At 40.9% G+C, this 144,179-nt stretch overlaps 1 protein-coding gene across 1 annotated transcript; it reads left to right on the forward strand.

Moving 5' to 3' along the window:
• Positions 1–18,022: 18,022 nt before the first annotated feature.
• Positions 18,023–86,431, forward strand: MAN2A1 (mannosidase alpha class 2A member 1). Its single transcript, XM_072140497.1, has 22 exons — positions 18,023–18,503; positions 29,847–30,107; positions 35,300–35,444; positions 49,154–49,325; positions 53,344–53,471; positions 54,489–54,662; positions 57,483–57,669; positions 57,840–58,017; positions 59,835–60,037; positions 64,395–64,580; positions 65,421–65,535; positions 66,283–66,350; positions 67,585–67,750; positions 68,633–68,866; positions 69,583–69,705; positions 74,643–74,754; positions 75,261–75,394; positions 76,270–76,411; positions 78,226–78,359; positions 79,948–80,142; positions 81,184–81,288; positions 82,669–86,431. The coding sequence occupies exons 1-22, from the start codon at positions 18,369–18,371 to the stop codon at positions 82,819–82,821; spliced, it is 3,450 nt and encodes a 1,149-aa protein (XP_071996598.1). The 5' UTR covers positions 18,023–18,368; the 3' UTR covers positions 82,822–86,431.
• Positions 86,432–144,179: the final 57,748 nt, after the last annotated feature.

Consider the following 144,179-nt stretch of genomic DNA (forward strand, 5'->3'; position numbering starts at 1 on the left):
GCTAGCAGTAGCAATAGGCAGTGATTTTTTTGTGCTGGTAGTAGCTATAAGTAGTGAGTGTCAGTGTGCTAGCAGTAGTTTTAGATAATGTGGGTCCAGGTGATCTGTACAGTATGGCACCTAGAAGAGTGTGTATCTGGATGTATGTGTGTGGTCCTGGTGTGGGCGTCTCTTGAGCTGTAATTACGAGTGGTGGCAGCTGTGACAAAATGTGGGTGTGTGACTGTATCAGGGTGCAGAGTGGCTCTGTGCAGTAGCGTTCCATGGGTTCGTGATAGGAGGGATAGTGTGGTTGTGCGCCCCTTTGGCTGTGTGTGCTTGGGGTGTAGTGTCTGGTATTCAAATACATTTGGTTTCCCTTACATGAGAATTAAGTTGACTGGTTGTGCTGTGTACTAGGGTAGTAGGAATTAGTGTAAGGGCGCCATTTTGTGTGAGTGGGTGGAGCTTAAGGGCTAATTTGCGTGGTTCTCTGGCATAAGTGCACCCCGTGTTTGGACTCCACTGCGTGGGGTTCGTGACAAATTGGTGGCAGCAGTGTTATCGGCACAATCACATAATGATCTGCTTTGTACTGACTCTCTGTCTTGCTTCCCTGTGGGGTCTGCCCTGCACTTCCACCCGATGTGTCAGGGCTTCCATGCAGGATCTGCCCCACACTGCCACCCGATTTTCTAGAGCTTCCCTACAGGGTCTGCGCCGCACTGCTACCTGATGTATCAGGTCTGCCACCCAAACTGCCACCCACGAAGCCAAGTTTCTTATATGTACTCAGGATAACAAAATAATACATTCTCTAATTCACTATTAACAAAAATACAGCATTTCACAAATATAATTCCAACCTGTCTGTATCAGTCCTGGTGTATACAATTTCAATTTCAGACATGACCCTGTAACTTCTGCCTTAAGATCGGGGACGCCATCTTGGATTTCTGTGTGATGGCCTGGAGCTGAGATTTCTGTCTCTCTCTGCTCTCTAGCCCCACCCCCCTGCAGTCCTGCTACAGGCAGATTGGTTATCCGGGGGAAGGGGGAGGCAGGTACAGGAGATCTCATCGTAAGTAATAGGCATCTATTGGATCTCATCATGTGTGATCTATCTCATTTCTTTTTCTGTGTGTCAGATACTAGTACAATGTTCAGATGCCAGATGAAAGTGTATATACACATTTACCCTGACAATCTAACCACATTTTCAGCTCACAGCACTAGATGGATCATAATAAGGCAGATTCATCAAGCTGTCTGAATGTCAAAATATTTCTAGTTGCCCATGGCAACCAATCATAGCTCCCCTTTAAAATATTCATGAGCACTGGTAAAATAAAAAAAGCTGAGCTGTGATTGGTTGCCATTACAGCTGGAAATATTCTGACTTTCAGACGGCTTGATAAATCTGCCCCAATGTGTCTGCTTAAAGAGTCCTCACCCATGCTCTCTTACACTGAGCATCACTTAGTAATAGGAGCTAAAACATCAATAAAACTTAGTAATATTGTAAAGTAATACATTAAAAATGATCTTTATTGTGTAAACATCCCTAGAGGATTGAGATTTATGAATTTTCTTTCATGGGAAACCCCTTTAAGGCTTCCCTGCGGGGTCTGCCCCGCACTGCTATTAGCCACCACGAACTCCGCCTTTATCCGCGAACTCCGCCTTTACCCAGTCTGCCAGCAATCTCCTATGAGAGCTGCCTTCTGTCTACGGGCAGCATGAGGCCTCTGTTCAGAAGGCATAGAGGTGATTGGCACTTTGGCCTGGAATGGGTGTGGGGTGAACATGACCCTGCCACTCCTTTCTGGGTCAGGACCTGTTTAGGACTTATACAGCATGGGGGGTATCAAATGCCGGTCACTGGGCAGAGTATTGCTGCTTATGTAAAGCACTGCCCCCTGTCATGGAGACCTGTGCTCCCTTTTATATTACCCTATCATTGCACATTGATAATTGTAGAAGAATTGCGCTCTTTGGTAGTGCTTGGGCAGAAATGGCTTTCCTCTGTACCAGAGATGGCTCTGGTGGGAATATGCCCTTCTAGGGATGTCCTCTTGGGAATCAGGGGATATGTATCTGTACTGTACAGATGTCCTACACTATAGGGTCAACTCTATAAAATCTGATGATGAAGCGGCTATTTTTCAGGTAGGGGTGTGTGTGTGGTTAGATGTGGAGTAGCAGCAGTGTGTGTGGTTAAATGTACAAATATGTAGAAAAATAACTAGATTTATTTAGTCTGGAAAAGAGACGACTACGAGGGGACATGATTAATTTAGATAAATATATGAATGGTCCATACAAAAAATATGGTGGAAATTTTAAATCAAATCAAAATCAAATAAAAAAAGAGGGGGCGCTTTTTGAGAAATCAAGGTTTAATCATCAGAGGTGACAGGGCTTTTTTACAATGAGAACTGTCAATCTGTGGAATAGCCTGCCTCAGGCGCTGGTCACAGCAGGGACAGCAGAGAGCTTCAAGAAGGGTCTAGATGCCTTTTTACATCTAAATAGCATTGACGGTTATGTTGTATAGAATTGTTTCCCCTCATCCAATCCCTTCCCTTCCTTGGTTGAACTTGATGAACATGTGTCTTTTTTCAACCATATAAACTATGTAACTATGTGACGTAGCAGTGGCGTGTGTTTACATGTGACATAGCAGTGGTGTGTGTTTAGATGTGATGTAGCAGTGGTCTGTGTGTGTGGTTACATGTGACCTAGTAGTGGTGTGTGTGTGTGGTTAGATGTGATATAGCAGAGATGTGTGAGTGTTTAGATGTGAAGTAGCATTGGGTGTGTGTGATTAGATTTGATGTGGCAGTGGTGCCAGTGTGTGTGGTTAGATGTTATTAGCAGTAGGGTGTGTAGTTAGGTGTTATGTAGCAATGGTGTTTGTGGTTAGATGTGACGTAGCAGTGGTGTGTGTTGTTGGATGTGACATAGCAGTGGTGTGTGTGGTTAGATGTGGTGTAGTAGTAGTGTGTGTATGGTTAAATGTGATGTAACATTGGGTGTGTGGTTAGTTGGGATGTAGCAGTGGTGTGTGTGTGACTACTTGTGACATTAGCAGTGGTGTTTGTGATTAGGTGTGAGGTAGCAGTGGTGTGTGGTTAGGTTTGATGTAGCAATGGTGTTTGTGGTTAGATGTGACGTAGCAGTGGTGTGTTTGTGTGATTAGGTGTGACGTAGCAGTGGTGTGTGTGGTTAGATGTGGTGTAGCAGTAGTGTGTGTATGATTAGGTGTGAGGTAGCAGTGGTTTGTGTAGTTAGGTCTGAGGTAGCAGTGGTGTGTGTGGTTAGGTGTGATGTAGCAATGGTGTGTGGAGTTAGATGTGACATAGTAGAGTTCTGTATGTGTGAGGTTAGATGTGACATAGGAGGGGTCTGAGTGTGGTTTCATGTGTGTGGTTAGATGTGATGTAGGAGTAGTGTGTGTAAGGTTAGATATAACATTAGCAGTGTTGAGTGTGGTTAGGTGTGACGTAACAGTGGTGTGTGCAAGATTAGATGTGACAGTAGGGGTCTGAGTGTGTGTGGTTACATGGGAAATAGCAGGGGTCTGCGTGTGTTTTGCTTTTACATAGCACTGGTGTGCCATGTAATAAGAATGTAAGAATTAAGCAGCACTCCATGTGTATCATAGTTTAAACGGTTGAAAAAAAAAAAAAAAGACACATGTCCATCAAGTTCAACCAAGAAAGGGAAGGGATTTAGGGGAAACAATTCTATACAACATAAAAAGCCCTGTCAACTCTGGTGATTAAATCTTATTTTCTCAAGACGGAGACAGTGCCACCATGTCTTTTGATTTGATTTAATCTGGAACAACTTTCCAACATATTTTTTGTATGGACCATTCATATATTTATATAAATGAATCATGTCCCCTCGTAGTCGTCTCTTTTCCAGACTAAATAAATCTAGTTGTTTTAATCTTACCTCATAACTGAGACCCTCCATACCCCTTACCATTTTTGTGGCTCTTCATTGAACCCTCTCCAGCTCCAGGGCATCCTTTTTATGGACCGGTGCCCAGAGCAGGACAGCATATTCCAGGTGAGGCCAAACCATTGTCTTGTACAGTGGTAATATTACATCCCTATCATGAGAGTCCATACCACTTTTGATACATGACAAGATCCTACTAGCTTAAGAGACAGCTGATTTACTATTTAATTTAACAAGGGGCTCTCCAAGATTTACTCCCCCAAGGACATATGTTGCATGTGGATTATTAGCCCCATGTGCATAACCTTACATTTATCCAAATTGAACCAAGTTGATGACCAAACACTCAGTTTGTCCAAGTCACCGTGCAGCCTATGAACATCCTCCATAGACTGTATTACACTACACAGCTTGATGTCATCTGCAAAAATAGACACATTGCTATTAATTCCTACCTCTATATCATTAATAAATATATATAATAGTAGTGGGCCAAGCACAGAACCCTGGGGTACACCACTCAAGCACTGCTGACCATTCAGAGTAGGAATCATTGACCACAACTCTCTGGATACGATCCTTCAGCCAGTTTTCAATCCAATTGCAAAGGATTCCTGCCAAACCACTAGACCTTATTTTACCCATCAGGCGTCTATGAGGGATAGTGTCAAATGCCTTTGTCAAAATCCAAGAACACAATATCCACAGCAGTATCCAGTCATCTGCTCACCTCTTCATAGAAGCAGATCAGGTTAGTCTGACAACTTCTATCCTCAGTAAACCCATGCTGGCTGTCACTTATTGTACTATTTGCAGGGGCCAGTGCTCCGGATCTTTTGGCTGGTGCCCTGGATTTCCCTGGGTCAGCAGGAAATTTATCCCGCTGCCCGGGCATCCTCTACTCTCTCATCAGGATCCGTGTCCTCTGGAGGACCTGTGATGATGTCACGATCACATGACCTGCAGGGGAAAGCAGTGTACAGATGCACGAGTGAGGTGAGAAGGAGTACATAGGAGGATCTGTGTGGGGCACATTACAGGAGGATCTGTGTGGGGCACATTACAGGGGGATCTGTGTGGGGCAAATTACAGGGATATCTGTGTGGGGACATTACAGGGGGATCTGTGTGGGCACATTACAGGGGGATCTGTGTCGGGCACATTACAGAAGGATCTGTGTGGGGCACATTACAGGGGGATCTGTGTGTGGGCACATTACAGGGGGATCTGTGTGGGGCACATTACAGGGGGATCTGTGTGGGGCACATTACAGAAGGATCTGTGTGGGGCACATTACAGGGGGATCTGTGTGTGGGCACATTACAGGGGGATCTGTGTGGGGCACATTACAGGGGGATCTGTGTGGAGCACATTACAGGGGGATCTGTGTGGGGAACATTACAGGGGGATCTGTGTGGGGCACATTACAGGGAGATCTATGTGGGGAACATTACAGGGGGATCTGTGTGGGGCACATTACAGGAGGACACTAGAAGGGGGCTGTGTTTGGGGACATTACTAGGGGTTGTTACTAGAGAATCTGTGTGGGGCACATTACAGGATGACACTAGAAGGGGGCTGTGTTTGGGGACATTACTGGAGAATCTGTGTGGGCGACATTACAGGAGGACATAAAAAGGGGGCTGTGTTTGAGGACATTACTGGGTGGCATTACAAGAGGGCTGTATGTGGGGACATTACAGGGTCGCTGTGTTTGGGGACATTACTGGGGACTGTTTGTGGGGGACATTACTGAAGGACATTACAGGGGGGCTGTGTTTGGGGACATTACTGGGGACTGTTTGTGGGGGACATTACTGAAGGACATTACAGGGGGGCTGTGTTTGGAGACATTACTGGGAATATTACAGGAGGGCTGCCTGTGGAGACATTAATGGGGACATTACAGGGGGGGGGCTGTGTTTGGAGACATTACTGGGAATATTACAGGGGGGCTGTCTGTGGAGACATTAATGGGGACATTACAGGGGGGCTGTGTGTGGGGACATTACAGGGGGACATTACTGGGGCATGTTGACACGTGGCAGTAGGATGGGGGCTCGGTTTGGCCCTACATGAGTTTCCAGTGAACGTTATGTGATGGATAACGAGTGTGTGGTGTCTTGTATTTGTTTAGATGCAAACATGTGAGCGCAGCCTTATTTTTGGGAGAGTGTTAGGGCAGCAGCAGGATAACACTGTTAGGTTGTGTTCACACGTTGCAGTTACAATCAGTTTTGATGTGGTTTTAGCTGCCGTTTTGTTTGTTTGAACGGGTGAATTTGAGTTTGAAGAGAAACCTGTTCAGTAAATGTTGTTCACTTAAAATTACAAAACTGCACGAAACCACCTTAAAACTGATTGCGATGCATTTGTAACTGCAGCATATGAACGCGCCTTCAGAGATTCAAGATTCAAGATTTTGGGACAATGAAGGACATAAGATGTCTGTGTGGTGAACTCCACAGGAAGGACAAGTGGTGATGCCTAATAGTGAAGTGGACATGTCACCAGCAGTCACTGTATGTAACGTAGGGATTTCTCCTGTGTTTCTGTAGCTGTATATACCCCCAGTAACGTTGTTATTGGCACAACCAAATGTGAGGGGGTTATGCACAGGAGGGGGCATTACTGAAAGTGCGATATACATGCATTGGGGCCCGTGCCCCACATCTTTTACCACCCTAGCAACGCCCCTGACTATTTGATGTCATACTCCAGTATATAGTCTTTTACTAACCCTTCCTATATTTTCCTAAAAACCTACCTTTTCAAGATCACCTACAATACACAATAATTGCACTGTTCTGCTCCATTACCTTGTGTCTCCACCTTCCTTCCTAAATAGATCATGAGCCCTCATGGGCAGGGTGCACCCTCCAATTGTCTCTTGATCTCTGTAATCTTGTATTTGTACTTGTTCTGTCTTAATGTAATGTATGTGAATCCCTTATGGTTTGTAAAACACCATGGAATTAATAGTGCTCCATAAATATATAATAATATGGTATTATGTACATGATAGTGGCCATTCTATATCTTCAGTGTATATATTTCTACATAATTAGCATAGGTAGAATATCTGAATGTGGTTTTTCATAATTCAATTCTTCAACCCTGTATGAAAAGTTTTAGCCTTATAAATAAATCATTATGAAAATTCAGGAAGTTATGAGATTCAAGTATTTTGCTGGCAATAGCGGTTTTCTATGTTTCAGGAGTTGGCATGTAACAGCCATTCAAGGCTTATAGAGATGTATGCAAACTCTGTGAATTCTTTTTATCAGAGAAAATCTATTAAAGTTTAATTAGATATTATATGATATTAAAGGGATTCCACGGAGTATGGGGCACATTTATTAAACTACTTGCACCTTTATTTATGAAGTGTTGGCGCCTCTGCCAACACTTCAGTTTAAGTATGGCTAAGGTGCGCGGGGTTCACCAGGTTATTGAAGATCGTGCACCATTCTTTAATAATCTGGCACACTCTGCACATTAGTGTTCCAGTCTATTGCTCCTGTGTCATTCAGATACTTCAGTTTTTCAGGCCCAAAAGTTCCACTTTTTCCAATGAGTGTAGGACCAGAGCACAACACAGGAATTGAAGTCCCCATGAAAATGGAAGTAACGTCTCATAGTCCAAGAAGGCCATTCATTCGATGAAGCAGGTTCCGTGACTTCAGATCTAAAAACCGGAAGTACTGCATGCATAAACCAGGAGTCCAAGTGTTTTTTTACTAGTATTTGTTCTTTATTTCCACTTTAAGCGACATTGAATTTATTTTTTAGGTAATCAAACCTGTAACCCCTAATATCCTGCATAAACTGCAAACAGTACCTTATTGAAGCATGTAGATGTGTCTGAATGGAGCTGCTATGGGTCCTCCCCATTGTACCTTTACTTAAAAAACATCAATTATTCCTCCCCTGGTCTGCCCAGTCAAGGAGGCGGAAGGGCTCTTGAATCCAGTCAAGCATCCACGGCTCCTCAGCTTCAGACTTCTTCCCCTTCTCTGTTCTGTGTCAACGACTCAGCTTGAAATTCCCACACCGGCTCCACAGGTGTGAATAAGAACTAGACAGCCAGTGCTGCACACATTATTGGCATGTGCACTCAGCACCTGTGGAGCCTATGGGGTGGCACAGGGCCGCCGAAATGGCAGGCGCAATGAACATGCAAGAGAATTTGAAACTTGAGTCAGGGGTCTGAAGCGGAGTGGTCGTACGGAGGCGAGAGAGCTTGACTGGCTCCAAGAGCCCTCCCACCTCCATTACTGGATATCTGATAGACCAGAGGAGGAATATAAGATGATTTTTAAGCAAATGTGCGATGAAAGGACCAAAAGTAGCACTATTCAGATCTACATGCTTGATTAAGGTATATTAGAGGTGACAGGTTCCCTTTAAAGTAATAGAAATGTGGAATTATGCTATACAATGTATTTGATCTAATAGACTTTGGGATAGAGTGACCTGTGTCCACTTGTGAACCTGTTTTTAAAGTAAACCATGACACCAATAAAAGAATTTTGTCATGGTTATCATTCACACTCAATTGTATGTACGCCTTAAAGATGCGTGCACATACAGTTGGCACACCTTCACCTCCAGGCCAGGTCACGCCCCAAATGACTGAGATTGTTCCACCCTTGAAATCCAATAAAACGAATGTGGGTCACAGCAGTCATACAATTGTTGCCAATGACATCTGTTATGCTTCTGTTGTACCGGGGGAGAAAATTCAGAAGTAGAAGTACAAAAACTAAGCTATCCTAACACATGATACCAGACCAGGAGTGATAGTCTGTGTGTCGTTTGTATCTGGAATGCATATCTATACTTAAAGATAAGTATCATTAGAATGGTCCTGTGATAGGATGTCTTTGTTTATGGTCAACGCCCTAGCTGGACACAGGACTACTGTAACAGATGAGTTGTCAAACAAGTCACACTTGGCTGAAAAATAACAAAGGGGGGTGGGGGGAATAATAAAAATACAGCACTGGACACTGATCTATGCAGGGAGGTGAAACGCTTTCATTTTACAAAAATCAATGCACATTCATGTGATTACATATTTGTACCAAGTCGTAGAACTCAAATATATTCTTGTGTAGAGGCAGAATCATTGGAAACACGGTGATGTGTAGAGAATTTTTTTGGCAGTAGTAAGCAGCAATTTCAAGTCAATAGTAGATGTTAGCTGGCAATGACATGCAGAAATAATCTTACTTTATGAAAATTTCAACTGATTTTTTAGTAACACATGATGTAATGTTATAGTAATGAATAAGTGTGTAGAATTCTGTTTCCAGGACAGTATATTGGTGCAGTAACATGTTAAAGAATCACCAAGTATGTTAGTTCAAGCAGATGTAGTGATTGTTTTCAAGTATAACAATGTGTACAGCTATTTCACAGAATTTGGGGGAACTTGTTCACAGATAAAAGACCTCTACATATATATATATAGTCGCCATGAGTAACATCGTATTAAAAGTAACGTAAACAATTGCCCTTTAGAGTTTGTTGCAGAATCTGAACAGAATACTGTATAGGGGATGTTGCTGCCTTTTTCTGTAATAGGAAACCTCCAATAAAAATAATGGGAGGTAGTTTTTCCACTGATTTTCTTTCGTGACAAAGAATCTGTGCCGAAATCCGCTGCTTGAATATAACTTATCAGCCTCCAAATAGTTGTCTGGGAATGTTCATGACGTTCATGTAAATGAAACCACATTATACCTTCTTGTTGCTTATCTTTTCACTAACCCAGTCTTGTTTCATCCATGTCCCCGTTTGGTACCCCTTTGTAAAAAGAATTTGCATGCATTTCACTGGAAACCCTTATGAGATCGGGCCAAGGCGCGGCCCCCTGCTCTAGCTCTGTGCTGGTAAGCAAAGCGCTATCGCTACACAGCTCCTCTACCATTACTGCAAAGATGCCACTTACCTTTCCTCTTGGGTTTTTTGATAGGACTCCACTGCACTATGCAGAAAGATGTAATGGTAAATTAATAATTTGCAGACGTCCTCCCAACGGTAGGGAGTCCTGTGGACATGGGGAAGATTTGATAACGTGTTAGTGAATAGAAAATTGCAGCTTTAGACCCCACAGACTTATTCTGCTCCACATACATCATGCTGGATGATGTATCAGAGGTATTTTAGAACTGCGAACTGCTATTTTAGACAAGGTTTTAGTTGCTCTACTTAAGGATGAATTTTATGGTGACCAGACTGAATTTTCTGGCACTCGGGCTGGGTCACAGCATTTAAGGTGCAAATTACTCTAGAATTCTGGCATATACAGATTGATGAATGTCTAAGGCTCCATAAGCACCTTCCATTACTCTATAATGTGCCTGACCAGTAAGGGTGATGCCACACATGGCGTTTTGAACCTGTTTTTGGTCAAGTCCCCATCCGTTTTTGACAAGTTTTAATTAAGTTAATTGGTAAAACTTGTCAAAAACCTGATGCGTTTTTCAAAAACAGATGCGTTTTTTAACGGACTGCTTAAAAACGGACCAAAAACAGGTTCAAAACGCCATGTGTGGCATCACCCTAACAAGCACAGTAAAGTAATCACTATAGGAGCATTCAAAGTTCTTTCGTTCATCTGCCCTGCTAATAGGAGAACAATTTTAATATGGAGGCATCAGACCCATCATATGATAGATGTGAATGATACTTGATGGAACCTACTGACTATAATGGTTTACATCTGGTTTTCTATAGAGTGCATGGCATTTAATGAGAAAGTACTGAAACATATAATCAAATGTGTAACAGAGACTCCTAACAGATCTTAAGAGGCCAACACAGCCTATAGCAGTGATGGCAAACCTATGGCACTGGTGCCAGAGGTGGCACTCAGAGCCCTTTCTGAGGGCACCCAGGCCATCACCAGAGATGACTCCAGGTATCTTCCTGCAGTCCTAGACAGCCCAGGACTTGCTGTGCACAGAGCTATTTTAAAGTGACAGCTGTACCTGGGACTATTTTCTGCTTTATTGGTGTCCTCAGGATGCTGGTATCAATGAAAACTGTGACAGAGAAGGGAGTATAAATCACAAATTTAATTTCTGTGTTAGCACTTTGCGATAAATAAGCAGGTCTTTTTTGAAGTTTGGGCCTCTAAAAGGTTTGCCATAATTGACCTATAGTGTCAGGTGGGGTATTGTGTACAGACCCTGTAGCATGGACGGGTTCATATTAGTGGAGAGACTTGTAGGGTTGTGTTACTATTGTTAATTTGAAGCCAGAGTTGGGTGCAGCTTGCAGAGCACTCTATGAGGGGCTGGAGCAGTGACAGTATCTGATAACTGGCCAGGATTCCATGAGTTAAGAGACAATGTAATGAGGGGGTAATTTAATATTTGTCTGGAAAGGCCAGGAAGGAGTTAAGGTGTTCTTAGATATGTGTACAATCCATGTTCCCAGGTGACTGTTTTGTTGTAGCAACTTACTGAATATCTTACTTCTAAAATCTCGATTCTTTGGTGAAAAAAATGTAAATAAATGCAGATTTTAGGACCTAGTGTGGATGTAATCATATTTAATACTATAAGCTACACAACTTACATGTAACGCATGTAGAATACCACATATGGTAAAAAATGAGGACAGATGGGCGACAGAGCCTTAGTGGGCCCCTCCTTGGACCGCCCTCCAGTGGCCACACTGCGCCCCCTCCCCCTGCGGACACACTGACCCTGGGGAAACACTGATCCCCCCCCCCCCGGGGAAACACTGATCCCCCCCCTGCGGACACACTGAACCACCCCCCCCCCCCTCTCCTGCGGACACATTGACCCTGGGGACACACTGATCCCCCCTTGCTGACACAATGACCCCCCCATACACATTTAACCCCTCCCCTCCCCCTGTGGACACAATGACCCCCCCTGCTGACACACTAACAACACCCCCCCCTCTATACACACTGATCCCCGCCCCCCGCGGACACCCTGACTCCCCTCCGGAAAAGAAAAAAAGAAAAATTTACCTTTCTTGGTTCCCCCGGAGCAGCGCCTGCAGCTGTCTTCGGCCTGGGCCTCCCGTAAGCCCGGGGCCCCGGCACTTGCCCGGGTTGGCCGGGTGCTGGCGCCGGGCCTGATGTACATACATGTACAAGTATGCAATGTAGAAAACTAGCTGTTAGGCTACATTCACACACATGTATGGGGGACGTATATACGGCCGATGTATATACAGCCGATATACGTCCCCCATACACTCCTATGGTCTCACGGCCCTGTACGGGAGCGGTACGGTGCAGCACACGTGCGCCACCGTACCGCTCCGTAGCACAGGAAAAGATAGGACATGTCCTATATTTTCCCGTATTACGGCGCTGTGCGCTGTATCTCCCTATGGAGAGGGGCGGGGGTGAGCAGCACTCATCCCCTGCTCCTCTCCGCAGCGCCGATGTATGCCCGCCGTACTACGGTACGGCGGGCATACATCGTGTGAATGTAGCCTAAGTATAGATAATCTAGGTGTATAGATACAGTATGACTCGCTGTGCAGGTACAGGGGTGGATTTATTGGGTTGAAAGCAAAGTTATGTCACAGGGCTCGCTAATACACAGCTCTGATCCAAATGGCAAATCAAGTCTGTTGTATACTGAATCTGCGTCTTGTGGAAGCAAATAACTTGGAGACTTATCTGCATATTACCTGTGTGACATCTGGGGCACCAAGCAAGTGCTTTCATTGCTTCATGGGTACTATAAATCTACACTTGAATATGTACAGATATACTGCGGAACATATATAGAATATACAAGGATAATCTTTTATGTAAATACTGTGTACAACAAGAAAGGTACTGGTGTAAATACAGTTACCTAGGAAAATTGCTTTGTACAGTATAGCTCCAAGCACAAATGTTTACTACAACATAATATACATAACATATACAATATACATCCCAATGGGAGGGGGGAACCTGCTACCTTAAAGGGAACCTGTCAGTTAAACTAACTCACAATAACTAAACATATCTTTGAAAAAATCTATTAGACAGCAGTACAACTATCCCTATATTTTCTTTGCATGTCTGTAAAGTTTCACAGTCAGTTCATAAAGATCACTCACTATCTATGCAAATGACCCCATGTGAGTCCAATCATTGTCTCTTCTCTGAGATGTGTGCGACATGTTCATGTTCTTCCTGCTTAGCCGTGCCTTCAGCTTACTACCCCCTCCCTCAGGAATGAGAGAGATGCTGGCTGTGTGACTCAGTTGAAGAGTATTCCTGAGGGAGTGGTGAATGAGGGAGTTGATTTCCATTCAGTGAGTCAGTCACACAACACCAGCATCTCTCATCCTTCATAAATTAGGACAACTTTTGAATGCACATGTCCAACTGTTCAATGTTTCAACACTTTTTGCACAACTTGCTGTTCTCTAACAAGGAGCTTAACTGCAAAATGTTTGATCCATGAATCACCCAATAACTATCCTGGTTTACTTGTATTTAAGCTGTCCTCCTCATCATAATACCAAGACTACATCAAACAATTGATCTGCAGGTGCTTGTTTACCCTCACTCACATTGTTTTGAGGGACTGTTTTTACTCTGTAATGGAATATTATATTTGTATATGTCCCCTATGATTTGTAAAGCGCTACGGAATTTGATGGGGCTATATAAATAAAGATTATTATTTCCATTGTGAGATTTTAAGCAAGATGATGCCACGGAGGTTACAGTATCACAAAGTGTTGTCTGCACATTGCAATAAAGATTCAGAGAGACTGGAGGAGTCACAGAAAGGCATAGAAGTGGACATCCTCTCCCAACAATTCCCTGCGCATCTGGATGATGGGTGCCACACAAGTCTTGTCATAAGATTCAAAACTGTTTACATCAGTGTGATCTGCTGCTAGATGACCTGTCCACACCACCCGGCACAGAAATCATTGTGTATTATGGGCCTGGGAGTATGTTGGATGAGAGGCCATGCTGTGCAGAAGTGATGTGAGCACGCTGCAGCTCTCACCTGATGGTGGTGCTGTCACAGTGTGGGCAGATGTGTCTAGTCCATACAGAACTGCCCTACACATTGTGAACAGTCCAGTGACAAGTTACAAATTACTTGTGACGTCCTTTAAGAAAAGTGGGGTAACAATATGAAATGAAAAAATTCCGTCACACATCTAAAGAGTACTGATATGTTACAAACGAGAAAAGAGATGTGCATAGATGACACAAATTAAACTTTATTGGTATTATATTTAAAACATACTTAAAACCCCAAAAAGTTGGGTACATATCACAAAGACTCCCCCCAAAAAAACCACATAAATGAATAACAAAATAGACCACAATAAATAAAGTCAAAGTAAGTAGTAATCTTAGACAATGCACAAAAATATACAAGAATACCTAGGACCAAGAGTCAAGAAGATTTCTTATATAGAAGGTATATGTAATAAATACAAGGTCCAATGTAAATAGGCTGTAAGAAAGTAGAGTGTAAAACTACATTACTAAATGAATGGGTCCGGTCTGGGGAGGAGAGGATGCCCCACGCGTATCGCCCGACTCGCGGGCTTCGTCAGGGGATGCCGGCACAAAGCAAATGATATGTTTATATACCCTAGCCGTTCCGCCGCGGCACAGCCCATTTCCGCCCCACCATGATGTAATATCCGGTCATGTGCCTTGCAGGCCGGGAAGATGGCCGTGCGTTCCACCAGGCTGGAAGTGTCTAACAGAGTATGTGAAGCCTGCGTTCCACCGTCTCCGGAGATGGAAAAGCAGCGTGAGGGTCTCCCAAAACCCAATCCGTGCTCAAATTCAATTCCTATATTTGTTGGTATGCATGTATATCAAGAAATAAAGTAAATGGAATAAGTTAGATTGAAAAAGAGGCGATAATCATAATACTGTATATGATGGAATACGTCGATACATGGACCAATCATATGTGCCTAGTAGTATAGGACATAAACGCCTAAATGTCAATGAGGCTACAAAGAATACACCACATGTCGACGAAATTAACGAGATGTATCGGCGAGAATCGACAAGATATATAGCTGAAGAGCATCGGACGAGATAAGTATCGGCGAGAATCGGTGAGATATATAGCTGAAGAGCAATGAACGAGGTGAGTATAGAAAAAGCAGTATATTCATAGATAATATTATACCAAAGTGTAGAGTCTACATGGCTAGACGTCAATACAGCTAGGAAGAATATACGAAATATCTACGAAAACATGTATTAGCAGACACATTTCAAAATCGGCGAGCTATGTGACTAAAGAGCGACGAAAACAGGGTGAGTAAAAAATGTGCAAAAATCTTACTAGTGACATATTACATGTACTTGTATTGCATGAACACGCACAGGCTAAGGCCTCATATAGATGGCTGTAACATGGGCGATCACAGAGGCAGGAGGAGGGGTGAGAGCTCCTCACCTCTCCCCTCTACAGAGAAGGCAAGTGAAGGCCACAACAAAAGCCCCATCAGTCACCGTGCCGAGTGCCACACAGCTCTATGGGGGCCGTCATCCAGCCACAAAGTTTGTGTGCAAATCACGGTCCCCATAGGTTGCATGAGGTCTTCATCTCATCTTCATGTGACAGCTAATTGAGGTAACATCATTAGAGAAGCTCTACTGGAGGCTGCAGGTTATGGCCAGATCTGGTGGTGGCTTTTGTTTCCATAAATTGCTTTAGATGAGGAAATCCCCCAATACTCCCTTGCCCTACATTCATGCCGTATTATCACTGGAGCAAGAACTTTTTACATTTTCCATTCATTTCATCCATGTAAAAGGCAACTATCACACACACACATATAAATATGCAGTCATGGCCATAAATTTTGAGAATGATACAAATGAAGTCTACTGCATCAGGTTTTATAATGGCAATTTACATATACTCCAGAATGTTATAAAGAGTGATCAGCTTAACAGCAATTAATTGCAAAGTCAATATTTGCCTAGAAAATGAACTTTTTCCCCCAAAACACATTTCAAAGGAGCAGCTAACAACGTTTCAGTGATTGCTCCAGTAACACACGTGTGGGTGTTGATGAGGACAGGGCTGGAGATTAAGGAGAGGTCATGATTAAGTAAGAATCACACCACTGGACACTTTAAAAGGAGGCTGGCGCTTGGCATCATTGTTTCTCTTCTGTTAACCATGGTTATCTCTAAAGAAACACGTGCAGTCATCACTGCACTGCACAAAACCGGCCTAACAGGGAAGAGTATCGCAGCTAGAAAGATTGCACCTCAGTCAACTATCTATCGCATCATCAAGGAATTCAAGGAGAGAGGTTCCATTGTTGCAAAAAAGGCTCCAGGGCAACCAAGAAGGACCAGCAAGCGCCAGGACCATCTCTTAAAAGTATTTCAGCTTGGGGATTGGACTACCAGCAATGCAGAGCTTGCTCAGGAATGGCACCAGGCAGGTGTGAGTGCATCTGCACGCACTGTGAGGCAGAGAATCTTGGAGCAAGGCCCGATGTCAAGGAGGGCAGTGAAGAAGTCACTTCTCTCCAGAAAAAACATCAGGGACAGACTGATATTCTGCAAAAGGTACAGGGAGTGGACTGCTGAGGACTGGGGTAAAGTCATTTTCTCTGGTGAATCCCCTTTCCAATTGTTTGGAACATCTGGAAAACTGCTTGTTCGGAGAAGACAAGGTGAGTGATACCACCAGTCTTGTCTCATGCCAACTATAAAGCTTCCTGCAACCATTCATGTATGGGGTTGCTTCTCAGCCAAGGGAATCAGCTCTCTCACAGTCTTGCCTAAAAACACTTCCATGAATAAAGAATGGTACCAGAATGTCCTCCAAGAGCAACTTCTCCCAACCGTCCAAGAGCAGTTTGGTGATCAGCAAGGCCTCTTCCAGCATGATGGAGCACCTTGCCATAAAGCAAAAGGTGATAATTAAATGGCCCAGGGAACAAAACATAGAGATTTTGGGTCCATGGCCTGGAAACTCCCCAGATCTTAATCCCATTGAGAACTTGTGGTCAATCATCAAGAGGCGGGTGGACAAACAAAAACCAACAAATTGTGACAAAATGCAAGCATTGATTGTGCAAGAATGGACGGCTATCAGTCAGGATTTGGTCCATGAGTTGATTGAGAGCTGCCAGGGAGAATTTCCGAGGTCCTGAAGAAGAAGGGTCAACATTGCAGATATTGGGGCAGATTTACTTACCCGGTCCATTCGCGATCGAGCGGCGCGTTCTCTGCGGTGGATTCGGGTCCGGCCGGGATTTATTAAGGTAGTTCCTCCGCCGTCCACCAGGTGGCGCTGCTGCGCTGAAAAGCATCGGAACGCCCTGGAGTTCACCGGCTCGGGCTGAGTAAAGGTAAGTGCAAGCTCCGCGACAGATTTTTTTTTTTAAATGCGGCGGTTTTTCTGAATCCATCGGGTTTTCGTTTGGCCACGCCCCCCGATTTCCGTCGCGTGCATGCCAGCGTGGATGCGCCACAATCCGATCACGTGCGCCAAAATCCAGGGGGAAATTCAGGGAGAATCGGCGCAAATCGGAAATATTTGTGTATCAGATCGGGAAAACGCGAATCGGGCCCTTAGTAAATGACCCCCATTGACTTGCTGCATTAACTCATTCTGTCAGTAAAAGCCTTTGTTACTCATAATATGATTGCACTTGTATTTCTGTGTGTGATAAAAACATCTAACAAACCAGAGGGCAACAGATCAGGTGAAAATATAATATTTGAGTCATTCTCAAAACTTTTGGCCATGACTGTATATAGTATAAGTACAGTATAACACAAGCAGCCTGTCCAGACACTTTAGTGGGGGGGGCTCTATACTGCCCTGCAGCTGTGCTATACTGTAGTGCTATACAGCACAGTGTACACCTCCGCCCCGTGCACACAGCGGGACAGGACTCGCATTCAGCCACCACCGAGCGGACAAGTAACTGCGCAGCGACTGAGCCAAATTAGCAGAGCGCGGAGGGGCGTGTCGGCTCGCACTCGGTGCTGTTACGTCATCACTCCCCCTTCTCTGGGCTGTGCGGTATGACGCGGTTTTAGCACATGTGAGTCCCGCCCCTTCCTGGAAGCCCCGCCTCTCGGTGGTTGCATTCTGGAGCCGCTGGACGGAGTTGTGGAGCGCTGGCCGGGAGCTGCTGCCACTGACACGGGATTCGGGACACGGCGGGACGTGGCGGGCAGCGCCTCCAGGATGCCCTGCTAGCAGTGGGGAGCACTGTACGGAAGTGTGTGCTGTGCCCCGGGGCGCTTCCCTGAGTGCAGCAGGAACTCCCAGGCTGGGGCGGAGGGTGCAGCCCTCATGGGGGGGAAAGTTGTCAGTGTGTGACCTGTGGAGCCCGGGGCAGGTGTGACTGGTGCCGGACATGCTGCTGTGAGCTGGAGCCGAGGAGCCGGGACCATGAAGCTGAGCCGGCAGATCACGGTGCTGGGCAGCGCTATCTTCTGTGTGGTCATCTTCTCCTTGTATCTCATGCTGGACCGGGGGCAGTTTGACCAACCTAAGAGCCCCCACAGAGAGGGGGGATTCCCAAAGGTGAGACATAGCTGCTGCCCCTTAGAGGGGGGCTCCAGGATTGCTGACCTGTCATTGAGTTGTGTGCCCTGAGGTCACCGCCTGACCTGCAGGCTGCACTACTGTCTGTATCAGTCCCATCCCATGTGCTGGGGGCACCCAGGAAGTAGCAGCCCAAGTTCTCCATCCTAGAAGTGCCATATGTTCTGTGCTGCTCATGGAAGCAAAAAGTTGTAACACCTTAAAGGTGCATTTTGCAGTAAGAATGGTGGGGGTAAGACCACTGTTATCATGAGACTTTTGTCTGAATGGAGCCCTGGCCAAGCCTGCACATTACCGCTCCATTCACTGCCTCTGGGACAGCACTTACAGGTTGTGTCAGTCCCATATGGGGGGTGCTTCATGTTATCTGAGTGCCTCTTTCAGGTCCTTGAAATATGGGTTTCTCGTAAATGCATTTTATAACATGTGAAATGTAACTGGGACCCTCGCTGATCCTAAGAAGTGTTAGTCCTGGCTGCCTCCCCCCTATGATGACCTGAGGTTTGGTATCTTATGTCATTAGGGTCAGTGCTTTATGTTGTCTGATATTTGCTTGGCTGTACATGTAGTTGGTGGTCTGGGAGGATAATACCTATTTTTATTAATATTTCTTGTTATACCGCTGGGTTTGAACCCTTTTACCCCTAGGTGGTATGTGGCAGCTGTTCTCCTCAGTCCTGGCACCACAAACCTCTTGTCACATTAACTTATGGAACTACCTTCTCTGCTTTACCCATATGGTGCCTACTGTGATGCTGCCCCATTCCCATGGAGCTGTACTAGTAGGAGAAGGGTTATATCTGGTTACCTTGTTTCTACCTGTTTGTACCTTTCACCTGTGCTGTGAAGAGATCCTTCAGTCTTCTTTTGTCTGCTATATGTTCTATACATTTCTAGTTGATGTCTTGGATGATTACAGTATCATACGCTTCTCTCAGGGTATTCACTCTCCTTTTCCAGGACACTGACTGGATATGTATAAGAGGAATATTTGGTGACTGAGGTTAATTTGTTTTATTGGCGGAGGAAATGTTTGTTGTTTTTGTCTTTTTTTTGTTTTCTCTTATTCCTTTCCTGGTGTTTTGTGTTTTTTGTTTTTGTAGATGTTTAGATTCTTTACCATATTTGTTTCTGGGACGTTCATTTGTTTGCTTGTGTTAGGGGGGAGAGTTAATAATCCTGGCGCACCAGCATAGTGTGCCATGTTTTAGCATGGCACGTGTCCTGCTGAAGTGCCTGGTCTGAAAGCTTCTCAGATGTGCTCCACCAGCCTCTTAGCTGTGCTTAGTTAGTTTAACAAGATGCACAGGGCCATCTGAATTATGGTATCTGGGATGAGTTGCATGTGTTATGCCAAAAAAACTGGTGCAAATTACACGGACATCCCATATGAATTGTTGTGCCGAACCATATGCAATATGTCTAGGCACTGTGTGTAATCTCATACTATAGGTTTCATCCTTTCACTCTGCGTCTCTATCCTCAATAATAGTATTAACAACTACTTGAGGAAGAGTCTTGTGGTCTGTAGCCTTTATATTTAAGAAAATGCAAGGTTTTAGTTCATTTTGCATGGTTCTAATGGAATACATGGACAAGGGCATTGCCTTTCCTTGTGGTCTCAGGCAAGCAGCTCCTATGATACAGTGCTGCAAGTGGGCACCAGAATTGCTATGTTCGGAAGTTGTTTTGTCAACTTTTTTTTTTGTAAACTTTTGCAATATTTGGTGCTTTTTACTCCAAACTTATGTTTAGATTTATATTTCAGAAATGCAACTTTTTAGTAGAAAACTATAGTGTTATCTTAGGGAAAAGGTTTTACTGTGGTTGGAACTCTTACACTGACCTGTGTCCAGGACAGCACTCTGTTCATCATAGTGATGCAAGGAGTCCTCTCTGCCCTGAAAAACAGCAGCTTGCATAAAGATTTGGCAACCTTCCATTGGTTTCAGGAATTTAGCCATATTTCCCACAGCCAAATCCTCAGTGTGAATTGCACCTAAGAGCAGAACACAGAAAGGGAACAAGTGCACATGCATATACAGAAATGCTCCTATAACAATGATTATTTATATAGCGCACACAGATTGCGCAGCGCTGCACAGAGCTTTTCAAATCAGTCCCTTTCCCCATGGGGCTCACAATCTAATCAACCTTCCAGTATGTTTTAGAGTGTGGGCATAAACCGGAGGACCCGGAGACAATCCACACAGAGAACATACAAAATCTTTGCAGCCATGAACCCCTCTTTTAGCAGGGGACTGACTACCCAAGCATGGCAACCATTGTGATCAATATTCTGTAAACATGCAGATGTCCAAAATGACTTCTCTGCCAAAGCAAGCAACTTTGATAAAGGAATGTGTAAAGTTTCTAAAGACTCACTGGCTGGTGTTTGATTCCAGATACATTCTGCTTATTTATTTCCAAAATATTGACAGGCTCCAGATGATTTTAAAGGGAGACAGATTTTGGCACATATTTTCCAGATAGGGAATGCCATAATCCTTTGTGTGACTTAGCCCTTAGTGTAGTAGACTTGTGTAGATGTATAGTAATGGGGAATTCACTTGTGGAAGATTTATTGCAGAATTTCTGTGTCTTACTTGGCTGCAGCCCTATTCAGATAAATTTAACAGATTTTCAGTCACATAAATTTCAGCACAAGTGCATATGAAAATACTCTAACAGAGTAGTCGTACAAAGTGATACTTTTCTAGAACTTCCTAAAACTGGGCGTCCTTAGAAGATAATGCAGTCTCCAACTAAGTATCCATGCGAGATAATACTGTGTAACTGAGTCTCTATACAAGATAAGTAATACAATGCGTTTACTAAATTGCACAACCCAAGGCCTGTTTGTAGAGTATAAAATGGTGTTCAAAGGTGGACATTGTGAGCCCTTTCAACTTTAGACTTGTGGCTGTTGCTTTGTAATCTGCACTGCATGTCAGGTTTTACTGTATGTGGATCCAACTTCCTAAAATCTCATCCCCTCTACTGCTACTGTAAAACGCTGCAGAACCCAGAATATCCAAGCAAAACAAGCCGGCTAAACAATGTTTTATGGCAGCATTTCCCTTTTGATGGCCAAAAAGTTGGTTCTAAAAGTGCAGCTGCAGTGAGAAATGTGTAATCCGGAGAGTTTGCAGCCATATACACTCAGAAAGTATCTAAAAGGGGGTTATTGGGCCTATGCCTTGAATCAAACTCCCGCCAATCACCTATTGTATCCATCCTCTGGATAGGTCAGTAATAGATTTTGCCTGAAAAACCAATTTTTTTATATCTTTTGCCAACTCTGAAACTATACTGTTGCTTTTCTTCATGATTTTATGTGCAAATATAACCAAACATATTCTTGTGTGAGAGTTGTCTAAGTGTCTATAAAGTCTTCCCCTGGCTCCTTATGTAAACGGTCCTGGCAGCGCTATAGATCAGCTATGGGCAGACATAGGATCTTACGCTTGTATTGCAGACGCTTTCTTCTTCTCTCTTATTATTACTGTGCACTGCCAGGTTTTAAACCTGAAAAACTAGTTCTTAATGATAAAGTCGTGGCACAATATACAGCACTGTATCTACAATATACTGTTGCCAGTGATTTCTGTGCTGCCAAATGGGATATTTACACATCATTATAGTTAATCAGGTTTCACCGCTTTTATATGCTATCCCCAATCTGCAAGATAACTAGCTGATCAGTGTGGGAGCACCACAATCATGAGAACAGATCTGGAAAATGGGGATCCTGCTCTCACTGATGGCTGGAGCAATTGTTTGAGCATGGGTCCTGCTGCTCCATTTAGTAGTATGGGCACTTCTGGGCACAGCCTTCGGTTATCCCCAGCCCTCATATAGACAGCAGATGGGAATACTCCGCTATTTATGATCTTCCCATACTATTGAACAGAAGGAAGCGTGCTTGACTTGCCGCTGCAATAGTTAAAGTGAGAGGGTCCTGTTCTCATGATCGGCTGGGGGTCCTACCTGGCGGATCTTTTAATGATCACCTTAACCTGTGGATAAGAAATAACTTGCCAACTTGGTACAGCCCCTTTAAAGGAAGGATTTCTGATTTTCCTCAGTTCCCATAAAGGGTTCTTTAATTTCTTTACATACATTTCAGAGATGCCATTGACATGTGACAGCAGAAGTTAGCAAAACCTTATTTAAGAAGTCGCCTTGGCTCACATCCTTCTTGAATTTTTAATCTATATTTGGGTAACACATTTCTTGGCCCGCTATTTGGAGCAGAGGTATACATTAGGGTTCCTTTGCTTACCCCCAGAATGACTTAATCCACCTCTAAAAATGTAAGAAATACTTTATTATGCCGCCTGATGTGTCCGCCCCTTCAGAACCAGCCCTGCTTCAGCCTCAAAGGGGTTTTCTAGTAATCCTGGTAAACATCATGAAATCCATAGTAAAATGTGAATATTTGTGAAATGGTAGTGTAGGGGTTAAGGAAATGAATACTTGTTGCTGGCTGATGTTTTGTATTTTAGCTTTCTGAATTCCGCTTCTTGGTTTTAAGGTTCCACAAATTGAGCTTAGAGAATATTTGTCAGTAAGCATGTGCAAATTGTGTATGTACTTGTTGTGATCTTATTAAATGTTGCTCAATAAAGACTCCCTGGGAATGTAGGCAGCCGGGAGAGTCCAGAGACTTTTATGTGATTTATTATGACAATGCAAATGTAGAGAGTTGACCCGACAGAAAGATGTCTCCACTATTCTGACCAATCATGTGCACAAGGATGAATGGCATGATAAAACTTTGCTGGGACATGCTTTAACCTGAGCATCAACTAAGGTTCTGGCTCATGAATATATAATAATATATCTTTGCTATAGATTTGGGGTGAGCAAAAGTTTCATAAATATGAGGATATAACCATATTGGCATCCACCGCTCAGCCAGAATGTGAAAATAATGGGAGGAAAATGTATTATCTTATAATCACATGCTAATGAGCTAGGAGGGCTTTGGGGGGGGGGGGGGGGAGTTAACAGAGCTCTTTCATGCCCTCGCTTCACAGGCCGTTACACTGTCTCTCCCCACCTCAAGCTCAGAATTTCCCCTTCTACTGACTGCTGTAATCTCAGAAAGTGGGAGAAGGGAAGTTCTCTGCACACTGCAACATCCTGTGTAGCTACAGGAAGGAGGCCAAGTATAAGCGATATAAAAAGATTACCACAGTCATGGTGCCTGGTTCTATTGGCAAATCCTCTTGTGCAGTTTGTGGAAAACGGACGGTTTATAGGCCTGGACCCATGGACTGCAGAGGTTGGAAGTCCTAATAATGTTTAAAAATTTGATGGAGGTACTTCTCATCTGCTGGCCAGACTGCAGCACCTGCACTGTAACAGTTAGTAAAGTTTATCATGCTTGATTTTGATGGTAGATGTTCCTCTCCGCTCTACAATAAGTCACTGCTGTAGTGGGTATCTGTTTAAACCCAATAGCAGTTATTCAAGGGGGAAAGGATGTGCAACAGTACATTAAATAGATATTGCCACCAGTACTTCAAGTCCAGCCACAATGGCGGAATATTAATGGTCATAACTACTGACAGATTTCAGATTTATCAAGTGGTGTGTTGCTCTGGATAATAAATCTGGTTAATTCTTAAACTAGGTATTAGGTGGCCTTGTTTCTGGGATATGCACCAAAATCATGGAAAGGTTTTATTGCGCATATAAAATGTTGACCCTTTTTGTTTAAAGGGAACCTACCACCACAAATCTACCTATAAAGGTAGATCGGGTGGTAGGTGGATCAATGGGACGTGAGGATAGCCCTTTTAAGGGCTAATCCTCACGTCCCCGCAATTTTTTTGGTAACTTTTATCTAACGTTTATGCTAATTTTATTATGCGGCTACTGGGGCGTGGAGTAGCCGCTTCTGAGGTTACACGAGGCGGCTACTCCACGCCCAGGTAGCCTCTTTTTCTCCTCCTACTTACCATCTTCGGCGCGCAGCTGCTCGTAGCTGCGTGCCCTCGTCCAACGATCCGGCAGTCTGCGCATGCGCAGAACAGCAGGCCCGCGCCTGTGCAGCCCCGGCTTCAGAGCAGTGACCGCGCAGGTGCGGGCCTGCTGTTCTGCGCATGCGCAGACTGCCGGATCGTTGGACGAGGGCGCGCAGCTACGAGCAGCTGCGCACCGAAGATGGTAAGTAGGAGGAGAAAAGAGGCTACCGGGGAGTGGAGTAGCCGCCTCGTGTAACCTCAGATGCGGCTACTCCATGCCCCAGTAGCTGCATAATAAAATTAGCATAGATTCTTGACAGTGGTATTCCCAAATGGCAGTGTCCTCTTTCAGAAGCATAAAGCAGCTCACTAAAAAAACTGTTAGCCAATGGGTTGAAGAGCATAAAAAGTGTTCTGGGTACAAAAAGAAACTTCAGTGAATTGTTTTGGAAAAATCCATGCACATTGCAAGACTTCTAGGATTTGCTGTTAACGTCTTGGTGCCAGAAACCACGTAATACAAGTCTTGTTGGGTCCGTGCTGTGTTGGTTGTATGCAGAGACCCATACTATAGTAAGCAGATGGTTTGAATGGCTGCCTGGAGTTCTTTAAAGAACATCTACCACCAGGATGAAGGATTGTACACCAAGCACACTGACATACTGGTGTATGTGGTCCTTCTGGCATTATCTGCTATTCTTTTAGCTACTTATGCCCCGGTATCTACAGAAAAGTATTTTAAATTTATGCAAATGAGCCTCAGTAGCTCCGGGCTTCATAGGTTTTATTGGAGCCTGGGACTACTCTGGCTCATTTGCATAATTCTAATATTATAATAAATATAAGCTACATAAGAGAGGACACACTGGTTACCTGATTCCGGGGATTTGTCTCTTTGCCTTCCATTGTCTTTTACCTGATGAATGTTCTGATCTGACCATTGAACCATAAGACGTAGATAACATAATCCTCATCCATTCACACAGGACATTTCCAAACTTCTAAACAATGGCAATGCTTTCCTGGCCAAGCTCATGGGGTAAATGGTCTCTGGTGCTCTGCTATGTGTTCCATTTATTTGATACATTGGAAGGGAAAGTCGCATGTAATTTTCTTTGGTGTATACCTATTAAAACTTTAAGCTTTGTTTCATGCTGTTCTCTGTGCTGCTGTATGCCAGTTGAATTTCACTTGGATACTAGCAGAAATCTCCTGTGTGCCAGGAATCTAGTATCAGCGCTTACTAATGCATGCATAAAATGTATCCAGATGCTTTCTGTCTGTATCTCAATTCTTCTCAGTAAGGAGATGCTCCTGATCCACCGCTGCCTCTTGCCTCCTATGTAGATCATTCTCACAAAGGGTTGGAGTATGTGCAGCGCTGCATAGTAATGAGAACAATCTGAATTTCCAAATCATATGGAGGAAAGGTCTGGTGTGTAATGAAAAATGGCTAAAAATGCTTTATGATCTATCTAGCCTCTCTCCATCTTGTTTCATGCTTTGGTCAGAGGCTCCCTACAGAAGACAATGCAATGACATACAACGTATGTTATCTTCAATAAGAAAAAAAAATTCCATAATTTGTAGAAGACTATAATTTACTCTCTAATTTTTTTTATTAAAAAACATTTAGAAAATTATAATCAAAGAAATATATCTTTGAAACAATACTGAGCTAGTCCTCTTTAATGGATGTACAGATCTCCCAGCAAGAGCCAAATCCACTTTGCCATATTGCCCACATATATCCGCATTACAGGCAGTGGCTAAAAAAGCTGGATAGAGCTGGAGCAATTGATCTCTGTGGGCAAATTAGGGCTGCCCTCATTGCACTTGGCCACAAAGGAATTTTTTTTTTTTTTAAGGGAATTTTGGACCTCAAAGTCTTCCGCTAAAAAGACACTCCATTTATAGGGCAAATATACATAATTTCACTGTACAGCCAGTAGCTTTCCAGGAGGCATATACTAAATATATAGAGAAAACAAAGTATTAGCAGGGTCTAACAGAAATGTAAAATTTGCATTTTTGTAGAAAATAAATAAAGAGAAGGCCGCATTGCACAGAGTTAGGCTCCACGTACACATGTGAGCAGCCGTCACGGCACACGGTTCTACAGCAGTTCTGAGTTTGGGCAGTTAGTTGGACCGATCTTCTTAGGCTACATGCACACAAACAAGCAGATTCTCTTCTATCCTATTTGCATCAGTTTGGCCGCCTATTAATTGATCCTCAGAAACTTGGGTGGGTGATCCATGAAAAAACGTTTCTGACTGCTATACATTTTAATGGCTTGTTCAGATGGTACTTCAAAATGATAGCCATTGGCGCCGTTCCATTAAAAAGTATTATATTTAGTTCTGTAGTGTACTGTCCATTGAAAAAAAATGTCGTGTGTTCCATATTTTGTTTGCCATTTTAACATTTAATATAAAATTGGTAGGATGACGCCTTTCTTTTGGAAATTTGTCTGGTCATCATTCAGTCTTAAGTAATCACTAAATAATTACATTTGACCCCGATCCATTTACTGGGGTCTCAGAGCGTGATCTGCCATTGTCATATTATATCTACTTTCACACAGCAGTATTCGGGTTAGTATTTGTAAGTCCAAACCAGAAGTCGATCCAGTATGTTTTAAACTTTTTCTCTATTTAGTTTCTACTCTGCTTTTGGCTTACTAATACAGTTGCAAAATAACAGTGAGATTGCTACAAAGTAAAAACGTGTCAAGGCCATGTCTGTATGAAGATAACATTGTTAACTCCTTTACTACCGCCTGCTGTAGTTTTATGGCGTCACGATCAGAGACTGGGGAGCACCTCTGCTTTCAGGCTTGGGGAATTAGAATGAAGCACAGAGCTGTCTGTTCTGTACAATTGCTCTTTGCAGGAGCAGGAATGTTTGTATGTTATAGAATAAAGTTTTAACATTGTAATCACTTAAAGGGATTAAACATTTTTAGGAAAAAATGATATTGCTCTTTCTTATATTCCTTATATTTTTCCACCTAGACAGCACTTTGTATACATGGCCACAACTCACACTTTTACATTCCTTGTCAGTATGTTTTTACGAGTGTGGGAGGAAATTGGAGTGTCCAGAGGAAAGCTATACAAACTGGAAGAATATAAGAACTCCATTTGTCTGTAATCATGCAGCACAAGAAAAAAAATGACATGCCAATTTCCTTGTATAGGCACTTTGAGTATGTGCAGTTTTGTTGCTGTTCTCACGTGTTGTGTCTTGTGCATAGCTCATGTTATGGCTGAAGTTGTTTGTTATGTAGTTTTTATTATCTATTTGTTGCATGTGAGTTTACATATGCTGTGTATTATGATGGTTATCATTGGGTTTGCTTCTAGTGCAGACAGAATGGTCTAACTAACATGTGACTTATTCATTGGCCGATGTCCTGTTTTTACTAAGGATGTGTTTCCTGCGAATAAAGGAAATGACTGTTTTTCTACTACAACAGTCATAAATTATCTTTTTTTTTTCTGTGTGCAGAGAAAGAACTTGTGACTTTACTTATGTAATTTAGAGGGAACTAGATGCATCACGTCTTATTTCTAGATCAATGTGAGGTCTATTATGGCCATAAAAGAGTATTTGTTTGCAATAATCTGATGACCACAGACTCCTTTTCATAGTCTTCAGCTGTCTCTCATCCAGGAAAAATATTTATACTGGATGGTTTCTCACCTTTGTGTTTTTTTGGGTTTCGCAATACTTCAGACTGTAATAGTCTTGCCTGTAGAGGTGGCTATACACATTTCATAGCTCAGCTGTTTCTCTCGTACACACAGTGTTTGTGTGTACGGCCCATCAACGTACCGGTGGATCCTATGGTGAGGCAAGGCTCTTACTCAGTCCTGAATCCCAAAGGGTTCAACTGATGACATCCCTCTTTAAAAACTGCCATGGTCATCTCCTTAGAGAGTAGTAAAATTTTATCTGGTGGTCCCACGGAACAAAGTTGACGCTGAGAACCCAAGAGTCGAAAAAATGCTATATACATTTGATGGTGTAATTGAAATTAAAAAGTTTTACTGACTTTCATCCATACATGTATTGGCAGGAAACATGTCACCATAAAATGCATGTTGCCTGCAGATAGGACTGCACCTCCGTGTGACAGGTTCACTTTAAAGAATATCTTCTAAGTTGTATATCGGTGGTGGCCCTAATGCTAGAATGTTCATCAAAGATGGATTTCTTGGATCAACAGTAATACAGATGCCGATTTTAAATGTTATGTGGCCACAGATATTGAAGTCTATCACTTGGTAGCAGCTCTCTGTTTAGATGTGGTGGGATTACAAGGAACCTCAGCTCATGATTGTTGGGTGTTCCTGTGTTCATTCCCCCATCTTGATGTCCACAGAATGGAAGTTAATATGCAGTCTGTGCTACATTATGGTAGATGTGACCCCAGTGATGACACATAGCATTAAATACAGCGCCGCATTTCTCCTAAACCGTCATGTAACTATTGATCTCAAAGGAAACCTTCTTAGACTGCCAGGAGCAAGGAGATGTTACCCTTGCCACGGATGATGTTCTCTGGAGCTTCATCAGACAGGATTGTTATGTTGGTGACGTTAGGTTTAATTTTATTTTGTTCCTGTAGTTACCGACAAGTGCCTTCATGTAATTTCTCCAGTAAGCAATAAAGCTTCCAATCAAAAAGCTAAGATTTTGGCTGGAAAGTGCTTTACTTTGGTTTAATCTGTTATTATAATTAACCTGCATGTGTTCTCGCAGCATTTCTTCTATTAAAGGGTTTCTGCACTCTTAAAATATAATTTTCCGAGTCCATAGGGTTTTATTTTCTGTGGCCTCTTATTTTACTGATGCCAGCACACAGATTATTTTACTTTCATGGCTCATAATGTTAGGAAAATAAAATGGGGTATCCAGAAAAGTGCCTTTTATGTAAATGATAAGTTTGGGTCATTTTAAATGCATATCATCTTGTACTGATCCAGAAGGACAGCCTGTAAAACAGTCCAGAGCTTCGTTCACAATTCTGCTAGCTCAAAATCTGAAATCTTTTATTGTTATCGACTGTCTTTAAAATAGAAACAATGCTGACAATTTGCATTTAGTAAATTTACATTAGTTGTGTTAAAGTAATTAGGTAACAGAAAATTAATAACCAGCAGAAGTAGGAATGCTAATCAGGGCTGTAGTAGAGGTTGGTCATGACTGCAGCTCAAGAGGAGAATGCAGTGTATTAAGACTAGCGCTGCGCTGTACGATGATTATGTTCATGTATAAACTTTGTACATTCACCATAAGTAAACCTAACTTTTTTATTATTTTTTTTTTTTTTTTTCAGGGTCAGCTCTCAATTCTACAAGAGAAAATTGATCATTTGGAGCGGCTGCTAGCAGAAAATAATGAGATCATCTCTAATATAAGAGACTCTGTAATCAACCTGAGTGACTCTGTAAAAGATGGGCTGAAAAATCCAGAAGCCATAAATATTAGTCGCGGATCGTTCTCACCGCTGTTGCCCTCTGCACCCGCATTGCTTCCAATCAATAAAGAGGATTGTCAGTTTGCTCCCTTGAGTGGTAGCCAGAAATCCGATGTCCAGGTAAGCGTCACTGAGGGAATAAATAAAAAACTTATTAAAAAAAAATATTGTTTGTAATAGAAACTGTTACAGTTGCTTTAGGTAGAACGTAAGGTGTCATGTTTTCTTTTGGGTGTTTTCCATATACTTTTTTGACTTTGAATTATAGAATGTAAGCAATGATTACATCTAACTAATATCCTAATGTTCCCAGGCTGCCTTTAAAGGGAACTTCTGAGAATCATAGAGAACCCATCCTCTCCTCATGGGAAGGTTGCCATTGATTCATTGGAGATACTCAGTCTCTGGTTCTTCCGTTTTCTGTTCAATGAAAAATCACTGGCCTCAGCAGTCACCTCTTATGAAAATAGTTGGCCCTTAAACATGTCTCTGCGTGTATATTGACATGGGTATTTGCTTTCTTTGAGAGTTTCAGCCTTCCCCTTTTCTCCCCATGTGGCCCTCTGCATATGTATACAACTTCCTCTCCTTCACAGACAGACACAGGAAGAGGGGAGGGTTAGGAGAAGCATGAGTAATAAATCTCCTGCTACAGCTCCTTCTCTCCATCAGCGCTCAGACCTAAATAAAGAATCACAGAGAGTCTGCAGACAGCACACATGTAAGAAGCAGGAGTGCTTAATCACTTGATGAACATTCAGGGAATATTAATAGTAAAGCCAAATGGGCAACTTGTGTAAAGGGAGGGAGCACTCACAATGTTGATGCTTCTATATTGAATTATTCTTGCAAAGTATGAACATTGCGAGTGCCAGGATTCCCTCCGGTGTTGTTCAGCAATACCAAGTGATCCACATGCATCGTCCATTTCGCCATATATGTCACCTGTGATTAAGTATCACATGAGGCCAGAGATTGTGGACATTGAATGTGATGTCAGCCATAATGAGCCATTTTAGAGAGGGAGTTGTGGTGCGACTTCAACAGTAGTGGTTGTGTACCTGAGTAACGCTACATGCACACAAATGTAGAATTTGTCTGTTCGTGTCCTGGCTTCTGCTTGTGCAATAGTGAAGGGGGTTTGATGGATGTGCTTATACTGGTAACTATTTCTTGTAAACCCAGAGTCTATTCTTATTAGTCATTTGTCTGTTTTACAGCAAAAATAAAAACGAAACCAACCACTTTTGAAACAATAGAAACAATATACCAACTCCATGTAGATAATCCAAGCCCTGGCCTCCTACTGTATACCAGCACAGCTAAGAGGAAAGGGATAAGCAAAAGTTTTCTACACATCTTCCATAGTGATGTTTTCTATACTCCTGATCATTGCGGCGGTCCTGTATTTTCTTGTGTTCCTTGGATTGATATTTGCAGGGAAATGAACACAGGCTTCTTCTTTTTATTCACTTCTAAACCACAGATTTTAAATTGGCCATTAGCTGCTACTTTATAATTAACTATTCGTCGGGATGGAGTTTTCATTAGATGTGTTCACTGCGCTCCATCTCCTCTGTGGTTTCTGCATCCTACCTTCATTTATTTCTGGCCGTGGGATAAAACGGTACATGAAAAAGTGCTGCCAGTCTGTGATCACTTTCTATGGACAGCGGAGGGATTGGATCAGCTTCCTATGAGATGGATAATCATCCTGTACCTGTTCTGTCCAGACATGATTGAAGCCTCCTTACAACTTGATATCCCTTGTTTCTATGGTAGGGCCTTGGGCCCTCATGTAATTATTTCCCATCAAAGTACTTTTGTTCTTGTACTTATCTTGACTGCTTGTATCTGGTGACATCATGACTTTGAGGCCAACCTTTCTTCGATTGTGATGACTTTGGTTCATTCTGTTATGTGTGATTTTTGTCTTCTTGTGTTGAGCCAATTGAGGGGGTTAACCTTGAGGAAGTTGTAATGCATGACGAAAAGCGTTGGGTGCCATCAGCCACACATACTTGAATGTTTGTTTTTTTTTCTATTAACGTTCAGACGGCTTGATAGATCCAGCAGGTGTGGGTCTTGTATAGACTTCTGTAACTTGCATGTTTACTTCCTGTCCATAGACTGTGTGACCATCACTAGACCATGGACAGATTTGTATGCACTGGAAGTAATCCTAGAAGCTTTCTATTGAAGGACAGCAAGAAGAGATCTTGGACAACAGAACAGAATATACAGAAAGAACATTGGGAAACTGTAACTTTTTTTCCTTACACAAAGCATATCAATTATTTGCTAAAAAAGGGGCTGTTAACTGCAGCACCAGTTTATCCATGTCAGCTACCAGACATGTGTAGAAGGTTTTCCATACCTATATGACTTATTCATAGATCTACCTTATGTCATAAAAAATCGGGGACATGTCCTTCCTGTGCCCCCCCCCCCCCCTTTCCACCTGAAGTCACAGCATACTATGAAGATTAGCATGTGTCCCGTGAGGCGTTTGAAGTGTTTTATACAATATAAAGCATTATGTGCCCCACAAATATACAGTTTTCCTAGTCTATCCTGATATATCGGGAGTAAATAATTCCAGTGCTCGCACTTTTGCCTGGCAGGATAATTGTACACTATTGTCTAGGGTGTTATTTTTATTTACATATCAATAAAAGTTACAATATAATAATACCCCACTATAACTCTAAGAATATACATTTAATAGCAGTCTGCCAGACATCTCCTGTGGGGGTATAAATATTCAGAGGATTCATTTCTATGAGAAAATGATTAATTGTAGAAAATATCTTTACCTGTTTAAGGGCAAATATTTTATTTGATAAAGAAATATGATTTTAACTTTTTCTAATGAGGAGTCCTTATGGTTAATTCTAGCTTACAGGGAACCTGTCATTAGGACACCCATTTTAGGACCCCCCCCCCCCCATTCTGGACAGAGTATAGTACATACACTGCCAAACAGTTATTTTTTTGTTAAAAATGGCTTTTAAAGAAATGAAGATATGTTATTTTGTATCTTTCGATTCCATGTGCACTGTAACTAGGCATTCTTCCCCTGGGCGTGAATATAGAGGAGCGGTTTCCCTCAATTGGGAAAGTTTCCCTTTAAAGGGGATTTTGTGACTAGCAAAAATTTCTCACCGCTCCTTGACCGAGCCAGTTGCCGCACTGTGAAAGGTGGAGCAGGTCCTTACGGAGACTGGAGGGATGCAGAGCGCTCAGTCCCTCCCTTCACCAGTAAGCCATGTGCTTTGGCCTGTGTTGCATGGAGCATTACTGCGCTGTGTTGCAACATTTTAGTTAAACTTTGTTACTTTTGTATACAAATCAATATGCCATCAATATGAGATAAGAAGTGTGCTGGCTCACGACCACCACTGACCAGCTGTTTGAAGTCATAATGGCAATATTGGGTATTCTGTAGGCCTTAAATATTGCAATTGGAGGGATACCCAGCACAGTTTTTACCGACAAATAGCTGCACACTGGGGGAAACCCACTGAAACCTACCTGATTTAATATTCATGGCCCATGCTAAGAAAAACAATCGGTACTGTGATCCTGGAAAATCCCCTTGTTTTTCTAGTGTTGGTGTCTAGTATTGTGGTATTTAATATGCTACTTCAATACTTTTATGTAAATTGTAAGAGTAAGGAAGCAACATAAATATCATATTGTTCTCCTTTAAGTCCTAAAGAATGTGGTTACTGTGCATAAAGGGAACCATTTACCATAAAGGGAACCATTTTGCACCACTAGCCAGCAGCGCACTGAGGTAAAGAATCACAGAGAGTCTGCCCACATCAGATGCGAGGGCAGGAGCACTGAATCACTTGATGATTATTATTAAGGTGGTAAAGGCACCTTGTGTAAAGGGGGTACCAACATCTTAAACAGAGAAGGAGAAACTCCTGCCACTCACAATGCTGATTCTTCAATCCTGATTTATTCCCTCTTTTATGCTGAAAATTGCCCATTTTGGCAATTAAAAAAAAATCGCATCCAGTCAAATAAAAATGACTGAGAATAGTCAATGTTTGGCTGAGGTGTGGATCATAATGGATAAGTATATATTGAAAGAAGCTGTTCCTCCTCTTTTTCAATACACACCTGGTTTTGACACGTAAAACTGAATGTGTGAATGCAGGGAAGTAAAGCTGTTTAATATGAGCTGCAGATAAATATTCAGTTCCCCCCCTAACAAATAACAATCATCCGAAAAACTGGGTTTTTCGAGGTACAGTAGAATTTTCTTTCTTAGCAAGGTAACTGATGACTCTAGGAACTATGCCTGTCACATATACACCTCTTATAAAAGTGCCAGTGAAAACAAACAAGAACAAATATAAACCAGCAGCGAGTTAGAATTCACAGAGAATCCTGGCAGGGAATGTTTTTTTTTTTTTTTTTTTTTTGCATTTGTTTCAGAAGTGCAACGCTGCAGTACTTGAAACCTGTGCCCAGATGACCCTTTCTATACATTTCAGTACTTGCTAAGCTGTGGATCTTGGCATAAATGAAGCCATGTAGTTCTTGTGACACAGTATTGTGCGAGGTCACATACAGGGTTTACAACTGTTGGCATCAGTTGAGTCAATTCTCAGTGTAAATTTACTTGCTGGTGTAAATCACATGTAGTGTAGATGAAAGGACAAACTCTATAAATGTATTGCCTGGGCTAGGTATTATTTTATACTGTCTTGGACCCCTACAGATATAATATTAATAAGTGGCCTAACGCCCAATGCTCTCATTGCCCTTGTTCTCTTACTAGCCCCCACTGCTAGTATTATATGGCACACAAAGCTGGAAGACCAAAGCTCTGCCAATATATGTCAATATTCATCATTGAATGGTTTACAGTAGATGGATGTCAAGGAAGCTTACAGTGTATCTTTACGTATTGCACATTTTTTCATGTTGGGGCAGTGCCTGAGTCTGTGGCAAGATAGCAACATAAAATAAACACTTGAGCATGGAAACTGGGTGGCACAATTATTTGGCACTATGTATTGAGCAACACTGCTCTATATTATTAAGAATTATTTTGTAGCCATTATGTGTGTTTTATTGGAAGTTGTATTGCTCTGTATACATTCACCCGTACGTGGCCTGTAGTAAAATAATCATGGCTTGCCTAAAATCGTTCTCCATTTTTTTTTTTTCTCAATATGGACCTAAAGGGGAGGGAGTATAAAAATAACACACCGGTTGTCCATATTTAGACCCTATCCTTCTTTTTTTTTTTTTTTTTTCTCATGAATTTTTTTTTGTTATATTTGTTTTAGATGCTGGATGTGTATGACATTCTTCCCTTTGATAACCCTGATGGTGGTGTATGGAAACAAGGATTTGACATAACCTACGATGAACATGAGTGGGATAATGAAATTCTTCAGGTTTTCCTTGTGCCTCACTCTCACAATGATCCAGGTAAGGCATGTCTGCTTTGTTATTGGATTAACAGTATGGCCAACAATGGGTTACAGGTTCTCTTACTGTTCTCGTACATATCTGGTTTAACAATTTTGCCTGAAGATTGGGTGAAGAAGTGGAAGCTATCGCCACTTCATGTTCCCTCTCTTATTTTGGGATTTGCTTGTCCTCTTCTGTTCTGGCACTAAATATGGGGCTGCCTGAACTCTCCTCGGAGTTGGATTTCAGTCCTGTGATGTTTTTAGGAATTTAAGCTACTGCTAGACTAATTTTTACAGTGTCTTTCTTCAACATGGGACACATGAACTGCTTGGCCACATGTGTATGAGAAGATCCAAATGTTGATCGGTAGCTGATTTTTTTTTTTTTTTTTTTTTTTAATTTTTTTTAATGTTCTTTTAAGACCCTTTTTCAGCAGAAATGACATTACCTTAACCATAAGTGCTAGTAACTACCTTCTAAATAATAAAAACTCGCTCTCCAGGGAAATGCAGATAACTTCCTGGCTTTAGCGTTCTGGTAATATCTGAGCCTATGAACCATGAAATAGAATTTGGTCTGATTCATATGTACTCTTGTATTATCTAGAAGATGATTAAAATAAAATTACAATACGTGTGTCCTTATAGACACTTTTGTATTGATTGAATATGTATAATGCTCATAAATGATGTAAAGTATAGAGAAATGCTTGCAGGAACAAAATGTATTGTACACTTTGAAGTGTAGCGGTGCTTTTATAATTGAAGTATAGCTTGTAGATAATTTTATATACAGACAGTAATTTTAGACACATTACCCATTACACATGTATCGTTGAGCTAGAAAATGTCGTAAGATGAAGAAATCCAGTTTTCTAATTTTGGTTCGAAATCTGTAGCCACGAATATTAATACTCCATGTCTTTACAATTAAAATGTAACCTGTCAATAATTTTGAAGCTACATACAGTGTTAGATCTTTGTAACCACATTTGTGTGTGAGACTGTAAAAAAAAATGTATTTATATTCCAGGATTGTAGCTGGATTCTGAGCATTCTCCTGTTCTCTTCTATGTTCTTCTTCTCGGCCCTTCCTTCCTCCTGTCGCAGAAACAAGAGTTACTCAGTGGAGGGGCTGTGAAGAGACCTCACACACAACTGTACCTGGGGGAGCTGCAATCCTTGAATATAAAGGCATTTTTCACAGTCCTGCTGCTACTAATAACACACACGCAAAGGTACACAGCTCCTCAGCTACCTAAAGCCCATTTCACACAATGCTCTCTCCATTACACTCTGTTAAGGAGGGCTTAGCGGAAACTAAAACGAAAAGTGAAGAGACTTTAATAGTTTAGCCTTTCTTTTCTCTTCTGTTATCCATGTATTATTAATGGAGGAATAAAGTGCTGGTTTTCCTGCTATTCATAGCAGAATGTTTCACAGAATCTGTAAAATGCATGTGTGAACTTAGTTTAGAGGGGTTGTCAACTTTTACCAAATAATTGTTATTGTTTGTTTAATGAAATGTTATTCTAAATTCTTATATACAGACCGTCCCCGGGTTACGTACAAGATAGGTTCTGTAGGTTTGTTCTTAAGTTGAATTTGTATGTAAATCGGTACTGTATACAGTAGCAATATAGCTTCGATGCAGACACTTTTGATAACTGTTATAGCAGTTTATTGTAGCCGAAGGCTAAAGTACAGTAAATTACCAGCATCCAGAGGTCCGTTTGTAACTAGGGCTTGTATGTAAGTCGGATGCTCTTAAGTAGGGGACTGCCTGTACTTTTTGTATAAATTCCTCACAGTTTTCTAGATATATGCTTGCTGTCATTCAATAGAAATCTTTATCCACAGCAGGTAAATAATGGTCACACTGCACTCACAGCTGTGTGTTTATAGCAAGCCCTGCACCTGTGTGGACAACCCCTTTAACATTGTCTGCAGCTTTGTATGCTCAAAACTGCTGACCTCTTCCCTTTTAAGCATGTGGCTTTCAGGGCATGATGGTAGTTGTAGTGTCACATCTTGCTGAGTCCTGCAATACCTACACTAATTGATTTATAGTCTAGAGCATTTTTAGTTAATTCATATGCAATAAAGGAGAAAGTTAAACTACACGACCTACACAAGCTTAGGGTACACTCACACATACCGCCGTGTGCTGGAGAGGAGGAGGAGGCAGCCCCTCCTCCCTCCATAGAGAATAGGGGCGCACGGCCGCACACACGCCAAAAGATAGAGCATGCTCTATCTTTTTGCGGTGTGCGGGCCGGATCGGTGCCACACATGCGTGGCACCGCATCTGTGCCGCGCCGCTATTGCCGTCTATGGGGACGTACATGCGGCCGCAAATTTGCGGCCGCATGTATGTCCCCGCAGACGGCCATGTGAATGTGCCCTTAGATGCTACACATTTGTAAAAAAGAAAGAACAGTACCAAATAACTGCATATTGTGACCTGGAGATGAGGTGAACCCTTACAGGATGTTCTGCCTCTATCTTTTTACGCCTGGTCTCTTTCTGGGAGGGGTACATCCTGTGCCGCAACTGATTCTTGTCCTTATCTGCTGCTCAGCATATAGCAGATTGCTATTTGTTTTACTAGAACTCTTTGGGTGCTGTCAAACGTCGTTTTCTCGGACCGTTTTTTAAACTGATGAGTTTTTGTAAGCTTACCGTGCGTTTGGCCGGTTTTAATCTGTTTCTCAGCTGCCTACACTTCTAGAAATGAAGCTAAACGGGTTCAAACAAGTCAATCGCATGGTAAACATTCAAAAACGCGTGCCTTTTTATACAGACTGAAAACAAGCGCTTTAGAACGGGACGTGTGGCAGCACCCTTTGGATTTTGCCTGGTTTTCTATAGCGATTGTAGGTTATTTATTAATTTCAGTATTAACATATCATGTGTCCACTTGTTTTTGGTCTAGTTGTCATTTTTCATAGCCAAACATATAGTCTACTACATCCTTATACTGTGGTGGATTTGGCCTTTAGTCCTTTTGATTTTTTTGGCTTTTGCTAATAGGGTTAAAGGGGTTGTCCACTTTCAGTAAATAATTAATTTTGTTTCTGTAAGAAAGTTTTACAATATTCCATTTAACTTTCTGTATCAATTTCTCACCGTTTTCAAGATCTCTGCTTACTGTCCTGCTATAAAATACTCCTATGTTTACTTCCAGTGGACAGAAATCTGTCCTTGCTCTGTGATGGACATGCAGGTGCACGAGTCGTCATAACACACGGCTCTGATTACTCTGTGATATAATGAGCCACGCACCTGTGTCCACTGGAAGTAAACATTTCTATAAAACTTTCTATAGAAGGTCAGCAAGCAGAGATCTAGAAAATCCTGAGGAATTGATACAATTTTTCAATATACTTTTCATATAACCAATTATTTACTGAAAGTGGACAAGCCCTTTAATTATTGGCTGTGATGGCTTGATCTCCACAGCCTCAGGTGATTTAGGAGTCTGAGAAGTTATAAAGAAGTGAGGAGAAGTGGTGGCACTCGGCTCTGCTATGAGGAACGCTTGCTTTGTTGGCATTGTTACTGCATATTTTCAGACAGTTCATTTTTGTAAGAAATGAACATTATTTTGTTGTGTTATGAGTCGACTAATTCTCATGAATGTTTCAGGGAGAGATTAATTTCCGTTGGGTTCAGTACTGATTCATTTCAGCACCAACGGCTCACAGTGATCAAAGTCATTTGCATGCATAATTTATATACAGTATACACTCTCTGTCTTAAAGTAGATGCAATTGAATCAAATCGTAGAAATTCCTTTTCAGAAGGATTATTTCTTGAGTACAGAAAAGACGTAATTCTGTTCATTAGATTCCTGGTCACACATGCAGGCAATGTATTACCATGTCAACAGTAGGTGCTGGTGTAGGGAAAAAACTTGCATCTACCATCTAAATAAATCCTAATAAACCAAGGGACACTTACTCATAGATACCTGTGATATACTGTGGTAATCTTCTTATATTTGTTATCTATGGCCTCCTACATTCTAACATCAACTTAATGCTAATGAGCCTGAAAAGCTACTGAGGCAGTGCCCTGGGCGCAAGCTCTTACACTGCCCCCTCCCTCTGCTCCTGCTCAGCACCTCCCCCTCCCTCTGCCTGATGTAATCTCACTGCAGCACATGAAGTTCCAGCACACAGTGGGAAGTGCTCCTTGCACAGTGTAAGAGCCTGTGAAACTGCGGAACAGAAGGGCTCTGGTAACACCCACAGGAGCCTTTTTGGCTCATCAGCATAGGTTTAAAAGTTGATATTAGAAAGGAGGCGGCCATGGATAACAAATATAAGATGATTACCACAGTTGCAGTGCCTTAAGTGTCTCTGATTTATCCATAGAAGTGAAGAGTTGCGTTTTCCACTCTCAATATATGGTAATCAGCTTTGCCTGCTCTGTAGTGTAGATCAAAGCTCAACTACTTACCTTGTATACTCGAGTATAAGCTGAATTTTTTCAGCATTTCAGCGATATTTGTGCTGAAAAATCAGCACTCCGTTTATACTCATATAAGGGGGGCCCACTGGTGGATATTTTTGTATCGGGGAGGGGGGGGACTGGTGGACATTTTTGTATTGGCTGGGGGCACTGGTGGACATTTTTGTATCGGGGAGGGGGGGGGACTGGTGGACATTTTTGTATCGAGGGGGCACTGGTGGACATTTTTGTATTGGCGGGGGGGCACTGGTGGACATTTTTGTATTGGCGGGGGGGCACTGGTGGACATTTTTGTATTGGCGGGGGGGGGCACTGGTGGACATTTTTGTATTGGCGGGGGGGCACTGTGATCCTCTACCTGCTTCTATATTCAGGACAGTAAATCTCTCAGACCCATGGAACGAATGTGTCTGAACAAATTTGCTTGTGTAAACCAGCTTAAAGACTGCTTATTGGGAAAAGCCTAAATTGAAGCAAATCAAAGGAAAAGTATGGGCAACATGCCAATGCCATGCATTTTGCCGGGGCCAATCCGTTTAAAAAAAACAATTCTCACAATCGGGCAAGCCTACATGGTTTCAGTCCAAGAAGAACCGTGGCCTGCATAATCCTTATATGGAAGGAGTTTGGGATGACCACAACTCTTCCTTGACCTGGCAGCAAACGTGGGAGAAGAGCCTTGGTCAGAGAGGTAAAGAAGAACCCGAGGATCACTGTAGCTGACCAGTGATGGGAGAAAGTTCCACAAAGTCAACTATCACTGCAGCCCACTACCAGTCGGGGTTATATTGCAGAGTGTGCCAACAGAAACCTCTCCTTGGTGCAAGACATATGAAAGCCGTATACAGTGTGGGGGAAAAAAAAAAACACATGAAGGACTCCCAGACTATGCGAAATAAGATTCTCTGGTCTGCTGAGACAAAGATGGAACTTTTTGGTGTTAATTCTAAGCGGTATGTTTGGAGAAAACCAGGCGCTGCTCATCACCTGCCAAATACAATCCCAACAGTAAAACATGGTGGTGGCAGCAGCATGTTATGGGAACAGAGAAAGGATGTCTGGTTGCAATTGAAGAAAAGATGAATGTACAGCCAAGTACAGAGAGATCCTGTATTAAAACATCTTCCAGAGTGCCCTTGACCTCGGACTGGGCTGAAGGTTCACCTTCCAACAAGTCAATGACACTAAGCACACAGCTAAAATAAGCAGGGGCTTCAGAACAACTATAGGGCAGATTTAATTACCCGGTCCATTCGCGATCCAGCAGTGCGTTCTCTGCGCTGGATTCGGGTCCGGCCGGGATTTATTAAGGTAGTTCCTCCGCCGTCCACCAAATGTCGCTGAAGAGCATCGGAACGCACTGGAATACATAGAGCCGGGCCGAGTGAAGGTAAGTGCAATTTTCGCGACACATCTTTTTTTTTTTAAATGTGGCGGTTTTTCCAAATCCGTCGGGTTTTCGTTCGGCCACGGCCCCCCAGTTTCCGTCGCGTGCATGCCGATGCGCCACAATCTGATCGCGTGCGTCAAAATCCCGGGGCAATTCGGGGGAAATTGCCGCAAATCGAAAATATTCGGGTAACACGTGGGGAAAACTCAAATCGGGCCCTTAGTAAATGACCCCCTATGTGACCATTCCTGACTGGCTCATCCAGAGCCCTGAGCTAAACCCAATTGAGCATCTAAGGAGAGACTTGAAAATGGCCTCCACCAATGTTCCCCATCCAACCTGAGGGAACAGGACAGGATCTGCAAGGAAGAGGCAGAGGATCCCTAAATCCAGGTGTGAAAAACTTGTTGCATCATTCCCAAGAAGACTCATGGCTGTATTAGCTCAAAAGCATTTCTGCTTTTTTTTTTCTGTCAAGATGGGGAGCAGAGTGTACATTAGTAAGCAACAAACTTTTTTGATCTTTCCAATTGGCTGCAATGAAACGGAGTGAAAAATTTAAAGGGGTCTTTATACTTTCCATACCCACTGTGTGTGTATATATAATATATATTATATCAGTACAATACAGACCAATGCATGCAAGTGTTCTTAACTTATCCTTCTAAACGGAAATGCATATAACCATATCAAATCTACCCATTTCTTCATGCACAATGGGTTCCTCAGGTGCCAGTGAGAGTTATATGGAGACATATTGTCACTCTGCACCACCCTTTGCTGCTGTTTATGTATTTTGAATCCTAATTGGAGATAAGCGAATCTGACCTTAGCACTTGGGTTCGGCTGTGATTTTGACGGACAGCCAATTCGGCAAATTGCCACTTTTAGCCCTGGCTATGATGTGTCCAGGTAGCACAGCATGAACCTGAGCACAAACAATGGGGTCTGCTCATCTCTGATCATAATAATTTTGGATCAGAATATACACCTTGCTATTATTAATCCCTACTCAAATTTAGTATAGGAATTTGATATCGTTCTATACATATTTTTATACCTTTAGCTGGATAACGTGGGAATATTTGTATGCATTGATCTCTATTGTACTATTTTGTTTATCATGTTTCTTGGTCTAGTTTGGTGGGTTGCAGCTCGACCCATTGTGTCATTTACTTTTTTAAGGTTGTTTTTAACCCCAGTAGTAGTTGTTAGCCAATGCTATAACCTGACAGCACCCTAGTATCAGTTATTAGAATGGTGACTGCCATCTAGTGACTACCACCAGCTGTTGCACAGAGAATGAGTGGAGCAGCAGGCCAGTCCATTTACAAGAGGGAAAAGGGGTCCTTCATGATCAGGTTAGTGTCTGATCAATGGATTTGGTTATCCCCTGTTTAGTGCATAAAAGAGAACTTAAAATGACCACAAAACCCTTTTAAGTCTTCTACAGTCTAGCTTTCTAGTTTATGTAAATCATTTTCTTTAAGTTTGTGGGACTCCCTTTCAGCGGGGTTGCTGATTTTCTCAGGTTTAAGAAATCGAAGTGCAACTAAGATGAGAAATGTGTGGTAAGAGAATGTCTTTTCTGAATGTTGGATTTATGCTTTTGTTCTGTAAAACTATTCTCAAACCGCAAATTCTTGATATTTGTTGCTTCCTCTGCAGCTGAAAGTGGTTTTATTTTATGTACCTTATATACTCGAGTATAAGTTACCTAATTTTAACACAAACTGGAAAAAACAATTGACTCGAGTATAAGCCGAGGGTGAGATGCATTGGTCCCAGCCTCCTCCTGTATGTAGCCTGCAGCCACTGCCCCTCCAGTATACAGCCCCTCATGAAGGAATGCCCAGCCTATAAGAGAAAAAGTATACTCTCCTTCCGACGCCCTTCCTTTCACCCCGACAGGTCCTCTTCTAGCCATTGATGCTCCTCCGCCTTCCTCTCTCAGCACAAACTAGAATGTTGGCGAGCCACTGACGTCACGACTAGAGCACTGGCCGTACTGAGAGAGGCAGCCGGAACATCGATGACTAGTAGAGGACCTGCCAGGAAGGCGTCGGAAGGTGAGTGCACAGGGGTTTTTTAATAGACTCGAGTATAAGCCGAGTTATGTTTTTTGTGCTGAAAAACTTGGCATATACTTAAGTATATAAGGTAAATCTACCATTATGATAATCCAGGGACACTTATTCAGATCCAGACACCGTGGCTGTGGTAATCCTTCTTATATTTGGTATCCATGGCCTCTGAGCTTTGGCTTCACAGGCTGTCACATCCTCGCCCATGCTCACTCAGCACTTCCCCTCAGCGTGCCAGCATGGTGGAACAGACTGTGAAGCTGTAACATAGAGGAGCTCTGGTAATGCCCTACAGAGAGCTTCTGGCTCATTAGTATAATTTTAAAAGTGGCTTTTAGAAGAAAGAGGCCATGGATAACAAATGTTAACAAATCATGCTTAATTTGGTGTTTTCACTTTTTATGGCTCTGAATTAAACATTAATGGTTGTGAGTTGAGTTATTTTGAAGGCACACCACATTTACACTGTTATACAAGCTGTACAATGACAACTTTACCTTGTATCACATCTGTAGGGTTTTTCCCATGTAAAGACATAAAAAAATATTTCTGAAATATAAGGGATGTATGGTACTTGCATTTGTGGGCTACTGTTGTTGTAGGAGGGTATAGATTTGATCCCAATGTTGGTAAAAGAATGTTATAGTTTTCTATTTATAGGAGACTGAAAGTGTCTGGTGGCAGCACATCTAACGTCATTTCATCTTGAAAGAAACAAGGAAATGGAATCTAAACACACAAACATTAGACAGTCTCTGAACCATCCAGACAAGTATCTAATGTCTCTGAACGGCAGAATGTAATGAGACATGATTGACCCGTGTTCTGTGCTTCTCTACAGTCTGATAATTCCATATTGTCCCCCCCCCCCTTTTAGCTCGTACTTTGTAGGAAATAATCTTTGTGGCCACACAAGAATTTGTCTAGTATAAAAAGCTACAAAAGGCAGCTACTTTGCTGATATAATATGTTAACTTACTATGTTAAAAAAAAATACTGGAGAATGTAAAATCTTACCAGTCAAGCTGAACCAATTTTAATGTCCCTTCCTATGTGTGTAAGTGTCTTTATAATTGTCAGAGTTTTTAAAACTAATAGTTACTCTTTATTTGGGAAGATTCCTTAAATGTTGAGATTTAGTTGGTTTTTGATTGTCCCCAAACGCCAGTAGTGACTGTTAAAGGAAATCTTCCATTTGTTTTTATGCATTGTGAACCAAACATACCTTGAGAATGCTGTAGCGATGCTGATACAGAAACATATCTTGTTTAATGGGTGCTTTTGCTCAAAAAAACAATGATATAATTCAGGACCTTGGGAAAGTTGAGTGCAGGCCAGCTTCTGTACATAAACACATTACTTCCACATACATAGGAGCTGCCTGAAGTGTCCAGACAAGACCAATCAACCAGAGTTGGATGATGCACAGCAGATGGGGGATGGTGCATATTGATTACTTCTGCCTTCCACGGACAACACAGTGATTATGTATTCTCAGCAGGACAAGGCTGGAGCAGTGCATAACTGGGGTAAAGAGTGTGCTGGGGCAGCCACAGAAACGACAGCCTCATTATCATAATTTTATAATGGTTATTTCAGCAAAAGTACGAAGTTCAGGGATTAAACTAGATACATTTCTGCATCCGTGCAGCTACAGCATTCTAAAGGTATGTTTCCATAATGCATGAAAGCAAATGGTAGATTCCCATTAACTGTAGAGGCTTTTTTCATGGTTTTTGTTCTAAGGGCCGATTCAAAGCGTGATGCTTCAGCCGTGTTTCGGCTCCAGTTCCATATCTCGTTAGACACGAGGGACATGATTAAAGGGCAAGCATGAAAGAAGGTGCTGAGTGGTGGAAGTGTAGCAGGAAGCCTAAAGCACTTACATCTAATTAGCATATTTCTAAAGTGAAACAAGTTTTGGTACATAAGAAAAATATAAACCAAGATATGGGTGGCATGTGTGGGCACAGCTCTACACAACATAGAATTTAGTTTGTAGTCTGTGGTGACAGATGTTGGAGCTCCTGAACAATCACTATCAACCATAAAAAGTGTTTCCACGATCCAGCAAATGATCCAAATCGGGGTTCTCCCGCAAGGCGTTTCGCATGTTGCCACTCCATCATTCAGCATTTCCAACACTCAAAATGCTTGTTTGCTATGGAGATGCCATGTGCCCCTTTTAATATGAAGAAGTAAAAAACAGATTTTCTTTGTGCTTAATCGTAAAAAAAAATCTCTTTTTATGAAATTATTTGCAAACGGAAGGTGATGCTGTGCACTAAAAAAGTAGAGGAGCCACTTGTACCAGCTTCTGCAGGTGTATTGAGTGTAAATACTAAAGACCTCTGTCCCAATAATTAGGCCACCCTTAAGAAAAGGGAGAAAACTAAGTGTTGCACAACGTCGGCGCGTGCTACAATATGTAAACATTTTTGGTGTCTTGTAAAGTCTGAAAATGTAATTGCGCGTTTAGGGATAGTTGTATTGAATCCAGTGTTTTGTGACAATTAATTTGCCTTTCAACAATGAAATAAGATAAGAAACTGCTCAGTGATGTTTAACTAAAACTATACAACCCTGAAGATACAAAAATAAAATCCTTACATTCAGTGATTCTCGTAAAAAAGGAAGCACTGGGAATGAGCAGAACTTGTGGCTGTTAAATCTTCTCAACCAGGGTAATATACGGAAATGTAAGCGTAAATTAGGTTTTATTACACTAACACAATAGCATAATCAAGCTGAAAGCGCTGCGCTGAATATGTTCTCTATTCTCTCATGTCTTTAAATGTCTATCTTAAATTCGGCATCTGCTTTGTAATTGTCATACAATATAATACTAAATGTAATTTTGCACAGAGCTGATAAAGGACTGGAGCCACAAGACTTGGATCCATCTTTCTGGTCTCTTGGCCTTGTAGTTTTGCATGAGTCTTTTGTTAGTCTGCTGCAAAAAATCGAACAAAAGGCTCATGCAAAACTACAAGAATTTATTGACTTCACGATGTTTGGGACACACAGGGCCGGTTTTGGATAAAATGGGACCCTGGGCAAAAATAAAACTATTTTATGACCGGTCAGTAAGAGGCTCCCTTTATTATGGTAAAACACTCTAAAACACTGTAATATGGGAGGACTTTATAAGAGCTAGATGATGGGGAGATTGATGGACGGCACGGTGGCTTTGCAGTGCTGGGGTCCTTGTATGTTTTCTCCATGTTTGCATGGGTTTCCTCTGTTTTCCTCCCACACTCCAAAACATACTGGTAGGTTGATTAGATTGTGAGCCCCATGGGGACAGGTAGTGACCTGGCAAGCTCTGTGTGCGCTAGATAAAGAAATTACACCCATCAACACTTTAATACTTAATTCTATCTTTTTTTGGTCACTAATTACTTCTGCACATAAAAAGTTTCAAAATCCCCATTTCATCTTGTGATGACACATATGACAGAACCCAACCTCTGAGACTCCCACCAATTCTAAGAACAAAGTGCAGTTAGCAATGTAGCCCCTTTAACACTAAATTTATAGTGATGATTGCAGAACAAAAACTGCCTGTGTTACCCATGATGTCCTCCAGAAAATGCAGGACCGGATGAAGGTAGGAGGAGGATTTTTATTTGTTTGTTTTTTGTTTTCACCTAATATCTCACATCCACTAAGCCACCAGTATAAATAGCCTTGGGTTAGCTAGTATATGTACAGCACATATGTTTCCTGTACAGAATGGTGAACTTTGGTAAAATCTCTTCTTATTGCCCTTCCCCACTAACCTGTTGCCAATGCTGCAAGGTCTCCGATTGCTCTGCAGTAACTGGTTCAATGATGACGTCCTGACGCAGGGGCTTCATGTCCCGACGCAGGGGCTTCATGTCCCGACGCAGGGGCTTCATGTCCCGACGCAGGGGCTTCATGTCCCGACGCAGGGGCTTCATGTCCCGACGCAGGGGCTTCATGTCCCGACGCAGGGGCTTCATGTCCCGACGCAGGGGCTTCATGTCCCGACGCAGGGGCTTCATGTCCCGACGCAGGGGCTTCATGTCCCGACGCAGGGGCTTCATGTCCCGACGCAGGGGCTTCATGTCCCGACGCAGGGGCTTCATGTCCCTGACCCCAAACATCGGCTGCAGCCGATCATCTTTACCATTATTGATTGATTGACTGCTAAGACAACAAACCCACAGGACAAGAAACTGCAAAGTGGTAGCTTATTTGTGAAGTTTTTTTTTGTTGTTGTTTTAAATGGATAATTCCTTTTAACAGTTTAATGTACCTAAAAGCAAGAAATGTACTTTATTGTTTGTATGTCCTGTGGTTGCAAATTATGGGAAAGGACCACAGCTGATCGCCACAAAACTTGTGTATCCTGTTCTAGAACAGCAAGTTACATATTCCATACTGCTGCCAGGCTTAGTCATCTCAATAAACCAAACTAAAGAGAATAACCCCACAGAGAAACGTGATGAAAACATAAAATACTGTCAGTTTCTATTTCTGGCTTCATAGAAACTGAGAACATGTAGGGGGTTTCTTGAGAAACTCTCAAGAGATGAAGGAAATAACAGAAAACACAAATTAGAGTTGTACAAAAGCTGAATTTGGGTCAAGGCTGAAAACGTTTAAACCCATTTGATTTGCATTTTATCAGTTTTCTTTTACCAGTTGTTTGAACATTTCTAAAGGTGTTGTGTGCAACAAGACGTTACTATTTTATGTAGTTTGCTCGTAATGATTGACTATATGCAAGATTAGCTATAAATTAGATTTTAACTATGTAAAAGGTACTTTATGTATATTTTTCTACCATTAATTAACTATTTCATGACCAATGGTCATTGGTACCTGAATGTCCAGGTCAATTTGTGCTATGCTCCTCTTTAAATGTTATTTCTACATTCATGACATCTGAGACTTTAACTTTAAAGGATAGTTTTATTAATTGCATGGGTTTTTTTGGGGTTTTTTTTTATAGAATTGCCAGGCAAATGACAAATTTTGGGAAAAGTGTATTTTGTAACTTTTCCTATGAATTTTTTCAGTTGGTATTAATTTGAATCAATTGAATACACTTTTATCAAAGTATGTTAAAAATGTGTGCGGCATCACTCAAACATCCTTCCCCAGATTCAACTGTATTTGCAGAGGGTGCATGTAATTCTACAAATGGTCAGCTCTGTCTCCCTGCAGATCCATCTCCATTTTGGCTGAGTTGGGGCTACTTTTCAAACAGCTATATCTTCTCTCTAATATTACACCATAAATGTCTTTCTAGGTGCCATGCTTCGGATGATATAGCCGTTTGGGACAGTGTCATGACGTCTATGCACACACTGGCATAAATTTATCATTAGTTTCTGAGAACTAGAACTGTTCTAGCTGCCAATGGCAGCCATCCCATACTTGGCTTTCACTTTCCCACAACTGTTAATAAAAGGAAAGCTGAGCTCTGATTGGTTTCCTTGGGAAGCTAGAACAGTTTTACCTTAGGCTATATGCGCCTATACACAAGGCGCATGTAGCCGTATAGCAGTCGTGAAGCAATTTAATATTCATAATATTTTGTTACCATAATATAATAACTCTAAAAATAGTGATCTACTTCACCTTATCCTTTGCTCAGACTTTTTAGTCCCCTCTATCTTTTTGCTGTTTTACTCCTCTAATTTGCCATCTATTATCGACCTGTTTCAGAGCTCAGTTGCTGGATCATGAGGAGAAAACTTTTAACCTTCAAGTTCCTGACTGTTCTTCATATCTGTCTTGTAGGTTGGCTGAAAACCTTTGATGACTATTTCAGAGACCAGACCCAGCACATTCTTAATAACATGGTTGTAAAATTGCAAGAAGATAAGCAGAGAAAATTTATATGGTCTGAGATCTCCTACTTTTCCAAATGGTGGGATGGAATTGATAGCCAGAAGAGAGACGCAGTCAAGAAGTAAGTGTAATAACAAGCCATTCTCTGTTACACATCATTTCCTGAATAAAATGAAGACTCTCTGTAAGATAACTGGCTGAAATGTGATCTGTACATCTGAATGTGGTATTGAACTTGAAGACGGGAAGGCAGCTGGCAGTGAACTGCTTCCTTCTCTCATTATGACATTGTTTTAATACCTGAAGATCTCATTTATAATGATTTATTCGCAAATGGCAGCTTGGTGGACTGTTTTTTTTAATGTATAAGTGAAATATAAGACCATGTTCACACGTTGTTTATGCATTGCATTAAGAAATGGAATTCAAGCACATGGGGATGAGTTTCCCCTGATCACATATGTGGTTACACCTAAGGGCTCATTCACACTGCAGTCTGCAGGGCTGTACATGCAGCCGCAAATTTGCTGCCGCATGTACATCCCCTTAGAGGGCAATAGCGGCAAGGCGGGGATCCGGTGCCATACATGTGTGGCACCGATCCGGGCCGCACACCGCAAAAAGATAGAGCATGCTCTATCTTTCGGCGGATGTGCGGCCATGTGCCGCTATTTCCTATGGAGGGAGGAGGGGCCACCTCCTCTCCAGCACACAGCGGGCATACTGCGTGTGATTGTACACCTAAAGAACAAACGTCACATGTTTTGCATGTAAACAAAGCAAATCACATGTGGGAGCTTTATCAGTGTCTGAGAGCAGAGTTGTTCTAGTTGCCCCATGAGACCCGATCGGAGCTTTTATCTTATAAACAGCTTTGTGAAAAGGCTGGGCTCTGATTGGTTGCTATGGGCAACTATAACAGTTCAGCTCTCACACTTAGAAATCTCCACCCCCATTCCCAATTGTAATCAGTTAGGTTTAAATGCATAGGTGACTAGAAGAAGCACCTCCCCAGTGTACACTAGCTCCTCCCATTGTTAGTTGACTAATTTCCCCTGTTCCCAGAAATAAGGTGGCGGCAGTGTTTAGGATGTGGACATCATGTGGCATTTATATAGCATTTACAGACCCCATGCAAACACCCGGGGGTGGGGTTTGTCCCGATGACATATGCGTTTGATAACTTGAACCCGGTGTTTTAAAAGCATGCGATCTGTAACCAACACAGTGTTTTGCATTTAAATGCTGGTTATTGATCAAATGCATTTCAATGGAATGGGCTTGGGACCCATCCCCGGCATTTGTGTTGCATTTGTAAAAGAACTACAAATGCCACCTGAGGCCAAACCCTCGGCGGTGGTGTGGTCTGTAGTCATGTCTATAGACAGTAAATTGAGATATTAAAATAAAAATCCCAATTGTGGACATCAAAAAGAACAAGTAGAATTATGGTAATTGTTTTATCCATAATCTTTTAAAAACATGATTTGGAAACTATAGTTTTCTATTCTGTAATTTTAGATAATTTAGCATTAAAATAATTGCATTAAGTTTGTAAAATAAGTTAAAACTGTCAAGACTTGTCAGAAGTCAATACCCAATTTTCAGTTATTCAGTTAATTCAAGAGTGGAGCTGCTTATGCTGCATTTCGCAGGGTTACTAAGCTGACCTGTAATTTTGATAACAAATTTCTGCTGGAAACAATTGACAAGATAATTGCCGGATTTATTTAGTCATCTGGGTGACTGTCCCAGATTTTCTGCCTTTCTAATTGCTCACAGTAGATGCAGAAAAAGAGAACATTTTTCCTGTGCCAAACAAGTTAATGAATTGTAACAGTGGATGACCCAATAAAAACCCAAATATTTATTTTAAGTTAATTATTTTTCAGACCTATGGTAGGCACTTATTGGCGTAAAAATAAACAGTACTAACAATGCCTATGGGATTTAATTAAATTAAACAGTGGCGTGAGCATTTACTCTTTCTTCAACATTTTTATCAGGGCCATTAATTTTTTTTTGTGCTGCAGCATTTCGGAAGGCTAAAAGAAGACTTTGCAGATAAAATGCTCAATAGAAGCCAAGTTGGTAAATGGTTTATATAATTTTTAATCCTATCCAAGGACAGAGTTGTTCTTAGTTTCTCTAGTGTCCTGTTGGGGAAAGGGACCCAACCCAATCCATAAATAAGTAGAGAGGGATATGTAAGTTTTTTTTTTGCCACCATTAATAGAAAAATCTGAATTTACCAGGTGAAATGAATTTTTTCCTTAATGTCTTCTAGCTCTTTTTGAGTCTAGGGTGAGATGTATGTAGTCTCACCGCTCTTACAGTAAAAATTTCCGTCTCTGACAATGGTAAAACCTTCTTTTCTCCTAGAATGCTTCCTTGTATTTGTTGGGAAGAATGCAAATAAGTTTTCCAAGGTGTTAAATGGAAAACAATACCTCATTTTGCTACCATGAAAGGCAGCGCCCCTAACATCAAGTATGACCTACTCGAAGTCTAAAACATGGGATTAAGCCAAACCAGTATATCTATTCCATAAGGAACAGACTCCCAACTGTAGACAGCACTGTTTCGACCTGGTTGGATCTCTTCAGTACAGCGTAGGAAACTAATTTGGCTATGTGAGTCATTAGCCTCTCACATAGCCAAATCAGTTCCCTACGCTGTACTGAGGAGACCCAACCAGTTCGAAACAGTGCTGTCTACAGTTGGGAGGCTTTTCCTTATGGAATAGATATACTTGTTTGGCTTAATCCCACATCATGTTTTAGACTTCTTGTAGGTCATATTTGATGTTAAGGGGTCTGCCTTTCAAGGTAGCAAAAGGAGGTATTGTTTTCCATTTAACACCTTGGAAAACATATTTGCATTCTTCCCAGAATCCCCTAGTGGAGCATATATGGCTTTGTCTCCACACGCCTTTAAGGTGGCCTTAATTGGCAATGTCTCCTTAAGGAGAACACCTACTGTCTGATCCTTGTATTTGTTACAAGAGTAGGTATGGATATTACCCTCTGTATTGTTAATTCTTATATCCATGCAGTCTGATTTTACTTTGTTTTAACAAACTAAACCTAAGTGTTGTAAACGGTCTTTGTACTTTAATCCACCCATACTTCTCATTATCTTGGTCACCCTTCTAGTTCAGCTACAGTATGTCCTATATTTTCTGCCACAGAAAAGTATTTCTGCTTTATTTCTCACTTAATAAAATGATCTCTGTCGATACCAAACTAAATGTTTTATCTTGAGGTGCTCATAGGGCTTTGGGGTGTTCTGAAAACTAGGAACAATTCCCCAAACCTTGTATAACACCAGTCAGAAGTTGTTGTTGTTGTAAGAAAAGTTTGCCTAGCGTTCGATAGAATACTGCTTTTGGAAAAAGGCGTTTGTGTTTCTGACTCTGGGCTAACTGTGTTTAAAAAATATTTAGAAAAAAAATCCTTTACTCACTACTTCCCCCGCAGCAGTCCTCATCTCTTCTCTGCTGTGCTGTTTTGCACAGGTCTGAAGCCGGCAGGCATGATGATGTCAGCTCATTGGGCTTGCTGGTTTGAGAGAATGAAGGACTGCTATGAGGGAACTGAAAAGGTCATTATTGGATTGTAACTTTTTTTTTTTTTTTTTTTTTTTTTTTTTTTTTTTTTATTAAAGCAAAATGGAAATGAGGTTGGAGGTTGCTTCAGGAAACATGAAACCTTTATAAGCACAGGGGTTGCTACAGGAAAGGAGGCATTATAAAGGGGCTCTTCAGGAAGGAAGGCAGTATAAGGGGGACTTCCTGCAGGGAAGGGAGCAATGGAATGGGGGCAATAGAAGCTGCAGGAAATGAGTTCTTTTAATGGGGCAGACTGCAGGAAAAGGGGGACATTACTTTCTAAGGCTGTTACAGAATAGGTGTGTCAACTTACATTTTTTGGCACCCCAACCGCTCTCTGGGGGGAAAAACTGTTTGATTAACAAAAGCTTGGGGGTCTCTTCTCCAGGATTTGCATAAGCAGGTATTGTTCTGGTTACAAACAAGAAAATAAAGCTAAAAAGTATTATAGACTTTTCTGCTGTATACTTCATGCTGTCATTTATGTTAAGATTGTTATTTTATCTAATTATTTTTATCTAATTAACAGGTTGATTGATCAGCAACAGTTGGAGATTGTTACGGGTGGATGGGTTATGGCTGATGAAGCTTCCCCTCACTATTTTTCTCTAATTGACCAGCTAATTGAAGGACACCAATGGCTGGAAAAAAATCTTGGTGAGATAATGTCTTAAAGTGGTTATTTAAAAAAAAAAAAAGAATGCAGTGCTTAAAACCATAAAAAAAAAATCAGCTGTTTCTGTTTTGAATATCTTATTTCTGTTTGGTTATCTATGGGCACGAGGCTTTAGTAGCTTGTATATTTCAAGATGTCTAAAAATGTGCTATACAGCTGAAAGTAGCAATTTTCGCCTACTTCTCAGAAATATACCATAATATCAGCTAATTTACTACTAGGGGGCGGAGAATCTGTTTCTTGTGATGTTCACTGCATGGGCTATTTTTTTTCTTGGACTAGTGCTATTCAACAAAATGGAATCTTTTTTGAGAAATACAGCTTTTTCAAGTGTATTCCTTTTTTGCTAAGCATAAGTGGTAATGAGAGGAAATGTTTTACAGTGATGAGTCCTGCAAATTTTGCACCAAATTGTATGCTTAGGAAAGTTAGGATCAAGAAATGTATGGGACTTGGTTTCAACAATTATTGAGATTTTATAAGTAGTAGTAAAGATTACTTGCAGTTCTCAAGGCAGGAGGGGCATACATTACAGATGCCGCTCCATTTTCACAGAACTTGTGGGTAAAGAATTGCTTTTCAAGTGTTGGGTCCAGGGCCCAGGTGTGTCCCGCTTACCCAGACATATTGCCGCATTTGAGGTTGAGAAGCCAACCTGGCAAATTGACGCCCCTATCTACTAGCCATGACTGTGATTGGATGGGGGTTACATACCCCTACCAATCACATCCATAGCTAGTAGGCAATATGTCTGGGTCACACGTGCACCCAAACCCCAGAGCCGAACATAAAGTTTGAGTTTCCTCATCTCTACTTGTGAACAACATAGAAATACATCTACATTCAGTTGGTTTTAACTACGGTATATGTTTACCCAAGTTTTAATGTTTGCTTTTTGTTGTCTTAAAATGCACAAAATGTTTGTATAAATATCAAAACTGACACTACAATACTGTTTGTGCCACGTGTGCTTACTATGAACTTTTTAATGATTCTAGGTGTAAAGCCAAAAGCTGGATGGGCAGTGGATCCTTTTGGGCATTCTCCAACTATGGCATACATCCTGAAACGTTCGGGGCTCTCGAACATGCTCATTCAGCGAATTCACTATTCAATAAAGAAACATTTTGCATCAAAAAAGACATTGGAATTCTTTTGGAGACAAAACTGGGGTAAGTGGAGGATCTTGCATTCTGCTTTGACCTAATGATGCGTACAAAATACATATTTTAATGCTATTTTTCAACACACATTAAAATCGACAAGGACTAAATTAATCTAAAATTCTTTTAAAGCTAAAGTTGTTGTCAAAAGGGGAAAATGTTTACATAAAGAGTACATATTTAATTTAAAAAAAGTAATGATTGATCTCATTAATCTTCCGATACTGATTTTCAAATGTTTACTCTGTCCCTGGTGATTTAACCTTTTGGTCTTGCCTCAACACATAATATCAGAGCTGGATATGCCCACGTTATTGGATATCACCAGTTATTTTCAAAGTTTGGATTCCTGTTTGTGCATATGGACATATGCGGATATCTTTAAAAGATAAAACTACATATGACCCAAAAAAATGCAACAATAAAAGTTGCACAACAAAATTTAAACGTGCACCAAGGCTATTTCATTTTCTAAGTTGCTTTTCATGCAAAAAAAAAAATATAGTAAAAAAAATCTTGTTGTGCATGCAGTCTAGTGATTGTTATGTTGTATACGGGCGTACAGAATAAGAGTCAACAACTATGACTGATGTAACTGGGCACTTTTTCAGATGTTCTCTTGTCCAAAGCAGGTACAGAATTTAAGAGAAGACAATAGTTCCTTTCTTTTACTTCTTATTTCTCAGTTACCGTATATACTCGTGTAGAAGCAGAGTTTTTCAGCACAAAAAATGAGTCATACAGTCATAAAAAATCTTTAAAAAATAATAAACTTATATACACACCCTCCGGTGGCCCCGACCTGCAGCGCTGCTCCCCCAATGTCCGCGTGGGTCCTCTTCTGTCTTCACTAACTCTGTGCCGGCTGCCGCCATGTTTTTCCTCCAGGCGGCGCCTAGTATGACGTCAGCAGCGGCGCGTCATACTAGGTGCCGTCCAGGGAAGAACAGGGGGGGTGAGTATATAAGTTTATTATTTTCTTTTAATACTGGGGGCTGGCCTGTGATTAATGCATTTCCCACCGTCGGCTTATACTCGAGTCAATAGGTTTTCCCAGTTTTTGATGGTAAAATTAGGGGTCTCGGCTTATACTCAGGTCGGCTTATACTCAAGTATATACGGTATGTTTGTGAACGTTAAATCCTTTGGACAGTATTTCAGGAATGACATTTTGGCAGTATTTTCTGGAATGTTCATCACTGGAGAGCATGATATGCGGTAAAACCGGCCTTTCCTAATGGATTACTGTAAAATCCTTAATTAGAAGAAAGCACAGTTGAAAGTTGATAAATACGAGTGATGTTACCGCTAGATGTCTAATAGAGACATTTAGCTCCTCCAATCTACAGGCTTTAATGAACAGTCAGGTTGCAGATTTCTAAAGTACACAAAGTAGATAAATCTGTTTTTAATATTCTATTCTATTGATCTACGTTGAAGATAATTAGTTGTTCAGAACTTTGGAAGGCTTTTAGCCAACAAACAGACCTGTGGAAAATTGGAGGATTTATGCAGAGGTCATATCTGTTGTAGCCCAAATTGGTTACTCCAGACAAATCGGTAGTGCCTTTTATTATTGAGGTAGAAATTTATATTGTTTAACGCCATTTTTACTAGTGTACATACATTTCTCAAGTGGTTTCTTGGAAAGATAAATTTAATACTCCAAAATCTATGGTTGGAACCCCAGATCCAACAGTGTTTTTAAGGGGATCAACAATGTGGAGAACTTGGGTGCAGAATGCTAAAGAAAATCTTCCTTGACAGCAAAATTATTTAGGAAGTGGAGATGCTCCTTTATTAGACCCTTTTCTTAGGATGAAAGATCCTCCCTTATATGCAAGTGCCATTTTCTCTGACTCAATGGTACTTGCTTGAGAGTCTTAAGGGTACCTTGGGGAGACTGGGACTTACTTAAAGCACTTGTCTTATAAAGGTTGTGTTGAGTGGGGGAAGGGAACGTGATTCCGAGTATCAGAATAATATGGGACTGTCGCTGACTATTATTGCCTATGCTAATTATCCTTAATTGCCAGTGTCATATGTTACAATTTATGTATGCAATATCTCTTTGTACTTACAGAAAAAGAGCATGCAAGTTCTAGTATAAATTTTAAATAACTCAAAAAAGTATTTCCAAAACATGTGTTGTCCCCCTATTCCCTCTACCTAGAATTGTACTGTTTTTTTGGTATTTTTTGAATTTAAAGGAGATCTACCATCAGGATCAAGGATAATAAACCAAGTACACTTACATGTTGATGAATGTCCCCTTTATCAGGATCTGCTCTTCTTTTAAACTATTTTGCCCTTGAGGTTTAAGAAAATATGATTTAAAAAACTGAGCCTGAGGAGCTCCAGGCTCCATTTACTTCTATGGAGCATGGAGCCCCTCTTGCTAGTTGGCATAATTTTTAAAGCCCTTTTTTGTAAACACAAAGGCATAAAAAGCCAAGGGAAGAGTGGATCCTGACAGGGGCCACACATCAGCATATACATGTACTTGGTTCATAATCCATGATCTTGATCGTAGATTTCCTATAAAGCTGGTCATACATTGCAATAACGACCGGTTTTAATTGGAATGGCTGACTGTGTGATTTTTACTTAGAAGGACATGACAAATGACTCTTAAATCTATGAATAAAAATCCGGATAGATGGTTGCCCGAGCAGGTTGGCAAACATTTTTTTTGTTAAAATGTTTTTAATAAAAAGTTCTTTACCTTGTATATATTCTCTGCTATCAAACCCTCTTTAAAGAGGGTACAGTTTTTGTTTTGTTTTTTAAAAAACATTTGTTCTTATTATTCATTTATTTTCATTATAGATTTAGGAAGTAGCACCGACATATTGTGCCACATGATGCCTTTCTACAGCTATGATGTCCCTCATACGTGTGGTCCAGACCCAAAGATATGCTGTCAGTTTGATTTTAAGCGTTTGCCTGGAGGTCGAATCAGTTGTCCTTGGAGAGTGCCCCCTGAGCCTATTCACGAGGGCAATGTAGAACATAGGTATTGCTATTTTCCATTTGTATTGTATATACGTTCACTCGTGTATACATATTAAATAAGTCTTTGTACTTTGGATAGATATGAACTATTATATACACTCGGGCTTGTATTTCTTTTGTTTGCTGTTTTTCCCTAGTCTTTATCTATGTTTGTGTTGGATTTTATTGCAGAGCTTGGATGCTTTTAGATCAGTACAGAAAGAAGTCAAAGCTCTACCGCACTAAAGTGCTCTTAGTCCCACTGGGTGATGATTTTCGCTACAGTGACAGCTCCGAGTGGGATCAGCAATACCAGAACTATCAAAAGCTGTTTGATTACATGAACTCTCACCCTGAGCTCCATGTTAAGGTAGGTTTAAGAATTTCAGTTTCAAATCCCTGATTTCCAGGAGGACTGAGGCCAATTTCCCTTTAATTTTAATAGCACCCAGTGTGTCTTCATGCTTGGTTAGAAATAGATTGAGAATATATTTTACCTGCTTCACTGCCTGCTGCAGAAACGTAACCCATTTTTGTCCTAAAGTAGAACTCCCACAAGTCTTGTCAATCCCATTTTTTTCTGCCTGCTGCATCTGTTGCTTACCAACATCACAAACCCTTCCATATACTCATCATTTTAAATTTGCATGCTTTTATTTTCCTCATACAAAGATAATTTTTAAAGGGCACCTACCACCACGATTCTACCTATAAAGGTAGAACGGGTGGTAGGTGGATGAATGGGACGTATGGATAGCTCTTTTTGGGCTAATCCTTACGTCCCGGCTATCCTTTAGTAAACTTTAATGTCTTTATATGCAAATTTTTTTAGCGGCTACTGGGGTGTGGAGTAGCCGGACATGAGGCTACTAGTCGAGGCTACTCCACACACCAGTAGTCTCGTTCCTCCGCCCACCATGTAAACTTCATCGCGCAGCTCCTCGCAGCTGCGCGCCCTCATGCGAGTACCCTGCGTTCTGCGCATGCGCAGAACTCAGGCCTACAGGTGGGCGGTCGTAGCTCCGAGGCCGGCGCTACTGCACATGCGCAGAACGCCGGGTACTCGGACAAGGGCGCGCAGGAACGAGGCTACTGGGGCGTGGAGTACCGCTTAAAAAATTTTTGCATATAAAGACATTTAAGTTTACAAAAGGATAGCCGGGACGTAAGGATTAGCCCAAAAAGGGCTATCCTTGCGTCCCATTCATCCACCTACCACCCGTTCTACCTTTATAGGTAGAATCGTGGTAGTAGGTCCCCTTTTAAGTGTATTTAGTTACTATAGTAGTAAAAAGGGTGACACTGTTTAAAGGAAATTTGCCACTAAATAAAAGTAAAAAAAATACCTACACGTACAGTACTCAGCTGTCGTCCTCTACATCTTGATCCTGACGCATGTCGTCTCTAATCTTGACACACCGGGATCACCTGTAAAAGACTTTTAAAAAGCAGCTAATTATTAATGCCTCACGCCTCCTGCACGATAGTTACCTGCCTTTTGCATTTTGGAGAGAGAGGGGACCTCATGCAGGAGGCGGGAATAATTAGCAGCCCAGAGCTACAGACTTTCCATTCCAGTTCTCTGGGCTGCTTTTTATTAGTATTTTTTTCAGATGATTCCAGCGTGCTAAAATTAAAGATCAGTGCCAGGAAAAGTTTATTTTTTAACTTTAACTAGTGTATGTACATGAAGAATAACTTTTATTTTGTAATCTTTTAACCGCTTTCTCCTCTGTAATCTCTGCAAATTTGCAATACACTCTGAGTTGGTGGGTGGAGATTTCGTTGCTGTGACTTTCTGCTCCCTGCATGCATCCAGCATCTTTTTAATGTGAGCTTCTGTCCATCTTGCTAGCAAGATGGAATCCCACAGTGGTATCACACTGAAAAGCAGATTAAAAAGGAAGTAGAGAAGATAAGAGGCATATAAATAACAGAATAAAGCACTGTGGGAAGTTTCTTGTATTCACCTGTACTATTGATTTAAACATGGATGGTAGAAACTATTATTGGTTTTCTGTAATTTTTCCCTATGTTAAAAGATCCCAAATTTGAAATTAAGTACCTCTTTACCTGTTTGTATAGCTTGACAAGTAGTCCCATCTTAATAAAGCAGTCTGGACGTTCTCTTTTTTTTTTGGTCTGTTTATTCCATTTATTTATTTATTTACTTATCTTGGTTTATAGGCGCAGTTTGGTACCCTATCAAATTTTTTTGAGGCACTGAGAAAAACCACCAATATTGATGAGTCTAACAGCCCATCGTTCTTCCCAGTTTTAAGTGGGGACTTCTTCACCTATGCAGACAGAGATGATCACTATTGGAGTGGATATTTTACCTCCCGGCCTTTTTATAAACGCCTAGAGCGAGTTTTGGAATCCCATTTGAGGCAAGTTTTTTTTTTTATGCACTTTCTTCGTACATTTTCTGCAATGTCTGTAATGTAGTTTTGTATTTTACAACTATTGTCAATATCGCTGGATAATCTTTGTGGGTAAGAGCATATTACCGTTATGATATTTACATAATAAACACTTCCATATAGTGACTAATCTTCTTTGAGTGCTTTCACATACAAAGACCATTTTTAGAACCACATAACCTATGAGGTCAGTGAATTGATCAGCACATACATTTCCCTTCAAATTATTTATACACTGGTACAATACATATGGATGTTCTGTGGCCGGATTGGGTAAATGTTTGGAAATGATAACTAGCACTATAAGGTTTTGTTTCCAATTAGGCATGACAATTTCCCAGTTTCAGAATAAAATTGGGGTTGAAGCCGTTTTGGATACAATTTTTTTTTTCAGTAGTAGTTCATTTACAGAATACAATAGAAGATCCAAATTTGGATTTTTTTTTTTTCATTTAAGCATGAAAAATACACTTTTGGAAATGAGTGGGAGACGGATTTTTCCCACATCGAAATCCTCTGTATCTATTAATCAGTATTATAGGCTGTGCAGTGTTCATTTATAGAAAAACTATTATCAATACCCTATGCTGATGAAAGGCAATCGACTTGTCTGACTTGGTTTGCAAACTGCCAAAAATCTAAGTAAAAAGAAATTGCTACTTCCCAGCTCGCAAGAGCCAGAGGTTTATTTTCTTTTCAAGACCAGATCAACTTTGCATTGACCCATTATAGTCATTGGGGCGCATGTATCAAACTTTTGGCTTGCCCTTTTCTTTAATTTTTGAGAGTTTTCATGGTGCTTGTGCTCATTTGTGACTTTCTTCTGCGGCTAAAACTTCTTTCAATGGTCACCGTTGTCTAGTTTTCTGCAGAGTTATCACCTGAATCCAGATGTGAAAGTTGCTCTTTTTACATAGATGCAAATTTTGGCGCAAATCTATGGCTGCCACAGACCAGGCCTTTGCAATGTTTGGAGACTTTTCAATAAAGACCAAACGTTACAGAAAAGCCAAGAAAAGTCCCAAAAAATAGACAAACATAGCCGGAATTGTGATACATGTGCCCCATTGTGTTCCTTCAGACGTGTGTTTTTCACGCACACCGCTGCAGGAGAATCCCATCATGTATTATTTTTAGAAGAGCCTCTTGCCAGATTGTATTCATATGTTGGAAAACACGGACCCCTACAGCTATATTGGCATTATAACCATTCAGAACAGCATCAATGTGCTTCAGTGAACAATTTGGGTCATTCAAGGTCTTGGATCACACGATATTTGGGATTATATCTCGCTATAATATACAAATATTCCTACAATCACTAGACCCAATAACAGATACTAATCAAGGTGATTGTTAGGTGACAACAGCCCATATAAGTTGTCATAGTATAAGTGGTCATAGCTGAGGTGGGAAACTGCCTCTTGATTCGCCTTACCCTATAGCATGAACGTAGATTCACCTTTTGTATAGACTTTAGATGGTTTTCATTGTCAATTGAAGAAATACATAAGCAGTCATCTATTTGGCATCAAGCCACACGTGAAAAACAATACAACTCTGACTCAGTTGCACCTCATCCAAGTTGTGTCCGATTTTCACTGATACATTGATATAAAGAAACATTGACAACATCTATCAAGTTCTTTGGGGGGTTTATGTGCATGTAAAATGGACAAAACTCTGATGGAATATCTGGTGTAAAAAAACAAATTCACAGAATGAAATCTGATGGAAAATCGTCAGTTTTGCACTGATGAAGCTTAGATGAGGTCTGACAATTTTGCTGAAAACACACAATTATAAAGCGACGGTCCCTGAAATAAAACCCCTTGGACATCTAGACATTGACATAAGAGTATCTAGTTAAGCTGAATATGTGAATTTCGGGCAAACAAAGTGCCTACAGCCCAGACATAATGACGACATGGCAGATTTTCCTGAGGTATAACTGCATTAGTTGTATGGATATTCTTTGCCCGTATATTAGTTGGTGCTGCTTCTAATTGGCACTATGCTGAGCTTTTCCCCTGTTATTACTTCATTGCTTAAAATAAAACTGACAATGACAATGTTTTTATATGCCATAAGAGCATAATTAATATGAACAATCAGGGTTTTTATATTGCCAGTGACTTTTTTTCCTGCATGAATAGAACTCTCTATAATTGAGAATGCAATAAAGTCGCTGCACTAAAATTTACTTATTACTTGTTTGTTTTTAACGTAACATTCAATTAGGGAATCCTGTAAGTTCAATTAAAGAGCCGTGATTATAACTTGGCTTCATTGTAATTTTGATTGAAATAATATCTCACTAAAAAAAAAATTAAGTAAGGAAAAAGTATTATATTCCCCATTTGCCTCTATGAATAATGCACTGGAAGAACAAAGCTCATAAATGCCTCCTTAAGCAGCCTTGATATGTCTTGTCACAACTGTCACAGCCTTGGATAATTCTCAAGGACATTGCATTAGTATTCAAAAAGAGGCCACTATGGTGCGGATTTACCAAGGCGTGTTACCTTCAAGTGTTCTTCATTGTGTTTAACCGTTTCTTCCAGCATTGCTGTTTTTGTACTTGGAATATTTATGTTGTATGTTTATTTAATTGGAGGTGGTCTCATGATCACAGCTCTTGATGTCATTTGGACATTCTCTGAGCCATATTGGAGAGCTTTTCTGTAAGAACAGGTTCTATTGTGGCACACTTGACCGTGACCGCACCTGACTCCGTCCCATGATAAAATATGTATGGCCCCCTTCATCAAAATTCATTTTTCTGGTTGGCCTCAAGCGCTGCAGGCGCCGGTGATATCATCCGGCTATCTGCAAATCTTGTGCATGCGCAAGAGCTTCTACTTTGTGCAGCACAAAGTGTGGCTGCTCAAGGAAGCGAACCACAATGCATTCACGATATTTTCAAAGAGCCGAATGACGTCACCAGCTGTCCATGTGAGACATGTGAGAGGCTGTAAATTCTCAGATCTGATTTAAGTTTGGTCTTTGCTTTTACGTAAGGCTTGGTAAAAGGCGGAAAATCAATCTTGAATTTATATTGTATTGTATTGATATTCTCAAAAGCATTTGGATCTTCTTAGGCAATTTTTGTTTTCAAGGGAACCTGTCACCAGGAATGTCATTTTTATCTGGTGACAGGTTGCAATAGCCTATGTTATGCTGATTTTAAATATGTCTTTGACAGCATTCTGTATAATTTCAGTAGTCTTTGAATAATTCATTATACGTTACCTGGCTCCCTGCCAGATTTTTGAGGTTAGTCCCTGGGGAGGGAGCAGCTGCAGCCTGTGTCTCCTAATGCTTTCTTCCCCTTCCCCACCCCTGCCTGCTCAATGCACATGACAGGAAATTTGGAGGGGTGACAGAGTTGGATGAGTGTGGAGGTGAGAAGACTGATACAGACACACAAGCTGCTACTTCTCCCCTACCTTGGCACTCACAGTTGGCAGGAACCAAGGAAATGTGAAATAAACTTATCAAATTCAGTGCATTCTCCCATTTCAGTATCTTATATAAGTAACGTTTCTGTTAAGTCCTCTGTTTATCTCTCAGCTATTTATTGTACAATTAGCCTATTATACTCCTAGGAGGAGTGTGGATGCTGCTTGCCCTAGATGTTACTTTTCTAATGTGGATTTGATTCGCATTTTGTGGAGATGTCCAAAATTATTTAATCATTGGGTGGAGGTAGTTGAGAGATTGCAGGTGATTTTTCAAGTAAAGATCCCAAAGGCTACCCAACTGTATTTTGGGAGTGAGAATAGGGATATTTGGAGAAAAATATGTTTTAATTGCTCTTAAGGGTCTGCTTATAGCAAGAACACTTTGAAGTCAATCAGAACGTTTTAGGAGTGAGTTATAAGATTTTTTTTTTTTTTTTTAATTTTGTTTTGGTATGTATATGTACTTGTTTGTCAATATGTATATAGATATGATTATGTATGTTTTTATTATTTAACTGTATGTAATTTTCTATTAGCATGCTCCTTGGGGGTACGGGATGATTTGGGTGGTTGTGGATTTGTTTGTAAAAAGACTTCATTGATTGATAAAATTTAAGGTATTTTTGTACTTTCTGTTTTGTATTGGAAAAAAATTTCTATAAACGTTTTATAAAAAGCTACTGTAATTAGTCAGAATGCTGACAAAGGCATTTTTAAAATCGGCATAGCATATGCAATAGGAACCTGTCGCAGCTAAAAATTACATTCCTTGTGACAGGTTTCCTTTGAGTGATGTTACTAATCATGTACAGTTCAAATGATGTAATTTTAATTGTTGTCCCATATTTTTTTATTTACAGATCAGCTGAGATTCTATATTCATTAGCACAAGTACATGTTCAAAGGAGCAGCAAACTACAGGCCTTCCCGTCAGGAGAACATTACAAATTACTGACTGAAGCCAGGAGGAATTTTGGGCTCTTCCAGCACCATGATGCCATTACTGGAACCGCTAAAGATTGGGTGGTGGTGGATTATGGCACCAGGTAACCTCTCCTCTTGTTTAAGCTCATTGTGGGCTTAGGTGATGTGTGAGCTTCTTTGAAATTATGTTAATGAGCCTGGAGGGTTTTTTTACCAGAGGTATCTCACCCTCCACCCCTGCTCTCTTTTCCTGTTGTATTCTGACGGCAGCACACTGTAACAGCCTGTAAATTTGCAGTACAGAGGGGTTCTGGTAATGCTGCCCAGAGTCCTTCTGGCTCTTTAGAATCATTTTAAAAGTGGAATTTGGTTGATATAAGAAGATGGCTACAGTCATGTTACCTGGTTCTATGAGTAAATGTTCCTGGTTTATTGCTTGATTTTGATAATCACAATAATATTTCACTACATTGAAGGAAATTTGCAAACTAATTTTAAACATAGCTGGAGCCCTAACTCCCTAAAGCCACCAGCATAGTATATTACTGGAATAAATGAAATTTAAATAAATCACAAAAATAAAGTACTTCAGCATTTTGTTTGCAGCACAAATTGCTAATGTGGCCCAAGACAAAATTTTCCATAAAAACAGACCTCGCTATTACAATGTACGTTATAGGGCTATACACTATAACACTATATTAAAAAAGAATAACCAAAATGTAATGACTTTTCTTACAAATTTTTTGCTGGAAATCTTTCATTTTAAAGGAACCAACCATTTCCGAAAACAAAAAAAACATGCATAATTAGAAACCCAGGGCACCAAGCATTTTATCCCAGCGCTGGCTAATTCTAAGTTTCTTTTCTATGTGATACCGGAATGTCAACCCTAGTGGAGAACATGTATAAGATTTTGTTTACTGTTCAAATGTAATGAATATTTATATGCTTTTTCTTAGGCTTTACCATTCTTTAATGAACCTGAAGACGTTGATAGTTGATGCTGTACATGTTCTTGTTCTGAAAGATAAAGGCACATACATCTACAACCCATCAGCCCCATTCTTCAGCATGGTAAGTTGGAAAAATTGCTCACATGCCTTCCTCCACATGATGTGGGGCCCTCAAGCGTCCCCACCCTGTCAAAAAGGTTGTGTTGAGTTGTGTGTTGTGGATCAGCAGAAGCCATGATGCAGTGCCAGTCAAACAATGCCGAATCCAGGTATATCAAATGTAGGAAGTAGTGTACACAGAGGATTCTGTGAATATTTTTGCCCCACAGGCAACACTATAGCAGCCTGATGTTACTGTGTATAAACCAGTGGTGAGCTAAGAGAAGACTCCACCTATAGGAAATGGGTTGCTCTACATGTGAGTGGCTCTGTGCTGTGAGGATGGGGACATAGAAAGAAAATATATATATAAATAAAGATTATTATTCTTTTTTTTAGTTTTGCAGTGTGGTCCTATTTTGGTCCTATTTTGTGTTCTAAAGTTTTAGATTTGCCTGTGCTTGGCATAATAATGCCGTCTTTCATTATAAACCACCGAAAGCTAGAAATATGTCTGTGTCATGTGTTGATCACATGTTGAATGTATCATCTGATAACTGTACTGTGAGATATTACATGACCAGGGCATAGTCATCCTTTGAACTTTAAGAACCCTCAATTCTATGAGGAATTCATAAATAATCCATATTAAGATTGTTTATTTTTATTTTATTTTTTTGTGGAGTAATTATTTATAAAGAAAACTTATTAATAATGCTAAAACTATGAACACTAAAATACAGTTCATTCCAAGTATATTATGTTGCAGGATGATGTGCAGAAAGCACAGGATGCATTGCCGCAAAAGACTGTGATAAAGGTGACTGGGCACCCAAGGTGAGTAAATTAGCAGAATTTAGCTCTGCCTGTCCACTAAAATGCTAATATTATACAGCTGCCAAATGTGATGGCCAGTATTTATATGATTTTGAAATATGATTTTCATAAAACAGCATGCAAGACAACATAGAGCAGTAATTAGGAATTAAACTGATTTCAACAATGAGTAGAGAGAATAAAGAATATCCTGGTTCCTACCGTTGTTTCTCCAACATTTCCTTCACCTACTCCTCTAGAAATGATGTAATCTTATTCTTCAGCAGTTTAGGATCTCTCTGAACAGTGAATTGAGAAGGAATTATTAACCCATAAGGCAGAGGGAGGCCGAATTGAGAGAAAAAGCTCTTTCTGTAATAATTCATATTGCCTGTCGGGGCTGTTTGGGACACTAAACCACTGATCCTTAAGGACCTGTGGTTGCTTTTGTGTCTCATATGAACATGTTCCCTTTTGAAGGTGGTTCCTCACAAACCATATTTATTAGATAAACTCAGGATATGTCCTAAATATTTGATAAACGTGTGTGCCACCACTGGCACCCACACTAGACTTGAGGAGAGTCCAGTGGCCCCAATAACAAGACTGTTTGTAATAGAGAAATGGCTATTTGTGTGTGGCCACTCCTATTCCTAGAGTCTATGGGGGACATTTATTAAGACAGTTTTTGTAAATCACAATTGGTAGTGAGCCTTCAGTAATTGCGATAATTTGCCACCTACTTGCCATTTTCACGCTTGTGAAGGGGGCATGGCCAGCAGCCTAGTGGGCCTGCATACATTCAGAACTGAAAGTTCACAAAAAAAAACACAATCCTACCCAGGCAACCACCTCCAGATACATCTGGAGACTGTAGCCGGAGGGGTCCCCTATCATAAACATGAACCTAGAGGGGCCTGCTCATCATCATCCATCATCCAGTAATTTAGGGAAAATTGAGAAATTTTATAAATATTGAATGTGGGGAAAAACCCCTTTTAAGTTTTTTAGGTTCACTTGATTTGTGAAAAATATTTATAGAACAATTACTGGCATTTATTTCATTTATCTTATTTTTATTTTATAAATATTATTCTCAATTACCTTTTTGAGGTTTGACTTGAGAGAGAGAGAGAGAGAGAGAGAGGGATCTCAGGATTTACCATTAGTAATAGTAATTGATAAATATTTGTATAAATATTTTTTGATCTTCAATTTATTTTTCTTTAGTTATGAAATCACTTACTATTTACAGGTCTCTTGTCATCTACAACCCACTTGAACAAGAACGTACTTCTGTGGTTTCTGTTTATGTTAATTCACCAAAATCAAAAGTCCTAAATGCTGCAGGGAAAACCATAAAAGCCCAAATCAGTGCGGTATGGGAAGGGGCTACAGCTATGTCACCGGACACTTACCAGGTACTGCTTAGCAGATTTGTTCTTTTCTACATTGTAAGCTTTGTCTCTCATGTTGTTAACCTGAATAAATTGTAGACTCTAGCTGATGTGTTCATTTTAGGTTGATGTAGAAGATCAGGCCATGTAGAAACAATCCATGTGTCCTTGGTCAATTGTTTTAATAGAAAAGAAAATACATCATATTGTCCTTGTGGTGGTTAAACTACAACACTATGTAATCTAGTGATGCTGTTTTCTAATAATGTAGTTATTGCATCTAGAACAACCTGGGATTTTAATGTTGTATTTGTGACCCTGAGATATGTGCTGTGAGACCCCACAAGTGAGATTAGGGATATTTATTATAATGGTTGTACGGTCAATGATTAAGAAAAGGCTTTTCTGATTGTAGTAGTAAATCACAGTACTCCAAAACTGCATTCAGGGGGTCGTTTACATAGCAACACTATAAATCAATGTCTCTTTATTTTCAGAATGTTAAAAAAGTTTTACCTGTTAACAAAAATGTTTCACCGTTATGAGCCCATCAGTGCAGATTAGTGTGATTAGGTTTACAATGAATAGTACGGGCTAGATACTTGGTAAAAATGACTGGCTCGGCTTATGAACAGAAACATCAGGAGCATCTTTTTGGGTGTAGGGAGCACAAACCATGCTGTTCTAAACTCAGAACTTTAATGGATTACAAAGGCTCAGTTCACACCAGCCTCCGTACCTTCACTACGCAATATGTTTTAGGAGAGTGTACCTCAAGAGAAAATTTCTATCTCCCAGTCTGAGCTTTTAATAGGATCCAAATATGTGCAATGTTTATACATTTTGTATTTTCTATTAGAGTATTTAATCATTCTCATTTTTTTCCTCCCTATTTATACCATTTAGGTCTCATTCCTGGCACATTTACCACCTCTCGGCTTGGCTGTCTACCAGCTAGTGGAATCCAGAGACGCAGAGTCTGTGAAGGCTGAATACACCGTCTTTACTAGGGGTAGAAGTAACAAAGTCCTGTCTGATGGCATCTTCCATGTCAATGAGCTGGATAACATTGTTACCGACTTAACTATAGAGAATTCATATTTAAAGCTTTTGTTTTCCCAGACCTCGGGATTACTTGAGGTAAAGGGCTTGTCTGTCTCCTCGATGTTTGAACATAAGTTAGTCTAAAGTGGGGAAAGATCGTTTCATGGAATTTAGAACCAAGCTATTTGTAACTACTAGTTAAATCCCTAAAAAATAGCGTTTATTTATTTAAAAAATCTTCATTTATTTGGGGTTTTTTATTCTACATTGTGTGTAAGATAATCGGGGAACCATCTGATATAAGCTTCAGATCTGCTCTATTATGGATGATTTCTTTCACATCATTTTCATTGAAAGCTACCACTGTTTTTTTTTTTTTATCAGTTTTTCATGCTCTTATAAGCAAATTAGAGCTTGTATTTTTGCTGACCAGAAAGGACTGCTTGAAGTGATCTCTACAGAACTACTATAAAGCCCAGTGGTCATTGTGAAAACTTCAAAAACTTAAAATGAATGTAAAGATGGAAAAATTTTAAAAAGCGTCAACATTTTTAAATGTGATAAACCAAAAAATGTAAAAATGTTTTAATTCTGTTTTGATCTGGAAGCATCTCCTTCTACGCAATTTTTATTTTGTTGGTCTAGCTTTTAAATTAATTAGCAAAAAATCTGATGCGTCAATGTACGAGATAAAATGGATGTTCTTAAACACTCTTCTTTTGAGACCAACGGTCTTTTTTCCACTTATCAAAGATAGTAAAGCCTAAGAATTATATTGAAGATTCCTAAAAAATTTTTGTAATTTCCTTTAGCAAATCAAACTTAAAGATGATGGAAAAACCCATAATGTAAAGGTGGGATTTACCTGGTATGGCACTACAAACAACAGGGATAAAAGTGGAGCTTATCTCTTCCTACCCGATGGAGATGGCAAGGTATGTCTATGACTTTATATGCCAGTACAGGCTGTTTTTATATGGAAATAAATGTTAATTAGGGGGTTTTAGCTCTTAAATGTTCTGCATTTCTATACATTTGTTAGAAAATGAGCAAAGCCAGAATACCTCTCCCAAAAAGTCTAACAAGACCACCACCCTGAAAGAAGAATGTTCATATACAATAGCTAAGTAGATGCATAGTATTCTTGATATACGAAGACCACAACATACAAAATATCAGAAGGAAACTGACCTTGTATTTCTTCATGATCCTCTACGGGAGTCTCGTCGTTGTATGTTGAAATGGGAAGTAGTACACATGATCCATAGTACACAGTACATGTGAGCTCTGCTTTTTTGTCTACAACCAAACTGCTACACCCTTGATGATGCACCATTCAATATGCCTTGCTGCACTGCGTTTTCCATGGCAATAATTTAACAAACAAACGGTAATTGTTTAGAGGCTGTCATGATGTCATGATCTCCATTTCTATGAACTGAAGTGGTTGTGTCCATAAGTCTCTGAGCATGTCTGCTCCCAGAAATCTAAATAACCAGTGGTGGGCAAAAAGTCTCCTAAAGAGCTCCTTCTGAACAGCCCACCCATCAGTTTACTTTTATGGTATTGTGGGATATATGGAATGTGTCTCAAAAGTATTTACATTGAGCATGTTGGGGGGGCGTTGTTTCCTCCTCACCATGAAAACTGTGCAACAATAGACCGCTAAAAGGCTGCTACGTACCTGTTAAGTTTTTTTTTTCTTTATACTTAGGGGGGTGACTAGGGAAATGCTGTGAATGGTCCATTGCTTATTGCCGCTTGTTAGTATCATTATATTCAGCAATTTATTGCTACTGTATGATGATGAGCAAATAATTCATTACCGTTTTGCTTTTGCTCATTTTTCAGCCAATTATTTTTCATACTTCTTAAAAGATTATATTGTTGACTACACAGCTCCCTGTGTAACCAGCGGTACACTGGCAACAGTCACTGAGACAGAATTGAGAAGGAACATTCTGTGTTGTGTCCGTTTCTCTGTAGTTTCCTTCATCCTGCATGGAACAAGCCCTAATGGAAACATTCTATTATTGCTTTTGGCACTCGTTGGCCCGGCTCCGAGCTGTGTAATATAGATGCTGGTTTCCAAGCCCCTCATCATTATTAGCATGCAAACCTGTTATTGCTCTCCATGCTCTGTATATTGTGGCTGAAAAGCTTCTGTCTGCAGTGCATATAGACATTTCAGCAGCATTTATTACCATAATGTCACACTAAATTTCAGAAACTATCTGTATTGGCTCTTTGAGCGAAGGGTTCCCCTCTTAAAGTGTTTATTTAAAGTCAAACTCATTTCTTCTCTGTAGGCATTTCCTCCTCTGCATTGCTGCATGCCCCCATGTCCAGCGCTGGGCACTTCTTGTGTTTTGTATTCCTCACCACGTGCATTTTGCTAAAGGAAAAAAATCCATCTGAACTTGTGCATATCATTATACTTTCCTGGCAGCAGTTTATGGAAATGAGGGTTTCCTCTTCACATTTCTAATGGTGAAATGACTGCTCATGTCGTACATTTATTTAGTGGCTAAGGGACATAACGTATAACACTACCTCAAATGTTAAGCTGCTAGAAAATTCATTTTCCGGATTAATTAGATGCTAACGAATAAGAATAGAAATGGTTATGTAACGGCACAAATAATTTCAAAGGTTTGTAGTTATTAATGAATATAGAAAAAATGGAAAAGAGAGGTTTCACGTTGTCCATTGCATTCCATGAAGCCACCGGTTTTATTACATATCTCATCGCCATCGTTCTTGTCAATATTATACATGATCAGATCTATAAGAACTGCTTCTTTACACAAAAAACGAATTTGATTACAGGGTACCTGTCGACACAAATTCACCCACTAAACCCTAACCAGTATGATGTCAAGCAGCTTGTGACCTTCCACATTATATTTCTTATATTGTAGCGCTGAAGTCAAGCTATCTCTGCCTCCGAATGCCCTATTTGATGCCCTAATGTCCAGGATCATCACTAACCAGCTGTCCCTGAAGTGATTTTGTCCACATATTGAAAAACATAATGTTTACTTCCAAAAACTGTGCCGTACCTGATCATGGTTAGTCCCAGTACTGCAACTCCATTAATCTCTATGCAGCTGAGTTGCGATGCTGGCACAAACTATGGTCCGATGCAGCACTGTTTTTGGAAGAAAACATACATGCCCCTTTAACCCCCTTAATTTCTTTCTGGAAATTATGTTGCGTTATTGGCTATAGCTATTTTTTTCAATTTTGACATGTCCAAGTAAAACCATAATTTCAGCATAAAGAATTGTACTAAACCTCAAAGCAAGCACTTCTCACTTTCACAATAGCATAAGAGTTTAGACATGAGCTTCACCATAAAACTTTTATAAAACACCATAAAAGTGTAAATTTTTATGTTTAAATAATATTGCAACCCCTCAATACATTACATGATATACTAACCCCTGAATCAATAATACTGTTCTGCTGATAAATTATGTTGTACCAACACAATAAATGAAATATCTGCTGACAGGATGTGGTGCCGCGTTATCCTAGAGCATAATATGTCATGCATCGGGAAATACTGCCGGCCAAGTCACACTCAGTGATAGTGTCCTTAGTTTAGGTACATGGAGTTCCTACCACATTAGCAGAGGTATGGGGACTGGTGTCGGGGTCCACCAGCAGATTAACTGGTCCACTCGATGGGCCAGTCCAAACCTGTACATTCCCTACAACAGAAAATCCCTGTACATTCCCTACAACAATTGGAATTTCACCTTACACCTGATTATTGCAGCCTGTTACTGTAGCAAAGCATCCGGAGAGCTTCACCAGAGGTCATAGTGGGCAGAGGGGTCCATCTTTAACTAGAGGTCGTCTTTAATTCAGGTGTCCTTAAGTAGGGGAACACCTGTATCCATTGACCGAACTAATGACATAATGAAGTTCACTTTTTAAATGGGTAAAATATGTGCACCTTTGTATTAGCTGGCCAATAACGGAACCTCCGGCGGATCTTAAGAGTTTGAGTTAGAACTCCATAATGTAGGTATAAATAATGGTGCGATTGTGAAATATAGAAACCTTATTCAGGAATGGGGCCATGTTTTACGTGTTACTTGAAATTATTTGGGCAAGTTTTGGGTGGTAGTGTTCTATAACCAAGTTAGTTGAAGGAAATAAAATGTTCATCCTCCACCATTACTAAAAATTAAAGAGAAACAAGTGTTCTCTCCACTTAAGTTCATGTTTTCCTTTTCCAAAATTTAGCTACAGATAACTCCGGTTCTCCCCTAGAAATACATCCCAGTATCCTATGAAAAAGATTCTCCATTTTCATATGACACCAGAATTTTGATTCTAGGTACCAACATTCCCCCAAAGTTATGGTGCAGGGAAAGGGTCAAGTCTGGTGCATATTGTTAATCACAGAAGAGCCGGGGAGAGCTTGACTTCAGTTCTGCGTTTCCATGATTTTACACAACCAATTTACTTCTCACTTGAAAGTTGGTTCTCTGGATGATGCCACCATGCTGGGCCATTAAAGAAATATATGAATTTGTCAATTGCCCCTGTGAGGGCAGATGTTTGATCAGAGCTGGGCACTGCTATCTCTCTGCATTGTGCTGCTTCAGCGTGGTGAGAGCAACAGAGAAGGAAGAAGTGGTAATAAACCGCTTCTCCCTATGCTCTCCATTTGTCTGCAGGGGGATCCACTGTCATCTAAAATCAGTAGGTGGTCGGGGACAAGTTAAGGAGGGTTTCACATAGAGCATTTTAATGCAAAGTCGCCAGTGGATCTAAAAAAAAAATTAGAAGAGCTTGTACTACTTTTTCTATTGGATCCACTAAACATCAGAGAGCACTTAAACATGGAACTCTCAAACAATTGTGCTATGTTTACATCTGCTAATTTGCATGGTCCATTGATCCGATCCAATCTCTGAAAATCGGAGTACAGGAGGTCCCCTACTTAAGGACACCCGACTTACAGACAACCCATAGTTACAGACAGACCCCTCTGACCTCTGGTGAAGCTTTTTGAATGCTTTACTATAGTCCCAGATTGTAATAATCAGCTGTAAGGTGTCTCTAATGAAGCTTTATTGATAATCCTTGGTCCCATTACAGCAAAATATGTTTAAACTCCAATTGTCACAATTGACAATTTTTTTTGTCTGGATCTACAATGATAAAATATACAGTTTCGATTTACATACAAATTCAACTTAAGAACAAACCTCCGGACCCTATCTTGTACGTAACCCGGGGACTGCCTGTATACACCACTCTGATCCGAGCCTGAAACCTGCCCTTTGAAATCATTGGATGTGTGAAAAGAAAAGCAGCTCAAAGCTCTGAAGATCTGACACAATTGGATGGCTAGCCTTTAAAACACGGAGTAAAATCGGAGCAATCAGAATCTGATGACAATAAAATAGGACAATTCTTACCAATCAAAAATGTCTACCTTTATTCTGATTCCGCTGCATCTGGCCTTATGATGGCTTTACAGTGTTTTCTGAATAATTGTTGCCCTCTTTGTGCCATTTTTCAGCCATAGCCAGGAATAGATCCAATAGCACTAAAATTATAATCCTTATTCAGATTTTTGACTATTTTTTTTTTTTGATTTGCTGCTGACTCTGGCTCAGAAGGAGGTTTTGAAACAAAAGGTTTTTTTTATGTAATGAAGTTAGGAGTGAAGTAAAAAAAAAAATTGGGGGTAACTTATAGATCCACTTATTTGTCTACGAAAAAAAAAATGTTTCAACCCATGGGGTAGCCCTTCTTTGAAACAAAAAAATTCCATTTTGGTTAGCATTAAAATAATTATTCCCTGTTTTAACATTCTACCTGTGTGTTTTTTTTTGTTTTTTTTTAGCCTTATGTCTCTGATCCACCAATTGTAAGGGTCACCCGTGGGGAGATCTTCAGTGAAGTTGTTTGTTACTTCAATCATGTCACACATACAGCTCGGCTTTACAATGTCCTCGGTGAGATTTTTGGATAATGTATCCATACAGAAACTAATTATAGTATTAGGTTTGCTATACAATCTGCTGCACATAAGTCTTTTATGCAGATGAGATTCTTGATATAATTTACTCTGTATATACTTTTTTATCATGTGTAAGAAGGGTTATGTGTATTAATGAATGTGTAAAAGGGTGTATAGTTGTTCAAGATATTGGTGAGTTTTATTCTATTTGGGTTTTTCCAAATTCGTTCAAATTGAGTGGGTTTTGCTGTAGTGAGTTGCTCTGCATGATATGAGGGCAGGGGTAGTGTTTACAAGAGGACAGAGAAGGAAGGGGGTGTTTCACCCTAATTCGGCTCAGAAGCCACGGAATCATTTCAATATGCAGAGCAACTCGCTACAGAAAATGAGGTAGGACCTTGGGTTTGGGGGGCTAGATGTGCCTGAAAGGTTCCATTTCATTTATAGGGACACTTTTATGCTGTAATATCTGCTATATCAAATCTGCTTTTATCCGTTTAGGTATTGAAGGGCAGTCTCCAGAACTGACTAATATTGTGGACATCCGAGGGGAATTCAATCGTGAGATTGCCATGAGGATAACATCGGATGTGAATAGCCAGAACAAGTTTTATTCTGATCTTAATGGCTTCCAGGTACGTTGCCTATAAAGCTATTCATATAGTTAGTGGTGGAATCTGTTTAAGGTTGTGCTTACAGTTTTTACAATTACACAAGTATAGTTCCATGTTTATTTAAAGGGGATGTATGACTTGGTACAAAATGCTTAATGACTACCAATAAATACTAACAGACTGGTGGTTACCCCGCTAAATTTAGTATTTTTTTTATTTATTTATTTAAATAACTTTATTTGTTTATTTAATAATAGTGCCTTAAGTATTGCTTGTGTCTAGTTGATTAATTGGGGGTCAGAGTTAATAACCACTTAATTACCAGGCAATTTTCCAGTTTTGCAGTTGCGTTTTTTACTTCCCTCTTTCCACATGTGGTAGAATTGTCAAAAAAACACAGGTGCACCATGTTCCTACAAGCTTTGATTTCACATCCAAATAACAACTTGCCTTTTATTCGTTGGGTCGGTTGATCACAGTGATACCAAATTTATATAAGTTTTATGTTAACAAAATTTTTTTCTGCAGTTTAAGTTAAATGCCTCTGGTTTATCAGGCTTAGTTTTGATCCTTCAACTTTAAGAATAATAACCATATACCATCAATTACTGTGATGATACAATTCTCTCCACAATAAGGGATTCTATGTGGTTGTATCTTCATGACAAAAGAAAATCTATGTTGCTTTTCAAGCATATTGTCCATAATGTCTGCACTGTGTGGTTGTGTGACGATATGACTTTGATCTGTTGGGTCTTCATTGATTATGCATTGAGAAATTCCATTCTATTTTGGGCTATATATAATCTAAAATGTATTTTTTTTTTGTTTTTTAAACTCAAAAAGCCTTAGTAAAAATAATACTAATGTACTTTTTCATGCCTTGTATTTGTCAGATTCAACCACGACAAACTTTGAGCAAATTACCTCTCCAGGCCAATGTGTATCCTATGTCTACAATGGCTTACGTTCAAGATAGTGGTAGCAGGTTAACGCTGCACACTGCACAGGCTCTGGGCATTGCCAGCTTGAGAAGTGGTGAGTAGATTATGCTCTTCTCTCATGCTTGACTCCTCCTCACCTACATGACCTTTTTGCGGCTACATTGTTTGCCTTCATGCAGAGTCATTGTCCGAAGTAATTTCTGATTTAATTAAACGGAGAGCAGAATGTTTATTCATTTAAAATGGATTTAATAAAATGCCTTGGATCAGCAACCTCGGGTCAGTAAACAAATAGAAGTGTGTGCACTTGCATGGCAAACATTTGCACCAATCTTATGTTCTCGAAAATTACTTTATTCGAAGTTTTCGACCATGTTCTGCTTTATATAAGTATGCACAAAATCCGTTTTAAGGTCTCGGTAACAATGTGTAAATCTTTCTTGCACCTGGTTTTTTATATTTTATTTTTCATTTTACTATTAATTTATTGTACAGTTTTGAAATTTCCATTGCTTTATCCAAATATTATATGGACTATTTATAAAAAATAAATAAATAAATACTCCACATTTCAACATTTGGAGAGAAAGACACATCCACACATTGTACAATTGCTGCTAGGCTAAAATAATAAATTGAACTCGAAGGATATTAGAAACCTTACATTTCCTAAATTTTTTACGAATTGCATAAACTCGCTAATCTCTTCGCACTGATGTTTTAGCGGGTGTGGTATGAAATTGCCTCCAGCACAAGCACTGACCAAAACCCAGCAGCCCGCCAGTATCTGTACTGGCGGTCTAAGCCCCCATGGCTCTGAGCCCAGGCACTCCACATGCACCACACCGCAAATAAAGCTGAGGTCATTCAGCAGAATCCCACCATGTGAATAGGTCTTGATTGCTCACCGTTCACTGTGGTCTCAGAAGCTGACAAAGAGCAAGTAGCCGGACACTTTAATGACATCTCCTGCAAACTAAAAGACCATGGCAAATTGGGGTGGAGTGCTAGTGGTGGGAAAAAACTAAATAAATGGGGGCAGAGTTCAAACAATTACCCTGTTTTATTGGGTGCCTACACTAATTTGGTGGCATCACATGGCATTCACTATTGTCACAACACTGCACCAGCAGCACTTTTCCTTCAGGCATTGTACTCCAGATTTATCACATGTGGTAGCCAGATTTATGAAGTGCAGCTTTACACAGCGTTTTATTTTTTTAAATACTACTGTTAATGCAAATTTTTATTACCCAGTCAGTGGATGTGACACTAATAGTGTAACAGATTTATTGCCACCATGAGACAATCTTGGATTATTATGTCAGTTTGACCTCAGAAAGGTCCGGAGCTTATAGGACCTGGCTTTAAAAACGCTATATATATATATATATATATATATATATATATATATATATATATATATATCTCTTTTTTATATGTTAAAAAAAAGTATATAGGTAATTTAAAAAAAAAAAAATGCAATTTTTTATCTGGATAAAAAAGTGTTGTCTTGAGCCCCCATTTATCATTCAAGCTCGTTACATGTCAAAGACACTAGTGACTATGGCTTTTTAAGGAGTTAAATGCCCACGCCCTGTGGCAAGAAATTTTTTTCCCTTTCAGCCAGCTTATACCATCAGAAGACAGTGGAAGTCAATTTCCCCTGCAACTGTTTAATCTAGTAGAATGAGACACGTCTAAGGAGAGAGAATAAATTGCTCTTTTTCGGATCTGCTTGCTTTTTCCCTTCTGTTGTAATTTTAAAAATGGTCCAATGATTATTAAGCCTGACGTCTGTGTCTGTATCATAGAGAAAATGAAGGCAGCGTAATGTTAAACTGCGGCTGAAATGTAATGTTTCCAGACGTTTGATTGTGTAAACTATTGCCTCATTTTACACCCAAGGTCAGTTAGAAGTTTTCATGGACCGTCGACTGATGCAGGATGATAACCGTGGTCTTGGGCAAGGTCTTCAAGATAACAAAATCACATTTAATTTATTCAGGCTTCTTTTAGAGAAGAGGACTGGAGTAGATGAGGTATGTAAAATTCATGGTTGAAATTTCGCTCTTATCTGCCGAATTGCCTTGAAATGTTGTCAGTCGCAAAGTGAGCAGCGGTGATGGCAAAATGCGAGAGCGTGCACACCGTCATTTCACTCACCATCTGCTGACAAGCATGTGCCCAGTTTCCTGTAATGATTTCCCTGAACAACATTTATCACGTTTTATTCTTACTATGCTTTTTTTTTTTTTTAACAAAGAAACTTATTTTCTGACTTTTATGAACCCCGTATAATACATGGAATTGGAGCTAAATTTTGGAACCATCATGAGGCTCCAGTGGGCGAATGGCTCCGGTGTACGACTCTGCTATTTCTATAGAATTGCGCTATTGCAATGCATGAATGGTAACGGGCTACAGGGAAGGAGCGCACCCCCTTGAAGCCTCTTTACATCAGCAGCAGCCAATTGCCAGTTCCCCCAGTGATGTCACTGTCCTAATATAGCTCTGCAAGGCTGTGGGGGGTTGATGCAATAGGTTGCATCTGCTCCACATAGCCGCCCATTATCTGCATTAAGCGGATAAGTCGATCAGTTGGTGGATGCAGGATGGAAAGACGTAGCTTGCCGTGTCTTTCCATCCTGCATTTTTTGAGAGAGGGCATATAGTGACCACACTCCATCTGCCACTATTTGTCAATGTATACTCAAAGTATCATCAATGGTAATAACAAAGTAATATGTCTTACAATGTCGAAGTCAATTGATCATTGGATTTTTGATGATGTATAAACTGCTCAAAGAAAATTTTTATATATGCGTTTTATATATGCGTTGCTCTCGCATTCTGGAGGTATTCAGGGAGTTGTTGTGCATGCGTAATAGTAGCGAGAACCTGAGAGAGTGTGCACATGCGCAATGACAGCAGTTGGCACACCACAAGAACAAAAATGTCTTCTATTCTATGTCAATGGATGGAACGTGCTGTAATCGATAGCAGATATGCAGATACACTTGTGTGCAGACTGTTGCCAACAGGATTATATCAGAACAGACCAGAGGGTACATATATTGAATGCACTAGCTGTAATGGGTTAGATGAATGTTATAACTGGCTATGGTTAAAAATGTGTATATGGTGGCCATATGCTCACAGTATGAAGAAGAACCTAGCAAACAGCCTCCATGGAAGTGCGTTGTCACCATATCGTGCCGTCGCTGTGAAAAAAATAGAGCTTGCCAGAAATACAGCGTGGCTGCACACTTCCCTATGGGGGGGGAGTAAGTAGCACTCACTCCACTCCTTCTCCAGCCATAAGCATGAAGCTTAAGGTCAATACAACACATGACAGGTCATAGTTTAGCACTGAAGTCCAGCTCTCACACCACAGAATGCCTCCTCTTCTGTGATTGGTATCATGCACCAGATTTCGGGAGGGGCAGTTACTTCTGTCCCTTGATGCAAAGCTTTGAATCACCGTGAAGGGTTGTTATCAGAGTGGATAACAATTACAATAGAAAGGGGAGTAGGGTGAAAAGATGCACTATTTTCAATTGAAGATTGGTATATCTGAAATGGGCATCAGCTGATGAACATATTTTTTTTTTCTGCTTTTTGGAACAGGGTGAAGAAAAGAAGTCGGCCAGTTATCCATCATTATTAAGTCACGTCACATCATCGTTCTTAAACCATCCTGTGATCAGCATGGCTGCATTGGCTGAGCTTGGTGCTCCTCCACTACTAGATGCCTTTTCTCCGCTCCAGTCTTCAATGCCCTGTGACATGCACTTGGTCAATTTGCGCACAATTCAGGCAAAGGTATGCCGACTTCATGTCTCTTAAACATCTTATATGTTCTGACATTCAAATAATTTAACTTATCCACAGGTACATATAATGTTCATACGTTTCCTGATGACTTCTATGTAAAGCACTTTTTCATTAAGATATGAAATGAATATTTTAATATTTATTTTTATGTACAGGCAGTCCCCGGGTTACGTACAAGATAGGTTCTGTAGGTTTGTTCTTAAGTTGAATTTGTATGTAAGTCGGAATTGTATATTTTATCATTGTAGCTCCAGACAAATTTTTTTTTTTGCCCAAGTGACAATTGGAGTTAAAAATTTTTTTTATGTAATTGGACCAAGGATTATCAATAAAGCTTCATTACAGACACCTTACAGCTGGACATTGCAGTCTGGGACTATAGTAAAGCCTCCAGAGAGCTTCACCAGAGGTCACAGTGGGCAGAGGGGTCCGTCTGTAACTATGAGTCGTCTGTAAGTCGGGTGTCCTTAAGTAGGGGACCGCCTGTATTTGTTTTTTTTTTATTATTGCCTCAGCACAGCATCACATGGACAGCTAGAAATTGTTCCATGTCGTCTGGGAGGACAGTAGGAATTATACTGTTTCTAGCTGGCCATGTGATGCATGATGCAAATTAAGGCAGCATAAAGAGAACAGATCTAAAAGTTACCGGCAGAAGGGCAGAGTTTGAGAGTCAAACGGAAGGTCCAAAGATGGGGAAAAAAGATTTGTAGACTTGTTCCTTTTGAACATTGTTTGAACTGACAATGAGGGTGGTCACTTGTTTAAGTACAAGCTGACCTAAATCTGTCCTGCTCATATTTATAAATAAGAAGCTGAAAATTTAAAAGGGAACAAATGCAACAATGATCATGCTGGGATCTTTAAAAGGTTGCAATTCCAGCACGATTGTTATTTTCCTTGGATTGATATTTTCACTGCATTAACGGAGAGTTATCAGACTATTTGGTTTCAACATAGTTTTTTTGTGTGTCTGTATTAATAAAGTATATATTAATATACCATTTATTGTGCATTGTTTGCTTTTAGGTGGGACCTTCACAAGAGGCGGCTCTCATTCTTCACAGGAAAGGGTTTGACTGCAAGTTTCCAAATAAAGACCTTGGGCTATACTGTTCTACATCTCAGGGAAAGGTAAAGTAATAGTGAAACATATACATATGATGTATTGCATTGTATATCTGGGTATTTCAGCTGTTGTAGAATTTAGAATATTCCTGTTTCAGCCACAGCTGCGAACAGTAAACTGAGGATAATGGATTCAGATGAGTTGAAAACTGCAGATCTCCTGAATCTTAAGGTTTTCTGGGCTTTTGCTTTTAAGGGGCTGCCGTGTGACAGACTTATTTATGTGCCTTTTCCCTTGGGGTACAGCTCAGAATGTCTTCAGATGCAATTCTGTCTAGAAGGAACATTTTGTTGTGATCAGAAACCATAACAATAAATAACAATGATATAAAATGTGAACGTTACAATTTTCTTTAGGTGTTTTTTCCATTTCTTTGTGTAAGATGAAAACATAAGTTTAAATCTGTGGGTGGGAAAACATTTGCTACAGTAACTTTTTTTTTTTTTTTTGCAGATTTTATAAGCATTTTAGTAGCTTCTTTTAAAACAGGCCTTCTGACGTCCACAGCAAAATTTAATGTTTTGTAATAGTGTGTTATTCCTTTAGGTCAAACTTTGCTGGACATCAGAAGGCCTTTTTTTAAGTACGTGATTGTAGTTACTCAGAGTCCTTTAAGAACATGGAAGCCCTGAGATGCATTTTAATAATAAATTGTGAAAATGCATTTTCACAGTATTTCAGATATTGATTGTGTAATGAAAAGTTGTACAATTTTCCAATATACTTTCTGTATCAATTCCTCCGGTTTTCCAGATCTTCTCTTGACAATATTCAACAGGAAACTTCATTGTTAACTTCCTTTGGATAAAAAATTAGACCCTGGTCATGTGATGTCACACAGGTGCACAGCTCGTACAAAGACTAATCAGAGCTGTGTGTTATAACAAGACCTGTGTGACATCACATGACCATGGACCAGTTTTTATTTATAGGAAGTAAAAAATTAAAGGAAAATTGCATAATTAGTTATGAAACAAACATTAACAATTATTTGCTTTTACTCAAAGGATACTTATCATGAGGAATCTACTATTAGAAGTAGGTCTGATGGTAGATTCCTCCTGGCTGCCTCTGCCCGAATCTGTAATTTAATAATCCTGGAACCTAACTTGTTAAAAACCTTATTTTAGTAATATGTAAATTAACTCTGAGTCTACTGGGGTGTGAAGCAACCTTGGCTCCCAGTGCTAGTACACGCCTCAGAAGCGTGATGGCTCCACAATTACCCTACCTTTGCCATGTCATCTTTTCAGAAAGTGGCAAAGATGGCGACAAACTCCAGAGTTAATGTTTCCACATGAATAAAAGGGAAATTGAACTCCTTTACAATCTACATGTGGACTAAAGCTAACCATTTTTCTTATTGTCATTATTTTTGTTTATAGATACAAGTTCATGGACTTTTCGGCGGATTCAAAGTTGAAAGCCTAAAATCTTCCTCTCTTACCTTAATGTACTCCCCTTCGGACGCTCATAACTTGAGTACAATCAGCATGAGCCCCATGGACATTAGCACATTCCGAATAATACTGAGATGAACTCTGCTACATGCGACATCTACATTTCCCTTGTTTTACATGCAATAAAGAAGCACATTGTTATACTGTCTTCTGGACACTGCGAGGATTTGCTTTCAGTGTCTTCTGTGGACAACACCTCCACTGGAAACCGTGCTCCTTCATCTTCCATACAGTACAATTTGAGTAAAGCATCATTTCTGTATTCTCAGGTTTAAAGGGATTCTCCAGGAATAGTTACTTTTTAATATATAGCCGGGAATCTTTAAAAATAAAAAAGAACTTAAACTTCTATTACTGCTCCCTTTCTCAGCCAGTGGCGCCCAATGCTGTTTGTATACAGCCTCGCTTCTGCAACTGTACTGAAACTCATGCAGTAGCATGTTCACGGCTGTACATGTGCATCCCCCACGACCTCCTTATACAGTTAGAAGCCGACAGTGACGGACAACGTCGGGAGAGAATGGGAGCTGGCACAGAGTTCTTTTACATTTTTAAAAGACCCCACACCCATATATTAAAAACTATTCCCGGACAATCCTTTTAATGGATTAATAATTTGCTTTCATGTCTAATTTATGAATCCTCTACTGCAACTGAAGAAAATGCTTTACAAAATGTGTTCTTTAATAAGCACTTGATTTGTAGCTGGTGCCAAATACTGATGATAGTTATCAAGATGAGGAACTTATCCGACATGAAAAGTGGAAATGATCTGGGACCTATAGCAACCGGGGTTTATTTCCGTTGATTAGTCCAACTTCATGGGTTGCCAGAAATTACAGCTTGTTTTTGCCTTTTTTATTTTACCTTTAAGTCTCAAATAGCTAAAATAATCTGATCTTCAAAGATTGTTAAATATTAAGCATTTATGTTTTTTAGCTGAAAGTTATAAGCAGAGAAAAGCTTAGTTTTGATTTCTTTAGGTTTTTTTTCCTTGCATTTTTGCGGTTGCTGCAATGTCTTTCGCAGACGTTCATTGGTGACTAAAATTGACCACAGGCTTACGGTAACTCTGCCTGTTGCCACTTATGTCATGGGGGAACAAAGTATTTGTCAGGGAAATTCCAATCAAGCACTATAAGGAATCCAACAGAAAACTGTAGTACCAGATCCTAAGTCTATGGCCATCATAACGTGGAACTGTCACATTATCTGTGGACAAAATGTTGTAGAGTTGTAGGAGCAGTACTTCTAATTCATGCATAGAGAAAAAAAATTCTGTTTGAAAGTAATTTAGTATATTAATGAGGTTTGCTCCGTCCACTGTCCCAAAGGACACTCTTATGCTTATACAGTGGTATACGATGTCGGGTTCAACTCTCCGAATATGTATTTTATTCATTTAAATCTGCCCTCTATATGCTGTGAAGTCAAGGATACATTCTTATTAACTTTCTATCATATTTAAAGTGGAGGTTGCCAATTGCATGCTCAATCTTCTCATCATTGGAAGAGCAGAGAAAAAAAATTCTGTTTGAAAGTAATTTAGTATATTAATGAGCTTCGCTCCTCCTGCTCTATGACATAGTGCCTGCAGGTTACACCGCAATTTCATGGCAGATCCTAATTAAAAGGTGTTTAATTGGTATATGTGACAGATTCACTTTATTTCTTTATACTTTAACTGTTGATAGTTATTGTACTTGGATAAATGTCACCTGAAGTCACGAAATACTTCCACTATTGGGGAATCCCCATCAGTATGTGCAATGTGCTTGTACTTCGAGATTGTGCCATTACCCTGTACTTTTCCGTTGAGTTTGTTAACTCATCTGGTCACTTTTTTTTTTTTTTTTATTACATGTCTGTTTTGGGTTATGTGCAATTATTTCATTGCTTTTCAATGGAGGTGATTTAGATAATCACAGAATCCAGATGTCTTCTTCCTAAATGAACATATCAAAGCAAAATATGTGCCTTATTTTTTTACACTTCTTAAATTTTTTATTGACTATTGCATTGTTTTTGAGGGGGTTAGTTTCTATTTGAACTTTATTATCTCCTTTTTCTTTGGCGTAATCCACAGCCGCCAGCAATGCTGTGAAGAGTCTTTTTGTAGACTGAATGTGTGCCTGTGTTTCCGTGAACCCTGTGGTTTTGCTGAATGTATAAATATCTTTCTGATACCCAGAGAAAACTCAGTTTGTTTCAGAACTCACAATTAAGCCACGGAGGTTTTCATTTTTCTGCAAAACACTTGCTAACCTTTGGAATGTGTGATTTAATAAAGACTTAAAGAATCAATGTTTATTCTGTTTTGGAACTAAAATGTCATTTATTACACAAAGAATGTTGGAATAGTTCATTTTATAACCCCCAACCCCACAACACATGTCATCGGTTAAATTGTCCAAGGACTTTTTGAGGTGGATAATGCTGTGGTTACTAGTGTAGTCTGGTAAATGGAACACTTTGGGCAGAACTTGCCTGACTTTACACGTTCCGTTTATATCTCGCCCATCAATTTAGTTTCTTCATGATGCCACCACACCTGGTCCACGAAAAAAACTTTGTGGAAGGTATTATCTGCTTTACAACATACTGAAAGTTGATTATTAGGTCAATTTCAGCTTACAGTATAATGTCCACTGTTTAATGGAGGTACAGTCACTGTGCTGTACTGAGTCTATATTTGTCAGTCCCATGGACCTAATCCCAGATTCATATAGAGAGTCGACCCCCAGTTATCTATGGACCCCCACTCTTGTGGGGGCCTTTTATCAACATGTTTTGACAGATTACAAACCGTAGAGAAAACTGATGCCTTCTGTGAAACATCAAGATCATAGAAACTCTACAAAGGCAGTTGAATAGGAATTCAGGATTAGGGCCTATTTTTTTTAATATTTGATTCAGTGAAGTGCATCCCTACTCTGTACCATAAATTCCTCAAAATCATTGAGTCAATGTACCCCAGGAAATTATTTATTCTTCACTATTCCACAGAGTGGTAAAAAATATTTTCTGCTCCATGATGTAGATTCTTGTAGATGCCAGGTTTGCTTTTGCATTCAGCATCAACTTTTCAAATATTTTATTCCCAGCCTAAAATGTCTGTGATAGTAAAATCTGTGGATACTTGAAGACATTATTTCACTTTCACTGTTTGAAATGTCGATGTATTCCTAGACCATTTCAATATAATAAATATTAACTCGCCCGGAAAATTGCTACTTCAGTGTTTGATGGCATACATTGGAGTCTAGTCAATACACAGGTAAACATTCCGTTATGGCTGAGAAGAACTTGTACCTGCCATAGGTATTTGTATAGAGATTATGCCAAGTATTAATGGGTTCATGGGGCACAGTGCACAAATTTGTAGTATATTAAAAACGTAATGAATGAGAAAATTATTGAAATGTGATTTATCTTCTGTTTCTCCTTTCTATAAAAATATCTGGGGATTTTCTGCCTTTTTAACTCCCACAAATCAAAGTATTAAGAATGTTCTGTTTCCTTAAAGCAATCTGTGGATAATCTCATCTCATGCTGTATTGTCTGATTTGTATGTTTTCTGTCTTTATTTCTTGAAATTGAATTGATTAAGGAACTTTTTGATATTTTCTCTAATGATTTTTACATTTAAATTGGGAGTTGTAAAATATTAAAAATGACCTTTAATAAATCTTCCTTGTCTTATTCGTTTTCTATTTAAATGAGCAGGAAGGGCGTTGGCTCACCTACAAGGTACATAAGATTAAAGAGATTCTCTTGCTTCCACATTAGAAAGCCACAAAGATTAACTGGCACTTATTTAACCCGGTAAAATTCTTCAGTTTTGTTGTAGTTCACAGTACACACATAATAAAAACACTAATATGAAGGCATCAAGGAGCCATTTATAATTTTTTCCAGCATACAATACAGGAAATTGAGACTTTTTCTACATTTCACTCCTCATTTACTTTAATTTAGCACCTGACATTGCACCTGCAACTTGCACCTGACATTGTGACCTTGTGTGTAGTGCACCAGTCTTAATGCCCCCCCCCCCCCCCCAAGTGTCTACCTATCTGCTTACCTCCTTATGTAGCACACACAGGGCCGCATCTGCCATGGGTGGAGATGAGAATCTCACTTAAGGCAGCAGATGCCTGAGCCCTGTGGGAGGCTACAAAATATTGGGCCATAATGTGGATGATTCGGGTGGCCATTGCCGCCCAAATCGCCCACATGAAAAATCATTTTAGCCTTTATCTTTAAGATATAGACGTGATTGATGTACAGAGCGGCACAGTCTGTGTTGCTCTGGAGGAACCCAGGCAGCGTGGAATGACGTCATGCTGCCTGCGTCCGGACACAGAGCAGGAAAGAGGCATTTCAATTTTCGCCTCGGGCACACAGAAGTCAAACCTTACCGGCCAGAAGAGTATTTCCACCTGTAAAACTTGTCCAGAAAGAATCCATTCTTACCAACAATTCAAAGAGTAGTAGATAGACATTAGAACCATAGAAAGAGTTCAGACTCTTAACCAGTTAGTAGATCATAATGTACCAGGGTGTTCTATGAGTTATAGTAATCAAACTAGTCCTGGACATTCTCAAAACATGTAGATGATTCATTACAAGATATTGGAGGCTGCTTGAAACACCATTCCAATTATATTTCTTTATATTATGTTTAATAAAAGTTGAAAACCGTTTCTTGAAAACAACATGGTCACTAGCTCAAAGCTGGAAAATCAGCACACAGTGTTATGTACTACTATGCATGACCTTCCTTTCCCCTCTCATGACCTTGTATTTTGTCTGGCGTATTGATCTCTTACTATTTCAGTTAGTAGTTGTAAATTGCTGTATTTTTAACATTGAAGCTGGATTAAGCATTATAACTAGAAGGAAAATGTGCAAGAAAAAGATTGGTGTAAAAGGCTAAGCAAACCCTTCTACTAAACATGTATAATATAAATGTGACTTTGCTTACTGTAATTTCTCACGATTGCCATTTGCAATATTAGGCTAAGTTCATACCATAGCTAATGGTGTTCACTGCTCTATTCCATGAATAACGGACATCTAAAGCTGATGTAAACTTGCATACGTTAAAGGTTCCCCTTTACAGTGACAAAAATAGCACTGCAACAAACATTATTTTTGCTATTATAAATAACAGAATATAGCCAGATGGGTGTCACTAACTGGGCCTTACCAGTTTAATAAAAATTACTATTAAAATAAAACAGGAAAATCTAAATTTCTTGGTTATTTTGAAAACAAAATATCAAGATAAATATTTTCTCCCCAGTACTGCTTATATATCTTGTATGACACCTGTATGGATCAGTATAACCCCCCACCCCCCTTCCAGAGGAAAACATTAAGCTCTTTAACACCCAGAACAGCATATATGGAATGAAAATGTTCTACATCTTTCTGGAAAGTATTGGCGTAACTTATGGATACAGGCAGTCCCCAGGTTACGTACAAGATAGCTTCTGTAGGTTTGTTCTTAAGTTAAATTTGTACACAAGCCGGAACTGTAAATTTTATAATTGTAACTCTTGACACATTTTTTTTAGTCTCTGTGACAATTGGACTTTAAAAATGTTGTATTGTCATAAGAACCAGGTTTAACAATTATTAAAGGTGTCTGTATTGAAGCTTTATTGTTATAGATGTTTATTGTAGTCTAGGGCTAAATACAGTAATTTACCAATTACCAGAGGTCCTTTAGTAACTAGGGGTCATCTATAAGTTGGGTGTTCTTAAGTAGGGGAGCGCCTATATATGGGGGTCCTTGACCACCTTATTTCTACCAGCAGAATTACACTCACCGGCCACTTTATTAGGTACACCATGCTAGTAACGGGTTGGACCCCCTTTTGCCTTCAGAACTGCCTCAATTCTTCCTGACATAGATTCAACAAGGTGCTGGAAGCTCCTCAGAGATTTTGGTCCATATTGACATGATGGCATCACACAGTTGCCACAGATTTGTCGGCTGCACATCCATGATGCGAATCTCCCGTTCCACCACATCCCAAAGATGCTATATTGGATTGAGATCTGGTGACTGTGGAGGCCATTTGAGTACAGTGACCTCATTGTCATGTTCAAGAAACCAGTCTGATATGATTCCAGCTTTATGACATGGCGCATTATCCTGCTGAAAGTAGCCATCAGATGTTGGGTACATTGTGGTCATAAAGGGATGGACATGGTCAGCAACAATACTCAGGTAGGCTGTGCCGTTGCAACGATGCTCAATTGGTACCAAGGGGCCCAAAGAGTGCCAAGAAAATATTCCCCACACCATGACACCACCACCACCAGCCTGAACCGTTGATACAAGGCAGGATTGTTGACGCCAAATTCTGACCCTACCATCCGAATGTCGCAGCAGAAATCGAGACTCATCAGACCAGGCAATGTTTTTCCAATCTTCTACTGTCCAATTTTGATGAGCTTGTGCAAATTGTAGCCTCAGTTTCCTGTTTTTAGCTGAAAGGAGTGGCACCCGGTGTGGTCTTCTGCTGCTGTAGCCCATCTGCCTCAAAGTTCGACGTACTGTGCGTTCAGAGATGCTCTTCTGCCTACCTTGGTTGTAACGGGTGGCGATTTGAGTCACTGTTGCCTTTCTATCAGCTCGAACCAGTATGCCCATTCTCCTCTGGCATCAACAAGGCATTTCCGCCCACAGAACTGACGCTCACTGGATGTTTTTTCTTTTTCGGACCATTCTCTGTAAACCCTAGAGATGGTTGTGCGTGAAAATCCCAGTAGATCAGCAGTTTCTGAAATGCTCAGACCAGCCCTTCTGGCACCAACAACTATGCCACGTTCAAAGGCACTCAAATCACCTTTCTTCCCCATACTGATGCTCGGTTTGAACTGCAGGAGATTGTCTTAACCATGTCTACATGCCTAAATGCACTGAGTTGCCGCCATGTGATTGTCTGATTAGAAATTAAGTGTTAACAAGTAGTTGGACAGGTGTACCTAATAAAGTGGCCGATGAGTGTATATGTCTTGGGAGGGAATGATTGGTCTAATTTGGAATTAGTGTCTAGGGGTCTTTACCTAGAAAGGATTTATTTATATACCCCTACTTGGTGTAGGTAAAACCCCTCTCAATGTCGGTGCCCACTTGGGCTAAAAATAGATTATTCTAATGAAAATGAATATTATGGATTTTCAGTTCAGATGCTTTTGTGACTTGCTACACTGCATTTTGCCATAACTAAGGGGTATGCTGAACCCCTATATAATGTATTTTAGGAACAATTAGGAACTAGCAGAGTATGAACTGTATTTTGCAATAACTGAGGGGGATGATGAACCCCAATATACTCTAGTTCCACAAGTAATTAAGAACTGACAGAGTGCACTGTATTTTGGTATAACTGAGTGAAAAGTGAACCCAATTATAGTTTATTTCCATGAAGAATTAGAACCTGACTGAGGTGCATAATGTGCCAGCCTTAATAAGTTCCCCAAGACTTTAAAGAGATCCAAAAAATTGTGACAGATAAGCTTTGTAAAAAGATTTTGTCTGTTGTTTTTATTGTGCTTATTTAGGTCTTTGTAGATTTTTTTTATTTATTTATTTTTATGAGATGTGGAAGTTTATATATTTCCTCTTTTATACCTTGCTGTGGCAGGTTTTGTAAATTTAAGAAAACAATCAAGAATGTTTTAAAAAAAGAAAGTGTCATATTTCTTTGCATCAAAATATTATAAGACTGAAAATAATTCAACTTTTGAGATGAAGTATAAATTATTTCTAGTTTAAACAGAATTTTGAAGTAAACTGCCGTTTCAAAATTCTTTTTATAAATTGTTTCAGAATTTCTTCAAAATTTCCTAAAGTGAAATAATATAAATCCTACATAATTGACAGATGTCCGTTACTCTGTAGTGTTGACTAGAGATGAGCGAACATACTCGTCCGAGCTTGATGCTCGTTCGAGCATTAGCGTACTCGAAACTGCTCGTTGCTCGGCCGAATACTTCGCCCGCTCGAGAAAATGGCAGCTCCCGCCGTTTTGCTTTTTGGCGGCCAGAAACAGAGCCAATCACAAGCCAGGAGACTCTGCACTCCACCCAGCATGACGTGGTACCCTTACATGTCGATAGCAGTGGTTGGCTGGCCAGATCAGGTGACCCTGGGATAGACTAGCCGCTGCCCGCGCTGCTCGGATCATTCTGTGTCTGGATGCCGCTAGGGAGATAGCTGCTGCTGGTCAGGGAAAGCGTTAGGGTGTTCTATTAGAATAGTGTTAGGCAGGAGTGATTCAACAAGAACCCAACAGCCCTTCTTAGGGCTATAATAACGTTATACTTTTTTTTTTTTGTTTGCTTGTGGCTGGGCTTGCTGGCACTAGTAGTGCAGCTAGTACCATATTGTGAGGAATTTGCAGGGGGACTTGCTACCTTTGTGTTTAGCTCTTAGTGACACACATATCCACCTCAAACACCAAAGTGGGAAAATTTATTAGGGGTTTGATTTCAATTAGGCACAGTCTGCCATTTACTTTTTATTTTACGTTTATTTTTTCATTACTCAGCGTCATCTCATCAGTGTGCTTTCATACTTGGCTAGAAAATAGCCATCGGAGAATCCAAACGGCTTACTTACGCCTACAGTAGCGTTATATATATTTGATTTCTGGTTGATCTGCTGGTGGCTGTCCTTGCTGCAGTGCATCTACTAGCAAATTGTGAGCAATTTGTAGTGAGACTTGCGACCGCTGTGTTTTGCGCTTAGTGACGCACATATCCATCGCAAAGACCGAAGTGGGAAAATTTATTAGGGGTTGGATTTCAATTAGGCACAGTCTGCCATTTACTTTTTTATTTTACGTTTATTTTTTTAATAACTCAGCGTCATCTCATCTGGCATAGCAGTGTGCTTTCATACTTGGCTAGAAAATAGCCATAGGAGAATCCAAACGGCTTACTTACGCCTTCAGTAGCGTTATATATATTTGATTTCTGGTTGATCTGCTGGTGGCTGTACTTGCTGCAGTGCATCTACTAGGAAATTGTGAGCAATTTGTAGTGAGACTTGCGACCGCTGTGTTTTGCGCTTAGTGACGCACATATCCATCGCAAAGACCGAAGTGGGAACATTTATTAGGGGTTGGATTTCAATTAGGCACAGTCTGCCATTTCCTTTTTTATTTTACGTTTATTTTTTTAATAACTCAGCGTCATCTCATCTGGCATAGCAGTGTGCTTTCATACTTGGCTAGAAAATAGCCATCGGAGAATCCAAACGGCTTACTTACGCCTACAGTAGCGTTATATATATTTGATTTCTGGTTGATCTGCTGGTGGCTGTCCTTGCTGCAGTGCATCTACTAGCAAATTGTGAGCAATTTGTAGTGAGACTTGCGACCGCTGTGTTTTGCGCTTAGTGACGCACATATCCTTGCAAAGACCGAAGTGGGAAAATTTATTAGGGGTTGGATTTCAATTAGGCACAGTCTGCCATTTCCTTTTTTATTTTACGTTTATTTTTTTAATAACTCAGCGTCATCTCATCTGGCATAGCAGTGTGCTTTCATACTTGGCTAGAAAATAGCCATCGGAGAATCCAAACGGCTTACTTACACCTACAGTAGCGTTATATATATTTGATTTCTGGTTGATCTGCTGGTGGCTGTCCTTGCTGCAGTGCATCTACTAGCAAATTGTGAGCAATTTGTAGTGAGACTTGCGACCGCTGTGTTTTGCGCTTAGTGACGCACATATCCATCGCAAAGAGCGAAGTGGGAAAATTTATTAGGGGTTGGATTTCAATTAGGCACAGTCTGCCATTTCCTTTTTTATTTTACGTTTATTTTTTTAATAACTCAGCGTCATCTCATCTGGCATAGCAGTGTGCTTTCATACTTGGCTAGAATATAGCCATAGCAATAGGATAGCATCGTTTGGTTTTAAAAACTAAAAAACACAAAAAAAAACAAAAAACACAAAAAAAAGGAAAAAAAAAATTCAAGTTATAACTCTCATTTTCAAAATGTTTAACCCGAGGGCTAAGGGTAGAGGATGAGGGCGGGGACGTGGACGTCCAACTACTGCAGGGATCAGAGGCCGTGGTCCTGGGCGGGGTGAGACACCACCTGCTTATGAGGGAGCAGGGGAACGCCGCAGAGCTACACTCCCTAGGTTCATGTCTGAAGTTACTGGGACTCGTGGTAGAGCACTGTTGAGGCCAGAACAGTGCGAACAGGTGATGTCGTGGATTGCCGACAATGCTTCGAGCAATTTGTCCACCAGTCAGTCTTCCACGCAGTCCACCCATGTCACCGAAATCGGCACTCCTCCAGCTCCTGCACCTCAGCCTCCTCCCCCCCCAGTCTGCCCCCTCCCAGGAAAATTTGGCATTTGAACCGGCATACTCTGAGGAACTGTTTTCTGGACCCTTCCCACAGTCACAAACCACTTGTCCGGTTGCTGCTGAGCAATTTTCCGATGCCCAGGTTTTCCACCAGTCGCAGTCTGTGGGTGATGATGACCTTCTTGACGTAGTGGAAGAAGTGTGTAAAGAGGTGTCCGACGATGAGGAGACACGGTTGTCAGACAGTGGGGAAGTTGTTGTCAGGGCAGGAAGTCCGAGGGGGGAGCAGACTGAGGGATCGGAGGATGATGAGGTGACAGACCCAAGCTGGGTTGATAGGCCGGGTGAACACAGTGCTTCTGAGACGGAGGAGAGTCCTCGACCAGAACAGGTTGGAAGAGGCAGTGGTGGGGCCAGAAGGAGAGGCAGGGCCAGAGCTGGTGCATCAGCGCCAAATGTGTCAACTAGTGAAGCTCCCGTGGCGAGGGCTCCTGCGGCGAGGGCTAGATTTTCAGAAGTCTGGAGGTTCTTTAAGGAAACACCGGATGACCGACGGACTGTGGTGTGCAATATTTGCCAAACCAGGATCAGCAGGGGTTCCACCACTAATAGCTTAACTACCACCAGTATGCGCAGGCATATGAATGCTAAACACCCCACTCAGTGGCAACAAGCCCGTTCACCTCCGGCCGTGCACACCACTGCTCCTTCCCTTGTGTCAGCTGATAGTCAGCCCCCTGCCCAGGACCCTGCCACAAAAACCCCATCGTCGCCTCCACGATCCTCCACAGCATCCACCAGCGTTCAGCTCTCCATACCCCAGACGCTGGAGCGGAAACGCAAATATAGTGCAACCCACCCGCACGCCCAAGCCCTTAATGTCCACATCTCCAGATTGCTTAGCCTGGAGATGCTGCCCTATAGGCTAGTAGAGACCGAGGCCTTTCGCAACCTCATGGCGGCGGCCGCCCCGCGGTATTCGGTCCCCAGCCGCCACTACTTTTCCCGATGTGCCGTCCCAGCCCTGCACCAGCACGTGTCAGACAACATCATCCGTGCCCTGACCAACGCCGTTTCTGACAAGGTCCACCTGACCACGGACACGTGGACGAGTGCTGCCGGGCAGGGCCACTATATATCGCTGACGGCACATTGGGTTAACTTGGTGGAGGCTGGGACCGAGTCTGACCCTGCGGCTGGTCATATACTGCCGACGCCGAGGATTGCGGGGCCTACCTCGGTCCAGGTGTTTCAGGCCTACTATGCCTCCTCCTCCTCCCACCCCTCCTCCACCTCCTCCTCCGAACTACCATCCGTGGGCATGGCGCCATCAGTCGGTAGCTCTAGGCACAGCAGCAGTGCCGTCGCTAAGCGACAGCAGGCGGTGCTCAAACTGCTGAGCCTAGGCGATAAAAGGCACACCACCCAAGAACTATTACAGGGCATCACGGTGCAGACTGATCTGTGGCTGGCACCGCTGAACCTGAAGCCAGGCATGGTTGTGTGTGACAACGGCCGTAACCTGGTGGCGGCTCTGCAACTCGGCAGACTGACACATGTGCCATGCCTGGCCCATGTGTTAAATCTCATAGTTCAGCGTTTCCTCAAGACATACCCCAATCTGTCTGATTTGCTCACGAAGGTGCGCCGCATCTGTGCACATTTCAGGAAGTCCAGCACAGATGCTGCCACTCTCAGGGCAGCGCAGCGCCGCCTCCAACTGCCCGCTCACCGACTGTTGTGCGACGTGCCCACGAGGTGGAATTCAACACTGACCATGTTATCCAGAGTTTACCAGCAGCGCCGAGCGATTGTAGACTGCCAGATGTCAACTTCCACCAGAACTGGTAGTCAGGTCAGTCAGCTTCCTCAAGTCTACAATGAGGAGTAGACGTGGATGTCTGATATCTGTCAGGTGCTGAGTAACTTTGAGGAGTCAACACAGATGGTCAGTGGCGATGCCGCCATCATCAGCCTCACCATCCCGCTGCTTGGCCTGTTGAAAAACTCTCTGATCAGCATGAAGTCGGAAGCAGTGTGTATACAGGAGGAGGGGGGTCAGTGTGTATACAGGAGGAGGGGGGTCAGTGTGTAGACAGGGGGAGGGGGGGCAGTGTGTAGACAGGGGGAGGGGGGGCAGTGTGTATACAGGGGGATGGGGGGCAGTGTGTATACAAGGGGAGGAGGGCAGTGTGTATACAAGGGGAGGGGGGTCAGTGTGTATACAGGGGGAGGGGGGCAGTGTGTATACAGGGGGGCAGTGTGTATACAAGGGGAGGGGGGCAGTGTGTATACAGGAGGAGGGGGTCAGTGTGTATACAGGGGGAGTGGGGGCAGTGTGTATACAGGGGGAGGGGGGGCAGTGTGTATACAGGGGGAGGGGGGGCAGTGTGTATACAGGGGGAGGGGGGGCAGTGTGTATACAGGGGGAGGGGGGATGTGTGTATACAGGGGGAGGAGGGGGGATGTGTGTATACAGGGGGAGGAGGGGGCAGTGTGTATACAGCGGGAGGAGGGGGGCAGTGTGTATACAGGAGGAGAAGGGGGTCAGTGTGTATACAGGGGGGTCAGTGTGTATACAGGGGTGGTCAGTGTGTATACAGGGGGGGCAGTGTGTATACAGGGGGAGGGGGGCAGTGTGTATACAGGGGGAGGGGGGCAGTGTGTAGACAGGGGGAGGGGGGCAGTGTGTAGACAGGGGGAGGGGGGCAGTGTGTAGACAGGGGGAAGGGGGGCAGTGTGTAGACAGGGGGAAGGGGGGCAGTGTGTAGACAGGGGGAGGGGGGCAGTGTGTATACAACGGGAGGGGGGCAGTGTGTATACAAGGGGAGGGGGGTCAGTGTGTATACAAGGGGAGGGGGGTCAGTGTATATACAGGGGGAGGGGGGCAGTGTGTATACAGGAGGAGGGGGGTCAGTGTGTATACAGGAGGAGGGGGGTCAGTGTGTAGACAGGAGGAGGGGGGTCAGTGTGTAGACAGGGGGAGGGGGGTCAGTGTGTAGACAGGGGGAGGGGGTCAGTGTGTATACAGGGGGAGGGGGGGCAGTGTGTATACAAGGGGAGGAGGGCAGTGTGTATACAAGGGGAGGGGGGTCAGTGTGTATACAGGGGGAGGGGGGCAGTGTGTATACAGGGGGAGTGGGGGCAGTGTGTATACAGGGGGAGTGGGGGCAGTGTGTATACAGGGGGAGGGGGGGCAGTGTGTATACAGGGGGAGGGGGGATGTGTGTATACAGGGGGAGGAGGGGCAGTTATTTTACGTTTATTTTTTTAATAACTCAGCGTCATCTCATCTGGCATAGCAGTGTGCTTTCATACTTGGCTAGAAAATAGCCATAGGAGAATCCAAACGGCTTACTTACGCCTACAGTAAGTTGGCCGGTGCTCAAACTGCTGAGCCTAGGCGATAAAAGGCACACCACCCAAGAACTATTACAGGGCATCACGGCGCAGACTGATCTGTGGCTGGCACCGCTGAACCTGAAGCCAGGCATGGTTGTGTGTGACAACGGCCGTAACCTGGTGGCGGCTCTGCAACTCGGCAGACTGACACATGTGCCATGCCTGGCCCATGTGTTAAATCTCATAGTTCAGCGTTTCCTCAAGACATACCCCAATCTGTCTGATTTGCTCACGAAGGTGCGCCGCATCTGTGCACATTTCAGGAAGTGCAGCACAGATGCTGCCACTCTCAGGGCAGCGCAGCGCCGCCTTCAACTGCCCGCTCACCGACTGTTGTGCGACGTGCCCACGAGGTGGAATTCAACACTGACCATGTTATCCAGAGTTTACCAGCAGCGCCGAGCGATTGTAGACTGCCAGATGTCAACTTCCACCAGAACTGGTAGTCAGGTCAGTCAGCTTCCTCAAGTCTACAATGAGGAGTGGACGTGGATGTCTGATATCTGTCAGGTGCTGAGTAACTTTGAGGAGTCAACACAGATGGTCAGTGGCGATGCCGCCATCATCAGCCTCACCATCCCGCTGCTTGGCCTGTTGAAAAACTCTCTGATCAGCATGAAGTCGGAAGCTTTGCGCTCGTCACAAGAGACGGGGGAAGAAGATTCCCTTGTTGATAGCCAAAGCACCCTTAGGTCTGTTTCTCAGCGCATATCGGAGGAGGTGGAGGTGGAGGAGGATGAGGAGGAAGAGGAGGAGAATGTTGGCGAGACACAAGAGGGGACCATTGTTGAGTCCTTCACTGTTCAGCGTGTATGGGCAGAAGAAGAGGAGTTGGAGGAGTTGGAGGAGGAGGAAATGGACAGTCAGGCCAGTGAGGGGAGTGAATTCTTACGCGTTGGTACTCTGGTACTCAGATTTCATGCTAGGCTGCCTATCCCGTGACCCTCGCGTTCAAAGAATTTATTCCAGCACCAATTACTGGGTGTTCACTCTCCTGGACCCACGGTACAAGCAAAATCTTTCCACTCTCATCCCTGGAGAGGAAAGGAGTGTGAGAATGCATGAATACCAGCAGGCCCTGGTGCACAAGCTGAAACAGTATTTCCCTTCTGACAGCGCTAGCGGCAGAGTGCGTAGTTCTGCGGGACAAGTACCGAGGGAGAGTAGGCGAGCAGGCAGCTTGTCCAGCACTGGCAAGGGTACGCTTTACAAGGCTTTTGCCAGCTTTATGTCACCCCAGCAAGACACTGTCACCTGTCCCCAGTCTCGGCAGAGTAGGGCTGATCTTTACAGAAAGATGGTGAGGGAGTACGTAGCTGACCATACCATCGCCCTAAATGATCACACAGCTCCCTACAACTACTGGGTTTCAAAGCTGGACATGTGGCACGAACTGGCGCTGTACGCCTTGGAGGTTCTTGCCTGCCCTGCCGTTAGCGTCTTGTCCGAGCGGGTTTTCAGTGCAGCTGGTGGCATCATCACCGATAAGCGTACACGCCTGTCGACTGACAGCGCTGACAGGCTGACGCTTATTAAGATGAATAAAGCCTGGATTTCTCATAATTTCCAATCTCCACCAGGTGAAGGAAGCTCAACCTGAATAATTTATCCACTCCTCCTCCTCCTCATTTTCCTCCTTCTCCTCCTCTTTGTACAGTAAAGCAGAGGAAACTGGCTATTTTTTGACAGGGCCCACTGGCTCTAGCTATAGTACTTTATGCATTTAATTTTTCTGGAGGGCCACCGACCCGGTCCTCTGTTTTAAACAATTTTTTGGACTGCCACATACAGGCACTCAATCTATTTCATTTTTCTGGAGGGCCACCTACCTGCTCCTCTGGTTTGAAAACTTTTTTGGACTGCCACATACAGGCACTCAATCTATTCCATTTTTCTGGAGGGCCACCTACCTGCTCCTCTGGTTTGAAAACTTTTTTGGACTGCCACATACAGGCACTCAATCTATTCCATTTTTCTGGAGGGCCACCTACCTGCTCCTCTGGTTTGAAAACTTTTTTGGACTGCCACATACAGGCACTCAATCTATTTCATTTTTCTGGAGGGCCACCTACCTGCTCCTCTGGTTTGAAAACTTTTTTGGACTGCCACATACAGGCACTATCCAAATTAAATTGTCTCTATAGCAGCCTCCACACGTTGTCTCCATTGCTACCTCCAAAATTCGTCCATATAGCTGCCTCCATACATCGTCCCTTTATCAAACGAGGTGTGTCAGGCAGAAATTTGGGTTGTTTTCATGGATTCCACATCAAAGTTGTTAACTTTGTCGCCACCCAGCTGTGTTATCCACAGTATCATTTACCGATATTATTTCAGCGCTTCTTGCGCATCTGTTTACATTCCCCTCACCCGCCATATCCTAAACTTATAAGAAGGCTACTACACTTGATCTTATACAAAAGGTTCTTAGAAGTGCTGTTTGGGGAGTAGCCTAGAGATAGGGGCTAGTTCACTGCCTCCATACATCGTCCCCTTAGCAAACGAGCTGTGTCAGGCAGAATTTTGGGTTGTTTTCATGGCTTCCATGTTAACTTTGTCGCCACCCTGCTGTGTAATCCACAAAATATACTGGCAAACTTTAATCATGTACCGATATTATTTGAGCGCTTCTTGCTCACCTCCTTTGGTTCCTCTCTGCCACCCATTGGTTTGAAGCCTGAGTCCATTTAGGGTATGTCGCCATGCCACTCTCTAGCCTGCCGCTGCTGCCGTTGCCTCTGCATGCCGTCCCCTATAGTGTCAGGGTCAATTGTTGGATGTTTTAGATGCTATCTAGCTTCATTCTGTCACTCTGTCATGGCCATGCTGTTGCCCATAGTTTTGGCATAATGGTGCGATTAAGCAGCCTCAGAGGCATCCATGCATGCTGCCCCTGCTGTTTCCTGTCCATTTCCGTGGTGTTTCCATCCTTTTCTGAGGTTCCCAGGTGTTTGGCCAAGCTTCCCTGTGCAGAGCCTTGGTCCCCTTGAAAAATGCTCGAGTCTCCCATTGACTTCAATGGGGCTCGTTATTCGAGACGAGCACTCGAGCATCGGGAAAAGTTTGTCTCGAATAACGAGTACCCGAGCATTTTAGTGCTCGCTCATCTCTAGTGTTGACATTATGGATGTGTATACCTGTCTACTGAATAATCAATTCGAAGAGACGTGTCAACAGCCAAAATACCATGGTGGGTAATATTTCTGTAATCACTTGATTTGCAAAGGATCAATTTTTAAATTTGTGGGTTTTTTCTTTCTTTTTTTTTTTTTTTTTATAAATACACCCCGTCTGCATTATTCATGGTTAATACTGTAGAAACTTATGTATAATGTAGAGTCCTGAAGTCAGTTTAATGCATAATTGACAATAAACTGCTGGTGTTTCGTTAAGTGGACATTTATTGGTGTACACTTGCTTACAACCAGTAGCATCCGAATGGTGGAAACTTGCTTGCAAATGTGCCATTAAGAATGCAGAAGACAAATATTGCTCATGACACAGAGCTCATTAATGTGCACCATTCAGGCTTTCTTCTTGTCTAATTTGTCCTGTAAATGTATTAGCATAAAATTACAGCTTTTATTATGCTGAAATGTTCTATGAACACTGTTTTTCAATTAAGCTCTCCCTGTTATTCGAACTGCATTATAATAGGCAGTCATGTCCTTAGGCTCATTGCTGGTCAATATTGACGGTTACAAGTCTTGAGTTTATCTGTAGAGATTATGGCCCCAATCAGATGGATGATGTGATAAGAACAAAGGAAGATTTTGCTAGGAAAGAGATCATGAAAACTGAAATCAATTCCTGATGGAAATCTGGACAAAAATGATTAAAAATCTCAATTTTCTTTTTACAAAATTAAGTTAGTTTTATATTTTTTATTTGTATTCATTTTTATGGGTTATAGCTATAAAAAAAATAACAACCCAAATTAAAAATAATAAAATTGGGGTTGCCATGTAAATTGTAAATACAATCAATATGCAAATCTCATACAGTTCCATTTTTGGAACACAACTCAGGTTGAAATTGAGATATTTCACCTTTTTATAACATAATAAATTGATATTGAGTAAACCTTAAGTTTGGATATACAGGCAGTCCCTGGGAGCCCCTACGAAAAAAGACCTGGTTGGCGACACAGATTATGGGGTCCTTCCTATGCGGCAAGTGTAGCTTCTGTAGATATATGCCAAGAATGAAACAATTTGAGATGAATGGAAAACTTTTTACGATTCGTAAATTCTTGAATTGCGTTACTGTACCTTCTCAGAGTTTTCTGTATTTTCATGACTATAAATATAGACTATAAATTGTAGATTCACATTGAAGGCATCAAAGCTATGAATTAACACATGTGGAATTATAACAAAAAAAAAGGGTGAAACAACTGAAAATATGGCTTGTATAGGTTCTTCAAAATAGCCACCTTTTGCTTTGATTACTGCTTTGCACACTCTTGGCATTCTTTTGATGATCTTCGAGAGGTAGTCATCAGAAAAGATTTTCATTTCACAGGTGCTCTGCCAGGTGTAATAAGTGGGGGATGTCTTGCCTTAGAAATGGGGTTGGGACCGTCAGTTGTGTTGTGCAGAAGTCAGATGGATACACAGCTGATAAAAAAAAAAAGCTGATAAAAAAGGGGAAGGATTTGTTTATAAGATATGAAATCTTGCCTCAAGCCCATCCTGTGAGATGACAATGGTGAAAAAAAATGAAAATGTGGAGTCCCCATGGGATTTCATATAATTGATATGAAACTAAAAACAGAGAGTGTGGGCCCTCTGAGGAATAACCTGGATATCATGGTGGGGGGAGATGAGGAAAAGGCCAATCTATTGAATGACTCCTTCTCAACTGTCTTTACCCAGGAAAATCCCATGGTGGATGGTGATAAGGAATAATACAAGTTATTTTTACATGTCATCGGCTTAACCCAGGAAGAGGTACGGTGCTGCCTCAACTCCATTAAAGTAGACATATCATCAGGCCCAGAGCCCTCAGGTTCTGCATGAACTATGTCACGGTAGACAGACTTTAATTTTCAACATTTTACAGTTGCTTAAGGACTGGTTTTGTTTCACAGGAATGGCCCATAGCAAATATGGTGCCAATTTACTAAAGGATCAAAAAGCGATCTTTCAATCTACAGACCCGTGAGTTTACCTTCTGTTGTGGGGAAAATATTTGAGGGGTTTAGTCAGACTAATCTGATTGGCTTCTATGAGGAGGTAAGTTCTATACTGGACCTGGGGGAGGCTGTGCATGTTGTATATCTGGATTTTTTTTTAAGGCATTTGACACCGTGCCACATAAAAGGTTGGTACATAAAGTGAGACTGCTGGGAATAGGAGAAAATCTGTGTATTTGGGTAAGTAATTAGCTTAGTGATAGAAAACAAGAGGTTATCATGAATGGCACATTCTCAGATTGGGTGCCCTTCCCATTTAATATTTTTATTAATGACCTTCTAGTCAAGGGTTTACATAATCAAGTTTCAATATATGCATATGGTACTAAGCTGTGTAAAGTAATTAATACCAAGGCAGATAGTATAATATTACAGAGAGATTTGTGGAAGCTGGAGAAATGGGCAAAGAAAGGGTTTATGAGGTTTAATGTGGATAAATGTAAGGTTATGCACTTGGACCATGGAAACAAAAGGAGAGCAACCAAGATTATTAGGGGAATGGGGGGACTAGAATACAATGACAGATTCCAACATTTAGGGTTATATGGTTTAGAGCAAAGATGACTGAGAGGAGACCTCATTACAATGCACAAATACCTAAACGGGCAGTACAAGGATCTCTCCAAAGATCTTTTTATACCTAGGCCTATGACAAGGACAAGGGGGGGCATCCTCTACGCCTAGAGGAGAGGCGATTCTACCATCAACATAGACAAAGGTTCCTTACTGTAAGAGCAGTGAGACTATGGAACGCTCTATCGCGGGAGGCTGTTATGGCGGACTCTATGTACATGTTCAAGAGAGGCCTGGATGACTTTCTGGAGAGCAAAAATATAGCAGGTTATGGGGAAAAACCTTTTGTTTAATTCTTAAAGGTTGGACTTGATGGACTTTTTCCAGCTTTATATATACTATGATACCAAGAACCAGATGGGCTGCAGAAAATTAGAATGGGTGACAACTGGTCCAGCGAGGTTGTCTGTAGGGTCGGAATAGCACAGGGAACAGTCCTTGTGGCGTTCTTATTTACTATCTATACTGTGGTAGCTGATTGTATTACAAACAGCAAAGAATCAAACACTGTGGTGCAGTATAATTGGTAGAGTATAAATAGGATACAATTAATTGTTGACAAAACTAATGAAGTTGTAATTAGTTTTACGTGTAACAAACACTTGCATGTTGCTCCTTTGTTGGTAGGTGCGGCTGTGGTAGAATGCATGTCAATCTACAAATAATTAGGCATGGTATTACATGACAAATTAAACTGGCACCATCAGGTTGACCAAGAGTACAAAAGAGCACTAGAAAGCAGTTTTTCTTGTACTCTTTGTGTTCCTTTTATGCGAACCACACTCTACTGATTAACTTCTATTCTTTTGTGATCATGAGCTTGCTATCCTATGTCCATGGATTCTAGGCATTTTTTTGCATAGTGGGGGGTGGGAGCAATATATAGAAGCCATGTATCAAAATTCTTTTTAATTTAAACCTAAGACAAAGTCACTATTACAATGTTCCATGTATTGAATTACTTAATGTCTGCAGAATCCCATTGTATTTGCCTGTGAAACAATGCCGTGTTTTTGTCAGCAGGCTTAGATTTATAACCAACAGCTAGATCAATTATTAACAATAGTTAGTGCCAGCAATTTTCATTGCAAAGGAACCTCCTAAATTAATATAGATTCATTGCTCATGGCACTTGAGAGGCATAAAAACAATAAAATCTGAGCCTGGCACTGCACAGTGTGCCTGAGGCAAATTAGACTTTCTCATCATATTTAGGAAAGTGGCATTCCTACTTATTATACTTGTCTAAAAGTTTTTAAGGTAACTGTAAGCCAATAACAATGGCATGACAAATTGTGTAGTGTTCTATGTAAAGCATAGCAGGTATCATTACAGACTGCCAGTAAATGTAGGAATATATTCTACATTCATCAATTTTTTTTAGTTTTGTTCTTTTTTGCCCTTTTTTTGCATACATCAGGAGTAGGGATAAGCAGACCCACTTAAGTTCTGTTTTGGCCACAGCTAAATTGCCGAAGTTGTGTTTTGGCCACGCCCCCAGCACAGGCATTACCCATTTAACTGTCGCTGGTGATATTTAAATCAATGCAGCACGTGGGCGTTATAATTTAAACAGTTATCGCCTGTGATCTGTGCCAGCACCGATAGCGGACGTTACTGACAGGAAGAGGAGGGTGTTGAGGCGGACCCAGACTTAAAATAAAGTCCCGGTTCGTGTTCAGGAGACCTGAAACAACAAGGTTTGCCATTCAGGTACACTCATCTGTAATCGGGAGACTTCAACAACCAAGATACAGAACATTTGCTGAGCTTCTCTTGGAACTTCCATAAAACTGCTTTAGTGTATTTTCATAATAGCCAAAGTGCCAAAGGGTATGTATAATGACCACTATAAGTTTTCTACATGATTGTAAGAGTAGTGAGATGCCGCACCGTGCTGGCAAAGTATAACATCTACATGTAAAATATCAAAGGAAATCTACCGGATGATTCATACTTTATAAAGAAGCATTGCTGACTATATCTACGTTGCACCCTGATGCAGGATCTGACCTTGTAATAGCTTTTTATGATCTTTTCCTAAAAATGTTGTTTTAAAAATATGCGTATGGTTCTGTTTTTGGAGACTATGCAACTGTAACTGTATACGGGATAATGCATGTTACCTCCTACCTGTTTTAATACTTTTTGTTATATATGTGGAAAACCTTGACTCACCTCTCCTTGAATAGCTAATGATAGTAAAAACTGGAGCTTATAACAGCTAAGGTCAGAGCGGACAATCTAAGGAAATACGGACACTCCAGGCTATTCTATCCAAGATACAGGAACTCATAGAGGTTTGAATTGAAATATGTTATGGGAAAGTGTGTGTCAAATCCAGATGTACCATAACGCTGTAAAAATGATATATGTCCCTTTCCATGTATATTTGTAACTTTGGAAAATGTAATAAAAATATTTATTAAAAAAATATATGCTAATGAGCTGCAAGTAGCAGATTATTGTCTGGAGTGGGTCTGGTGTCGTCCTTCGGCGCTTGTATTTTTATTTAAAAAATTTAAAAAGCAATAACAAGGCGAGATCCTTTTTTAAAGTGCAAAGTGGATTCAGGCAGTCACTCATTGAATCGCTGGATTTAGACAGACAGTAAATTTCTTTTAATTATAAATCCTAAGTCATCACAATGTAATCTGTATAAGCCCAGTTTTAAAATACTAAATTGCCTATTGAGAGATTATTCCAATCGGTGAACTGACGGATAAAAATTCCTACCTCTGACACCAGGTAGGGTTCTGATGGAATTACCATGTAAAGTTGATGCATGATCAACTAATTGTTCTACTTGCTCATGTTTTTGAGATGGGAATACCACTTGATATATTGACATATTAGTCTATTTTATTAATGTAGCCCATTAATGTATATACCAATAAGTTGACCCAGGAACCTTGTTTGAAGGAGCTTACTGATTAGGATATAGCATGTGCTCATGCCTGTAAATGCAAATTTTAGTAAACATTCATGGACTTTACCCATCCACTTCCCTGTATCTTGTAGAGGACTTAATCTCCATTTAAACATATCTTTTAGGTGCAAAAGGCTCCACATTTGGGGGAAATGAAGCAATGTGAGGCAGTTTTGGTGTATTGTGTCTATTCAAGAGCCTAAACATAATGCCAGGAAGAGGGGGGGGGGGGACCTGATTTACTTTATTTCTACTAATTTACTCCAGCTCAGTCATAGATGGTTGAGCTAAGTCCTTACATTTACTTACATGTACTCTTACATTTTCCTTAAATTTGTTCAAGTCTAAGATGTATGAATGTCATTCTTAACAAAATATGTCCATAGTTTTTATCTGCCACAGACTTATTATTTTAAGAACAGTTTGTACCTAGACTGACATTAAGTACATGAACAGTTTTACAGTTTTGTACCCAATAATGTTCAATAGATTACACTCTCCATAAATAGTGGCAACTGGCTTTTAGGAAGATAATGTGCACAGGGATCAATATTTATTTATGCACTTGCTTTTTTTCTTAGCTCTAATTTGTGTCCTGTTGAGTTACACAGCTCTTACTTGCTCACATTTGTTGGGCAGTGCTTATTGCTTTGTTAATGTGAACACTTTAGTATTTGTATGTAATTGTTCCCTTTTATTTAAAACAGGATTAAAAAGTCTTTCAATATGATAGACTAAAGACGGATTAGTGTTATTATTTTACTTTGCTATATGTTTTGAAATCAAAATTAGTCTAAACAAATCTAAACCTCCATTATAAAATTGTAAAAACTTTGGCTTTGCAACAAATAGCAAATATCAAATCTTAAAAATCACTTACTCCATAGCTGATTACTGTACTGTTTTATATGGCTGAGGATATGGTAGTACATATTGGGGCATAGACATAAAGGGCTTCATTTTGGTCTTCTGTAAAAAGTCTAAGATGATGAGTCCCCCCTCAAAGTAAGTCACAGCAGTCACTGTGCAGCAACAGAAAGTGGGTCAGGTTTATGCCCTGAATCATATTGGTTCTACGAAGTGGCTCTAATTTTAGCAATTTTATTGAACTGGTTAGATCTCTCCCCTCGAAACAATTCTGCTATTACCAGCCAGTCTTTGATGAAGAAACGACAACTTTTTTTGGTATACAACCTAAGATATTAACTACACTGGTGATGTAGGTTAGGCTGGGTTCACTTAGCGTTTTTGCTACAAGTTGTAATTATAGGTTAGGAGAATTCCTGATCCGTCCTTACAACAAATGGCTATATGTTATAACATGATATAGTGGTGTCTTTTCTCAGGTTCCTCCTCATCCCCCCCTCAATACAGGGAGAGGAGTGAACATCTTAGGTAGCCAGAGATTGGCTGATGCCGGTGTCACTGTCCTTATACAGAGATTTATCAGATGTCTCTTAGAGCAGAACTGTTCTTATTTCCCATGGCAGTCAATTAGAGCTCAGCTTTCATTTTCTCACAGCTGTGCTCTAATCAGTTGCCATGGGCAACCACAATCCTTTTACCTCAAACATATGAAAAATCTCTTACTCAGCAGAGGCCAGAGGGTTTGAAATACTTTACCTTTGTATCCCATTGCCACCAATAGCATCTGCTGAGTGTATACGTTGTTCAGCAGGATGGTATGCGGCAGCAAAATGGATTCCTCCATCTTACAGTATTGGAGTGAATAGAGAATTTGGCTGTAGAAGGGTGCGGTGGCCAGTGGAGGTGCCTATCTAGTGACCATTCTCTCTATCTATTTAATTATACAAGCTGCTGTTTAACCATACTATATACACTCACCGGCCACTTTATTAGGTACACCATGCAAGTAACGGGTTGGACCCCCTTTTGCCTTCAGAACTGCCTCAATTCTTCGTGGCATAGATTCAACAAGGTGCTGGAAGCATTCCTCAGAGATTTTGGTCCATATTGACATGATGGCATCACACAGTTGCCGCAGATTTGTCGGCTGCACATCCATGATGCGAATCTCCCGTTCCACCACATCCCAAAGATGCTCTATTGGATTGAGATCTGGTGACTGTGGAGGCCATTTGAGTACAGTGAACTCATTGTCATGTTCAAGAAACCAGTCTGAGATGATTCCAGCTTTATGACATGGCGCATTATCCTACTGAAAGTAGCCATCAGATGTTGGGCTGTGGCATTGCAACGATGCTCAATTGGTACCAAGGGGCCCAAAGAGTGCCAAGAAAATATTCCCCACACCATGACACCACCACAACCAGCCTGAACCGTTGATACAAGGCAGAATGGATCCATGCTTTCATGTTGTTGACGCCAAATTCTGACCCTACCATCCGAATGTCGCAGCAGAAATAGAGACTCATCAGACCAGGCAATGTTTTTCCAATCTTCTACTGTCCAATTTGGATGAGCTTGTGCAAATTGTAGCCTCATTTTCCTGTTCTTAGCTGAAAGGAGTGGCACCCGGTATGGTCTTCTGCTGCTGTAGCCGATCTGCCTCAAAGTTCAACGTACTGTGCTTTCAGAGATGCTCTTCTGCCTACCTTGGTTGTAACAGGTGGCGATTTGAGTCACTTTTGCCTTTCTATGAGCTCGAACCAGTCTGCCCATTCTCCTCTGACCTCTGGCATCAACAAGGCATTTCCACCCACAGAACTGCCGCTCACTGGATGTTTTTTCTTTTTCGGACCATTCTCTGTAAACCCTAGAGATGGTTGTGCGTGAAAATCCCAGTAGATCAGCAGTTTCTGAAATACTCAGACCAGCCCTTCTGGCACCAACAACCATGCCACGTTCAAAGGCACTCAAATCACCTTTCTTCCCCATACTGATGCTTGGTTTGAACTGCAGGAGATTGTCTTGACCATGTCTACATGCCTAAATGCACTGAGTTGCCGCCATGTGATTGGCTGATTAGAAATTAAGTGTTAACGAGCAGTTGGACAGGTGTACCTAATAAAGTGGCCGGTGAGTGTATACTGTGAGAAATAGCTACCCAAACTTTGGTTGTCAAAAAAGTTGACTTAGTAGACTTAGGCCCGTTCCACACTTGCGAGTGTGATGCGATGAACTCGCATCACACTGGCAACGCAAGCTGCCGGGAACGCACGGCCCGAACGCTGCACCGCGGGAGTGAACTCAGAATGCCAGTTCACTCCCGCGGTGCAGCGTTCGGGCCGTGCATTCCTGGCAGCTTGTGTTGCGAGTGTGATGCGAGTTCATCGCATCACACTCGCAAGTGTGGAACGGGTCTTAAACTTGGTAAAATATATATTTATAACATTATCTTGCAAAGCTGATCATTTTGTGATGCACTTAAATGGTCATGTCCTCCCCATAGGAAATAAATGTAGGGAAGGACATTGGACAAGGAATTATTTCAATGATTATTCTGGCAGGGGAGCGGCCAGGTTTAAGAAGAGCAATGCATGGAACATAACATTTAATTGTTCCTTCTGTAACACAAACATAAAGAGAAAAAAATGTATGCAGTTTGAGGAAAGAGGGAACGTTATAATTTTCACCAAAAAGTTGAATTCGAGGAGAATATCTCATGTATTTTTAATTTAATAACAGTAATTAGATCAGGGTCTATTTAAAATATAGATGAGAAGATCTACTATCACGGGTGCTCCCGCGATCCCTGTCTCGGATCGCGGGCGCATCCGTGCTCCCCCGTGTGCCCCCGCTGCAGCCCGGTCTCCTCACTCACCTCTCCCGGCTCCTGCTCTTCCCCGGACTGCCGTGCGCACGCGTCCCCGCCTCCTAGGGCTCCTGCCGAAAATTTAAAGGGCCAGCGCACCGCTAATTGGTGCACTGGCTGAACACCTCACCTTTAAGAATCCTGCCTCTTCCTGTGTCCCCTGCCAGATCTTTGTGCCTCATAGCCTTAGAGAAAGCTTCCAAGCTAGTATTCCTGCGTTCCTGTGTATTCCTGTGTGTTCCCGCTCCTGAGTCCTGTATTTCCGTGTCACCTGAGTTCCTCCGTGTTGCTGTGTTCCGTGTGCCTGTGTTCCCGTTGCCACCTGCCTGGACCTCCTGTTGCTGACCCCGGACTTGGACCTGACGTTGCATCTCTGCCGCCTGCCCTGACCCTGTGCCTGGACCTGTCTACGAGATTGTCATCCGCTAAGGTACCTCAACCTCGGCTGCCACCGTGGGCTAGTCACACCTGGGAACGACCTAGTGGTATCCTGCCGCAGCAAGTCCAACCCGCTTTGCGGCGGGCTCTGGCGAATACCAGGTGCCGCTAGGCTCCGGTTCCGGGTGTTGTCTAGTTCCATCTCCCGCGGTGGTCCAGAGGATCCACTGATCCTAACATCTACTAAGCAAAATGTGCCATAATTCTGGTGCAATGGCGGTGAATCATCAAGCTGTCTACGCCAGATTGGGGGAGTAATTTGCACTAAAAATTTAAAATGCCTTCTGTCACAATTATTTAGCTTTAAGCTATTTTTAGGCATTTTCCAACATTTTGCCATAAAGGAGCATGACCTTGTTGTAAGGAGCCTATGCCAAAAAAATTAAAGCCCCCCCCCCCCAAAAAAAAAATGACACACGGGGGGGGGGGGGGGTACATTTTTACAGGTTTGCCACAGAAAAATTGTTTGTGATTAACCGATTTACACGTGCAGCATAGTGGATGGTATGTGTATTAACCCCTTAAGGATGCAGCCATTTTATAGCTTAAGGCTCAGCCCCATTTTTTGGATTCTGACTTGCGTCGCTTTACATGGTTATAACTTTTGAACACTGTTACTTATCAAAGTGATTCTGAGATTGTTTTTTCCCCCACATGTTGTACTTCATTTTTGTGGTAAATGTTGGCTGATAAGTTTTGTGTTTATTTACAAAAAAAAAGAAAAAAATTATGAATTTTTTAAAAAAGTTGCCATTTTCGAAATTCAAAAATCATAGTGTTTTCAGGTAGATAGTTTTATCACCTAATTAAGTTACTGAATAACATTTCCCTTATGTCTACTTTACATTTTCATAATTTTTGAAATATCTGGATAATTTATTTTGATATTGTGCGGTTTAAAAATTGAATATCGATTTTTCCATATTTTCAGAATTTACTATTTTGGGGATAAATACAGTTTCGAATGAAAATTTAAATATTTAGCATTAAAACCCCCTATATAATCAACCCATTTTCAAATCTGCACCCCTCAAGCTTTTTAGGAAGATTGTTAACCCCTTGAGATCTTCATAGTAATTGCATCAAAATGGAGGTGAAATTTAGAATGGTCAAATGGAAAGTAGAAAAGCATCAATTCTGTACTGGATTTTTTCCTTCTTTTTTTCGTGTTCACTGTATAGCCTAATAATTATGTTATCGTTGATCTATGGGTCGATATGATTATGGGGATACCATACATGAATATTTTTTTCTTCCGTTTTACTAATTTTGCCAAATAAAACCCTAATGTGGGGAAAAATCTATGATTTTTGCATCGCCGTCTTCCAAGTGGCATAACATTTTTACTTTTTTGGCTACAGAGCTGGTTGATGGCTTGTTTCTTGCAGGACATGTTGTACTTTGCAACAGTATCATTCTAGAGTACATATGTTTTTTGATCACTTTTTATTGCATTTTTTGTGGGTTTAAATAAGTAAAAATGACAATTTTTGGAGTTTAAAATTTTTTTAAAATTTGCTTTTATTCGACGGTTTGTTACGGACGCGCTGTTACTATGTATGTGGAGTTTGTGTTATGATTTAGACTTTTTTGTACATAATGGGGCACATTTACTTACCCTTCAATCCCCGAGGTGCGGTTCCCAAGGCTGATCATGGGGAAAAGACCCCCCCATGGGCAATTTAAATGCCGCGGTTGTGCTGACACCGGTATTTAACGGGTTAAACACCGGCGATTGGAGCCCACTCCAACAGCGGGTGTTACTCGTGGATGTCAGCGAGGATGTCATCCCACGACGTCCAATTCGGTTCGGCTTTGAATCGACTGCATCATTATTATTCCTGTGAGTTCGGGGTACAGCTACAATGCTTGAGCTTGGCTCCTGGCACAGTTAGATCACACAGTTTCTTCCCACACTTAAATAGTAGATTATTTCTACACATGAATGGGCATGGTCTAGGCAAAAAAATGTGCCTGGGCCAAAGTTTGTATTTGTACAAATGGTGACAAGAAAACTTAAAACTTAACCTTTAATTCTATGCATTAAATGTATAAAATCATAGAGTAGATATCTCATAAAAAATGTAAAAATGCCCCTATGACATTTCAGGCCTTGGGGTTCAGAAACGTAGTGGAACAGTCAGCAAATGCGTTGATGTTAGATGAATGAGACAATAGTATGGGTGTAGTATGTTATGACAAAAGTGTATGTGACTTATAGGTTAGAGAGAGCTGGGATATATGGATCTTAGTAATAAGGTTCACCGTGGAATAGCGGTGTCTTACCATAATGCGACTCAAGATGAACTCTGTCCCTAGAATACCCTAGAGCAGTGATGGTGAACGTTTTGGAGACATAAGTGGGTTTTTTGTTGTAAGGTATGGTTACACAGCTCTCCATGATTGCCACCTAACACTGACTACAGCATTGTATGGCAGACTCTTTTTAAGATGGCACAAGTTAATCAGCCACAAAGGCATTGGGCGCAATGTAGTACTTACAGGGGGCTTCTTAGGTGAAATATGCCTACAAAAACACATTATAGCACTTGGTATGGTAGTAAGGAATATGTGGGAAAATATTATTTGCTGTTTAGAGCATTCTGTTTTCTTAAGAAACAGCGCTTTATCAGCGCTTCTTTTCCAGTTTCTGGGGAAGAAGCATTAAAATAATTTGCGGCTATGCCACCCCCAAGCCATGTGGGCATAGAGGGGCACGGCTGCCAGAGGAGTGGGTGAGCATGGGGCAGGAACGCCGGCATACTTTCTAAAAACCTGTGAGCAAAAAACTGACCTGGCAGTGTAAGATACATCAAGAGGCCTAGACTCATTGATGTATCCGGTGGGATCAGAGGGTGTGGCCTCTGTAATTTTAGATTACATTACAAGAGTCACATGGGTGGTCCCAAGCCCAGATATCCAACCCTATGCTTGTATTGTATATTGTGAAACCTGACTGATTTTAGAATTTTTATTTTGTCAACTTTTTAGAATATAGACATAAAATGATTCCAGAATATAAGTGAATTGTTCCATTGGTAAGAATTATATGGGACAAAAACATGAATGAAGAAAGATATTAGCGATCTTCAGCTCCCATTGACTTTACAGTCAGGATATCTTATTTCTATTTTTCCAAAGCCCTTCATTGCTGTACAAAGCAGAAGCAGATACTTTTCCATATCATGAAAGGAGGTAATCCTGCATCAGAATTGTACTGAAAGAGGCCTCTTGGACTGAATCCCAGCTTTTATCCTCCTCATAGAAAGAACCGCAATGACCAACAAATTACCAATTAGAATGAAGCAGAACTGATAATGAACTTCTGAAATTCATCCACAACTTCTTTGAATTGTTTCTTTCTGTGAATTGCTTGCAGCAAAGCTTTAATAAAGTGAGTAGAAGTGTAATGTTTTAATTGTGTCTCAATAGGTATTATAAGGATAAAGCTATTGTTTACCACCAAAGTTACAAAAAAAAAGTTAATCCTCTTAAAATGGAAACTCTAAATATCATTCTGCTTGCCAATGCAATGATTGAGTTCTGGTGATGTGACAGGTTATACTGTGCTCTTTTATCAGTCTTAGTCTATTGCAAATAGAACATTTTACTCATATCTCTAAATCATCCAGGGACCTAACTACAGCAGCTGCTTTGGGGCCCACAGTGTCAGGGGGCCCCCGACATCCAACCTGACACACTAAAGAATGAGGCATGTGCACCATTATATACATATTATGCTGCACTTTGTACACCATAATATGTATATAACAGAGAACATCATCCACAAAACACAGCATCAACCAGCTCAGATAAGAAATGTCGGGGGAGAGGGAGGAGACAATGGGGCTCATTTACTAAGGGTCCGCGGAGCACATTTTTTCGTTGGGTTCCCTGGCGATTTCCTTTTTGCGCCGAATTGCTCTGGGATTTTGACACGCGATCAGATTTTGGCGCCTCGGTGCCGGCTTGCACGCAATAGAAATCGAGGGGCATGGCTATTGGAAACCTGACGGATTCGGACAAACCGCAGAATTTAACATTTAGAATTGTGTCACAAGACACGAACTTACAAGCACCGGGAAGAAGAAGGTGAACTCCGGCAGACCTCGGCGCAGAAGCGACTGTGAATTACGGCAGACCCGAATCCTCGTCGGCCAACGCACCGCTGTATTGCGACAGGACCGGGTAATTAAATCTGTCCCGATGACAGGACTTGGAATCTCTCATCTCGACTTCCTGCCATGTACTTCCCCCATGTGGTCAGCAGCTACTGGGACAGATCTGTGTGATTGTATAAATGTATTTATTAGTGCATGAATGTGTGTATATAAGTGTATACATACATGAGACTGCTATGGGGTCCTGTCTCTCCTAGTTACACCCCTGAAATCAATAGTTGCTAAAGTTACCAGCATCAATTACATTGCCTGTATAGGTTTTCAATGTAATAAGCCAATTTGTTTGCTCCACTTTGCTTTTGTGACCGTAGTTATTGTTCATGGAAAGAGAGAGACAACCCATTGTGACGTTATGATAATTGAAGGGAACATGTCACCAAATTTCTCACAAAATAAGCTAGTCACATGTTCCCATATAACCCTATTAATTAAATGCCAACCTTCATATAGTTAAAATTTGTTTCCCTTACCTGGCATACTGCTGCAAATCAGAGGGGGCGTGGCTTACTCAGTGGCTTACTCAGTCCAGTCCAGCGGCTCCTCCCCATGCCTTATGTCTCTTCTCAACCTTCAGCACTTCATGGCATGTGACCAGGGTAATGTTATCTAAGGTCCCTTACCCCCTAGAATTTGTAAAATCTATCATATGTATGTATCTAATTACATGAAATCATAACCTGCCTGCATGAACTTCTTCCCAATGCTGTGATTTCATGTAATCAGATGCATGTGGTAGATTTAGCAAATATTAGGACCTTAGAGCAGTGATTTTCAACCTGTGTGCCGCGGTTGAGGTTGAGTGTGCCGCGGGGAAAGTTCCCCCGAACTACGCTGCCCCTGTGTAGAGCTGCCCCGTATTTCTGCGCCCATACTTACCTCCAAGCCCCGCGTCGGCGATCCGCCCATCTTCTGTAGCTCCTGCACCGCGCGGCCCGTGTCACGTGACTGACGTGACCAGAGGCGCGCGGTGCAGGAGCTACAGAAGGTGAGCGGATCGCCATTAGGAGTGAAGGTACACGGAAGAAGACATCAAGGGTAAGTATATAAGGTTATTATTTGTATAGGGAAGGCAGCTAGGGTCTTTTTTTTATTAGTAAAGGTAGGCTGGGCTTTTTATTTAGAAAAGGGGGGCCTCTAGGGCCTTTTAATTAGTAAGGGAGGCCTCTAGGGCCTTTTAATTAGTAAGGGAGGCCTCTAGGGCCTTTTAATTAGTAAAGGGAGGCCTCTAGGGCCTTTTAATTAGTAAAGGGAGGCCTCTAGGGCCTTTTAATTAGTAAAGGGAGGCCTCTAGGGCCTTTTAATTAGTAAGGGAGGCCTCTAGGGCCTTTTAATTAGTAAAGGGGGGCTCTAGGGCCTTTTAACTAGTAAAGAGAGGCCGCTACGGGCTCTTAATTTGTAAAGGGAGGCCTCTAGGGGCTCTTAATTAGTAAAGGGAGGCCGCTAGGGTCTTTTAATTAGTAAAGGGAGGCCGCTAGAGGTTTTTATTAGTAAAGGGAGACCGCTAGGGGCTCTTAATTAGTAAAGGGAGGCCGCTAGAGGTTTTTATTAGTAAAGGGAGGCCGCTAGGGTCTTTTAATTAGTAAAGGGAGGCCGCTAGGGGTTTTTTATTAGTAAATGGAGGCCTTTTATGACTGTTTTAGTGTCATTTTGTGCTATTTGGTTGGTGGTGTGCCCCAGGATTTTCTAAGTATAAAAAGTGTGCCGCGGCTCAAAAAAGGTTGAAAATCACTGCCTTAGAGGATCCTGGTCACATGACATGCAGTGCTGAATGATGTAACAGCTCTCTCTTGATGTTTCAGCAAGACACTATGTAAAACACTTGACACAGTATTCACTGCAGGTCTATATATGTCTGTAGTTGAATATTGGCAGATGGTCCCAAAATACTGGTCACAGTGACACCTGTCAATCAGGACTAGTGACAGTGCTGTGAACACTGCATATGCAGGACTCCATTAATATCATTGGACTGCTGCCTAGAAGTTTACAAACTGATGTTTTAACATTGTAGTCATGGAAAGAGCACTATAGGGATAAGGACAATACTTTTTATTCATAGGTTTTAATGAAGTATTTATTTTGGGAGGGTTCATTTGAATGGCAGGTTCCCTTTAATGCAAAATTACCTAATTTTCCTATAAATGAGCTCAGGTATTAATATTTTCAGACTGACTTTTTGCACAGTCTTTTGAGGCCCCAGTCTCTTAGTAGATCCGGGAACAGATCTCCACCAGGTCAGACCTTTTTAGACCATTAGTCCTCTCTTATTCATTATGACTACACGATGAGCCTGTTCTACAATATACATTAGCTTTGAAAAGAATTTGTGTGTGCTCATCCCCAAAGCAGAATTTAAAAAATATATGAAAAAAACAAAAGAGTTCTAAGTAAAGATGTTGCTAAATTTTTTCTTATACAGGCAAATCGTGAGCTCTTACAGACCATCTTCAAAGAATATCCCTGATGGTGAAAGATGTTGTGCGAAAATAATACAAAATTTAGCATTTTGCTCTATACCTCATTAATATGTATGTTTGTTTGTCACTATTGTGTTCTATTTGTGTTTCTTTCTCTGTTGTATTTTTACCAAAAAGCTTTTGCTGAAACAGCATGTGCCCTAAGACTCCAATCAGAGCAGAACCTCAATAACATGAGCAGCTCATAAAGGAAAATCGATCAATAGAATTCATAGAAATTACTATGTAAAAAGTTAGTAACATCAGCTATTTCTTTTATGCTGACTGTGTAGCTTTTCTTTCTCCAGAGTTATTCCCTGAGAAAGTCTGTATTGATCATGATATGCAGAAATTTGTATGATCTTGAATAGAGACATCAATAATAATCCTGATTTGATACATTTACATCTAAATGTTTACTTGTTTTAACCACTAAAAGAGGACCTGTCGCCCATAAAAAAAAAGGCAGCTCCTAGCGCTACCCCATTTTTAGCAGTGTTAAACTGCTAGCTTTATCAGAACCCTGCGTTAAAGCTAGCAGACACTGGCGCGTAGTACAGTAGGAATGCCGGACTTCCCCGGACCTCCCCCCCACTCCATAGGCCAGTGGTGACTGCCGGGCTTCATACAGCAGTGACCGCCTCCTAGTCTGGCCCCCTCATGAGCTTTGAGCGCATTCCGGTGTCCCTATTGTACTGCACGGTAGCGCCTGCTAGAGTTATCGGAGGGTTCCTATAAAGCTAGCTCCCAGGGTCTTTTTTTATGGGTGACAGGTCTCATGTGAGCGCTTATTTTCTGCATAACAAATTATACTTTTCAATGTATTTATTTATTATTCTATGCCTTGTACTGGGAAGCTGGAAAAAAATCCAAATGTGATCAAATCGTAGAATGAAATAAATGAAAAAAATAAACAAATGTGTTATTCTTTGGTTCGGTACAATCACGGTGATACCAAATTTCCGCAGGTTTTCTACAGGTGTGTTTTAAGAAATTTTTAAAAATGAAAAAATTAAAACACCATCTTTTGACACTAATAACTTTTTTATACTATGGTGTCATTTTTTTTTAGATGAGCAGACGTTTTCATTGCTACCATTTTGGGGACTGTGCAACATTTCGGGGATCGCGCCGGGGATTGTACTTTCACACAAATTGGGGGGGGGGGCAGGCCGTCGGACGATCCGAGCGATTCGGAAAATGCGCGGGATTTAACATTTAAAATTGTGTCGCAAGCCAAGCACTTACATGCACCAGGAGGAAGAATGTGAACTTTGGCGGACCTGATCGGGGAAGCGACAGATGCAGGATATCGGGTGCATGCTGGTAGTGAATTGCGGCAGCTGTTCATTCTCGTCTGGGAACGCACCTCAGGGATCGCACCTCAGGGATCGCGCCTCAGGGATCGCGCCGGGACAGGTAAGTAAATCCCCAGAGTCTCAAAGGAGCACTTAACACAGAATATAAAAATACCATAAATAAAGCAATAGCTCAAAATCAGTTTCTCTTCATCTTTTTCTTTCCCTGGGCCAATTATGTACCATATTAACATTACAAAAATCTTTTCTGGTGCTTAGCCATTCCCCAGACTTTCCTTAGAGTCTTGTGTCAGGTTGTAAGGCAACTGGCTGGAGCAAGCATTAAGACAAAAGATAAATAAAGTTTGCAGATTCATTATAGTTATAAGACTCCTGCTGTTGTATAAAAAAGTAATAACTCTAGTGTGAACAGAGTCTAGGAGAATGTTCTGCAGCAGGGAACTTTTGTTTTATTACTGAATACATTACTGCCCCCAGTAGTATACAGCCACCCCAGCCTGCCACCAGTAGTATACATCCACTCCAGCCTGCCACCAGTAGTATACAGCCTGCCACCAGTAGTATATATCCACCCCAGCCTGCCCAGTGTAGCATACAGCCTGCCCCCAGTAGTATACAGCCTGCCCAGAATTAAAAAAAAAACAAATAACTTATATACTCACCCTCCGGTGGCCCCGATGTGCAGTGATGTCATTGCGGCTTCTCTTCTGGCTTCCCGGCTCCTCTTCTGGCTTCCGTGCCCGTCTTCTGTCTTCTGTAACATTGTGCTGGGCGCCGCCATTGTTCTCTCCAGATCGGCAGCCGCATAGTATGAGGCGCCGCTGCTGACGTCATACTAGGCGCCACCCGGGAGAAAAACATGGCGGTGCATTCAGCACATTTTTTGTGCTGAAAAACTCAGCTTATACACGAGTATATACGGTAACTGTTACCAGGGCTAGCGGCCCACTTTGGTTTCGAAGTAAGGTAGTGCATGAAGGTTTTGTACCCATCAGAATGAAAATAATTGAGCTTCAGTGTAAGCTGTTTTTCACATGGGTTTCAGCAAGGAAATTGGGCCAAGATCTTTGCAGAAAAAAAGAGATAATTGGGATAAGAATAAGAAAGGAGAAAAGAAAGAAAGAGAAGAGGAATAAGAAACAAGGGGATTGTAATAGGGCTTTAGGAAATGGTAAATCAGGTCCACCAGCCACACACCGACTCAAACAAACATATTGGGGGTCATTTACTAAGGATCGCGCTTCTCACTTTTATCTGGCTGTGCGCCTTTTTCGGGGATTCTATACAACAAACAATGGACCTTATTGTCACGGCAGGGATTAGACTCAGAGGAAATATTTTACAAAACTGCCTTTGGGCAGTCAAGATTAACCCATATCCGGACAAATGAAAAAATAAAGTAAAACATCACTTTTATTAGGGATTCTTAAAAAAGATTGCACTATATTACAAGCTGTTGTGGCACAAACCACTAGATGCACAGGACAAACAGTGGATTAAAAACACAGTGTGAACTGAGTCGTAGGCAGTTTGCAGGTGGTCAGTGGTATGAAACGTGAGATAGTGGGCACAATACGGGGTCCATATCCACCTATAATAATTGCTATAAGTCCACTATTGGCCAGATAAAGAGGACTGTCCTAAGCAGTATTGTCTGCTACAGTAATGTGTCTTATTGTATGGATTAGAACCCTAAAATGACCACCTAGACCATGAATAACAGTGTTGCCTGTACTGCCCCAGCAGGGGCCGCTGTGGTAGCAGGCTGTATTGTTATAAATACTGTATGGAGATCCTAGTCCTATCGTTAGAGATATAGTGGACTGAACGGTCTAGGTGTGATCTAGGTCTGATACTATCTATCCCTATTGCAACTGATGGTATTATAATTATTGCCACTGCCTGCCTAAGATTCTACCACACTGCTGATTAAAATTTTCCAAACATTAGCCCCCCGACATGTTTCACCAGTAGAACTGGCTTCATCAGGGGTTTGGGCTAAATGCTAAGCGCGGGGCTGTCACGCCGAGTATATAACAATGAAGCCCCTCCCCGTGGGACCAAGTTGAACCTATGAAAGTGGGTCCTTCACAAAGAGGCGCATCCCATTTAAATCATCAGTGATGGGCACCATGATACACCAATGAAGTGTCCAGGAGGAGGCAATGACTCCTCCCAGTAGGAAATGATGGGGGTGTAGCCCATACTATTCTCCAATAGCGGCTAAATATGTAATCAAGCCCCCTGGTCAGCTGACTCATGGACTGTCCGTCAGCTGAACCGTCAGCTGACCGTCAGCTGACCGTCAGCTGACTGTCGGCCCGACGAAAACACGCGCATGACATTGGACTTAGTGCAAATATCGGCACCAAGCCCTGTCAAGATGCACATGACTGTGGACTTAGTGCAAGGTACATCATTAGCCTTGGGAAATGATGGTCTGCATGACAGTATGTATGACAGCAGACTTGATGCAAGCTACGCCACTGATTTAGGATGTGACGATCAGCATAATATTTAGTAAGTATCTTTAGAAAGTGAAATATCCTCAGTATGTATTAAGCATAGCTTGCTAGATTTGATACCTCATCTAGATCTGAAAGATTTTTTAATTTTTTTTTTTTTTTTTTTTTGAGGGAAAAAAAAATTCTTTTGAACTTTTTTTTTTTTTTTTGAGAATTTTTTAAAAGGGATGCACATTGGAGAAGGAGTTAAAGGGATGCATTTTGGAGAAGGAGTAAACATTGGTCAAAGTAGCCTCTAATGGGGCCTACAGGGGAGGCTGTAGTGTCCTCATGCAGCATAGTGGAGTACTAAATATACATGAAGGATAATCATCTGGATGGTGATAACAAATCAAATATATTACTAATATTTACAAGTATGAGTACATAAAGTCAAAGGGCTCAAATGTATGCAGTGAAGGTAAAACCTTCATTAAGGCCCAACGGGCTCAAAGATTTGAGGCGATGGATCCACCTCGATTCAAGTTGTAACAGTTTGCGGTCAATGTTACCTTTGCGAGGTCCAGTTTTAACTTGATCGATCGCCCAGAATTTAAGAGTACTTGCATTACCCCCATGGTGGAGTCTCACATGTCTGGAGATTGGAGTATCTTTATTGGTCGTTATAGAGCTGACATGGCTGGAGATTCTTCTCCGTAATTGTTGTATGGTTTTTCCAACATACAGTTTTGGGCACGGACATTGTGCCACATAGACCACTGCAATGCTCTTGCAGTTCAGAAAATGTCTAATGGAGATATGTTCTCCATTCGCTGGATTGATGAAAGTTTTTGTTCTCGGCATCAAGGGGCAAAAGGAACAAGTGCCACACGGATAGGATCCTACAGTGGGACTTCTCACACTTCGGATAGATGTTGCATCTTCCGTAAAATGACTATGTACCAAGTGATTTCTCAAATTGGGACCCCTACGATAGGTGATAGTAGGTCTAGAAGTCAATTTCTCTTTCAAATCTGGGTCTGCTGTGAGGATTGGCCAATATCTAGAGAAGATCTTCTTGATGGTATCTGCATAAGCGTCATATGTGCCAATACATCTAATGACTTGCTGAATTGGTTTTTGATGTTTCTGTTGAAAGAGGGTACTCCTATCCACATTTTTTGCTCTGGAGTATGCCCTATATAGGCATTTTTTGGGATATCCCCGATTTCTAAATCTCCTGTACAAATGATCACACTCCCTCTTGAATGTAGCCTCGTCAGAACAGTTTCTGCGGGCTCGGAGATATTGTCCGATGGGTATGCCAGATCTCAATGGTTGGGGATGCCAGCTGTTCCAATCCAGCAGATTGTTGGTGGCAGTGGGTTTACGGAAGATGTCTGTTTTAAGGTGTCCCTGGGGATCTAAATGGATGGTAAGGTCTAAAAAGTTTATTTGGGTCTCATGTATCTCGGATGTAAATTTCATCCCAATATCATTATTGTTGAGTTTCTCAACAAATTCATGGAATAGTGCCTTACCACCCTCCCAGAGGATCAGCACATCGTCTATAAATCTGCCCCAATAGGCAATGTGGCAGTTGTAGGTTGCGAATTCATCGGAGAAAACTAAGGAGTCCTCCCACCAACCAAGAAAGAGGTTCGCATATGAGGGCGCACACGTCGCCCCCATTGCGGTACCCCTAACCTGGTGGTAGAAGGACCCCTTGAAAAGAAAATAATTCCTGGTGAGTACAAAATTTAAAAGTTTCAACAAAAAATTGTTGTGTGCTCTGAACTGGATGCCTTTAGTGTTCAGAAAATATTCGACAGCTTTGAGGCCCAAGGAGTGTTCAATATTGCTGTATAAAGACTCTACGTCCAGGCTGGCTATCAATGTATCCGATGTGAGCGTGAGGTCCTGTATCTTTGTAATAGTGTCTTTAGTATCCTGTAAGTAGGATGGGAGAGCACAGACAAAGGGCTGCAGCATCTTGTCAATGTAGATGCTACAGGCTTGTGTCAGGCAATCACAGCCCGACACAATCGGTCTACCCGGCATCGGCATCCGTCCCTTGTGCACTTTGGGTAGTGCGTAAAAGGTGGCTATTGTAGGATGTTCATTGAACAATACTTTATACTCATCCAGGCTGAGTAGGTTGTCAGCCCTGGCCTCCGATAGGAGTTGTTCCAATTCCTTAACATACTTCGGTGTTGGATCTGTGCGGAGTATTTCATAGGTGTTCTTATCTGACAGGAGTCTCTGGACCATGTCAATATAATCTGTGGTGTTCATGATCACTGTGTTCCCCCCCTTATCCGAGGGTTTCACTATTAACTCATGGTCCGAGCGCAGTTCCTCCAGAGCTTTGACTTCCTCAGCCTTAAGGTTTTTGAACTCATAATTCTTATCCATTTTCAGTTTTTCTATGTCATTTGATACAAGTTGGACAAATGTCTCGATGTTTGAATATTTGGAGAAAGTAGGTGTATATTTGGAGCGAGGTTTCATATCCGTGAACGGTGCTTGGATTTCAGATGGTCCTATCAAGTTCTCATCCTCCAATGAAAGTAAAGCCTCTAGGGCCTGTGTCTCCCTTTGTTTGAATCTTTTCTTGTCTGTTTCTTCTTCTTTGTGCATCTTGTGAAGTGCTAATTTACGTGCAAATAAATTAACATCTTTTATCCAAAGGAATTTATCACACAATGGTGTGGGTGTAAAGGTGAGACCTTTTTGCAGTAGTGAAAGGACATGAGGTGAAAGTGTTTTTGAGGAAAGGTTGATGACCAAGTTAGTAAGGGGATTGGGGGTACTGGGATCTGTCACTTCCCATTGTATCCCCATTTGTCCCGATCCCTGAGCTGGATACCCAGGGCTTGTGCTCCTAAAAAAGGGGAAGGATATGATGTGGTGGTTAAATGTGGAATTATAGAGGTTTGTGTGTTGAAGGGCATAGGTTGTGTCGAGGGCAACATAGTGCGTTGTGGCTCCGTGATTCTCCTGGGGTCCAACTGTGATTGTGCAACTGGAGCCCCAGAAGGGTGTTGATTGTTTGGTGTTGACGAGGAGGAAGAAGATGAAGATTGCATGTTTACAGTACACAAATTGTTTGTACTCGTACATGATGTCACAGTAGGATTGATCGGAAAATTGTCTCGATTGTTAGTAGTTCGCTTATGTCGAGGTGACTTTCGATTTCTTGTGTTTTTCCGTTTGGTACCACCCTGTTTGAGAGATGAAGCTGAGCCTGTGTCTTCTGTGCTCGAAAAATCTGACTCTGAGATGTCTGTGTACAGTGGTTTAGGAACGTAGTTTCTATTGTGTTTGAGATTGCTTCTTTGCAGATAAATTTGACCCGTTTCAAAATCCTTCCTATCTCTTAGGTATTTTTGGTGTTTTTTCTCCTTAATATCTTTGACCAAAGTGTCAATATATCTCTGGAGTTTGCTCTCTAAACCTGGAAATTCAGGTTGTTGATTGAATTTCTGGATGTCTTGGATCTCTTTTTGTAATTTATCATGCAACTTGATCAGATTATTTTTTTCATATGTATGTAGGTATTCGATCATCCGTAGGGAGCTTTCTGTTAGGATGGTTTGCCAGCCCCTCAGAAAATCAGGGTCACCCTGATGTGAGTTTGGATTGATTTGGATCCTCAAACCCCTATACACTAGTTTTTGACTTAAGTAGGTCTCAAAGCTCACTACTTCCCAGCTAGCTCTGATATATTGCTTATACGTCCTGTATATGTCGTTAAAGGCCGAATGAATGTCGGTCTGATTTAGCGGGAGGTCCTCTACAGAGAAGACCTGTGTCGCCTGCTGTGTGATGCTCTCCAAATTTATTACTTGTGACAGGAATCCTGCCATGTCAGCTATTAGACCAATGACTCCAATATCGGGGATTACACCGCTTGCACAGGTATTTAACAGGTGTCTGAACTGGAATTTTGGCTTCCATGCGACACAATTTAGGGGGCGTGCCGTTGGACGATCCGACTGATTCGGACTGAACGCGGGATTTAACATTTAAATTGTGTCACAAGACAATGAACTTACATGTACCGCTAAAAAGATGGGGAACTCTGTCGGACCTGAGAGGGGAGGAGACACATGCACAATCTTAGTGAATCGTGGCACAGTGCATTATCGTCAGACAATGCACTTTCAGTGAACTCCAGAGGCACAGTAAGTAAATGTCCCCCATTATTATCATAGTAGATGCATTGGATAACTGAAATGATATATAGATGCATGTTAATTTTCCCAGGTTTCCATCTTCTCAATCACACCATTGGCCCCAATTAGCAATCATTTTGCTGCTACCTAAGCCCTGCTGCTGTGCCAAAAAGAAAGCTAAAAGGGCCTAAGTTCATTGCACATCCCAGTCAGCAGGCTACTGACAAGGACCCCATGGTTATAGTTGTCTGAGGCAAGGGCTAGGAAGCAGGCTTCTACTGAAAGCAATTTCTGTGGTCAATGTCTTAGAAATTAGTGAATTTGCATTAATTAATATTTGCATGTAGTTCTATAGTGATAGGCCCAAGAATATTGCAGAGAGCATACTTTTTTAATGTCTTGTTGTAAACATTGTTTTTTGGTTTTACAATTTTTTTTATCGTTTTATGACAAAAACAAATATCTGACCTTTCTATTATTCCTTTTTTATTTCTTGCACTCATTTTGATAAACTGAAGTCGTAAAAAGAAAGTCAACAGCTGAATGGATGACTACTTTACATATTTTGTAGATTTTTTTCCATCGAACTTAACTTGCATCCTGTGATCTGTTTTTAAGAAAAAAATCTTGTACAATTCCCATGTTGTCCCTTTCTTAATATTATATCTGTATTTAGTATGCATCTAATTACCTCAATTTGTGTCAGTTTTGTGTTCCACCTGGAATACCACATCGGACTAATGAGATATTCCGATACACACATCTTATTAACATCTGCTCTGTAATTTGCTTCAGATTCGGAAGGATCCTTAAATCTTGCAGTAATGTTTCTCAAAGGGACTGACATCTAAGAGCTAAAGGGAAATTTCTTTCTTTTTCTTATTCATGTGCACAGTTCCACATGGCAAACGCAGTTTTCCTTGTGCTTCATATGATGAATGAAGACCTAATTATCAGTTGTTTAATCTTGCCATTTACTTCATGATGAAGAAAACTCAAAAACAACAGCATCAGAATAACTAAGACATGATAAGTTATCCATGTGATCAAAGACAAGGGAGTAGCAAAAGGGTAACATCTTGAAATATGTTTGTACTGTAAATTTTTACCGTATAAAATCCAATGTAAATGCTGCAATACTAATAAAGAAAATACAACTTACATGAGCCTTGACAAAGTAGAACTAGGAAAACGTTGACCTTTACCAGCATGTTGATACATTTCCGCTATCTACACTATATACATAAACCTAGAGAGAACTGTAACATCCTTTAACCTTGGATGACTGGTTTCAAGAACCACATCCAGGGCCGGATTATAGGAAGGGTTCCATGGGTGCAAGTCTCAGGGCCCTTGTCACTTTACTCATAAGCCCCCACCAGCAATGTCCCACAGTCAGATCACAGCTGTGAGCTGACTGTCTGTGCGAGTGATGCGCCTTCAAGCTGTGACTCACTGGCTCAGTCAGTGAGAGCATTTTCCCCCCAGCTGTACTCAATCGAAATTCTGCATACAGAGTGACACCTGATCTTCCCCTTAGTACCTAAAACTGCTTGGCTGAACTGGTTGCCAGCCAAGTCCTAGTCAATAAGTGTTAGGCATCATGAGTTATTTCATGCTATTTGGCACAATTACACAAAGTTTTCTAGAAGCAAGTTACCCCTCTTGAATTGATATGTATATGAATCAAGTTGGAAAATCCACCAATTCTTACTACAGTCTATCTTACCTGAATTGATCATTGGAAAAGAGAAGAAGCAAAGGATAATTGGAAAAGAGAAGACCTACCATTCATCATATTGAAGAAATGTTTCAGTGGATCCGTGAAGCCTTTGTCAATTCTATGGTTTTTTGTATATGGTGAATGAATAAACACATCCATTTTACAGCTGCTAATTACATCCCAACTCTTATCTATGGGGTCCTAATCCACCTAAGCCTCACATTCCTTACTGAGCCCCATGGCTTTTATGCTTTCAGTGTGGCAGCCATGTAAAAAGCCTTTTATGTTATGTTTTTTTTCTCTTACCTGGGGACAACAGAGGTACTTGTTTTAATGCAGGCCTTTTTCAGAAAGACTAATGACATGATGTTGTATTAGACCAAACCAGTATATTTATTCCAGAAGGAGCAGATTCTCTCTGTAGACAGCACTGTTTCCATGTCTTTGCATCTTGTCAGTACAGTGTAGGGAACAGGTTTATGTGAGTGAGAGGCTTGTGGATTGGTCTGAGGAAGTAAGAAGACTCCTCAAAAGGCATCTACCACCAGGATGAATGACTATATGTAAATGACCCTAAGGGGATCGCAGCTTCATAAGTGTTAATGGAGCCTGGAGATGCTCTGGCTCATTTGCCTACGGTCTTTCATCCTGGTGGTAGATGTCCTTTAAGGTAGACATTGCCAACAATACATATATCAGGAACCTAACATTACATAAATATATATGGCTTTCTGATAAAGTCATGCTTGATAGAGAGCCAAAAGAGGCAATGTTTTCCCTATCCCATCCGGAAAAATGTATTTCATATTTTCCAAAATCCCCCGTGGTGCAGAGGTGGTCTTTATATGGCTTAAGGAGTCTTATTTCCTCGATATGTACTCTAAGGCAATACAATAACGTAATCATGTTTTACATTCTTTACAAAGCAATATTGGAATTGTGATTAAAAATGAGGCATACATTTACAGTTCAACTTGAAATCTACAGTTAATTGTAATAAAGAGAACTGGCATAATGCCTTTCCGTCAGAGCCTTGTACTGCAGCATTTCACACAATACCTTCTATTTTCTTTGATTCTTAAACAGTCGCTCCCTTTACATGTTTTGCCAGATGCACGTATGGTTTGTGAGTTCCGTCAGGTATGTCTACTTTACAATACACAAACCGCCTTATAAAACAAGCGCCATACACATCCCTGCAGTCTATTATTTTCCATTGGAAATGTTTATCTGGTGCACACAATGAAACTGCGCATTGCCTCTGACATTTATTCTTGCCTGTGAATGCTTAGTCAACAGTGAATAGAGAGGAAACAGTTGTAACTCTTTTCACTGGTAATAGCAGAGCACTGTAATTTCTCTGATAAAGTCATTTCTGACTTTCATTCAGACTAAACAATGCCTGGCAGGGACTCGCAGTTTGTCGCTGACTTTTCCAGCCAACCCACTGTTTTTGTGACTGCAGATCAGTCAACAACCACATCATATTTTTGTTCCTCTGACCATTGCTTGTTGAATCTGGCAAGAGTTACTTTCCAAAAGTAAAATAAAATTGAGTTGACATTTAGATGAAGAATGTTAGAATAGAAAACATAAAGTATTACAGGTAATATACAGTATATGGTTACATAGAAGTACATATGAGGATCTAATTCATGTGCGGACCATGCCAATTAGAGAATCATAGAGTCCAAACTAACTGGAAACAATACAGGCGGTCCCCTACTTAAAGGGAACCTGTCACCAGGAGAGCCGTTTTTAGCACTCCCCACAGAGCATAGTATATACACTGCCAAAGTGTTTTTGTATAAAAAATAGGTTTTACAGAAAAACAGATCTGTTATATTGTACCTTTCATTAGCATCTGCTGTGTGACTAGACAGTTGCCAATTGGGAGGAGCTGGAAAGGAGCAGTTACCCCCCACCCTTGGGAAACATGTGACCTTTTCAAATATATGAATATCTCCCCTCACTCGGGATTGGCTGTAGAGGAGCAGAGGGCGTCGCTAAGCCAAGTGATGGGTGTTTTCATATATTTGAAAAGGTCGCATGGAGAAGCAATTCCCCAAGGGTGGGGGGGGGGACTGCTCCTTTTCAGCTCCTCCCGAAAGGCAACTGCCTAGTCACACAGCAGATGCTAATGAAAGGTACAATATAACCTTCTGTAAAACCTATTTTTAATACAAAAACACTTTGGCAGTGTATGTACTATGCTCTGTGGGGACTGGGGGAGTACTAAAAATGGGTCTCCTGGTGACAGGTTCCCTTTAAGAGCACTTGACTTTCATACGACCCCTAGTTACAAACAGACCTCTGGATATTGGTAATTTATTGTACTTTAGTCCTAGGCTACAATAAACAGCTATAACAGTTATCACAGGTGTCTGTAATGAAGCTTTAGTGTTAATATTGATTCTTGTGACAACCCAACATTTTTAAAATCCAATTGTCACAGAGACCAAAAAAGTTCTGTCTGGGATTACAAAGATAAAATATACAGTTCCGACTTACATACAACTTCAACTTAAGAACAAACCTACAGACCCTATCTTGTATGTAACCCGGGGACTGCCTGTACATCTAAATCTAAAGTCTATGGTGCCCTTTACATGTTGAATGCTCTAAAGAGCCATAATGGTATAAATAGCCATGAGTCCCGACTTAAGCCATTCATGCTTTTAAATTGATCCAAAGGATAACACTAGTTGGCAGCAATCCAAATACAGACAGTCCCCGTGATACGTACAAGATAGGTTCTTTCGATCTGTTCTTAAGTTGAATTTGTATGTAAGTTGAAACTGTATATTTTATAATAGTAGCTCCAGACAAAAGGTGTTTTTGCCCCAGTGACAATTGGATTTTCAAAGTTTTGTGCTGTCATGGGGACAAGGATAATCAAAATAAACTTCATTACAGACACCTTACAGACGATCATTGCAGCCTGTGACTTAATAAAAAGCATCCAGAGAGCTGCACCAGTGGGCAGAGAGGTCTGTCTTTAATTAGGGGTCGTTTGTAAGTCAAGTGTCTTAGTCCAGTTGACAATTGGACAGATCCGTCGATTAACATAGTACAATAACACCAGGAGCCGTGTATGTTGTAGTCTGCAAAGAAACCATTAAATTTCACATTATCAAAGCATCACAGCATGTCACATAGTCATATTCTCTATTTGGGACAGTAAAGGTCAAAAATATAGCTTGGTGGTATTAATACAGTATACTTATAAATAAATCATTTCTCCTATATTCTTTTAGACTTATTACACAGCATTTCACAGACATAATTCCAATTTGTCTCTATCAGTCCTGGTGTACACAATTTTTGTTGCCCCGGGATTCGAATGTAAATCTTCTGACTATAGTGAGGCAGGGCAGATTCTTCTCATGAATAGCTTCTACTGTCTGCATGCTGCAGTGCTGTCCCCCGACCCCTACATTACAAAACCAGCTCAGACACAGGCACTTCCTACCGGAAAGCAGTGGCATGCAGAGAGAGACAGATGAAATCTTTATAGCAGGGTAAGGAGGTATAGCAGTGCTGACTTTGTGTGTGTTGTAGCTAAGATATAGGAGAGCTGAAAGTGTAATTGTGTTTTATATTCATCTCAAGGATCTCATTATCTTTCATCTCTGATCCCTCTCATCTCTCTTTTTCTATGTGTCAGATACTAGTGAATGTTCACAAGCTAAATTAAAGTTATATTAACCCTGTACCCTGATGATCTAGCCACTTTGTCAGCACACAGCAACTCATAGCATAGAGTAATCATGAAGTGTCTACTTAAAGAGTCCATAAAGTCTTAAAGGGATTTTCCCATGAAAGAAAAGTCAATCCCCTAGTGAAGTTAACACAATAAAGATCATTTTAACCCCTTACTTTACTATTTTACTTATAGTTTTATTGCTGTTTTAGCTCCTACCACTCCCTAGGCTGGTCAGTACACAATCCCAAGCTGTGGGCGGGAACTCTCTAAGCAGACACATTATGATCCATCTAGTGCTGTGAGGTGAGCCAGTCATTTGGCTTCTGACATTGTACTAACACATTGACACATAGAAGGAGAGATGAGACAGATGAGAGAAGATGAGATTACACAGAGACATGACAGACAGAGGTTGAAAGACTTTTACACTGTCAGCCTGCTACATCTCTATGGCCTCCGCTTTACCCTGGATCACTTATTTCCTTGTAGTTTGCAGCTTCTCTCTGCTCACCATGTGGTTCTGGCAGGAAGTGATTCAGTGAGTGTCTGTGAGCTCCCGGCAGGCACTTCTTGGGGCGTGGCTACAGGCTCAGAGTAGAAAGACACAGAATCTCAGCAAGCACGGCTGTCACACAGAGATCCAAAATGGTGGCCAGACCCTAAAGTCAGAAGTTACATGGTCGTGTCTAGGAGCAACTGAAATTGTGTACCCCAGGACTGATAGAGACAGGTTTGACTTATATCTGTGAAATGCTGTATATTTGTTAATAACACTGAATTAGAGAATGTGTTAGTTTGTTATCCTAAATACATATAGGAGACTAAACTTTGAGGGAATACTCCTTTAAACCTGGGCACATTAACTTACCCAGTCCCTGCGCGATCCCCCCTGTGCGTTGTCCGCTGGAATGCCCATCTGCCGCAATTTCCTGTGTCGCATCCCCGATCAGGTCCGCAAGTTCACCTTCTTCCTCCTGGTGCATGTAAGTGCATGGCTAAACAAATTGAATTGTTAAATCCTGTGCGTAGTCCGAATCCGTTGGATCATCCGACGGCCCGCCCCCGTTTTGTGTTGTGTGAAAGCCAACATGATTGCGACACAAAACGATCGCATGTGACACAATCCCCAACGCAATCCCCGAAAAGTCGGGAAACGACGGAAATGCGTTCGCGGGACCCTCAGTAAATAAGCCCCATAGTGTTGATTTAGTGCTAAAGACATATGGGGTAATAGCCGGTTCTGTCTTTTCCCTGTCCAATAAAAAAAAAAAGCTCCAGAGTTAGTACTATGGTCACAATATTTCTGCCTTCTTGTCACATATGACCTAATTCTTAGTAATTGGGATAATATTTTCTTTAGATTTTTTTTATCTTTGTTACACGTTAAACTATTTTGGGGATTTTTTTTTACTCTTCTTGGCCGCACGTGATTATGTCTTACATGTTTTTCCCAAAGGAATAAACTGAATGATATATCTTTTTATTATCTTTATTATCTTTTTGAAAAACTCCCATTGAGGACATTTCTTCCCTGGATGGTTCTGAGAAATCCATATTTGCAGTCTATAGTGGGATAGTTAAAACCCACTAAAATTATTACTTTTCCCTTTTGTGCAGTCAGTTCCATTTTTTTGTCCAGTGCAGCCTCAGACGGCTCATCTGTGCCCAGGATTTACAACATAGTCCAATAATGACTTTTCCCATCTGAAGCTCCACTCATACTGACTCCTCTGTATAACTCGGCTTTTCTCTCATATTGTCTTTCACGCTCACTGTAGGATCATTATGTACATTTAAACAATCTCATCCTATGTCCCCCTGAAATGATTGAATTTGTTCTTAATTAAATGCATTGAGAAAAATCTTGTGGTCACTTTTACAGTTTTAATTTATGTAAACTAATGTTAAAATTTGGTTTGCCCTTTTAGGACTGCCAAGGCAACATGAACCTTATTTTCAAATCTGTCCTAGGACAGAATAGACCTTTTCGGTCAGACCTAAAACTTAACTTTTATTTAAATTTACTTAGTAAGACTAAATTAGATTATCACACTAACTCTTAAAAACACATGTTCGGACTGCTAACACACTAGTAAGATATTAGAGGTAGAATTTTCCTCATTATATTCCTCTAAATATTGGATCTCTGCAGCGATCACATTTGTTAAGCAGCCAAAAACCATGAAATTTACAATTAGGACACAAGCCCCCCCGTCATGTTACGCCGGAAAACCAGCGTCATCAGGGGATCGGGGCTACTGGTTTTCCGGCGTAACATGACGGGGGGGCTTGTGTCCTAATTTTAAATTTCATGGTTTTTGGCTGCTTAACAAATGTGATCGTTGAAGAGATCCAATATTTAGATGAATATAATGAGGAAAATTCTACCTCTAATATCTTACTAGTGTGTTAGCAGTCCGGACATGTGTTTTTAAGAGTTAGTGTGATAATCTAATTTAGTCTTACTAAGTAAATTTAAATAAAAGTTAAGTTTTAGGTCTGACCGAAAATGTTTATTCTGTCCTAGGACAGATTTGAAAATAAGGTTAATTTATGTAAAAGGATAAGTTACATTGTTTTCACAATGCATAACTCATTTTGACATCTACTGTATACATACTAATATGGTTTAGGCTACTCCTTTAAAGAAAATTCACCATCAAAATCAAGCATGATAAACCAGAGACACTTACTCATAGTAAGTGTAGGTGATACACAAGAAATTGGTAACCTCGATCGCGGCGCTGCTATTTCCAGAAGTCACTTGCACAGAGTAGATGAATTCTTTTTCTCTTTAAAAGTATTTATTAAATAAAATCACTACGCGTTTCGGTCCCGGTCTGGGACCTTCCTCAGGTGTAAAATACATATACTTTTGTATGTGTTTGTGCACAAATATATATACACACAGTGAGTGTTGACGTCAGAATGACGTTGAACGGAAATGACATCACAAAGGGGGGGACACAATTTGAGGAGTAAATCTAAAAACATAAAAGTACATAAAAGTACAAAATTACATATGTAAAATACATAAAAAACTTTAAGAATTATGTTGCATGATGGAAAGGTTTTTGTGATTGCGATCTCTTATCGATGGGGTGGCTCGAGTACGTGGACTCGAAGAGTTGTTTGCAGTAACTAGGCAACTGTCATGTGGTGTTGGGCTCACGTGATTCCATGTTTTGGAGACTATGTTAGGCTATTGTGAGACTTCGATCGTGATGGCTGTTGTGGCATCGCTTGATTGTATGGTATGTATGAGAGGTCTTATTGCTGTCAGACAAATTCTATTACTTCATTCAAGCCGTCAGGTTGAAGGCTCTTAAGTTTATAAATCCAGAAGGATTCGCGTTTGTTTAATTGTTCCTGTCTGTTTGTTGTATTTTCTGGAATCTGTTCGATGCCCATGATTTTGATATCATGGAAACATTTTTTGTGGGATATAGTAAGGTGTCTTGAAAGACTTTGTTGGAGAAACCCTGTTTTGGTTTTAAAACGATGTCCATTTACTCTCATACGGAGGGACTGTGAAGTCCGTCCCACGTATTGCAAGCCACAACTGCAGTTGATCAGGTACACCACAAATGTAGAATCACATGTTATGTGGTGTTTGCAGTTGAATGTCTCCCCTGTGCTTGCAGATTTAAAGACATATTTATTATGTTCTATTATACTACAGCACAGGCATTTCTTTTTGAAACATTTAAATGAGCCCCATGTTTTAACTGGTTTCTTCACTAAATTTTCTTTTTTGATTGATTGAATTCTACTCGGTGCTAGAATGTTTTTTATCGATCTAGCTTTGCGGAATGTAATTTTTGGTGCTGGTGGTAATTCTTTTTTTAAAATCGGATCTTGTAAAAGTATATGCCAATATTTTTGTAAAGTGCCTCTGATGGCTGTATGGCCTTTATCAAAGGTAGTGATGAAATTGTAAACGAATGAATTGGTTTCTTCGTTAGATTTTTGTTTATTTTTTGGTTTATTCTTTTTCTCCATGTTTTGTTGATATGCTTTTCTGATTAATTTTTTGGGAAAATGTTTTTCAGTAAATTTGTTCTTTATAATTTGTGCTTGAGCTTCATAATCTTTGTCCAGAGTGCAATTTTTTCGGATTCTGGAAAACTGGCTGAAAGGTACATTGTTCAGCCATTTTTTGTAATGGGCACTGTTGTAATCCAAATACCCATTGCTGTCGACCTTCTTGAAATGGTTTTTTGTCACAATTTTTTTCGACTGATGAGTTATCTCTAGGTCTAAAAAAACCATTTTGCTTTGGTCTATATTGGCCGTAAAATTTATGCCCCAGTTGTTGTGGTTTAGGCTGTCAACAAATGTTTGTGCTTCTTCAATAGTACCTTTTGTAATTATGAAGATATCGTCGATGAAACGGCGATAGTATACAATATGTGTTTCCCAAAAGTTGGTATTGTAAACCATTTGGGACTCAAAGTGGCCCATAAACAAGTTGGCGTAGCTGGGCGCCACTCGAGTCCCCATGGCTGTCCCCAACAGTTGGTGGAAAATGGTTTGTTGAAATGAGAAGTAATTGTGTGTCAGGATGAATTCTAAACCTTTGAGTATAAAATTTATTTGTTCTTCTGGAATGGTTTTGTCATTGAGGAGGTGATGTTTGGTGGCTCTTAGACCTAATTCATGAGAAATATTGGAGTATAGCGAGGTTACGTCTACGGATACGAAGACAAAGTTGTTTTCCCAACTTATGTGTTCCAGGTCTTCGATTAAGTGGGTGGAGTCCCTGAGGTAAGAAGGTAACTGTTTGACCAAAGGCTGTAAGAATAAATCTAAAAAATGGGACAATTGACTGGTGAGACAGCCAATGCCAGAAATTATGGGTCGTCCCGGAGGGTTTATTTCATCCTTATGGATTTTAGGAAGGTGATAAAAGAAGGCCAAATTCGGTTGGTCCATTAGAAGGAAATTTCTTTCTGTTTTGTTTAATATATTTTTTTCAAATGCCTCTCTTATCATTTCATTATATTCCTTTTTCCATTCGGTGGTTGGATTTTTTTGTAGGGTCTTATAGTACTTCCTATCTGTGAGGATTCTTGATGCTTCCTGGATATATTTGTCCCTATCTTGTATAATGATCCCTCCCCCTTTATCTGCTGCCCGGATGATTATTTGTTCATCTGTTTGTAGTTCTTTCAGGGCTGTTATTTCTTTTTTGGTTAGATTATTTTTGGTGTTTTGTTTTGTTTTTACAGATCTAAACTCATTGGAGACCATTGAATAGAAAGTTTCCAGATGGTGTCCTCTAGAGTTGGTGGGGTTAAAAGAGGATTTTTTCCGTACTTTTTGGTGGACGAAGGATCTGTAATCTCTGTGGTGTTGGGGTTTGTATTTTGATTTTTTAAAGTGAAAAAACGTTTTCTGGATAGATTTCTGACAAAGTTGTTGAGGTCTAGGAATAATTCGAAGTCATCAGTGGTTTTTTCAGGGCAAAAATTGAGACCTTTTTCTAACAACGATGTTTCATCTTCCGTTAGATTTCGTTTAGATAAATTAAAAATTTTTATCGAGGATGAGTTTTTGTTTTTGCATATAGGTTTTTGTTTTGTACATATATTTTTGGTGGTTACTGATGCTTGTTCTTTCTCTTTTTTGCTGTTGTTTTTTCTGTTGTTTTTTCTCCTGCCGCCTCTACAGCCTCTCTGTTTTTTCTTTTTTTGGTGTTGCTCTGTGTGGTATGTGGAGATTGTAGTGGCGCCCAGCTACGCCAACTTGTTTATGGGCCACTTTGAGTCCCAAATGGTTTACAATACCAACTTTTGGGAAACACATATTGTATACTATCGCCGTTTCATCGACGATATCTTCATAATTACAAAAGGTACTATTGAAGAAGCACAAACATTTGTTGACAGCCTAAACCACAACAACTGGGGCATAAATTTTACGGCCAATATAGACCAAAGCAAAATGGTTTTTTTAGACCTAGAGATAACTCATCAGTCGAAAAAAATTGTGACAAAAAACCATTTCAAGAAGGTCGACAGCAATGGGTATTTGGATTACAACAGTGCCCATTACAAAAAATGGCTGAACAATGTACCTTTCAGCCAGTTTTCCAGAATCCGAAAAAATTGCACTCTGGACAAAGATTATGAAGCTCAAGCACAAATTATAAAGAACAAATTTACTGAAAAACATTTTCCCAAAAAATTAATCAGAAAAGCATATCAACAAAACATGGAGAAAAAGAATAAACCAAAAAATAAACAAAAATCTAACGAAGAAACCAATTCATTCGTTTACAATTTCATCACTACCTTTGATAAAGGCCATACAGCCATCAGAGGCACTTTACAAAAATATTGGCATATACTTTTACAAGATCCGACTTTAAAAAAAGAATTACCACCAGCACCAAAAATTACATTCCGCAAAGCTAGATCGATAAAAAACATTCTAGCACCGAGTAGAATTCAATCAATCAAAAAAGAAAATTTAGTGAAGAAACCAGTTAAAACATGGGGCTCATTTAAATGTTTCAAAAAGAAATGCCTGTGCTGTAGTATAATAGAACATAATAAATATGTCTTTAAATCTGCAAGCACAGGGGAGACATTCAACTGCAAACACCACATAACATGTGATTCTACATTTGTGGTGTACCTGATCAACTGCAGTTGTGGCTTGCAATACGTGGGACGGACTTCACAGTCCCTCCGTATGAGAGTAAATGGACATCGTTTTAAAACCAAAACAGGGTTTCTCCAACAAAGTCTTTCAAGACACCTTACTATATCCCACAAAAAAAAAATGTTTCCATGATATCAAAATCATGGGCATCGAACAGATTCCAGAAAATACAACAAACAGACAGGAACAATTAAACAAACGCGAATCCTTCTGGATTTATAAACTTAAGAGCCTTCAACCTGACGGCTTGAATGAAGTAATAGAATTTGTCTGACAGCAATAAGACCTCTCATACATACCATACAATCAAGCGATGCCACAACAGCCATCACGATCGAAGTCTCACAATAGCCTAACATAGTCTCCAAAACATGGAATCACGTGAGCCCAACACCACATGACAGTTGCCTAGTTACTGCAAACAACTCTTCGAGTCCACGTACTCGAGCCACCCCATCGATAAGAGATCGCAATCACAAAAACCTTTCCATCATGCAACATAATTCTTAAAGTTTTTTATGTATTTTACATATGTAATTTTGTACTTTTATGTACTTTTATGTTTTTAGATTTACTCCTCAAATTGTGTCCCCCCCTTTGTGATGTCATTTCCGTTCAACGTCATTCTGACGTCAACACTCACTGTGTGTATATATATTTGTGCACAAACACATACAAAAGTATATGTATTTTACACCTGAGGAAGGTCCCAGACCGGGACCGAAACGCGTAGTGATTTTATTTAATAAATACTTTTAAAGAGAAAAAGAATTCATCTACTCTGTGCAAGTGACTTCTGGAAATAGCAGCGCCGCGATCGAGGTTACCAATTTCTTGTGTATCACCTATATTTGCCTGTCGGTCTATCTTCCTGGGAGAACGGACCATCACTCAAACCTCGTGGCTGTCAGCTCTCCAGTTCCTTGAAAGCATCGGAATACCTCCAAGAGCAAAGTGCTCACCATTACGCTCAGACTCCTCCGAACATCAGGTGAGAGTCATTTATCTTTTTTCTTATCACCCCCATATCAAACAAGCACTTGAGTCTTTTTGCGCTCTTATCTTCCCTTGATTCTCCGACCACCTCCGAGAGGAAATACTCGGACCCAGCACCTACTCATAGTAAGTGTGGTAATCTTCTTATATTTATTATCCATTGGCTTCCTTTCTTCTAAAATCAACTTTTACAATTATGTTAATGAGCCAGAAGGGCTCTGGGGGTTGCCACCAAAGCCCATTTTTGATACAGATTCACAGGCTGTTACACTGTTCAAGGAGCACTTCCCCCTTCTACTGTGTTCTGAAGCGTCCTCTGCTGCAGTGAGATTTCATCAGGCACAGAGGAAGGCATAAAGTGCTAAGGAAGCAGGGGGTAGACAGTGTAACAATTTGTGAATCTACAGCACAGGAGTAACACCATTCAATGCTTCAGGCTAACAAATATAAGAGGATTACCATAGTCATGGTGCCGGGATCTATGGGTAAGTGTCCCTTAGTGTGTTGATAAAGATAGGGAAACATCAAAATTAGATTAAAAGTAGGCGCCCCTCCATGGAAATTACTTGTGTTTAAAATAAAACCAGGATGTTGGAGCCATAAAACAGTATCTAAAGGAACCAGATCTTATCGTAAATTGAATGGCCCCATGGGAGGATGCTAGGAACTTCCATTACTGAAGTCAGTGAAAGTTAATGCCCTGTGTAGCGGGCATCTAGAAACCCTCATCTTGATATACACATTAAAGAGGTATATGGCATGATTCCTATTTTGTCCACATGCTTTTCTCTAACAACTTCTTCCAGGTCTCTGCTGTTACTGTATCAGAGGCCTCTGAACAGCACCACAGCAACAGCGAGAAATTTAATAATACCAAAACTTTTAATACTGTTATAATCAGGATTAGTATGTATGTATGAGGGACATTAAGAGGGAAAAGATGGAAGACCCCTTTCATAGGATGCCTGCATGGCAAGATATCTTCATATAAAGATTTTGAGGCACAAAGGGGTTGTAAAACCTTGGATCAGGCCATTAGCCATTAGCGCACTCATAATCTTCTTCATGCGATCACAAAAAGGGGGGCTATGGAATAGAAAATATGGAATTCTACTCAAATGGATGTTTCCATATAGAAATGGTCATTCTTTGGGGATCTCTGTCTGATAGAATGATCGCTTCCCCAGACTTATAAAGTCACGTAATGTATTATGTTCTATTTTCAACCCTTTTATTTTACCAAACTGTTTATTTTTGCATACCTTTTTGTATGACAAACCCTCTGTTTGTAAGCACTGTCCTTTTTGATATTAAAACTTTAATTTAGTAAGAACCTTGTTGAGCTTTTATGATTCAATTGAAGATTTGTTACCTAAATTGATTGCTTGATTAGTGTCCTCTCATGTGATGTGTGCTTGCCCGGACTACGGTAGTGCTCTGGAGAGGTGGAGGGGTGAGCTCTGCTCTTCCTCTCCATAGGATGAAGCGTGGCATGCCCATACTTACAAAAGTAAGAGCTTGCTTGATCAGCAACGGGTACAATGGTAAAGTATGGGTCATCGCTAGGTCAAAAGATCTGGGGCTCATGCCTCGGATATTTTGTCCAGAGACCCAGATCTCCCTGGTTCAGCAGGACATCTGCCCCGCACCCCAGCAATTCCTCCCTTCAGGACACAGATTGTATAGGAACATGTGCATTACTTTCCCTTGCAGGTCCTAGCCTACGGGAGGCTGCAGGACTTGTGATGATGTCATGATCACATTACTGACAGGGGAAAGTAATGCACAGAGCTGCACAAGTGAGAGGGAGAATGTGGGGGATAACTGTGTGGGAACATTACTTACTGGAGGGCTGTGTGGGAACATTACTTACTGGGGAGCTGTGTGGACACATTACTTACTGAGTGGCTGTGGGGGCACATTACTTATTCGGGGCTGTGTGGGCACATTACCTACTGGGAGGCTGTGTGAGGACATTCCTGGGGGCATGTGTGGGGGACATTACTGGGGGGGCTGTGTGGAGACATTACTGGGGGGCTATGTGGGGGACATTCCTGGGGCGATGTGTGGGGGACATTCCGGGGCGATGTGTGGGGGACATTCCTGGGGTGATGTGTGGAGGACATTCCTGGGGTGATGTGTGGAGGACATTCCTGGGGGGGGAGCAGTATGGGGACATTCCTGGGGTTCTGTGGTTGGACATTACTGGGGTGGAATGCTTGGGGGACATTAGTGAGGGGCTTTGTGGAGACATTACAGGGGGCTATGTGGGGGACATTAATGGTGGTTACTGTGTAGGGGCAATACTGGGGGTAACTGGGGCATATTTCTTGGGGCGCATTTACATGTGGCACTAACAAAGGCCTCGGTTTGATCTCACATGTTTTCCAGTGAAACACATGTGATTGGTAATGAGCACCTGGTTTTGTTTAAATGCAAGGCAAATGTGTGAACCCAGCCTTACAGTATTTGGGGGATATTGTTAGTCGCAGCAACACATCAGGGAACCAAGATGTAGGGACAATGAGGAACATAAGATGTGGTGATGCCTAATGGAGAAGATGGAGGACACCTACAGGCACTTTAGGGATTTCTCTTGTGTTTTCTCTAGCTGTATATACCCTCAGTAAAATTGTTATTGGCACAAACAAATGTGAGGAGGAGTGGGCATTACTTAAAATGCAATATACATGCATTGGGACCCGGGCCCGGGATCTTTTACCACCCTAGCAACACCCCTGGTATGGGTTACATATGGCCGTTTTCACAAGTTTGTGTGAAAGTGGAGTAATATTGTATTTGGGGTGTCTCGTCAGCCTTATATCTGACAAGTGCAAGGACAGAGAGCTGTCAGAGGATGGTCCATTGTGAATCGGTAGGTGACCTTCCAGAACCCTGGTCCTGAGAAGTAGTATTGCAGTATATGGTAAGAAGGATTGGACCACTATGGTTAAAGTACCCTAGGGGGCCTGATTAACTGTAAAAAAAGGAAAAACTTTTTAAAAAGTTTGAGTCACCCTTCTTTCACTCAAAGTTCATAATCATGAACATGTTAGGTATTGCCGCATCTCAAAAGTCCCGATCTATCAAAATATTAAAAACGTTAATAAGAGAGAATAGTGCCCAAATGTCTGAATTGCCACTTTTACACTATTTTACAACACATACACATAAAAGTGATCAATAGGTCTCATTCTGAAAAAAATTATGCCTTTCACAGCTCTATACGCTGTAGTGTGAAAGGCTTATTAAATTCAGAATATGGCAAAACCAGGAATTTTCTTTTTTGTATTAAAGGTTTTAATTTTTTAAATCTATTAATACATAAGAAAACCTATATAAATGTACTATCCCTATAATCATACCAACCGGAAGAATAAAAAGAATGTGAGCGAACAGTGAAAGCCGTAAAAGCCGAGCTACAAGAAAATGGCATAAATATGTATTTTTTTGTGAATTTCACCATATTTGGAATTTTTTTTTCCTTCTTCTCAGTAAATGGCATGGAATATTAAATACCATCACTAGCAAGGACAATGTGTTACACAGAAAACCAGCCCTCACACAGCTCTGTGTACAGAAAAATTAAAAAGTTATTCATATTTAAAGGAAGGAAGAAATAAATGGAGACGCAAAAATGAAAAAGGTTATTGGTGGGAAGGGGTTAAGGAAAAGATGACTCGTGCTGTTTGACCTATTTTCCCAAGGGCTCTTCATACGCTGCTAGCAGTGAGCCACATAATCTAAAATAATCGACTAAGAAGCAATGGATTTATTCCTTTTGCTGATTAAGGCATTCCTGAAATGAACAATCCATAGGCTATTGGGAACTGTCTTCAGGTGAAAATTCCCTCCATGATGACAGGTTCCCTTTAATTTGACTAATGTAAATGTGTTTGTCTCTCACTATATGTTGGTCCTATCAGCAGCTTTCTCTGTATGAACACTTTTACATATCAAAAACAGTTATACAAGTTTTCCTAAACCATACATCCTTCTGCTTTATAACATACTGGGGCAGATTTACTTACCCGGTCCATTCGTGATCCAGCTGCGCGTTCTCTGCGGTGGATTCGGGTCCGGCCGGAATTCACTAAGGTAGTTCCTCCGACGTCCACCAGGTGGTGCTGTTGCGCTGAAGTCCGCTGAAATGCACTCAAGTACACCGGCCTATTCCTGGTGAAGGTAAGTGCAAGCTCCGCAACACTTTTTGGTTTTTAAATGCTGCGGTTTTTCCGAATCCGTCGGGTTTACGTTCGGCCACGCCCCCCGATTTGCGTCGCGTGCATGCCAGTGCTGATGCGCCACAATCTGATCGCATGCGCCAAAATCCCGGGGCAATTCAGGGAAAATCAGCGCAAATCGGAAATATTCGGGTAACACGTTGGGATTTTCATTGTGAAAGGTTCACCTTAATACCTCTAATAAACCCATTAAATAACCAGGAATTCTATTTCCTAATTTTAGAAACATGATTTATACCTCTCCTTATCATTTTGAAAATGTTCTTTTCAGAACAGATTTTTTTAAACATATTTTAAGGACCATCTAGTGACAAATACATACCCATTCTTTCGTACTTTTCCTACTAGGTAATTACATTTTAACTGCTGTTTACTGTTCATTTACCTGGATGTTATTAATGGATAAATGTCATTTATAATTGTTTCCATGATGTTCTTCACTAGAAACATGTGAAAATACATCAGTGAACAATAATTTGACCATATCTTCAGACAGAAGGACACTTTACCCACTGCTCTCTGTACTGTCCCTTGAATAAACAAAAGGAAATAATTGGTTATTGATGGTAAAGGTGGATATAAAAATGTTTTGGGCCCTGTGCTGTAGGAAAATGTTTGACCCCACCTGTCTACTTTTGCGTCCTTCAAAGATCCCCAAACAGCTCTTAGATACATGATTCAAGAATCAACACACATGTATGAGGATTTAAGGGCTCAATGACCCTCTGTTTAGCATTGTAGTAGTATCAAATTTGGAAGCTCCTCGGAACAAGCCCAAGAGTAAACATCATGTGAAACATACTAGAACCGAGAAAACTTAATGTGAAGTGACCATGACCTGTCTTTTAAACCATTTAAACATTTTAGTCTCAAGATTTTTTTTAAGTTTTCATTTTCTATCTCTCTACAATATTTTGGCTTGTGGTTGAAATTTCAGGATGCCCTTGTACCTTGATTTTCTGAACTGCAGCATGAACTTTTTACATATACATATGGCTCTATACTCATAAACACACACAAGGCGTATATACACACACATGGTGTATGCACTCACATGGCGTATGTAATTCTTGCAGTCATCTTATCCTAGGGGGTGTCAGAGGCCATAGATATGACTCCATGTATCCCCATGGAGGAAGTAGACATCTGAGACATCAAGTAGAGATCCCCCCCACACACAACATATCTTATCTTACCTGTTGGCTCAGCTGTGTACTGTGGAAGATGTACACTGTTATATACATATTATGAATCGGGTCTTCTGGCGATTCACTAAGGCAGTTCCTCCGACGTCCACCAGGTGTCGCTGCTGCGCTGAAGTCCGCTGAGGTCCGCCGGAGTTCACAATCCATTGCTGGGTGCAGGTAAGCGTGTGTCCAGAGACACTTTTTTAAAAAAAATGCGGCGGTTTCTCAGAATCCGTCGGGTTTTCGTTCGGCCGCGCACCCCGATTTCCGTTGCGTGCACGCCGGCGCCAATGCGCCACAATCCGATCGCGTGCGCCAAAATCCTGGGCAATTCAGGCGCAAATCTGAAATATTCAGGTAAACCGCCGTAAAAACGTGATTCAGGCCCTTAGTAAATGACCCCCAATATATATATAACAGTGCACATCTTCCACAGTACACAGCTGAGCCAACAGCTAAGATAAAATATGTTGGGGGAGGGGGTGGCAGGACAGGAATCTGTCATCTCTACTTACAGATGTCTACTTCTTCCATGTGAACTACATGAAGTCATATCTATGGGCTCTGACACCTCCTTGGATAAGATGACTGCCTGAATTGCATACACCATGTGAGTGTATAAAGCTTTATGTATATGTGTATTAGAATATAAATGTGTGTGTACAAATATGTATGTTTGAGGTGGGGGGGGGGGCATGCAAGAGTCTGTTTTGGGGTCCAGCCTATCCTAGTTATGCCCCTGTCAAGATGTGACTACTCTTTCAACCTTTGATTATTCTACAACTCCTGCTGCCAATCCATAGCTAATGAGGTAAGTTCTCAGCTGTCATGAGCTTTATAAACATGACTTTGGGTACAGTAGGATGGGTGTTGCAGGTTGAAGTTCATTTTGTTTTCTGGGGGTTAAAATATACAATTTACACATTTTCTAACATTTATGAACATAGATTCTATACATAATCCCAACCAAAATAACATGGTCTGTGAAATATTAAAGATTCTGATTGGTTTACAATGAGTTTTGGGTATTTATCGAAATACAAAAAGTGAAAAGAATGATACAATGTGAAATTTCTTGCTGAAAATGGCAAGATGAAATTATCCTTAATCAGTTTCTTGTAAACATTAGCATATAATATTGATTTCTGCATTTTCTTGAAATCACATTAAAGTGGAAAGGAAATATTGCTGATATTGGAAATTCACTTGAAAATCATTTGTTATGAGATACTATAAATACATGAATGAATATATACAGCATTGCGTTCAGTACTTTTGCACTGTGTACCAACATTTGGAGAAAAAGATCTGGGCCGCACTTTCATAAATTATACATAGATTTATTGCTTCTACTTCATGCTGCTTTCATTTTAGTGGCGACAGGGCATCAGTGGGACCCTCTGCAATGAACTCACTTGGTGGCATCACAAATTCCCTCATGGTTATTTTATATAAGTCCAACTCACCCCCTACACATTTATTAGATACAGCCATCTCACTCCCATGGATTCCTTAAGCACAGCCTTATGTGGGCCCCAGCAGCAGCCCTGGGCCCTGGCACTTGCTGGCGCCTGCCCTGATCACTGGCGTTTACTGTCGTTACAAAGCAGCACCAGCAGGAATCAAGACCCCATCACTCAAACTGGCAGCTAATCCCCCATGGCTCAGGGCCCCTGGTCTCCACCAGCACCACACCACAGAAACAGTGGA

The sequence above is a fragment of the Engystomops pustulosus genome, chromosome 1 (assembly GCF_040894005.1).
Source record: "Engystomops pustulosus chromosome 1, aEngPut4.maternal, whole genome shotgun sequence".
Lineage (NCBI taxonomy): Eukaryota > Metazoa > Chordata > Amphibia > Anura > Leptodactylidae > Engystomops > Engystomops pustulosus.

Excerpts from the sequence above, each read along its gene's own strand:
- MAN2A1 (XM_072140497.1), top strand. The coding sequence starts at position 18,369 with ATGAAGCTGAGCCGGCAGATCACGGTGCTGGGCAGCGCTATCTTCTGT. Across the intron at positions 53,472-54,488 it reads ATGGCTGGAAAAAAATCTTG|GTGTAAAGCCAAAAGCTGGA; the intron begins GTGAGATAATGT and ends TAATGATTCTAG. Across the intron at positions 81,289-82,668 it reads GTTCTACATCTCAGGGAAAG|ATACAAGTTCATGGACTTTT; the intron begins GTAAAGTAATAG and ends TTTTGTTTATAG.